At 44.8% G+C, this 144179-nt stretch overlaps 2 protein-coding genes across 11 annotated transcripts in view; one reads left to right on the top strand and one right to left on the bottom strand.

Annotated features, from left to right (window-relative positions):
- The window catches only part of RELL1 (RELT like 1), a 61795-nt gene extending 18201 nt beyond the window's left edge, over positions 1 to 43594 (top strand). For both annotated transcript variants that reach the window (XM_080797306.1, XM_080797307.1), the window contains exons 2-7: positions 12557 to 12781; positions 14645 to 14716; positions 21251 to 21308; positions 23705 to 23941; positions 26551 to 26689; positions 41492 to 43594. In XM_080797306.1, the coding sequence (XP_080653432.1) occupies positions 12557 to 12781; positions 14645 to 14716; positions 21251 to 21308; positions 23705 to 23941; positions 26551 to 26686 (728 nt within the window). In that variant the 3' untranslated portion in view covers positions 26687 to 26689; positions 41492 to 43594. The remainder of the gene's footprint in view (positions 1 to 12556; positions 12782 to 14644; positions 14717 to 21250; positions 21309 to 23704; positions 23942 to 26550; positions 26690 to 41491) is intronic.
- A 13715-nt stretch (positions 43595 to 57309) lies between these two features.
- On the bottom strand, positions 57310 to 143671 carry PGCKA1 (PDCD10 and GCKIII kinases associated 1). Of its 9 annotated transcripts, none has more exons than XM_080797577.1 (5): positions 143553 to 143635; positions 75718 to 75767; positions 65499 to 65666; positions 60056 to 60109; positions 57310 to 59023 (listed from the first exon to the last, which is right to left on the bottom strand). In XM_080797577.1, the coding sequence occupies exons 4-5, from the start codon at positions 60085 to 60087 to the stop codon at positions 58114 to 58116; spliced, it is 942 nt and encodes a 313-aa protein (XP_080653703.1). In that variant the 5' UTR covers positions 60088 to 60109; positions 65499 to 65666; positions 75718 to 75767; positions 143553 to 143635; the 3' UTR covers positions 57310 to 58113. The 9 variants fall into 9 exon arrangements, with proteins under 9 accessions (XP_080653703.1, XP_080653697.1, XP_080653701.1 ...); XM_080797571.1 differs by lacking the exon at positions 65499 to 65666 and adding an exon at positions 83424 to 83574 and having other exon boundaries at positions 143553 to 143630; XM_080797575.1 differs by lacking the exon at positions 143553 to 143635 and adding an exon at positions 93619 to 93649.
- Positions 143672 to 144179: the final 508 nt, after the last annotated feature.

Genomic DNA, 144179 nt, shown 5'->3' with positions numbered 1-144179 from the left:
TAGGGAAAAAAAAGGGTTCCTTTCACCTTCGTAGTTACTGTGGGGTAATATAACGTTATACTTTAGGACGATCTGTTGCTTTTGCAGTGAAAAATTAACAGTGGATAATTTTATGCTGCTGAGATCTTTTTTAAAAAATGAATTTATTAGAGGGGCGCCTGGGTGGCTCAGTGGGTTAAGCCTCTGCCTTCGGCTCAGGTCATGATCTCAGGGTCCTGAAATCGAGTCCCGCATCGGGCTCTCTGCTCAGAGGGGAGCCTGCTTCCTCTCTCTCTGCCCACCTCTCTGCTTACTTGTGATCTCTGTCTGTCAAATAAATAAATAAATCTTTAAAAAAATAATTTATTAGAGATTGCATCTTGCTCTAGCTGGTTTTAATCATTTTTCATGAAGAAGACTCTTACAGTAAAAAAAGGTGCATGCAGATTTTAACATTTATGGTACATAATAGGGTCATTGGGAGAGAGGTGGCCTTTTTTAGGGTTTAAGGGCATTACAGAGGGTGGATATGGGCCTGGGCTCCAGGCTGGCTCTGTGATCAGCTGCTGAAGGTTGAACCTACTGTTTGCTGTGAGGTGTGTGTCACTAGATAAAAGCGAAGGCCACCTCCACTCTTCCAGGCCCTGTGAGAGACAGAGGCTAGGAGTGTGGGGTCTGGGGGGTAATGAGAGCACCTCCCTTACAAATGTTGTGGAAATGAAATGACATTGTCCAGGAAGCATCCATAGCAGTGCCTGTCCCACTGCAAACACTCAGTAAATGCTGCCGTTACGATCACTTTAGTGTAGCAACTCATTCTTCATAACATACCACCCATCTCAGAGGATCTGAAGTGAAGATTAGATTTCTGAAGTTTTGTTGCTTTAAGGTCACTTCAAACAAATGACTTTTTAAAAGGATTCCATTACTTTCTCATTTGGATGTAATTTGCAATTTGAAAGATGCAGAAGGGGAAAGTAAGTGTGTCTCTCACGTCTCTCCTCCAGGCGTCCAGCCCCTCGCCGGAAGACAGGCAGTGCTCTCAGTAGCCAAAGACTGTCAGATTTTTCAAAATCCCCACACCGGCGATGCTGAAAGTGGTGACAGGTGGAGGAGAGGCAGGGCAATGGGGAGACAGAAAACGAGCAAGAGGGGGATTCCGCTGGGGTCTGAACTGCAGAACCCTGAACCATGAGCATCGTCCTTGCTTACACCCCTCTCTGAGCACCCCAGGATGTACCCTGCAGCTCGGGGTCCACTGGGGGCCCTTCAGCCTTCCCTGCCTTGCAGCTGTGGTGGGTGGCCTCCTGGCCTGTGTCCCGAGGCAGATACTGGCAAGCTGACCTTGGGAGGGAGAGGGAGGCCAGGTTGGTTGAGCTTTCTGTTGTCTTCTGAATGCAGACCATTGTTTGAAGGACTCCGGAAGGTTCAGGAATCATCCAGAAGTTGAGATCCTTGGCTGCTCTAACCAGTGGGATCCTAAAGTTAATCCTCTCTCAAGGAGCAGCTGTGGGGTTGTGGCTATTGTCTGTGTGCGATCTTCTGACGTCCTTGGGAAATTGTGTTTGGTCAGGGAGTTCTGTAGCCTTTAGAAATAACTTACAAATGGGGAATCCAACCGAATTGTGGAGAACGCTAGGGACTTTCTCTGACTCTGCAAAATTAGTTTTCCCCTTCTGGTTTCAATTGAAACCTTTACAGTATCTGTCATTATTTTTAAGTATCTTTGTTTCTTTATACTGACCTTCCCCTAGTTTCAGTCCTTTGTTCTGGTAGCTACCTGGGGTTCAGGAGTGATTCCGTTTTGCCCCTCAATCTCCTACTTGTCAAGAATGTTTGTTCCCTTTTTATCCAGCCAAATTCAGTTTTTCTTTTGAAACCTGATGTAAAGTCCCTTTTCTTCCTGGATCGCACTAATTACTTCCCTTCCCACACCTCTGGTACGTATACAAAGAAACCAAAGCTGAAGGCTGGGTTGTGCTCTGAACATTCCTTTTTGAGTGATTGGGTTGGAAATTTCAATGCATTTTCCCATTAAAAATAAAATTAGGCTCCCACAAAGCCTGTTTAAAAAATGATAAAACAGGACTTGGTGAACTTTTAATATGAAAGTTGAAGGAATCATGAAGTAGGGCCCTATACACTGACCACTTAGATTCAGTGTTTTGCCATATCCGCTCGCTCACCCTGTCTACCTGACTGTCCATCTGTCTACCTACTTCCTTGCTGGACTATTTGAAATCAAGTTGCAGACATGATTACATTTCTCCCTAAATACCTCTGCCGTGCCTCTTGTGGGATTAAGGACTTCCTTCTGTATAACCACAATACCATCATTATACCGAAAAAATAAACAGCAATGTTCCTGATACCGCCTTAACCCAGTTTCCTCAGTTGTCCTCAAAATATACTTTATGGCTGCTTTGCAGTTTTTATGATTGATTAAAGCCTTGAGCTAGGCTCCAGTCAGGGATTCCATATTGCATTTGGTTATTTCAGTTTCTAACAAAAGCTAACAGGTAGCCAAGTACTGGGGAAGGGAAGAAACTTTCTTGGCCCCTGGCGGTATTTTGAAATCTTCGGCTGCTGGTCCCTCCCTGTCTCCCTCTCCCACTCTTTGGGCCTGTCTCCAGATCCGGGGGTGCTCCCGCTGCCCTGAGCCCTCATTTTGGCATCTCTAGGGCATAGCTGATCCCACATGGGTATTAGCAGAAACCTCAGGGACCGCCGCATTTTTTCAAGGGACCTCTTAGCCGAAGGCTTCTGTAAATTGGGGATTCCTGGCTGGACATTGCTCACGGAGGCTTGTGTTGCTGGGGGAAGCCATCTAGGCGTCTGTCTCCTCCCTGAGTGGTCTTTGCTGTCCAGAATGAGCTCTGGTCTCCACTATTACGGGGCACTTGGACAAAACAATGGCAACGGAGTGACTGTATGCCCTGGGAGGGATTCCGTGTCATGGGTACGTAGATGCTGGGCAGCTGGATCCTATCTGGATGTCCCCTCCCTGCCGGGTCACAGTTTCGGAGGCGGGAGGGGACGGCTGTACCAGCTGTTTATCTGGGAGTTGTCAATTAGTTGGCAGCTGCCTGAAGCCTCACGACAAGGTTTAGCACTTATATATACTGACTTCGTTGTCTTCCTGGTTCCCCCCATAAGCTCATTCGTCCCCCCCTTACATTTTAAGCTTTTTAAATTCATCTGCACGCATGCCGTGTCGCAGGAGCTGGAATTGTCAGGGATGGTCTTAAAAGCTCTATGCCTTGGGTTCTCTCTGTAGCCAAAAATAGAAGTCGTTTGGGGATGATTGCATTTTGCCGTATTTGTTTTGCCTCTGCCCCTTATGTTAGTGTATGTAATTGACTTAAACTGCATTTAAACAAGTAACTTCGTTAAAGAGGTTGTTTTGCAGAAGCTAGGAGATCCGTCCTGCTCGAGGGGAGGCCACATGTGGGCTGCTCCTGCCTGGTTTCTGTGCGGGCTCTTACCAGTTTGTAACTGTGTGCCTTTGGGCAAGTGACATACCGTCCCCCCCCCCCCCAAACCTGCGATTCCCCTTCTCTAAAGGAATGGTACTTGCCTCCTAGTGTTGTGACCATCTCAAGCCCCCGGGGCCCAGGGCTGGAACTCTGCCGATGTAATTTCCCCCTTCAGAGGTGTGAGGAAATACATTAATGTTGATGCAGCAAACTCAGCGGAATGGAGGTCGTACGTGGTCTGATCACGTCAGATCGGAACAGGTTTTTCCTCTTGATGAGTTCGTCAGATCTGGTTTTGCTGTAAAGTGAATTATCAAAGCTTTTTGGATGTTGCCTTGTGGACCCAAGAGGGTGGGTGGGCTTGTGTTGTGATCACCAGTCACACTTCGTGGGTGCGGCTGGAGAAGGCTGGGAATGTTGGGAGCCATGGGAAGCCACAGGCTCTGGCCCAACATTTTTCAGCTGAGCAAACTGAGGTCCGCAGAGGTACGGCGACGGGTTCAAATCGCAGAGGTGGCCAGCGGCAAAACTGAATGAAGAAAAACCTTTTTAGGGAAATGTCTGTCTATTGATCTTAGTGAACCAGACCAAAAATAGATTGCTTTTGGGCACTGTGATTTGAGTCTGCGCTAAAAACAAAATAGGACGTGTGTATGTGTGTGTGTGTCTCATTCAAAGCAATTTTCCAACCAAGCTTGGTGTGGGTTCTCTGCACACTAGCCAAGCGCCTTTTCCATCACAGAGTGGCTGGGTCACCCTGCTGAGAAACCCTAGATTCTGAGAATGCATACCCTTTCCCGATTAAAGGGGCAGGCTAGCTAGCAGAACTATCAAAGTATTCCTTGGTTGGAACAAAGCTGCTTGGGAGAGGTCACAAGGACCTTCTTATCTGTAGTCTCTAGTTATTAGCTCTGTCTTCCCCCATTGTCCAGCAACCTCGAGCTATGCCCACTGGGTTTGAGGAATGCCATTTCCAGGCTATTCCCTCTCGGCTCCTGTGACCACTGAGGTCCGCTGGAAATACAAGTATTATTTGGAAACAAGCTAAAAAAAACTGCTTTTGATTTTGAGGGTGGGCGTGGAGCCATTCCTCAGACCTCTTCCTCAGTTGCTTGCCGTCTACAAGCTTTTTTTTTTTTTAATACCACGTCTTCTTTTGTGACCTTCTTAATGAGATCTTGGCAGAACACAATACGGTTGAGAGGGTCTTCACGATGCAGTGAGCTCACCACACCTGACCAGGTCTAGGAGAAACCCAAAGGAGTTTGATGAACGCTGGCTTTTGTGGAACACTTTTTAGTTGTAGTGTTGTGGAAGGGAATCCCATTTATCGGTGAGAGCCAAGAACTTCCTGCTTTGCTGGCTCTTGCTGTGTGCAGGCAAACTCGAGATGAGGCCCTGGGCTTATTTTTGAATAGGCCGAGTGGACCTGGGGTTGTGGACTCTGTCGGGTGAGCCGTGGTGTTGGAGTGGGGAGAGAGGTCAGCGATGGGCGCCCAAGAGCAGTTTTGTAGTTGTTCATCCCGTAAGCTGCCTTGGAGTCTGGTGTTGGGCGTTTGTAAAACCTGTCCTCCTTCCTGCCCTGCTTCTTGGAACCCTGTGGTTTTGAAGTTTGGGGAGCCTTGAATCTGAGTTGTGAAATAGGAGAGCGAGCCAGCATTTCGCACTTTAACAGAAAAGTCGCTACATGATGAAATATTGTTGAAAGAAAACGAATTGAAGTATACCTTACACAGGTGCTTGTAGTTGGATGGTGCCCAGTCAGAGGCCCAGGTCTACATGTGCAGAGACCAAGGCTTCCAGAAGGTAAGAGGAAACAGCAGAAACGTGGGCAGGAGCCAGGCTGTCTGCTTGGAATCCAGGCACTGGCACAGAGGAGCTGTGTGACCTTGGGAAGGCTGCTGTGCCTTCCGGTGTCTTCTTTCCCCATCTGTAATGTGAGACTAGTCTCCTAACGATGTCCTAGGTTTATTGTGAAGACTGGGTGCTTAGCTCAGTGCTGGCTCGCAAGTGCTCTGTAAATGTACTGGTTATTGTTGTCAGTGGTAATAGAGACAGGGACTGCTCTGAGCCACGCTGCCGTCTCTTCTGGAACACCATCTCACCCAGAACCATTCCCTTCCTTACCACGGCTCTGTCTGCTATCCATTCCGATCTGATGGCTGGTCCCTTACTGTGCTGGGCTCTCCAGCTTGTATGGACTTCTCCACATGGGTTACCCCAGCTGGAGAATTGGGGTGCGTCTCTGGGCTGTGCTCTGAATGACCATGCACCACCCTTTCCCTGCCCTCTCCTGTCCCCTCAGCCTCCCCGCCAGGCCTCCCTCTCTCCACGGGCTGATCTTTCCTGCTGTGCCCTGGTCTCAACACATGTCATCTCTTCTTATTTATTGTGAGAGAAAATGGAGGATACCCTGAACCTTGCCCCTTCAACTTCCTTCAGCCTACTAGTGAGGGCTCTGACTCACAGACCCACTGCTTTAGAACAAGTGGGCGTTTTTGTTTTGTTTGCTTTTTTTTTTTTCCCCCTATTTCAGTGTTTAATCTATCTTCTTCATATGGAAATCTTCTTAAGGCCATCACTCCTTATTCTCTCTCAGTCTCTGCCTTTTGCTCTGTCTGTACATACATTGGTTCCAGACACTTAACAAAACAAAACTCCAAACAGAAATTTCTTCCTCTCCCTTTTTTTTTTTGCTCCTACTAGGCTTCCAGAAAGAGTAAACTGAGCCGGGTCTCTATTCTTCAGCCCAGGGAATCTAGTCTTACCTTCCCGGCTAACTGAAAAACTGTGCTCTCCAAGGCCATGAAGATCTCCCGTGGATTGCTTTCCTTCCTACTTAATTTAATTTAGTTGAATTTTTCATTGTATGTATGTATTTATTTATTTGGGGATTTTTAAGTTTACTTCAAGAAAGTACAGAAAAACAGGGAGTAAAGTACAACAAGGAGAAAGTTAAAAGAAAATTCCAGTGGCTTCCTAAATTAGAAACTAATGATGGTTTCCCATGAGTTCTTCCTTGTTGCCCGATTGGTCTGAGTACTTCTCGATTCTTTTTCTAAAGAGTGTTCTTAGGTTGTTTGTTTCTCGTTTCTTTTTTTAAATTGTGTTAAGAACATTTAACATGAGATCAACCCTCTAAGCAAAATTTTAAGTGCAGGATACAGTATTGTTCACAGCGGGCGCCGCGTCCTAAAGCATGATGGAAGCATTCCACCGCTGAATGGCGGCCACCGATTTTCCCCTCCCCTCACTCCTGGCAACCACCATTCGACTCTCTGTTTCTATAAATTTGACTACTTCAGATGGGTCATAAAGTGGAATCATGCAGTATTTGTCCTTCTGGGACTGGCTTTTCTCACGTAGTGTATACTATCTTCCGGGTTCATTTATATTGTCGCCTATGGCAGGATTTCCTTTTTTTAAGGCTGAATGGGATTCAATCGTATATAGAGACCGTATTTTATCTGTTCAGCCATCAGTGAACATTTAAGTTGTTTCCATATCTTGGCTGTTGTAAAAAATACTACGGTGAACATGGGAGGCAGATATGGCTTTAAGATCCTGATTTCAGTCCTTTTGAATAAATAGGCTAAATGGGGCTGCTGGGTCATAGGGTAGTTCTATTTTTAACTTTGTGAGGAACCGCCATATTGTTTTACATAGTGGCTGTGCCGTTTTCCATTTCCTTCCTATTTTAATTGCTCTCTTGCAGCATGTGACCTGGATATCTGCTCATTCCTTCTGGAAACCCTGGCCTCTGTGTTCTAGAGGAGAGCCCTGGCTTCTGCTCATTCCTTCTGGAAACCCTGGCCTCTGTGTTCTAGAGGAGAGCCCTGGCTTCTGCTCATTCCTTCTGGAAACCCTGGCCTCTGTGTTCTAGAGGAGAGCCCTGGCTTCTCTTCCTCAGCTTCTTCATGGAGTAGATCCAGTCACTCAATGGATATTTCCATCCGGTTTTCTCCCTGCAACCCTCCATCCCCAGCCTCACCGTGTACCTCTATCTCCACGTGTTCAAAACTGAACTCGTGATGTAGTCCTTTCCATGCCAAGTATATTAGATTGCTAGGGCTTAACAAAGTACCACAAACTGGGTGGCTTAAACAAGAGAAGTTTATCTCACAGTCTGGAGGCTAGGATTCCAAGATCAAGATCGGCAGGGTTGCTTCCTTCTGAGGGCTGTGAAGAATCGATTTCATGCCTCTCTCCTAGTTGCTGGTGGCTTGCTGGCAATCTTTGGCATTCTTTGGCCTTTGGAAACATCATCCCATATCTGACTTTATCTTCCCATGGTGTTTTCCCTTTGCTCCTGTCTGCCTCCAAATGTCCCCTTTTATAAGGACAGAGGTCCACTCCGGTGGGATTTCAGTCCAATCAGATGACCTCATTTTCATTTGATTACCTTCGTAAAGACCTTGTCTTTTAATAAGGTCACATTCTGAGGTACTTGGGGGTACTTCAATGTTTGAATTGAGAGGCAGGTAAAATTCAACACCAAACAAACTTCCTTTTTTTTGAGTTACTTCCCATCTCCATGAATGGCATGTCCACCATATTACTTAAGCAGAAACTTGAGCATCATCCTTATCAAGTCACTTGCCCTTATATAAACTTGGGGTTCAGAGCCCATAGAACTTAGAGGCAAAATTTTGGAATAGGAACCTTCATAGCAACATAGGTTTCCAAAGGGGTCTGTGATTCCCAAATGGCTGACAATCTCCGCTTTATATCTTTCTACCACCTTGGTATAAAACAGATGAATTTTGGAAAATTACAGTTAAGTATAAAAATAAAATTTAAAATTATCTTCTTATTTGGTTACCTGGAATCATGTAATATTTTGGTCATTGCTTTGTACGTTTTATGCCTTCATGCATTTTTTTTTTTAAGTAGTTGGACCATACGGTATGTAAGATGTTTAATCAAGCTTTTCTCTTTCTCAAAACATTTCATTTATTTTATTTTATTTTAAAGACTATTTATTTGACAGACACAGAGAGGGAGAATGAGTGTATAAGCAGGGGGAGCAACAGAGTGAGAGGGAGAAGCAGGCTTCCCACTGAGCAGGGAGCCTGGTGCAGGGGTTTAATCCCAGGACCCTGGGATCATGACTTGAGCTGAAGGCAGATGCTTAACCCATTGAACCACCCACGTGCCCCTATTTATTCATTTTTAGAGAGAGAGAATGGGGGAAGGGGCAGAGAGAGGAAGAGAGAAAGAATCCCAAGCAGACTCTGTGCTGAGCATGGAGCCCAATGTGGGACTCGATTTCAGGACCCCGAGATCATGATGTGAGCTGAAATCAAGAGGTGGATGCTTAACTGACTGAGCCACCCGGGCACCCTGAATTAAGCTTTTTAAATTCAACATTGTGTCTTGAGTGTTTTCTCATATCTTCACAAAATCTTGATAAATAATCTTAAATGATGAATATTACTCTGTCAGATGGGTAGACAGTGATTGACTTAGATATTTTCTTACTATCCCACTGTCAGACATTCAGGTTTTTGCCATTTTTTTTGACTCATAATTAATGCAACAACAACTTTGCTATGAATTTGGACTCAAATAATTTGTTTATAATTCAGATATGATTCAGCTAGAGGTGAAGGAGAGAGATGGCCAGTGTCTCTGAATAAGTTACTAGTGTAAATTAAAGGAAAATGAAATTTACCTAGGTTGACAAATGTTTTAAGGCATTATTTGTGAATAGTTCCTTTGTGATTTCAAAGTTATTTTTATTGAATTGCTATGGTAGGTCACGGTAGATTCTCCAGTCAACGGCCTTACAGTGGTTCTTTGTAGTCTACAACAGGGCTCTCCACTAGAACTTTTGGGATTGATGAAAATATTCTTTTTCTGACTTGTCCAGTATGGTAGCAGTTAGCCGCATGTGACTACTGAATGCTTGAAATGTGGTTAATGCAACTGGGAAACTGAGTTCTTAATTTCATCTCATTTTAGTTGACTTAAATTTGAATAGCTCCTTGTGGCTGGTGGCTACCCTACTGGATAGTCCAGTTCTAGCATGATGGTGACTAAACACTTTTACATTGCTTGTCTCTTCCTAAACATTCTTCTAAGTGCTTTATGTATTAGTATACTTAATCCTCACAATGACTCCATGAGGTTATCTTCTAGTTACTATTGGCGTATAACAAATGACCTCAAAGCTTAGTGGCTTGAAACAGCAACAGCCACTCATTTTGCTTAGGAATCTCCAACTTGGGCAGGGTTCATCAGAAACAGCTCACGTTCGCTCCAGGCAGCCTTAGCTGGGACTATGCATGTACTTCTAGGGTGGCTCATTTACATAGTTGGTGAGTTGATGACTGTTACTGGTTTCTTTCCTTGGGGAAGCTTGCGCTGCCTCACAGCATGGTGACTGTGTTCCAAAAGCAACTGCCCCAAGAGACAGGAAGTGGAAGCTGTCAGTTTCTTAGGGCGCGGGGCTTGGAAACTGACAGAGCATCACTCCAACCTATTCTATTGGTCTGGCAGAAGACAGAGGATGTATTCAAGGGAAGGAGATACAGACTTCCGTTGGAGCTGGATAAAAGAATTCGGGGCCAAGTTTTAAAATCATCATAGAAAGGTACAATCATGTTGATTTTATTTCATAACGAGGAAAGTGAGGAAAGAACCATTCAATAACTTGCCCAAGTTGCTGTGCCTAGTAGGTGGCCAAGTTGTTATTCATGCCAGGAAGTCTGACCTTGTAACCCCAATGCTATATGGCATCTCTCCGTAATTCATGTTTCCCTAATTGAGATTCATATCTTCATCAGCTTTTCTATGGTACAGTAATTACGAGATTAAGTGACTGATACCTGTTTGTAAATCACAAACTCTAAATATTAGTGTTTGCAAGGGTTTGCTACTTGTCAAATTAATGAAGACACATTCTCAACCACCTGATTCAGGAGGGGCTGTTGGCTCCAATTCCGAGCCCCTCTGCTTTCCTCCCTGTTCCTGGTGTCCCCCAAAGAGAATTAGTTATCACCTCCAGATTGAAACAGACTGTGATTCTGAGTAAAACTCTCAGTCTTAGAGACTGTTTGCTTCACTGATCCCTGTTGCATGGAATATGCGGAATTAAAATGGAGTTAATAAATACGACTTAGAATTGTAAAAGGGGTTAAAGAATTATTTCTGTTTTTTACTAGTAAAGACTGGCCGTAAATCCTAAGTTAGGTGATATATTTGCGTATGCATAGGGAAGTGTGTGTGTGTGTGTGTGTGTGTGTGTGTGTGTGTACTTCCATTTATTTGTTCATTCATTTAATATATTGATTCCTGGAAGACAAATCAGAAGAAAATATACATTATCCCCAATTCTCGAGATTGTCTGATAAAATAATGAATGCAACCTTGTACAGACCTAAGAAACCAGCAGTTTCCTTTCCTGTTCAAAGGTCATGGTATTTCCTTGTGAAAGATCTATAGCCCTTTGCTGTGTGGCCTCTGGTTTGCAAATTGGGCTTCTGTTTGATACTATTGGCTGTAGTGATAAAATACGGTTATTTCACACCTGCTATTTGTCCCCTACAATTACTGCCGCGCAAATCCTTTTTTATGAAAATACTCTGAGAGAGCTTATAATTAAATGTATCTAGTTTTCCAGTTTCTGGGTTTCTTCACCACTATTAATCTCTCTGATGGAGAGAAAGAACTTCATTTCATCACTTTCGAATCTGAGTATTCCAAGTAAGGACACTTCATTTCAATCAAATCTCACATGTTTCTTTACTCCTCCTCCTACCTGACTTCCTCCTTCAGCTGATAATTCTCTTCTTGTTTTGTGAGCTGGTGCTTTGCTGCTTTTCTGCCTGGCCAGCTCCTCCTCTGTCGTCTTCACTGACCACGTCTCAGGATGCCTGCGCCCGGCTCTCTGCTGCTCACTCTCCTTCCTAGAGGGGATGCGGGTCCCCGTGGGCAGGGACTCTCAGGAGCCTGTGCGCGGCACCCCGGCAGGCGTGGATCTGGTAATAAGCCCCTGGGATGCTTTGACATGTCCATAAGCAAATTGCCCCTTTTCTTCAAAAGATGCCCCCTTCCTAGCTGCCCTATTTTTGAAGTCATAAAATAGGTCCTCACTGTTCTTTTTTCTCCGTTGCCCCATGTATTGCCTTGGACAGCGTTTCTCTCAATCGGTGACGATCTGCCCATGTGTTTTGTGTGGGGACTGTTTCTGATGCTCCCCTACACGTTCTCCCCTACACGCTCTTGGCCAGATCGGGCTGTTTATTACTCTGTCCGGTTCCCAGCCTTGTGCTTTTCACATGGTGGGCGGACGATGAATTTTTATTTGGGTAAGTGCACGAACAAAAAAATGCACAGCCTTCCATTTTTATGGTTGTCCCCTGGGCCAGAATCTTGATGCCATCCCAGATTTTCCTCTCTTTTCCATATTCTAGATTTGTCTGTTTACTAAGTCCTTCTAAAACGTAAGCTCCACGAGGACAAGCACCTTTGTCTGTCTTACTCCGTGATATGTCACCAGTGCCTAGAATGTTCCTGCTGCGTAGCTGAGCATTTATTATGTTGTAAAAATGGTTGTGAATATTTTACATGTATTTATCTCATCTTCATGATACCCTGGAAGGGTGGGGTAGGTTCAAATGAGTGTGTGCATTTCACAAGAACTGGGTCACGGAGGTGCTAATTTATGGCACAGCTGCTAGGTGGCGGGGTGGGGGCGTCAGGACTTGAACCCAAGGCTCCTGGGTCCATGCTCTTAACTACTCAGTGCTGTGCTATAATGCCACCAAACGACTCTGTGTTTCCTTTTTGCTTGTCACTGCTCCCAGACATACTTAAAACACTGTGTGGCTCCTGCTGCGGGTGAGGAAGTAGAGGCTGGCTTGAGAGGTTTCAAAGAAACGATGCAGGGTGGGACCTAGTTTGTGACCAGCAGGGACAGGATGGGAACTCGGACTTGTAGCCACGCCTGGCTCTCAGCCCGTGTTCCGTACTGCTTGACCCTCCAGTCTCTGCGTGGCCCTTGGTTTGGGATTCCATGTGAATGTTCCCTGGGGTCCTCAGGTTGTCCTTGCCACGCGGCAGATGTCTGATGCCACTGTGTGTGTTTCTCTCTGTAGACAATGGGGGCAGCCGCACACTGCACTCCAGAACACAGACGACCCCAGCGCCCACCAACAACACGGGCAGCGGACACCCAGAGTATATCGCCTATGCGCTCGTCCCCGTGTTCTTCATCATGGGTCTGTTTGGCGTCCTCATCTGCCACCTGCTTAAGAAGAAGGGCTATCGTTGCACCACAGAAGCCGAGCAAGAGGTGGAAGAGGAAAAGGTTGAAAAGATAGGTAAATACCTGCATCCTTTTTATGGCGATGAGGATGGGGGCGATTTTCTTTCTTTCTTTTTTTTTTTAAGATTTTATTTCTACATAATCGCTTCACCCAATGTGGGGCTCGAACTCACAACCCGGAGATCAAGAGTCACATGCTCTACTGACTGAGCCAGCCAGGTGTCCCCAAAATGATCTGTCTTCATAGTAGGTGGTAGGGTGGTGTGTCTGTATGGATTTCATACTAACCACACCTGGGGCTTGAAACCTGGCCTTCATTTATGAAACACCTACCAGCACATTCCTTGTGGCTTTGGGCAAGTTCCATATGCTCCGAACTTCTGCTATGTGTAGTTTAACTGGAATTTAATCTTAGGTAGTTGAATGCCAATTTAATTTAAATTTTAATTTAAATGAGGACAGTGATGTCCATCTTGTAGGATTATTGTGGAATTTAGAGAGAAGATGCATTTGATGTTTGGCACACGGGGCCACTCAGTAACTATGAATCCTTACTATGATTACCGAGAGAGCTTCTGATAAGAACGATGGGGAATTTAAATAGCTCTCATCGGTTTGGTGGTATTACTTTTGCTGGGGGAGTTCTATCTGAAACCTATGTGACTGGAATTTATATTTATTAAGTAAACAGTTGTGTCAACAGTGCAGTGAAAGTATGGTAAGAAATGGTACCTTAGTATTAATTTGAGGATGTCTTACCTTTTCCTCTTAACATGGAGTTGTTAGGTAGGGTTTGGAAAAAATCCAAGAAATAAAATCCTGTTTTCTTCCTTTGATGTTCTTTTCAACCATCCTTTAGGGATGTTTTCTGACTTGGACTCTGGGGAATAGTAGCTCACCTTCCATATCCCTTTCAGCTCCTCAAAGGGCAGTGTGTGCAGAAGGGGACATTTGGAGTCAGTCACCTTTCAAGAGAGCCAGCGGGTGGAGTGGGGGGAGCTTCTTCCTCCCTTGCCAGCCTGCTGGCCTGTTGGTTTTTCCCACCCCCACTGACCTTTGAGGCAGAGAGAGAGCCCGGTTGCTGGATGAGTCATGGGTAGCTTATGAGCAAACCAAAGCCGAGTGTTTGTCAACAGAAAGCAAGCCCCTCCCCCCCCCCGCCCCCCGCCCCGCCCCAGGCTGGCTTAGCAGTCAGGATTTGCACTGTCGAGCCAAATGCTCATTTTCGTGGAGGAGGAAGCCGACTGTGGATGGAGAAGACACTTTTCCAGGGGCACAAGTAGGATGTTGCACGGCTTGATTCGTTCTCCGTGAACTAGAATCCCTCCCTTTTGCTTCTTCCCTGAAATTACACGGTTTCAGGGTGAAGGTTTGATTTTCCTTCAAAGACTGTCACCTAATACAGTTTCCTAAGGTAAATGGACTTTGTGGGCAAATAACCACAGCCAAAATGTAGGTCATTTGGAAGTGTATTTAAACGAAAGGAGAGTCTTCTAAACATGGATGAATCATGACCCGGTGTGAGAAGGAAATCTGTGCTCTACATTTATATAGTATGTCTGCCGTTGAAAGAAAATCCAAGGAGAATTTTTTCTTTTGATTAACTGTTTTCTTCCCGTGTCCCCTAAGGGTTTAAGGAAATGATGAGCGAGAACTAGAGTAGTAAGGATTGATACACACGCATGGAAGTGAGTGGGTGTTTGGACCGGAGAAGAGGTTGATGGATCATCTGGTGCTTGTAATGTCTGTGCGCCAGAGAAGTCACTCTGGGCCGTGCGTCGGGCAGTTTGGGACTGAAGGAAGAAAGCCTCCACATTTAGGCCATGGCTGAGCTTTCTAGAGACTGTTGAGTGAGGACTCATTGCCTCGACAGAGGTGAACGATCGTAACCCGCTCTCCCCTCTCCCTTCTCTTTCAGAGTTGAACGACAGTGTGAATGAAAACAGCGACACCGTTGGGCAGATTGTCCACTATATCATGAAAAATGAAGGTATGGATGTTTTACTGTTTCAGAACAATTCGGTATTTGTGTTTTATTAAAAATCTGCCTGGAAGAGTCAGAATTTGTGTGAACTCCCCAGTTGATCTTTCTGGTCATCAGCAGCACTTTTTACCTAAGCTCACAAATACATCAGTTTCCAGATTATTCCACCGTAAGAATGTCATCTGAGTGTGTTTTTGAAGTCAGTAGGTGTGAGTGTTGGCAGAAAGCCAGCCCTGGAGGCTCACCTTCTAATCCTGGCCTCACCTCGATTTGGGGCAAGTCACTTTACCTCATGGGGTCTCCGTTTCCTCCTCCGTAAAAGGAGGGTAATAAGTAATATTTACCTCATTGCACTGTTGTGACATCCTCCACGTCAAGGGCTTAGTATAATAGATTTGCCTGTTCTCTGATCTTTTCTGAAGTGTTAAGACTTCTAAAAGGTATAACCTTTGTGAACGGAAGCATTTTTCCCTCTGGAACATACTCTGAACTCTTGTCTTCTGAAAGGGAGGATAAACTGAATCTTGATCAGATAAATACTGGCCGTTAGCTGAGGAGGATACCATTGCAGAGGGGCACAGGGCGAGGCCCTCAGTAGCTACTTGAGTGTATGGGGCTCCTCGCCCGCATCCCAATAGCCTCAGGGCCAGAGCCTCTAAGAGCTGGAGCAGCCGCCAAGTTAGCGAGTGTGGGGCTGAGGTGGGTTACTGACCGTTGCATCAGAAATAAGTAAACCTTGAAAACTTTACAGGGATTCAAGTTCTTCTTTTTTCTTCCAGGATTTTATTTATTTATTAGTGAGAGAGAGTGCATGAGTTGGGGGGAGGGGGCAGAGGGAGAAGCAGGCTCCCTGCTGAGCTGGGAGCTCAATGTGGGGCTCGATCCCAGGACCCTGAGATCATGACCTGAGCCGAAGGCAGACGCTTAACCCACTGAGCCACCCAGGCACCCCGGGGTTGGAGTTCTGACATACAGTTTCCCAGTATGCACTGTTTGCTGTGTGTCAGGCCTGTTCTCAGGGCTTTCTAGGGACTAACCACCTCACGGTTCAGATACTTCCTTCCCATTTTGCCCTTGAGAAACCGAGAGACCCACGAGAGACCCACTGTGCTTAACTGACTTGCCAGCACCACCCGCTGGCAGGGGCAGAGCTGAGATTTGAACTTGCGCATCTGACTCCAAAGGCTTGGCCACTTGCTGTCACCTCCTCTTTCCTTTTCTCAGGAAGGAGGGATGGGAAACGTCTTCCTTTTAAAGTGATAACACGTACAGCTGGGATAGTTGATAAAACTCCTTAAGTATTAACTCACTAATTCTCAGAACCACCTTCTGGAGGTAGGTAGGTCCTTTTAGCATCCCATTTTGCAGATGAGGAAACAGAGGCCCAGAGGTTGTACTCCCGGCGTATGGCAGGGTGGCACCTGCAGCAGGCCCCTTCTCTTCAGGGAGGCACAGGAGAAGCGTTTGACTGTCTGGGACTAGTATGCTGTCCCATATTACATACTAGTCCCAATATATACTAGTCCCATACATACTAGTATGTCCCAGTTACATACTAATATAGAATTTCCTCACCTTCCACACTCATGGGCAAATAGGTCTGTCCTTTCCTATTTTATTTTATTTATTTATTATTATTATTATTATTTTTTAAAGTAGGCTCCATGCCCATTGTGGAGCTCCATGGAGGGCCTGAATTCCTAACCCTGAGATCAAGACCTGAGCTGAGATCAGGAGTCAGATGCTTAACCAACTGAGCCATCCAGGCACCCCTGTCCTTCTCTTTTTTTTTTTTTTTTGATTGGTGGTGGGTATTGTGGAGGGCATGTATTGCATGGGGCACTGGGTGTGGTGCATAAACAGTGAATCTTGGAACACTGAAAAAAAAGATTTTTTAAAATTTATTTGTCAGAGAGGGAGAGAGAGCACAGGCAGAGGGAGTGGCAGGCAGAGGGAGAAAGCAGGCTCCCCACTGCATAAGGAGCCAGATGTAGGGCTCCATCCCAGGGTCCTGGGATCATGACCTGAGCCAAGGGCAGCCACTTACCCAAAGGTGCCACCCAGGTGCCCCTGCCGTTTTCTATTTTAATGCCATCCTTTCTCAGGAAGTAGCCTCTTTGTTTCCTCTGCCTTGATTGGTAGGTCCACTGGAGTAACACCGAAGGCGCTGTTTTTCTTCTCCCTCCTCTGCTCCCCAGTTCTCTCTCCCCCTCCCCCCCGTCCATGCTTTCACTAGTCTACCTGTGACTTGTCCAGCCACCTGTGAGCGTGGGGGCGTGACTCCGATCCTCTCTGTGGCCTTTGGTTCTCCTTGGCCCCTGGGAGACATCTGACCTCACTGGAACCCTTTTCCGGACATGGCTGGTGCCGAAACAACAGCTGGGGAATTAGATCCATACTTGGATACTTGGGTCTCTTCCCAGTTTATAACCTAGCTTTCTAGTTTGCTTTGAGGCTTCAATCCTCTACAGAACAAATGCCTTTTTAAATCCTTTGTCTGCGTCATTAACAGTCTCTGAACTTAGTATCCATTTAGATCTCCTTGTCGGTGTTAATTTCCCATTTTTTTTTAATGGTAAGCACACCCTAGCATAACTTTTCTTTTAAAAATTGAAAAAAAAGAATAAAATGAAATACAACCCAGCCATTACCATTTGCCATGTTTATTTAGGTTTTCTTTGCCTATATTTACATATTTAAAAACAACTGCAATTGTGATTTATGAATAGTCTTCTGCTTTGCATTTTTAATTTGGCTGATGGGGTAATACTTCACCCGTACTCATGGTGACATTGTTTATGGCTTAAATATATCATGTCTCAAATGTTGCAAATCGGGTTAGTTTATATAAATCTCTTGAGGGATAAATTTTTCAGCTGACCCGCATACTGATTATTTTCTTGCTAATCTCAAGGCTCGGATTAGCGACAGTGCTACCCTTAATTTATCTTTTTAAGTAGATTGAATTGAAAAGTGTGTGGGTGGTCATTGGGGTTTTCTTGAGTTCTGTGGGCTTTTGGAGAGTACCTGCAAGCCCATAGCCCAGCCTCTCTGCCAGGCCCTAAACGGTGTCATCCGATGACAATGAAGACTACTGTGGTTACTGTCCAAGTGCCCCTGGTTAGTCACACTGGGCAGAGGGATCCTTTTGTGAAATTCTTACCTTGGGGCTCAGTTTATTTTATGGCAAGGATTCTGTTACAAATTATCATTACCAAGTAGGTCTCCTAAGCTTGCTATCATGATCAAGCTGACGTTCTTGAAGCATTAAACTATTAACCATTTGGGTAGAGACTTGGACATTGAAGGAGTACGAGGGAGAACATCAGAGTCAAATTCATCTACCCGACGGTCAGACGGACCAGGGCTTATGTCCAGGTCTCTCATGCTGGCTGACTGATCAGTTATGCTCTTTAGGGCCTCAGTCTCTATATCTGTAAAATGGGCATGATGACTCTGTCTACTCTTAGAGTTGTCAGGAGAGTCAAACATGATGAGGTGTGTAAAGCTTTCGGCCAGTGGCTTGCACACAGCAGCACTCTGATCTTGGGGATGGCCATAGTTCTTGACTGGGAGATTTGCCTTGATTGCAAAGGAATCTTTTTTTTTTTTTTAATAATTTCATTTTTAAATTTATTTGAGAGAGAGAAGGAGAGTATGCAAGCAGGGGGAGGGACAGAGAGTGAGAGAGACAAACAGACTCCCTGCTGAGCGGGAAGCCCGACTTGGGGCTCCATCTTGGGACCCCGAGATCATGACCTGCACTGAAATTAAAATCAGATGCTTAATGGACTGAGCCACCCAAGCACCCCTCAAGGGAATGTTTGAAGAGAAGAGTGGTGGGAGAGAAAAACAGGACATTCTTCTTGCCTGATTTGACTGCTGCTTTATACCTAGGATCAGGCAGAAATTCAGGACAGAAGAGAGGAAGCATTTTATGAAATTATTACCCTCTAAAAAATTTCTCCTGTTCTCGACAGGTTTTCCTTGCCCTGTAACTGACTGCTCCCATTCTCTGGAAACCCAGGATGGGAAGTCCAGGGGACAGACTGTTGACAAGTGCAGGGAAACACTTGCTTATTATAATTATGAGTAATAATCAGGGAGGAGATAATATTCAATAGAACTTAATCAGATGACTGTACTTTGATAGTAATTTTACAACCAAATTAAAGCATGTGTCTAAGTCCAAATGGTGGGGTTATGTTAGAAAGTTTTCTTAACCCCAGGAAACCACATGACTCCACATACCGAACCTCCTTGGACAGGGAGGGTGTGAGTGATGTTTACATAGAAACTTGAGCCTACACTTAAAGAATTCACTCATAGCAAACAAGGGCCATTTTTAAATTTTTCTAAGAGGTAGGGTGAGGTTCAGGAATACCTGAATATAGAAGAAACAACATGAGTCTATTTAAAAAAACAGTTTTAGGAATGATTTTAATATATTTTAACAATCTTCCCTGACCATTTTCTGATCCCATCTTTCTAAGGGAGGTCATCGTTTTATAGGTGATTAGTTTTCTCTGGCAACTATTTAAGCTTTCGTTTTTAAACAGCTCATTCTTAACAAGTGAGTGCTATTGGCACTGTCTTTATTTTCATACCTTTTTTTGTTGTTTTCCCTTTTTAATGTCTGTAGTCTTGAAGTTTAGTAAATTATGACAGAGAATAAGTGTCAGCTGGCAAATTATTGTGTCTTCCCTAAACCTTTTTTCTAAACAAAAATTAATTTCCTGAATCCCTATTATTAATTAAAGGGGAAAAAGACAGACATGACTAGATTGTAGTTCCATTTGTCTTGTAGAGGTTAGCATGCCTTTGTTGTATGGGAGAAGATTCTGCCAATCCATTTCAAAACTTTCTCAGTAATCACAGGAGCCTTATTTAGGTTAGAACTTGGGTTAGAGAATGTGCTTGGACATTGTCACAGGGAGTCATGAAGGGCAAAGAGACTATTTCTTTTAGAAAAGATGGTATGCTGTATTAATATTTCCTTTTAAAAAACCTATGCCCTTGCAAGGGTTGTGAAGGGGGGAAAATGGTAAGGATCAAACCCTTACTATTTTGTGTGCATATAGTACACAAACAGATATCTATCTGTAGTATTATAATTTTGTAAGAGGGTGATTAGAAAAAAGATGTTGCAAAAGGCTCCTGGGCAGGGCAATAATTATTTAAATTAAAAAACTTAAATTTGGGGGCACCTGGGTGGCTCAGTCAGTTAAGCATCTGGCTTCGGCTCAGGTCATGATCTCAGGGTCCTGGGATCGAGCCCTGCTTAGGGCTCCCTGCTCAGCAGGGAGTCTGCTTCTCCCTCTCTCGCTCTCCCTTCCCTACCTTGTGCTCGCTCGCTCTCTAATAAATAAATAAATAAATAAATAAAATAATTTAAAAAACCCTTAAATTTAATTTTTAAAAAGTCGAGAAGCACTCTGTCAACCTGTAACTGTTAATACCTGAAAGCAGTAGCGTTGAAACTAGAGTTAATTTTCCTCCTCCAAGGATGTCATTTGAGCCGTTAAATGTGAAATGTTGCTGTTGGCTCCCATGGCAAATAGTGATTTTTTATTCTTCCGTCTCTGGAGAATTTGTGGTTCCTCATGAGAGCAGCACTTTAAAAAAAAAATCAATGAAAAGGTTAGGAGTCAGTAATGGCACTTGGCTTTGCCAGTTAAATATCCAAGAGGAGCTGGAACCCTCACTCAGTCTTTCATCCTTGAGAGTGTGACCACTCTGTCAGAGGCAGAAGGAACATGCGTGTCTGTAGGGTCGGAGCGTGGGGTGGGGACCCAAGAAACTTGGATTCAGTTTGCTTTGGTTGACAGCCTACCCCCAACCTAAAATATTGGATTTTTAAAAAATTAACATTGGAAGTCTAATTTAATTCAGTTCATGTTAGGTAACCTCTATGTGTGACCAACTCTTGGAAATTTAAGGTATCTGGCCAGAGTTAAGGTCTTGTATGGTCCTGCAGATGAGCTAAGCTAATGGCCCACCTGGAAAATTAACCCTCTCACATCCCTGATTCTGTGTGGGGTAGACTTGATGATACATGGGAATTCAGAGGTTAAGGACAATCAGCCGGGCTCATGCGGGGTATTAGAATACAGGTCTTTTAAGACCCATGTCTCAGTATTCGATTAGCCAAGTGAGCTGAGTATGGGGGTATAGCACCATGTAAATTTCCCTTTCGTTTCGGAGCGGGAAGAAGAGTAGTTTTCTGTGTCGGAATGATGTGTAGGAAGCTCGGCTCTATGGTAGATCCGCTTTCCTCTCTGTAGATTCTCTGTCACTCATACCAAATTCCTGCGTGGTGAAAGTTACCCACAGATGGTGCCATTTCTAGGGGTTCCCTTGGGAAAAACTTCCCTTCTGCGGGACCCCAGGGCCCTGTGAACTGAAGGACCTCAGATCTTTCCCCAACAGCTTTTCTTCTCTTTATTTTCCTTCTAACAGCTTCTCTGATGTGATAACTCTGATTGCTCATGTGATTCATTCCATTTTAATTCTTTACTTTCTTTTTTCTCCCCCCCTTAGCAAACGTTGATGTTTTAAAGGCAATGGTAGCAGATAACAGCCTGGGAGACCCTGAAAGGTGAGCACATCTCCCCCCATTTAGTGGCACTTTTTTTTTTTTTTTTTTTTGCAGTCACCTGCTGGAGCAGGTTTCCCAGCTTTGGCCTGGTTGACATTTGGGCCAGATAATTCTTAGCTGTGGGCAACTGTCCTGTACACTGTGGGATGTTTATCAGCGTTCCTGGGCCCTGCTCACTAGATGCTAGTGTCCTCTTTCCCCACTCTGTGTGACGACCCAGAATGTCCCTGCGCATTGTCAGTGGTCCCCTGGGGCAAATTCAGCCCTGGCTGAGGACTGCGGTGATGGAGAAACAATAAAGAAGTCGGAGTTGGACTTGGAGTTGGGAACCTTGGTGGAGTCTCCCCTCCGCCATGTATTGGCCACTCTGTGTGGGCAGTTAACTCTCTACCCTGGGCTCAAGTTCCATCATTTACACATGGAGATAACCGTTGTACTCACTTGCTTGGGTTATTATAAGGAACACAAGGGGCTTGGGGCATTGAAAGACCTCCATGAATCGTGATGATGAAGTGAAAATCAGGCTGGGTGGGCTGTTGAGATTATAGTCCCTCCTAATGAATTACTGAGAACTGTATTTCTAGAGAGTTTTTTTTGTGGGTTTTTTTTTTTTTTTCCTTCAGCAAGGAGCATTTATTGAATGCCTGCTCAGTGCTGGGCACAGTGCTAGAGCTGGGCTTTCACAGATCTTGGAGTCCGGAGGGCTTAGGCTGGAGGGATAAGGAGCCTTGGGCATGAAGCCTTATGATGATGGGGAGCATGGCCTGACGATGGGGAGGATGGCCATGCTGCAGGAGCAGCAAACACTCGGTGCTCCCGGGGCTCTGTGGGGCCAGAGGGAAGTCTGTGAAGGTTCACCAAAGTGCCGTCTGAGCCAGACACGTAACAGGCAGAGACTGCTTGGAGGCGGAGAAAGCCCAGGGCACAAACACTGGAGTGTAAAAGTGTGGGGCGGAGAGTTCGGCCTGGGGCCTCCAGAGAGCACGGTGGACAGTACCAAGATGGGCCAGGAAGGCAGGTTGTTCCAAGGGACAGGGCGGGGAGTTTGGACCTTTCCCTGTTTACTCTGCGGGAGGTGCGCCAGGCACATCAGAGATAATCTATAGTGTGTCATACCGGCGTGTTAGGTGTGCCCTTTGTCGAGGTCCCTCCGAAGGCAGGTGGGTCAGGCTAGGGAGCTCTAGCGGTGTGGTTCAGAGGGACACGCAAGCTGGGATTTCTCTCACGTTCCAGTCCTGACCACAGATGCCTCCCTGGTGTTTGGACTGTGTCATCTCCGGGCCTATTGGCCTGAGTTATTTTGGGGCGATGGACAGTGCCTGTCACTGGGTTTTATGGACTTGAGAAATGTTTGTCCAATGGATGTTGTTAAACTTGTGACTTCAGCTTTCCACAGTGTGGTGTTAATTTCACATTTTTTTGGTTTCAGGAAGCTGCCACTCTGTGTTTTTATTTTAGCGATCTAAAGAGCATCCCTAAAGAACACTGGAAAACTTCTGGCTATCTCTGATGTTTGAGACTGTCTCCTCTACCATGCACACTGCTTTTTAAAAAGTGCAAGTGGGCTGGTTTCCGGGAGCAGAAAGGCTGCTTGATGCTGTCATGAGACTTGCGTGTGCCTCTAGGGCTGTTGGCCCGGGCTCAGGGCTCAGGCTCCGCAGGGACATGCCGCCCCACCTCTCCGCCCACCTGTACCACATCAGAGGGCTGATTCCTGGTCAGGCCGGGCCTGTCCTGTTTTAAGGCCTGCTTTTCTAGTGGACCGGAGTGTTGGTATGCCTTTCGAAGGTGGCCAACATCTGACCTATATACGTCTGCTTTTTATATTTTGGATGGTCTAGCTGGATTTTTTTCCTGGCTGTCAAAGAATGCAGTCTCTCTTGTTTTCTGAGGCACTGTGGCATGGTGGTTAAGATCATGGTTTCTAGAATTAGGCTTTCCCAATTTGGATCTCAGATCAATCACTTACTAGCTTCGTGACCTTAGACGAGTTACGTTAATTTCTCATTTTTAAAATGAGGAAATTCGTAATACCAGCCTCATGGGTTTTGAAAACATGAGCAGAATTAACATGTATGAAATGCTCAGAATACGAGTGTTAGCTGTTTTTGTTACTGTTGTCAACACCATCAACATCTCTGGAGTGTCCCTTTTGAGATCTTGACCTAAAAGCTTTCTTCCTTTGATGCAGTAGTCAGCCTGGATCAAATCTCCTAGTTTAAGTCGTTTGGTCGTTCGAGTGGAATTTATGTGTTTTCTCTTCTTCAAGGCACATATGTTCGTGGGATCTGTTTGTTTAGAGACCCCGGCAGATGCTGGGCTGTGGGGGAGAGCTTGCCTCAACTGGTCCTTTTTTTAAGTAACCAATTCTACCTTCCCCTTTCTCCACACCTTAGCCCGGTGACTCCCAGCACTCCTGGGAGCCCGCCTGTGAGCCCCGGGCCCTTGTCACCAGGAGGCACCCCGGGGAAGCACATCTGTGGCCACCATCTGCACACAGTGGGCGGGGCCGTCGAGAGGGACGTGTGTCAGCGGTGTAGGCACAAACGGTGGCACTTCATAAGACCCACCAACAAGTCCAAACAGGGCCACGCGAGGCGTCAAGGAGAGGTCACGGTCCTCTCCGTTGGCAGGTAAGATCCCTGCGGAGGCTTTGGGTTTGTGTGCCATGCTTGCTGGGCTGTGTGGATTTGTGTGTCCCTGTTAAATATAGAGTATGATGTCCTAAGCCTGGCTCGGGTTATAGCTCTGGGCTTTTTCCACATCTTCTGCTCCGAGTTCTACATTTTTCCAGCAGCAGAAGAACCCTGAGAGGCGGCTATGCTAGAACATATGTCAGGTGTATTAATTAAGGTAAAAAAAATTAATAACTTGAGGTATTAGTGTTCTCCGGGAAACAGAGCTAATAGATGTATATAAATATGTATACGAGGAGATTTATTATAGAAGTTGGCTTGCGTGATTATGGAAGCCAGAGGTCCCCACAAACAGCTGTCTGCAAGCTGGAGACCCAGGAATGCTGCCGGTGTCGCCAGCCCCATTCTGAAGGCCCAAGAACCAGGAGGCCGACGTTCGAGGGCAGGGAAAGAGACAACCAAATTCTTCCGTCCTGGGCCTTCCTGTCTGCTCTGTCTCTTAAGGGATTTGATGATAGCCACCCTGCTTGGTCAGGGCAGTCTTCTTTACTCAGTCTTTGGACTAAGAGCTGATGAAGCTGTCCTGGAAATGGCTCACAGACGCACCCAGAAATAAAGCAGTGCCCGCTCTCTGGCGGTCTGTTTATCTGGTCAGGTCGACCCGCGATGCTCGCCGGCGCCCTGGTTCTAACAGATAAAGGCCAAACCTCACACAGAAGTTTGTGTTGTGCTTGTGTGGACCGACACACCAGTGGGCGGCTCTTGGAGTAGCTGCCCAGGCGCTCTCCATCTTGTGGCTCTGCCACATCTGCCGGCAGAAGGAGAAGGAACAAGGAAGACTGTTCCTACGAGGTTTGATGGGAGAGGCCTGGAAGGGGCACATTTCATCTTCGAACCCAGGCTGCTGTCTAGACCTCACTTGCCTACATGGATTCCTGCAACTACTTTCTCTTCTGTCACGTTACCTGTGTCCTGTGCACCTGTCCCCAGTCCTCGACTGCCATGGTCTTGGGGCCTCTCTGTGGTGTGGAGCGCTCGCACTTCCAGGGGTGCATCCATTGGACGGTGTGGAAAACATTGGTGCAGGGGGATCTTCTGCAGGGTCTGCTGCAATCCGGAGTCCCAGGCAGGAACCAGCTGGCAAAGGCGACGTTTGAGAAGGCAGCGGGAGGTTGTGGTTACGAGTGCGTGTGCTGGAGCTGGGCGCTGGGAGCAGATTGGCTCTTCTTTCTCTACGAACATGCTCTGGGGAGAGTGGTCTGAACTCATCGCATCTCCCTCGTTCGCATGCTGGCACGACTGCTGCTACTCGCTCGAGTAGTTCTGTGCCTCAGTTTCCCCTTCCTAACACGAGGAGGATGTAACACTCACCTCACTGGGTTGCTGGGAAGATTAAGTCAGTTGACTCACGGGAAGGTCTTAGGCCAGTTTCTGGCACTCACTGTGCCCTCTGCTGTTGGCTAGTATTATTATTATGATTATTATATGATTATTATTATGATTTTGATCTGATTGAGGTTTAGCCTCTGTCACACAAGCAACAAGGAGAAGAGTGCAGGGCTGTTTCCCACTTAGAGCAGAAGCCTACAACTCATGACCACACTGTTTTATTAAGAGGCAGAGTCATGGGAATTTGTAAATGCGGCATGTAATGAGAACCTGGGGCTTGTTTAGACAAAGCGTATTTTGTTTGCTTTAGAAAAAAAATCTGCTGAAATTTTCAGCTGAGATTCAGCATGGCTCTTGTCAATGCCCAGATGCAGTTCTCTTTCTTGGATGTAGAACACTGTGAGCGTTTGCTTATGACCGGCTTCCCTGATCCTTCCTTTACTTCCTCCAAGGCTCCCTCCTCCTTGTGGTTGGTAAGCTCATTTAGACGACAAAGAGGGAGAATGTATTTTCCTTTAGGTAGTTTTAAGGGAATTTTAGACCAGAACTCGAGAGAAGCTATTATGAAAGACTTCAGTCAAGCTGAGTCAATTTCCTTAATTTCTCTTTGAATTCTTCATGGAAATCCCTTCCTTAACTTCCTAAACTTTTTCCTAAATCCTTAATGAAAATTAGCCCACATTTTCTTAAAAAAATAGTCAAAAGCCGAACACACAGAGAAACCCTACCGCCAACCGATGCTGATAAAGGACACAGTGGGGGCCCCTCTGGCTGTGTGTCTGCAGAGATAAGACCGTCTGAGGGGTGCACTTGAATAAGGCAGCTCTCAAGTGAACCTTCTGGTAGCGTCAGTCTAACTGCAAGCTTATTGTGCCTTTAGCCTGTCCTCTGGGGTTAAAACAACCGATGGTCCACCCATGTCCTTATTGGGAACCCAAACCCCGGGGCTGTTTAAAATTTGAGTCCCCGTGCTTTCTAATGCATTTTTCATGCTCTAGAAAGTATCCAGCAGAGTGTGTGATGTGTTGAGGGAATGTCAGCTGGAAAGTTTGGCAGGGGACAGGGACATTTGTGGGTAGGAATGCCCCCCCGCCCCCTTATTGAATGGAGCGTTTTTCATTGATGTCCCACCTTTTGGCTGAATTTGTTCTGACTCACTCTTGAGTCTTGTTTCCTGGGAAAGCAAAACCCATCACACCTGCTCTTCACCCCCTCAGGTTTAGAGTGACGAAAGTGGAACACAAGTCAAATCAGAAGGAGCGGAGAAGCTTGATGTCCGTTAGCGGGACCGACAGCGTCAATGGGGAGGTGCCTGTGACCCCTGTGAAGAGAGACCGAAGTGACACGGAGTAGCAGGTGAGTCGCAGTTTGGGTGACACGGGGGGTGGGGCGGGCACGGTGGGGAGAAGGTGCTGAGAGCCTCCTCGGTGGGTGGGCATGTAGGAATGACTGGGCAGGGAAGCGAGGGCTGGTGGGGCTGTGGGGGATTGAAGGCGATTCCTTGTCTGTCCAGGGCTTCTGGTAAAGAGGCCACAAACTTGGGTACCTCCAGGGGCCTGGCCGGCATGGAGATGAGGAAAGAGGCTTGCTTAAGACACAAGGTGGCATGGTGGGGATTGTGGCAAACTAGAAACCCCAGCCTGCCCATTGGGCTTGCGTTACCACAAGGCAGAAGGCTCTTAAGCATTGGTAGATCTTATGCAAAATAAGGTGGAAATCTAGACTTCGGAAATGTGGACTCGCCACAGGTTTTTAAATGTTGGCAGCTTAAGAAATATGCTTTACAAAACCATGCAGGCCAAATGAAATATCATCTTGTCATTTCTGGGAAACCTGTGATCTGAAAAAAGCTGGCGCATGCAAATCAAGGCTTTTTCCTTTAATTGAGTTGGAAACCAGTTTTCTTTGATGCGCCACAGTTCTAAAATCGCTCTCCTAGGACTGTTACTCTTCCAACCAAATATTTTGAAGTGATTTTAAAAAGCAAAAGCGAATGCTTCTCGGTGGGGCAGTTTTCATTTTGGAAGATAGTGCTTGCAAAAGAAAAAAGGCTTGTGATAATTTGATATTGGCTTAGCTTTCATCTTGCTCTTTTCTTTCTGTTCTGGCTTGAGGAACGTTCACCCCTTTCATGTTTCTTATTAGGTATAAGAGGGTGAGGGTGAGGCCTTGGGAGGGATTAGGCTCTGAAAGCTCCGGGGGGCACAGTCAGAGCCTGAACAGGAAGGCAGAAGGGTCACAGTTGCAAAAGGGGGGAAGGATGGGGTGTGGGGAGGTGGCACCGGCTGAGTCTCGAAGGTGCCGGAAAGAGGCAAGGTTGAAGCTGAGCCGGGAGTCAAGCGAGGGGTGGCCGGGGCGGTGGAGTCCGAGAGGAATGGCTTTCAAGGAAGCGTCTCTGACGATCCGCCCAGGCTCAGTCGGGTTGAGGATGTTCTGGAAGACTTGTGCTCCTGAATTCTGTACGACAAGGGGTTCTGAGTTTCCAGTGTTAGTTCTCGCAGTCTTGCGTCTGGGAAGATCGGGCTCCTTCCCCTGCATCGAGTAGCCAACTAGGGGCTTTCCTTAAAGAAGAGAAACAGAGCAGAAAAGTCTATCTTTGATTTCTTAGCCAGTTACTGGTGCCCTGGGAAGGGAACCGAGGAGATTTAGGAAAAGGAAGAGGAGGATGAAGGTAATAATAAAAGCAACCAATGTCAATTCAGTGTTCTAGTCTTCTGGGCGTGGTCCTGTACAAATCTCGCATGTTGCCTTTATCAGCGTCTCTCAATGGGATGGACACTATTATCCCACTTCTACAGATGAGAGCACAAATGAAGGGAAAGGGTAAGTTACATGTTAAGGTCCCTTAGCTGGAAAGAGGAGCTGATTTGAGCCCAGGTCTCTGACTACAGACCAGCTGTACTCTTCTTCCATCTGAGGAGGCTCACGATGAGGCAGCCCTAGACCCATGAATGGAGGGCATTTCCACCAGTGATCCAGAAGCTTGGTAGTCTAATATGGTAGCCACTAGTCACCCATGGCTCCTTAAGTCTAAATTAATTAACATTAAAAATTTAGTTCTGCAGGTGTTCTAGGCCCTTTTCACATGTTCAGTAGCCAGAGTTGGCTAGGGCCCGCCATATTGGATAGCACAGATCCAGGACATTTCCATCATTGCAGAAGGTTTTATGGAACAGAGTAGATGCTACGTTAGGGATTCTGGATTTGAATCTCAAGTGACTTTGGTAAATAAGAGGAGCAACCTGGCTAAAGTCATGAGGCCTTTGATCCTGAGAAGAGAAGCACCTGGCTTCCCAGGTGGACGGTGAAGAAGGCCCAGCCTGCTCAGCGGCAGGGAAAGCTATGGGCTGCGATGACAGTCTGCCTCCAAGTCAGCAGCCCAGCCTTGTGTCGGACGTTGGAGCAGACCACGTGTACGAAGACACTGCTGTCCCTCAGACAGGACCTGCAGGGCGATCCTCTGTCAGGCTCCAGGTTTGGGCCTCTACTGCGCAGAGAGAGAAGCACTTGAGATTTGAGAAGGTTAAAAGAAGTAGGATTGCTCAGCTGGGTTTCTTGGTCCAAATTCTTCTGTATCTGACTCTAAGAACTGGATTCAATCATCTGAAATCCTGACTACGTCGGGTTTACAATTTGACATTCTCCGCAAAGCACACAGTCATCCACTAGGATTTTGTAAGAACGTTGCATTTGACTAGAAGACGTGGTCTCACGTGCTAGCTTCACCACTTAGAAATTGCCCTTTACCCGGTTAAGCCCACTTCCACCTGGTGTCCTTGAACATGACATAAGGATATTAAGCTCACTGATTGAAGGCAAGTGCCAACAGCGTGTGTGGCATGTAGTTGGCTCTCAGTAGAGGGTAACCGCATTGTGCCGTGCCCTCCAAAATCCACAGCGAGCTCGTGAATGACCTTAGAAGGGGGTGTATTTTTGGAGCCTTCGATGGTAATGAATTTTGAAATTAAAAATGAACATTTTTTAATGGAAATTTTCAAACAAACTCAGAAGTGGAGAGAATGCTATCGTGAATGCTCCTGGGCCATAGATTAATTGAATTATAATGCCTGCTGTGTCTTGAGGGTTTACTGTAACCTTGGCATGCTTTGAAAATCGCATTCCCCGTATTGATTTAACAGCAATGAGTAGGGACTAGTTTGTACCCCATTTTGCAAATGGAGGTGGTAAGCGCAGGGAGTTTAAGCAACGTGGGTGTTCAGAGTGACAAGAGGCAAGAGGAAGGGGAGAGTTCAGAGCCCATCCCAGCCAGCCTGGCTTCTGGACTTGACCGCTCACCTGGGTCTGGGGAAAGAAGATCCCGTGGTCAGAGCCTGCTGGGCTTGAGACCTGTGGAGTGGCCATGTCTGATGACCCCAACAGGGCACAGACTCTGAAAAAGAAGGGAAAGAAATATTCATGGGCGTTTAGAAAACTTACTCATCAGAATTCTTCCTGTTAGACGTCTTAACATTTCTCGTCCACCCCCGGCCCCCCCGCCAAAGAGTGTGTTTGGGGTGTTTAACAGGACTCGATTTTCCAACCAGAGAAATCCTGACATTCTTCCATCTGGGCCCCAAATCTCTGGTTCTGGACTGAATTGGAAGATGTGCCCTAGACTATAGCGAATCAAGTAAGACAAGAGTGTTATGTATCTTTCATGTAGTCTAAGATAGTTCTTAGAGTTATGTATTTTTCCTGAAAAATGCTTTTATGTTTGGATTTTTAGTGTAGAATTGATCTAAATAGTGACATGCAAAATCACATCTACTCATTGGTTTGGCTTCTTTCTTTTTTTTTTTTTCAAATTAGAAATGGATACTGGACACTAGTCTTAGGGTTTCTCTTTCTCTCTCTTTCCTTCTCTTTTTAAAAAACAAAATCTTCTATTTGGCATTTCTTCTTCCCCTTACTCTTTTCCCCATTTCATTGGCCTGTCCTCTTTTTCTGCAGTTAGATCTAACTTGCTCCCTGCCTGATTTATTTTGGCAGTGCAGTTAAAATGGTCTCTCTCTTTTTTTTTTTTCACAGAAAATGTGTTTTGATTTCTTAGAAGAATAAGCTTTTGTTCTTTGAAGTTAAATAAATCAAATTGCTTTCAGCCTCCAAATGCCACTGCCTTGTCTTCATGATCATTGGTCTTTCACTTTTTCAAAATGAAGCTGTGGTAAGCATTTGACATCACACATTTCTGAAATATGTGCTCTTTTTTGCATCTTCTGGTAGGATCTCATTGAAACATTGATTTGGGAAGTGTGCATAACAGTATTTTTTACATCAAAACAAAAATTAATAATATTAGACATGGCTTTTTGTCTTATACTGTTTTATTCCTGAAGTGATTCTGTTCTTTTTTTTTTCTTAACGATTTTATTTACTTAGTTGTCAGAGAGAGAGAGAGGGAGAGCACGCAAGCAGGGGGAGCAGCAGGCTGAGGGAGAAGCAGGCTCCCTGCTGAGCAAGGAGCCTGATGCAGGACTCGATCCTGGGAGCCTGGGATCATGATCCGAGTCGAAGGCAGATGCTTAACCAACTGAGCCACCCAGGTGTCCTGATTCTGTTAATTCTTATTTTAGTAATTTGTTATAGTAATTAAAACTGAGTTTTAAACTGTTCAGGTTTCCTCATAACTGTGTGACTCACGACCAGTGGTTTTAGGCAAATCACCCGACCCCTCCACACCTGAGGGCCTTCATCTTTACAATGGGGCTGTCGTTGGACTTCAGGGAGGTGACAGATACGTTCTTAAATCTGTCCTTGGTACAAGACTTAGTATTTACTAGTATTTACTAACTATGCACTTAGTATTTACTAACTTAGTATTTACTAACTATGCACTATTATCAAGAATGTTCACCCCATTCTCAGTGGTCCTAGTCACATATTAGCCCATTCCTCAAACATCAGTTTGATGTCATCTGTGAGTCCCTTTTTATTTCTTAAGAATATTAGAGCTTTGGATTCTCTTGACATGTTAACAATCCATATCTGGCAGGTCCCTTAGCGATTCGGACCATTCTTTGGCCTGTGCTAAGAGGACTTGGCCATCCATACCTGTATCGCCTCCTACTGGAGGTGGGAGAGTGACAAGTCGGCCTGAAGGTTTGCCGGCTGGCGTTCTTTGTTCTGCGCAGATCAGAGGGCCGGTGAAGTTAAGAAGGACGGTGGACTGGGTTTTCTGCGCTAAATTGCTCTGCCGCCGCTCTGTCCTGGGATCAAAGTCTTCTTTCTGCCAAGACTCTTCCCTGGCTCGTGCTCCCTCCTGCTGAGTGTCCTGACCAGTCACCAGGTCAGCTTCCCTGACCTTCGGTGCCTTCCTTTCCTCTTCCTCTGTTTTGACCTCCATGATCAGGGGTAGTGGAGGGTCCCTGGGGGGAGGGGGGGCTCCCCTGCAGTTGGGCTGCATCGTTCGCATGGTTTTGCATTGTGGTTCTTTTGTTAACTCTCCAGGGAAGGAGAGGATGGTGAGGAACTTAAGGCACTGCCCGATGGCTAATATTTTTCTCCATAGCTTGTATTTTTTTTTTTTTCAGGGCAAAATACACATTTTTTAGAAAGCAGGTTATCTTGGGTTGATGGAAACCCCAGTATCTGCTGCACTCTTCTTATAGAGCAATGGCAGAGAAACCGATCAGAAGAAACTGTGCTTTGAGTAGGCAGAGGCAGGACACCTGCCTTGATTTCCTGTAGAGGAAGAGCGCTGCTTGGGTTGGCGCCTGTGTTTTCCCGTGGAAGGTCGCTCCTGCTGAGCCCACCTCCAGCGTGGAAGTGGAGGGGCGCCGACACCTGCCCAGGACCTGGCCAGATGAGGAGAAAAGCTGAGTGAGGGGCTGACATGTCAGTGTCGAGGCTCAGAGGGACGACTTTTTCCCAGCTCTGAGGGCCAGGCATTCGATCGGGCTTGGATGGGCAGAAATCCACATTGGGAGCTAACATGCCCAGTGGCTTTGGAGTTTGAGGGAGCTTCGCTTTCTCCGAGTAAAAAAAGTCCTCATTCGATCTCTTAGCCTAGGGACTCAAAGTGGCTATTGCGACAGCGTGATCAGCCTTCACCAGGTGTGGCCTCCTGTGGTGTCCTGCAGGGACCCACTGATGTCCCTGGGCTGTCAGAGCTGTGCCTGCCTCCATTCAGTTCTGTGAGTGGCTCTGTGTTCTTACAGGCAGATTACAGTCATACACTTGGAGCTCTCGGAGGAGCTGTGATTGCTTGTTCAGGTACATCTTCTACAAGTCTTTATGGAGGCCCTACGATGGGCGAGGTGTGGTGCCAGGCCTGAGGGACACGGATGGAAGATGGACGTCTAAGGGCCGTGCTTTCTCGGAGCTGTGGTTCTAGTTCTTACGTAGACCTTGCTCCCTGTGCCTCCTCGCCCCGTATGGAGGCCCTCGGAGGTTATGTATGTTGTTCAAGGTCATGCCGCTGGTGGAGTCCAGAGCTTGGACTTCCTGATGGTTCATTCCCCTCATTGTCTCTGGTGAATTGGTTATGACAAGTGTTTGAACTTGAATTACTGTTTTTTTTTTGTTTGTTTTTTTTTTAAGATTTGAAAAATAAGACAGGCACGCAATAAAATACCCAAGCAGCATAAAAGCCTCCAGGATGAAGAATAAGCCTTTAAAAAGGCAAAGTGTTCACCCCTCTCTCCAGCCCGTCTCCCTCACTGCAATCTCGAAAGCTCCTTCTCGGGAGGGAGCTGTAGCTACTGGCGTCCTCTGTATCCTTCCCGGATTATTCTATGCGTATATGTGCCTATGCAATACCCGTATGTATGTACAGCTCCCTCGTTTGCCCGTCCTGCAGCGAGGGCATAGATGCTTGTCCACACCTTGCTTTTTGTTGGAGTTAATGACTGATCGCTTCTGTGGGCCCCCCAGTGTGGAGTACCCCCCGCTGGTCGAGCCACAAGGAGTGAAAATGCTGGACACATTCTTAAAAAGTGATGTGCCCTGTTTCTCATGGGGAGTAGCTCCAAAACACGGATGGAGATCATCTGAGAGGTTGTGTTGGGCCTAAAAACCTACTTCGCTGTCGTCAACTGTGATTTTCTTTCAGAGTTTTCTTCCATTGCCCTGCCATGGGTACAGACAAGGCACAGGTTTGTCAGTCTTCTCAGGACTCCGTGTGGGGCCCCGGAGGGTTTTGCATTGGTTTGGTGTCACTTGCCCCCGAAGTGAACCATTTTTCCCCCGCACGCCTCTCCCTGGGCTGCACCTGTTCTGAGGCCCCTCCTGGTTTTGACCGGAAGTTGACCCACTGACCCCTCCATTAACTCAGCTCTTCTTCCTCGGGAGCCCGTCAGCCCTTTGACAAGACTTAAGAAGCAGGCGCTGGGACCTCTGTCCTTTTCACCAGAGAAACTGCGACATGGGAGGCTCCTGGAGACGCTGGGGGACCGTGGCAGAGGCTGAAAATGAAAGGCGTGTTTGCCTGGAAGTGGAAAGAAAAGGGAATCAATAGCTCTAACCAAGATTTTTATTCTTAATTTGTAACTCGAGGCCTTGAATCTATTAACGTTAAACACCTCAGTAAGTCACAGGGCCTGTTTTCTAGAAGAACAGGACCCAGGATGCGGAAGTAGCTCCACAGGGTAGGTTCTGGAATCAGGCTCCTTGCGCGCAAGTCCCAGTCTGTCACCTGTTGGCTGTGTCACCTTGGATGTCATAGCCTCTGATGCCTGAGCTGCTCCATCTGTAAAGTGGGGATAATGGTGATGATCTCACCCACCCCACAGGGATGCTGTTCCTTGGCACTTAGGAAATGCTAAGTAGGCAAATGCTAGATATGAGCAATATATCAGGCGAGCCCCATTTAGCAAATAAAAGTGTGAGGAGGTAATGTCTGAGATTTCATAATTTTCCGGCAGCACAGAGAGGCCAGATTAGACCTAGGTGTTGTGGAATTATTCGTTTGATTTTGATGCTCAGGTGTAGGCTCACTGACAGACGGTCAGCTGGACCTCTAGCTCACAAGCCAGTGTCTAATTCGGTTGGCTTTCCTTATTAGAAAGAGGTGGTTCTATTCAAAGTCCCAAGGTCTTTCTTCTGTAGCTTAGTGTAGATGTGGAATCACAGATGTACTGAGACTAACAGGAAACCACTGAATTGCATTTAAATAATTCCCAGGAGTACCGTGGTTTTTCCAGATACTTTTGATATTTTTTCCAGAGTAACTTTTGATGTCAAGTACATTTTACTGGAGTAAAGTGCTCTGAATCTCACTATCCCCAGGGCTGGTAAAGATACAAACACATCTAAATTACTGTGAGTATAATAACTTAGGAAACAGCAACCTCCAAACTTTTCAGTAGGATTCAGATCTCACGTCAGAACCTTCAAAGCTAAAAGGAGTGCAAAATTTATTTTCTTTATTTTTTTTTAGAGATTTTATCCTTTTATTTGACAGAGAGAAACACAGCAAGAGAGGGAACACAAGCAGGGGGAGTGGGAGAGGGAGAAGCAGACTTCCTGCTAAGCGGGGAGCCTGGTGCAGGGCTCAATCCCAGGACCCTGGGACCATGACCTGAGCCGAAAGCAGACACTTAACGACTGAGCCATCCAGGTGCCCCAGGAGTGCATAAATTCTTACTGGCTTTATTCAATAAAGAAAATATAATTTGTAGGAATATATATTTTCTATGTTACTTTAAAAAGCTATTTCCATTTTGAATGGAAAATATCTACAAACATTTTTATTTTTCCTGCACTGATTGACCTACAGACATGAAAAAGTTGCTCAGTATCGATAACAAAAAGCTTAAATTTTGATTATTAAACTCTCTCCCAAACTAGGGATTATAATATGGTAATGTGTGATACTATGATTTATAATAAGAAATATGCAGTTTGTCCCCATTTCTTGTACAGAGCTAATAAAACTACTGAAATTTCTTAAGGGATGAGAACCATAAAGGTCTTTTGTTTTATGTTAATGAAGTGACCTTTGGAAAGCCCCTAGATAACTCAAAGATGGGGTGGTTTGCCAGGGAGCCAGCCATGGGTTTAGAAGGTTGGAACTCTTCCCCCACCTCCCGAGAGGGGAGAGGGGTTGGAGATTGAGTTCAACCATCAGTGACTGGCCAGTGATTTAATGCACCGTGCTTGTGTAATGAAATTTCCATAAAAACTCAGAAGGAGAGGACTTCCAGGTTTGTGAACCAGAACACTTCCCCCATGCCATCCCGCTGGGCCCCGTGCGTGTCCAGGACCCAAACTACAGAAGCTCTTTTGTCCGGGACCTTGCCCTGTGCATCTCTTTATTTGGCTGTTGATTTATATCCTTTAATATCCTTCACGATAAACTGGCAATCTAGTGGCTTTCTGAGCCCGGTGAGCCAATCTGGAAGCCACAGAGTGGGGTGGGGGAACCTTTGGCTTACAGCCAGTTGGTCAGAAATACAGGTAGCAAGCTGGACTTGTGATCAGCATCTGAAATAGAGGGCAGTCCGCTCATGGGATCTGATGCTGTCGGTAGGTGGATAGAATTAGAGTTGAGTTGAATTGTAGGACACCCATCGGTTGTCTGAGCATTACTTGGTGGTGTAAGAGAAACCGTGCCTACACACACACACACACAGAGGAATCTGGTGCAGAACCCTTACAATGCATGAAAGAAGCAGTGGTCCGGAAACATGGAAAATGCCCAAACTTACTAATAATCACATAAATAGAAACTAAAATAATGAGATCACTTCTTGCTTTTCTGTTGGCAAAGATGAATGTTAACGCTAGCATGATGATGTAACTTCCGTTCCAAATGAGGCTCTCCTAAGAGTAAAAGGGACACTGTAAATAGTTATTCATATTTATTCATTCAGTAAACTCTGTAAGCCGAGACCTCCCAGGCCAGCTGGTCCACATGGTCTCCCTGGTTAGTGCTCAGTGTCGAAGAGGGTGGAGGGAGATGGGCGCTGTCACACACCCAAGGAGGGATGCTACTTTGGTACACAGATGCAGAGTATCTACTCTGTATCATTAGATGAGAAGGCAAGTTGTAACCTATCCCCGTTTTGCTGAAGAAAGGATACGTGACGCATCTCATTTCCTTCTGGATTGAAGTTGATCGCTGAAACGTTCCTCTGTAAGCTCCAAGCTCTTTGAGATTGTAGGCTCTGTCTTCTCACCTTCCGCCAAGCCTTCCGGTGACCGTTTGTGCATAGCTGGCCCTCAGAGAGTCCTTAACAGGTGCAATGGTAGCTCACTCCTCTGGGCTTTAAAATAAACCCCTGCAGAGGTCATGAACTCTAGTTCCAAACTGTTATGAAGGAAGTTAGGAAAGAATTCTGTAATTCAGAGATTTTGTAGTTCAGGTTACGTTAAGATTTTTTAAATTAATATTTCAGTCTCATATTGCTGAACTACAAAATTTTGCTGTTCCAATGGAGTTGCTGAGGTTTTTATTAATATTTGAGTCTGTCAATGTTTCTGTCATGTCTGTTTCCTCTTCCATTTCTTTTGTGTAGTTTTCGACCTCTGCCGACTTCATGGTGTTGCGTTTTGCCCTTTGAAGGTGAATTTAATTCTTGCAGTTGTTATCAGTTGACAAACAGTACTGAGTTTTATCTTGTGGCTTAAACACTTATAGATGCATAAAGGCATCTTGTAAGAAAGCAGGGTCCTGGGCTCCAATCCTATCAGTTCGGATTTAGTAGGTCATGGTGCAGTCCAGAGAATTGGGAATTTTTAATAACATTTGGGTTGCTTCTAAAGAAGGCGCTACCCATCATCCTGAGAAACACTGAATTGAAGAGACTTCACTGATTAGCTAGATTAGCATGAGTCTATCAATTAGCCTAGATTAGCTTTTGAATAAACTTGGAGTCTTTATTGAAATAGGAAGGCATTAATATCAGTTTATAAAATTTAATGCTCATTTTAGACCAGTGCAAGATTTGAAGGACTGTGAACACCAACTACCTTCTGGTATCTTTCCATTAATCTGCGTCTGCAAAGATGCCACCCACGTTTTCAGCAGCTAGAACCCGCGTGCACGTGACCACAGAGCATTCAGTTAGAGCCTGGTAGAAGATAACCCTCTAATTAAGAAGTTCGAGTCTCAAAGGATCACAGATTACTGGTGAAAGATCACATACTTGTTGCCTAGGCCTTTGAGTAGGACTGTTACTGTCCTGATCTTAACTCTTGTTCCTATGAACAACTTACCCTCTCTGGTTCCTTTAAATGTGTTCTAGAACATTCTTAATCTAGCTGTGTGACTCTGTAGCCTTGGATCTATTCCGTGTCATGCCATGCCATTCTAGGTGCACTTTACATCTTAGGACCGGAGCCCGTTGGAGGAGATGGGTTTTCAGCATCATTTCTCTGCTCCTGTGTAGCCCCAAGGACCACTTCCCTAGGGAGTGGCCCTGCCAGGGTTTCTATTTCTGCATTTCTCTTCTGCTGTTGCCACCACACAGGTGGGGGACGCTCGGTGATGCTGGGGATGTCTCCGTGGTGACTGGTACGCTGGTGCAATGTGGGGATAAGTGGGTCGGACTGCGGGCTGTGGACTTGCTGCTTTGCCGTGACTAAGTGTATGGCTTCGGGCAAGTGACTGAACCTGGAAGCCTCAGTTTCTTCCTACGAAAATGGGACGCGTCCTTGACTCCCAGAGTCATTGGAAGGATCGCGTTCCCGAGTCTGGAGTGCGAAGCGTGGCGGTGCCTGGCATGTGGGAACACTCTGTAAATGTCAGCTACTGTTGTTGTTAACCAGAGAGTGTTTTCCTTCCTTGACACCCTGTCCTTGGAGGTCTTAGTGTTCAGTGTCTGCTAATCTGCTCAGGCTTCTCGTTTTTTTAAAAACATGTTTCTACTTTTTAAAGGGACCAGGGAGTTTTTTCTAGAGAATCCTTTTTAACAAGTCACATACATGTCCTCATCACCAATATACTCTATTGTGGCTTCTGTGGAACTCCGATTTATTTATTTATTTATTTTAAAGATTTTTTTAAAATTTCTTTATTTAACAGAGAGAGAGAGATCACAAGCAGGCAGAGAGGCAGGCAGAGAGAGAGGGGGAAGCAGACTCCCCGCTGAGAAGAGAGACCGATGTGGGGCTTGATCCCAGGACCCTGAGATCATGACCTGAGCCGAAGGCAGAGGCTCAACCCACTGAACCACCCAGGTGCCCCTATTTATTTATTTTTTAAAATTTTTATTAACATATAATGTATTCGTCCCAAGGGTGCAGGTCTGTGAATCTCCAGGTTTACACACTTCACAGTACTCGTCATAGCACATAGCCTCCCCAATGTCCATAACCCAACCACCCTCTCCCCACTTCTCTCCCCCTGGCAACCCTCAGTTTGTTTTGTGAGATTAAGAGTCTCTTATGGTTTGTCTCCCTCCCGATCCCATCTTGTTTCATTTATTCTTTTCCTATCCCCCACACCCCCCACGTTGCCTCTCCGCTTCCTCGTATCAGGGAGATCGTATGATAATTGTCTTACTCTGATTGATGGAACCCTAATTTAATCATGGCATTAAGGCTTTATCTTTCTAATTAGAGCAACCTCTTCCTTCTTTCCAGATAAACCTTTTCTGAGGTTCTTAATTGCTCTCCCTGGGTCTTATTTTACGTGTAAGACCGTAGTCACCAAATTTCCCCCCGGTGGTGGGGGGTCCGGGGTTCCGACTTGTTCAATATGGTGGATTCCATGGTGAGGGGAACTGAGAATGAGGGGTGGGTGGAGGGTGTTCTCCCCGTCTGCCCATGGCTGCCGGCCCTCCCTGGCATTCATACCAGCCCACACGTAGTTTCTGATTGCTCTAAGACCTTAAAGAAGGCATCTTTTAATATTAATGTGGTGGGTTAAAGAAACACCAATTACAAGTATGTGTTTATCATTAGGGCTATTGTCACAGATGTTGGATGCACCGAGGAGAAACTGAACAGTATGGAATTCCACCTGTGAACTCAGCTCCAGCTGTAAGGTCACGGCTGGAAATTCACAAGCCTCGGAGTCTGTGGTGTCTTCCCCCTAGTTTGTCATTCTGATAAAAGAGGTATTTACCTGCAAATGGATAGCTGCTCTGCTGGTAAAGTGCTGCCTTCTGATAAACAGGTGTTTTTGAAGAGGGAGAGCCCAGAACCGCACCCCGGTGCTGGGTGGCTTTAATAGGATTTTTAGAAAGGTTAACTTTCTGTTTTCTGTTTAGTGTCTGGTGTTAAGGGTGAGGACGTAAGGCCATATTTGTATTTTTCACTTCCTCAAACTGCGCACAGTGCAGTTTTAAATCAGCCGCAGAAGGCAGCTGTTGAAGCCAACGTGATGGTTTAGGGCAGTTGGATGATGGTAACGACTTTGGGAGCATCCTGACTGCTGGCCCCGTGTCAAGCACTGTCTGTAGATCCCCTTTTGTAAAACCAGCACCCCTTTGAGGAAATGCCCCAGGGCGGGCCCGGGTCCAACAGCTAGTCACGGGGTCTGGATTAGAATCCAGGCCTCTGGCTCCAGATCCTTCCTTAGCCCAGCCCTCCGTCTTGCCTGTTCTTTAAAGTCGGTTAAATCTGTGCAAAGAACTCTAAGGGGAAGGTCTTCTCCGTTGGATCAAAAACTCCGACTGGGACGGAACATTACATTCTAGGCCTGACATTCCTTGCCCTCGACCTTCCTGTTTTCCTTGATGCCAAAAAATCTAGGTCTAAGGGAGCAGATGATAAAAGGAGGAGATACAAAAATAGTTGAACACCTAGTTTGCAGATAATGGCCTAGTTTGAAGTTTGGCTTTGAAAATTCACTCCTCTTCTTTTCACTGTTTTGTCTTTCAGGACCATTTTTCTATTTCTCCACCTCTGGCTTTTCTCCCTTTTGCCCCCGCTGGCATCTTTCATACTCATCAACTCTCAAATGGAACTATTCCGAGACTTGCTTGTGGTCCGCTCTACAGTACAAGTCTGAGCTTCAGCCGTGCTAGGCTGTAGCAAGGCAGGGCAGAGAATCATCGTCTCCATCGTAATTAAAAACTCCACGCCTGCTATTTTAGGGAACAGTGTTTTACTTCCTTTTCAGCGAAGCGAATAAGGATCCTTTACCCAAACCTTTTAGTTTGGGTAATCAGTCTCTCTCTCTCTCTCTCTCTCTCTTTCTCTTCCTCTCTTTCTCTCCTATCTTAAACATGCTGAATGATGGAATGACAGAAAAGGATAGTACGGATACTGTTACACTCTAGATCTTGAAGAAGGAGCTGTAAAATAACTACAAAGTAATACATCAATCAAGATATGTCGCTGACTTGTTGCTTTTCCTATTCCGGCAAATTGGCTTCAAGCGGTTTTGTTGAGCATTTGTTGGCAGACGGGAAAGTGCTTCGTTCCTTAACCTGGTGCTGGGCAGCCCGCGTGGTGTGAGTCCCGTCCTGAGTGATCCCCGGCTTCCAAACAGGACCGTAAACGGGTACACAGCGGTCTGTCCCTTAGATAACTCATTTGTTACAAAAAACAAAAAACAAAACACACCACCGCCACCAATCAAAAACAGCTTTGGAAAATAAAAAGCTGTTTTCCAAGTTTACCAGGGGCTTCATTTGTCATGAGAATATAGACAGTGATGGGGCCGGTTGTTAGAACTGGAACACATGGCACCATCCTTGAGTTACAGTGGACACCTGAGATCGGGCATCTCGTCCCTGCGCTCCTCGTTGCCCCCAAGATCCCAGCCGAGCTCGTGCACGCCTTGGAGACCCAGAGTTAGCTGGCCGGTGTGGCTTGGGGAAGACATGTTATCTGACACACAGAACTTTCATTGTGCCTGAGCACACTCACCCTCCTGCTCCTTACTTGGCAGAAGGTGGCCGGGGAGTTAAAGAACACGTTCCCGGGACGGAGGGACACATGACTCAGGGGAGCAGGCTCAACGAGTCGGTCCCTTTAGAAACTCCTGCGGAAACGGACTGATACCCTTAGTCTACTGTGGCTCTCAAATTCTCTTCTTTCTTGGTTTGTAAAACCTTGATAATGAGGTGCTTTTGAAATTGTGGTACTTGCATTTCTTTAGACTGAATTCTAGAAGAATTGTGTGATGGGGAAGGAACACAGTGGGGTGCACTGAGATGGGATGAGGAAGGGTTACAATTCCTCTGGGTTTTTAAATATCCACGCAGGTTAATGTGCGATGTGATGCTTACCTTCTGGAAAGCTTTACCTTTGTGTTTTCTCTTGCAGGGGTGACTTTATTGGAAGAGTCCCAAGACGCCGAAGACTTCCAACATAAGTTGCCTGTGGAATTTTAAAAAATTTTTATACAGTTTTTATTGTGGAGTCTGCAGATGTGGAGATAAAAGCTAAAAGAGAATATTTGCGCTATGCTGGGTACAGAATTCAGTTTGCTTGGAAACACGTTTGTGGTTAAAAAGTCTGATGGAAAATTTAGTACCTTTCCAGTGAAGAAAAGAGTCCATTTTTCAGTTTTCCCCAACCACCAGACCTCCCAGTCCCCCATCTCTGGCCTTGGCACCACTGGTAATTTTTCCAGCGTGATCACTCTTCGCAGGGGAACTCTTGGTGTGCAATCCGAGCCGATGCTCGGGGGTGTTGTTGTGTGAGTGTGTGCGCACCTGCACACATGCGCATGCAGACTCCTCTGTTCTCCCAACCCATAGGTCTCATTATGCTACTAGTTGCAAGAAGATTCTCTTGCAGTTTAACTGTTACAGAAGATAAAGATGAAACTTCAGTGGTAAAAAGTCCTTGCAGAGAGTGTGGTTTAGCCCTGAGAAATTGGCCCCCCGAGAGGTCAGGGGGTCAAATGGAACCAGATGCCAGACTTTCGAGCCTTGGACCAAGATGTCAACATTAACTCGCTGCCACTGTGCCACTCCTCTTTAGCAGATATGGAGAGTATTTTTTTTTTTGTAACTTGCGCTAAGCGATTCTTACTTAGTCCATTGAATAAAGGGGGACAGTAGTTCAAAGTGATGAAAAACAAAATAAAACAACAAAATGCCTGTTTTGACAAAACAAGCACACCCAACTTCCCATGTAAAATGGGCCTGGACCTTCCTCGGCTGTGTTTTCGGTGGGCACTTCCTACTTCATGTCTTGTAACCGAGGCTCCTTATTGAAAAGATCCTGGAGGATTGCGTTTCCCTTGGAAGCCTGGAAAGCCCCACTTTTATGTACTTACTTGTTTAGCTATGCTGTGTATGAAACCCCCAGCGAGAACCAGAGGCGGAGAGAGCCGTGCCGCTCTGACCGCTGTGGACCCCGGGGCTGGGAGGGTCCAGTTCCAGGAGGGTCTCCAACCCCTCCTCTCGCCCACCCCCCATCCTGTCAGTGTTGGTGTGGTGCCTGGGGGCACTAATGTTATCTTGAAGAGAAAGAGCATCTTTCTCATTTCACTGCCAAAGAGGATTTCCATAAAAATATCATTTCAAGTAGTTATTGTTAATTTACTCATTCCATTCTGTTTCTGGCATCAAACTACAAATTTCCAACCTTTGAAATGGATGGTAGGTTCTGTTTCACGTGAATTTTTTCTGACAAGTGATAAGAGCTCTGTGTGTGTGTGTGTGTGTGTGTGTGTGTGTGTGTGCATACATACGCGCAGAGGACGGTATGGGGAGAAATTCCACTGAAGTCCAGAAAGGAGCAATAGAAGCATTTTGGGGTGTGTATTAGTGTAAATACTATACGTGCTGTCTAGACCAATAGTTTTAGGTTTGTTGTTTTTTTTTTTTAAAGCATCACTTTTGGCTTGAAAATAGAATGTCCTCGAATGGTGAGGGACAAAAATGTAAGATATTCTTCAGCTTTAATTATTTTTTAATTTTATTCAGGTCAGAGCACTTTTTTATAGCAATACAACAGGCAAGAGAATACTCAAAAATATTTAAAATTGTGTTTATACCGAGAGTACGTTTTAAATATTTTCTAATACTTGAGCAGGTTTCATCTGGCTGGCTTCCAAACATGCCAAAAGTTAAGCATTCAATGTTTTAACTCATAAGCTTTTTACTCATAAGGATTCTTAAGTGTTCCCAAAGCAACTGATGTTTACAGGGCTTGGGTTTTCTTCCTTCTGTGGAAGGACTGGGGGTCCACAACAAACTTTCTCTACAAAACACTAAAGATGGGCCGACTTTTGGTGTCATGAGTGAGCTGGCTGCCGCCTTGATGTAAAAATTTGTAAAGGAAAATTTTTCACCATTTTGAGTGTCAGATGTATTTTTAACTGTCTGGTTTGTACTTTTACGACTTTTGTACTACCAAAGCAGAGTTAAAAATAAAAATGTTAAACGCATTAAAGGTGCCGTTGTTGAGCGATTCACCCTGTAGGTGTCTTGTCGACTGAAAACGGGATTGTGGGGTCACGATTCCTCTTGGGACTCATGTTCCTGTGCCGGTTTTTTTTTTTTTTTTTTTTTTAAGATTTTATTTATTTGACACAGAGAGAGACCACAAGCAGGCAGAGAGAGAGGGGGAACCAGGTTCCCCGCTGAGCAGAGAGCGCGATGCGGGGCCCGATCCCGGGACCCTGAGATCATGACCTGAGCCGAAGGCAGAGGCTTAACCCACTGAGCCACCCAGGTGCCCCCTGTGTCTCGTTTCTTAGTTCTGAATGGACCAGGGAGGATTTGGCTGACTCTCCCCACCGGATGTCAATTCCGCTTCCCTTCCCCCCACACCATCAGTAACACCACTCCCCACCCCGATAATTATGTTTAGAATTCGGAGATCACTCTGAATGCGCAGAAGAGCTGCAGGGTTGGCACATAGAGTTTTTGTGTGCCCTTCCCCCCAGTTCCCTTTGTGTTAATGTCTCGTGTCACTGCAGACCGATAATCAAAACGAAGACATGAACCCCCGGTACCCGACTACCGATGAAGCCAGCGCTGTGTTCAGAACCCGCCGGTTCTCTGGATCATGTTCTAGGATCACCCATCGCAGTTAGTTGTCTGGCCTCTGAGCTGTGATGGTCCCTCCTCTTTCCCTTGGGGCGCATGGTCCCATGATTGACAGTGCAGCCTTCTGTAATTTTGTAGAGTGCCCTTCAACTTCAGTCTGCCAGCTCCTTCTCCTGACTCGATGGGGGATTTGTGTTATGGACCAGATCCGCAGAGGCGATGTGCCCCTCCCGTTGCCTCCTAGCAGGGGAACGCCATGTCCATACCTATCACGGGTGATGTTAGTCTTGATCGTTGGTCAAGGCCGTGGCCACCAGCTTTCACTTGGGTCTTTCCCTTTGCGGTGAACCTTTGAGAGGAGATCTTTTGAGATTAGGCAAGGTCCTGTTTCCGCTTAAGCTTTCATCTATTAATTTTAGCATCTGTGTTCATTTCTTAGGGCTTGTGTTACAAATTACCACCCTCTGGGTGGCCTCAAACCACAGGAATGTATTCTTTCACGTTTAGGAGGCCAGGAGGCTCCGCCGGAGGTGTCTGCGGGGCTGATTGCTTCTGAAGTCCCCAAGGGAGAACGTGTTCCTTGCCTCGCTCCGAGCTGCTGGTGGCTGCTGGCCACCCTTGGCGGCCCCTGCTTTGTGGCTGCTTCACTCCCTCCTCTGCCTCTGTCTTTCCACGTCTGTCTTTCCTGTGTGTGTGCCTTTGTCTCCCCTTCCCCTGAGGGCGCTGGTCATTGGATTTAGGGCCTGCCTGAGTCCCGTATGCGTCATTGTAAGTCATTACGTTTGCACACACCCCAGTTTCAAATAAGATCCCGTTCACAGGAACCAGGAGTCGGGACTTCAACACTTCTTTATAGGCAACACAGTTGAACCCCTGACACCATCCACTGGTGGGTCTTGCCTGCAACAGCTATGACTGGGCGGGGGGGGGGGGGGGGGGACTCTTTCAGGTTGGTGTCCGTGTCCTTTTGATAGGGCTCCATGACCTTTATTCTCCCTCCGTCCCCTCTTTCCTTCTGTCCCTCCCTCCTTCCTTTCTTCCTGCTTTCCTTCCTCCCTCTCTCCCCTCTCCCTCTCTCCCCTCTCCCTCTCTCCCCCTCGCTCCTTTTCTTCCTGCCTGCCTCCCTCCCTTCCTCTCTTCATCCCTTCCTTTTTCTTTTCCCCATTTGACTCTTCCTCACTTCGTGGTACTCAGGATTCTCCAGGCTCATCCCACCATCTTGTACTTTCCTCACCTCTGCCCTAGAACTGGCCACTAACCAAGGAACCATGGTTCCTTTTTATTGTAGAATTGGGTTTAGGAATAAAGCTCAGGACAGAAGGTGTGGGAGCAAGGGTGTACTGCTCCTAGGCTTCTATGCGTACACACACACACACACACACACACTGCCAGCCCGTGTGTACACACACACACTTCGGTTCCTTTCTCTGTCTTTAGAACAGGCCCGAGCTGGGACTGGTTCTCTGATGAGTCTACCTCCACAGAGCTCATTCCAAACTTCTGTCTTCCTCATTTATAACTTTTCTCCCACAGGGAGAAAACCTGGTTCTTATTGTCTAAAATATTTTTACGTAGTTCAGTCTTAGCTGACAATATAAAGTCGTTTGACTGTAGAGCCCTGGGGGAAACAAGTATACCAGCTGGAGCATGGTGTGTGTGTACAGTTCATTTAGTTTTTTAACCCTACGGTAGCTGGCAAAGACCCTACATGCTCGGGACTAGGGTCAGCTCCTTTGCTCCCCACCCCTCAGCGAGTGATGATTCAGTTTTAACACAGTCAATTATCATCATCTGATGCCATCTCTCCTTTATGTCATGGTTAGAATTTTCAAAAATTGTATGCAACTCCTTGGGTTTGGATTTTGAATTTTCACGGGATTTTGTTGTTGCCTTGAAAAGCAAGGATGGCTCATGTTAAGGAAGTGGAAAACTGACTATAATTTCAGTTTGTGAAAACCAAGAAATCCAGAATGTATGCCCTAAGAGGATGTTAGAAATTCCCCCCAAATTCCTTATTTTATAGTCAGAAGGGGTCACTTGGGGTGATGGGTTTGTTTTTAATTGGTCAGCCATTTCTTAAAATTTTATTTATTTATTTATTTATATTTATTTTATTTTATTTTATTTTATTTTATTTTATTTTATTTTTTTTGAGAGAGAGAGAGAGCATGGTGGGGGGAGAGGCAGAAGGAGAGAGAATATGAAGCAGACTCTGTGCCGGCGTGGAGCCTGACGCAGGGCTCCAATCCACCACCGTGAGATCATGATCCAGGTGGAAATCAAGAGTTGGAGGCTTAACTGACGGAACCACCAGCTGCCCCTCATTGGTCAGCCTCTTGCTCTTCTAGCATAAGTGCACTTCGGAGTGGGTGAGGCTGAGCCATGCAGCTTTCGTGTCTCTCTCAGCCTTTAGGGGAGCAGTGAGCTGTGGGAGGGTCGTACCGCGGCCGTTCTGTTCTCCGCAGAGACAGAGCACCAACCTTGCAGCGTCAGCTTGAACAATTAGCTCCGCTCTCTCCTGGTACCGACCGGTCCCGAGTGAATTTGCCGACTGGCCAAGGCCCTGTATGCTCCTGCCCTTCCTTCTCAAATCAATCCTGATATCTGGGACATTGTCCACCCTCACCTGGTATAACAAAAAGGTGAGGAAACCCTTCCTTCTCTCCCATTGAGGACCCCAGGATGGTAGAGGCTAGGAGCCCGGGTCCGACGATTCAGTCCTAGTCACTGAGAGTTTGGCTGTGGTCAAAGGGGACTGTTGTGCTCCTGAGGTCCTTGCCTGATTCTGGCTCCTCTGACCTCTTTGTGCAATAGGGTGTTTCTAGCCAGGGCTTCCTTTGCACCTTTCTCATCTTCTCAGACCCATTCTTCAGGACGGGTCTTAGATCTTCCCGGGATGGGGGGCATAATTGTCCTCCAAAGACCTGGAAGGACACCTGGGACTTCTTTGGGGGCGTTTCGGGGCAGCCCAGCTGGAAACACGGGGATCAGGGAATAATGTCCCCGGACCGGCTTGGTTTTCAGCCTTGCCCAGAGCTGGCACTCGCCCCCTCTGCTGGCCAAATGGGAGAACTGCAGGGAGCGTGGCCTCTAAGGTCATTTGTTGGTCTTTTTGCAGGGCCTGGCACACAGAAGGCATTTGTGATTATTTGCTGAATGAATAAATAAACAAAAGTCTACCTTTAAGAATGAAAGACTATCATGAGCTCTTTTATGGGAATAAAAATGCAAGTTTGGGTTTTCCTCACCCATTTCCTGACTCTGCCAATTTGTCTTTATTTTCTTTCTCATCAGAAACCGGTTTCGTAGCTGGGAGCTCGTGTCCCTGCAGGTGCTAGCTTGTGGGCTGGTGGGAATGACTGAGGGCCAGTCTGGAGGAAACCCCATGCCCCAAGGCCTGTCATGGAAGTGGTGTGACTTGAAGCGGTGTGGTTCTGGGGAAGTAGCCCAGGCTTTTCTCCCTTGAGTTTGAATCCTGGCTCTGCCACTCACTGCTGTGTGATATTGGGAAAATTACCTAACCTTTCTGAGCCACAACATCCTCATCTATAAAATGATCCCTCACAGGGCAGTTAAAGGGGTGCAAAAAGCACGCAAGGTCATGGTGCCTGCCGTGGTCTGCCCATCTCCCTGGACTGAGGGCGCTGCCATTGTAAGCAGCCACACATGGTGATCTGGCAAAGGGTCTGTGTGCATCTGTCCCACCACAGTTGCCCAGCGTGGCCTGCAAAGTGGCCCGGCACACAGCATTGTCCCAGAGCGGGGCTGAGCCCGTAAGTGTCTGGCTCTGAAGGCTACCCGTAGTTAGAGTTCAACGCCTCCCAGAAGGGCCACAGGATAGGGAAGGGTCCGGGTTTTAAGGAGGCAGAAGCACAGGGGGAGGGAAAAGATCTGAGGGCGAAGAGGTGGCCTGTGCAGGGGCAGCTGAGGCCCCCGTCAGCCCACACGCCTCCCTTCTGGGAACGACGCCTCCACCTTTGGAGAAGTCTTCGCCTCCCTCCTAGTGCCGAGCCGTGTGCCTGGCTCCCCGGACCGCAGCTGGGCGGGACCGAAGTGGCCACGGGACACCTCTCTGTGACCTGGCCAACGGCAGCCCCTTTGGGACGTGTGCCAGCTGGTGCTGGAGGAAGGGGCTACAGCTGGAGGCTCAGGGCCCGGGGGAGGCCATGTTCCCCGCCGTGTGGAGACTGCTCTGAGGAAAGGAAGAGACTTCCCGGCTGTGCCACATTCACGGACCTAGCTGGGAGACAGGCCGTCCTCCTTGCTTTCAGGCCCCAGCCTCCGTCGTCCCTGAGGACCGGCTGCCCTTCTGAGTTTTACGAACATTCCAAGGACGTTCCTCTTTTGTCTTACCACGTTTGGGTTGAGTTTCTATCGCAACGACAATGACAACAAAACCCCGTGACTAATGCACTTACAGAAAAATAGGAGTAAGAGGAGTGACAGAGTCACATGGGTAGGGTGGCCTGGCCAGCACTCGCTGCGTTTCTTCTGGAATGCCCTTGGACACCCTTTCCCCTTTATTGCTTTAGGATAACCGCCCAGAAGAGCACAGACTGGGCCTTTGGGTGCCTCTGGGGTCTGTGACCTTATGTTCTTGGGACCTCAGTCTTCTCACTCTAGAGTGAAGGGACCGTGGCTTTGATGGGGCTTGCGAGGGTTGTGTGAGCATGGGGGTGTCATGCCCTTAGCCCAGGGCTGGGTACGGCCAGTGCGGCCTCAGATGGGCCAAGTTCAGACCCTGTTCAGGGAAGTAAGTGGTAGAATGAGGAAAGTAGCCATTTGAGAGTCAGTTCTTGATGTTTCTGTCATATTCACTTTGCTCACCATTTGAAGACGAACTTGGGGTGGGAGCAGGGGGTAGGGTAGGAGGACTGGGTAGAAGGGGGGAGTTGTAATACGCACCAGCCCCGAAGTTCTCTTGGCACCCAGGTTAGATGCTTGACGCTAAAAACCAATCGCTCAGCTCTGACACTGAATGGCCACAGACGGACAAGATAAGGACAAGGACAAGATAATTGTTCTCCCCGTGTTTACTCAGGTTGTCATTTAATCTTATCACTCTCCTGATAAGACAGGAATGTAGTAGAGTCATCCCGGTGAGTTTAAAAAGAACTTGATTTCAGGGACTGGGGTGGCTCAGTGGTTTAGGCATCCAGCTCTTGGTCTGGGCTCAGGTCATGGTCTCGGGGTGGCGGGATCAGCCCTGCATCGGGCGCCACCCTCAGTGGGGAGTTGGCCTCTCTCCCTCTCCCTCTGCCTCTGCCCTTCCTCCCACTTGAATGTGGGCAGATGCACGAGTGCTCTCTCTCAAAATAAATAAATAAATAAATAATTTTAAAAATGCATCTTAAAACAGAACTTGATTTCTTCTTATTTGCAAGTGAATCTAGCTGAGAAATTATAGGTTAAATGTTCTTAGAACTGGGGTGCCTGGGTGGCGCAGTTGGTTAAGGGTCCAGCTCCTGATTTCTGGCTCAGGTCGCCATCTCACGGGTTGTGCAATCGAGCCCCCAGTGGGACCCCGCGCTCAGTGTGGAGTCTCCTTGGATTTCTGTCTCTCACTCTCCCTCTGCTACTAGCCCCTACTAGCGCTCTCTCTGTCTCTCAGATAAATAAATAAATAAATAAATCTTTAAAAGAAATGTCCTTGGAATCATACTGCTATACCCAAATCACAAAATTTACGGGTTTGCTTATTACGGATGAATATCTTAATGTTGACCAAATCAAACAAAAACCAAACCAAACAAATCCTCTGACATAACATAACGAACCTCCCAAACCTCCCAAGGTTTCTGTCTTGCCTTAAATGAATTTTATTTTATAAAAACTTACTTGGGGCAATGAAAGATAAAAGAAACAGGTCAGTTTTCACACCTTAACTATTCACCTCAAACACAGTATGACTTAAATTTGTAACTAAGCGTTAATTACTGTGTCCTAATAATGAGGGAAATAATGAAAATAAAGAATAATCATATGAGTAAAAAACCTACTAAATTCGAAGTGCCCCCAGGCTGCATTATTGAGATGATTGTTACCAATGTACAAGGATTTACCTAGCTTGGAATTGGTTTAAAATTATTAGAAGTGGTTGGGGCAGCTGGCTGGCTCAGGTGGTAGAGCTTTTAGCTCTTGATGTCAGGGCTGTAAGTTCAAGCTCCATGTTGGGTGTAAAGATTCCTTAAATAAATAAAATCTTAAAAAAAACCAAAAACGTGGTTCATTAGTGGTCACAGTAATCAAAGTGTTGAGTGTTATGCATAAAGAAGATGTGGGCCCAGTGGGAGATGACATTCACTGGGCAGTAAAATCAGATTTAACATTTAGTTTTCATCCAGTACGGGCTATGTGTGAAGCACTTTTTCTCACGGACGTCTCATCACAGGGAGGGAGGCACAGCCATCACTTCCACTGTCCTGAAGCCAAACTGAGGAAAGGAATCTCAACATCATTGTACTGGCTATTCCCGTGACAAGCATCACGTACGGCCCTGGGTCCACCTCAGACTTCGTAGGATAAGAACTTCAGGGGCGCCTGGGTGGCTCAGTCATTAAGCGGCTGCTTTTGGTCATGATCCCAGAGTCCTGGAATCGAGCCCCACATCTTCTGCTGCTCCTTCTCCACTCCCCCTGCCTGTGTTCCCTGTCTCGCGGTCTCTGTCCAGTAAATACATAAAATCTTGAAACAAAACAAACAAACAAAAAAAAGAAATTCATGGTCCTATGATCATTTAAAAACACAAGGGTCATTGGTAAGAGACAGTCTTAGCGACTTTATAGATAAAGGCCTTGACTAATTTTTCAATGCTTTGTTAAAACCATCCTCAGAACCAGAAAATAACCTTTTTTTCGCAAGTGACAATGCACATAATTTCACTTTTCCAAAATTGCACTGTCTTTCTCTCCAGCATTTTGTTTTAAAGTTCCTTCCCCTTTCAGATCTCAGATTCACTTTATTGCTGTGATTGATGTGTTCCTTGAAATAATGGAGACCAAAGTCTTTCTTTTCTTAGAAATTTCACATTTGATTCAGCCATTTTGTTTGTTTGTATTATGTAGTCCTTAACAAGGACCAGTTTGTTCCATCTGTGTGACCATGGATGAATTATATAGCTTTTTGCGCCTCCATTCCCCCATCTGTGAAATGAGGATAATCGCACCTGCAACTCACCTGGTCATGGTGGGACTTAGATGATGCATGTGAACAATTTAGACTATGAAACACCTAACAAATGGTTATTTTGAAAAAAGTTAAGCTATATTTGCACCTGTAAGAAACCCAAACCCATAACTTGATGGCTCCCATAAATTATCACCAAATAAGATTTCCATATTAATAATTGTATTATTTGGCAAATTATTATGAAATTGTGTCTTTGCTGATAAGTTTTTCTGGTTAGGGATTTTTTCCTCTGTAGAATTTTAAATACCGTAACAGTCCTTGGCTTGTCTCCTGGCTAATGGCTGATGTCATGAAAATCTGAGAGCCTATGATCTTATGGCTTTGTAAATGGGTAATTTAAAACTTCTGATTCCTTTCTAAGCGTCGATATTTAAGACCAGGAAAGCACATTTGTTAATGCGAAGAGACCATTAACCCTCTTTTGACCTGTGAAATTGTCCTTCTTTATATGAGTACCAAAGTTTACATGCACCATTCTCTGTAGCTTTAGGACTATTCTGGAAAATGATGAGTAGGATCTGGAAATGAAATTATTTTTGTGTTTTTTTTTTAAGTTGGTGACTGATATCAAGAGAAAATGTTACAGTTTTGCTTTCAAACTAGCGAGATCCTGACCAAACAAATATTCCCATCAGCCTGTCCCCAAACTGTCTTGCTCAGATTGGTTGGGAAAGTGTAGTTTTGATTAGGAAGATAGATAAAATTCTTTGTTTACCTTCTGGTCTCTAGGTTATATTTTACTCCAGTTTTGTATTAACTACTCCAAAATGCTTAAAAGCAGAAAATACAGGGGCACCTGGATGGCTCAGTGGATTAAGCCTCTGCCTTCGGCTCAGGTCGTGATCCCAGACTCCTGGGATCGAGTCCCACATCAGGCTCTCTGCTTGGCGGGGAGCCTGCTTCCCTTCCTCTCTCTCTGCCTGCCTCACTGCCTACTTGTGATCTCTGTCTGTCAAATAAATAAATAAAATCTTAAAAAAAAAAGGCAGAAAATACAGAAGTTTCCTAAAAACCAGGCTCAAAGGATGAGAATGAGTGGTATTGGGGTGTATGTTTTCACGTTTGCTTGCGTACGGCTAAGTGTGCATTTTAAGTGTATATTGTTTCCGTGTATGTTGTCAAAAACATTACTCCAGTTTTGTCTATTTACAAAGTGTTTTTACAGATAGTTCATTTGAGCTTCTAAGTCACTGGTTTTTCAAAATAGCTTTCACAGAACCAAGGGGTGTGGGAAGAAAATATTAAAACTTCGATGTTGGCCTAACCCATCTTAATATTGGTTTGTCAGGTATACGACATAGTGCAACAGGACAGTATGTGTAATTTTAAGTGTGCTTCTATTAGGGCTAACAGCACACGGTTTTCTTATTGGTAACTGGAGAATTAGCCACATCAACCAGGTAGATGCCAGGTCCCCGCCCAAGACCTACAGAACCCGAATCTCTGGGAGGTGAGGCCCAGAAATCTGTTTGGAAAGAAATCTGTTTGGAAACAAGCACCCTGAAATTGGAGAACATCTGCTTTCGGTGTGGGAGGTGGGAAGGATCTCCATTTTACAGGTGGGGAAGTGAGGGTCAAGAAAGTTAAGAAATGCAAACTCAAGGTCACACAGTGAGCAAGAGTCACAGCCTGCTTCCACCCCCGTTTCTTCGGATTACAGAGGCGCATGTGTAAGTGCTTGGCACGTGCCATGTGCTCGTTAACCCCCGAGACCTGGAGCCCAGGAGTGGAAGCTATAGGTGCTAAGTGAAGAGCCAGCTCCCCTGGGGGACATCGGAGTTCCATTACACAAACACACATCCTCTCTTTCTTTCTCCCTCAGGATTTTAAAGGGTGAGTTCAAGGGTACCTGGGTGGCTCAGGATTTTTTTTTTTTTTTTAAGATTTTATTTATTTATTTGACAGACAGATCACAAGTAGGCAGAGAGGCAGACAGAGAGAGGGGGAAGCAGGCTCCCCGCTGAGCAGAGAGCCCGATGCGGGGCTCGATCCCAGGACCTTGAGATCATGACCGGAGCCGAAGGCAGCAGCTTAACCCACTGAGCCACCCAGGCGCCCCGGTGGCTCAGGATTTTAAAGGTTGAGTTCAAAGGTGCCTGGATGGTTTAGTCAATTAAGCCTCTGCCTTCTGCTCAGGTCATGATCTCGGAGACCCGGGATGGAGCCCTGCATCGAGCCTGCATTGGGCTCCCTGCTCAGCAGGGGGCCTGCTTCTCCCTCTCCCTCTGCTCCTCCCCCTGCTCATGCTGCCTCTCTCTCACTCTCTTGCCCAAATAAATAAATAAAATCTTAAAAAAAAAAAAAAAGATTGAGTTCAAAATGAGTGAAAAATGTGGTCAGCCAAGTTTCCACATTGCTTGGTCCCAAACATTGGTTTTCTTGAAGACTTTTGTCTCTAGGGATTAAGCTCCTCAGAGTCCCGTGCCCTCTGTCTGGAGACCAAACCTTCACGGAGTCCTCGAATTCTACTCTCTGTCCCCCTTTCCACGGACCACTCTAAAGCGCTGTGGTTCAAACGAAGCAGGGCAGTCTGAGAGTGAAAAGCATGAACAACAGACGTGATTTCTTTTCTCTCAGATTCACATTGACTTGTGCTCCCATGGCCCTGCCTTTATATCTTGACGACCACACACTACAATCTCCCAATACGCAGTCAGAGTCCCCGATGCAGGAGGTCTCCTAATTCTACCGCGGGGAGCTGTTTTTCATCCGCTCAACACATCACGGATTGTGTTCCCACCTTGTGCCATACGCTATCCTATGTTGAGGCACAAGGCACTGGTTTGTTATAGTTACTCTAGTTGAAAACCATTGCTACTAGTCAACTGCAGCCGACTGATTTACTGCGGCAGGTAAGAATCATCCGTAATCGGGGCACCTGGGTGACTCAGTGGTTAATCAGCTGCCTTCGGCTTAGGTCACGGTCCCAGAATCCTGGGAGCGAGCCCCACATTGGGCTCCCTGCTGGGGTGGGGGGGAAGCCTGCTTTCCCTCTCCCACTCCCTCTGCTTGTGTGCCTGCCCTCATTCATTGTGTCTCTCTGTCAAATAAATAAATAAAATCTTAAAAAAAAGAATCATCCGTAATCAGATTTAACAGGGGTGTCTAAAGGGTTGTTTCTTCAAGCGGCCGAGGCTGCTTTGAAGGTCAGACGTATCATAGGTATTATAGCTGTCTACTAGAAACCTTCTGCATTGGAGAAACTCACCAATTCAGTTAAATCAACGTGCAACTTATTTTTCCCATACATCAACAGGAAAAGCGTTTACCAGGAGAAACAAATGTCAGCTTGTCTCTGTTTAATTATCATGGGTTCCACACTTGATCTTAGTCAAAAGGCCGAGAAGCGATTATCATTGGTTCCAAAAATAGAAGGTTTCAGTATAACTGAGGTTTACTCTGGAGTTTAAAAAGAGAGAGAGAGAGAGAGAAAGAGAGAGAAAGCAAAGATTTCCACATTTTCATCATAAAAGTTCATGTCTAAGACTGGAGGCCTCATTCCTGTGACCTCAGAATGAAGCTCCGATGCTTGATTTTGTACCTCCTTCATTCTTCCAAGGGCCTCCCGCTTGGAGATGCTGATGGAAGACTTAGGAAGAGACAGTCCGACTCTTTGGGTCAGAGGCAGAGTGAAGCCAAGAGGGGGAATCGTGACTGGCCAGCAGTTACTGAGCATGGGCAAAATGGGCATGTGCTAAGCGGCCTCAAATTCTCCTCATTCCTCTAAAGATCTAGTTTGACAGTTACGACAGTTTGCTACTATCTGCCTTGGAAACCAGAGAAAAACATTTACTTTCTTATTTACATGATAGTTCAACTTCCCCAGTATAAAATGTAGACACACACACGCGCGCGTGCATACACACACAATATAGAAATAATCTTGTATCAAAATCAAGATTTAATGTGGCAAATAGCCACATGACACAATTTGCTTAGATCACGAAAGACCAGGATGTCCCCTCCTAATCACAGCCTGTTCTGAGTGCGTCCGTGCTTTCCAGTTGTCCAGAATATTTGAAAAGTTCACTATTGCCAATCAACCACTTTTCTGATATGGGGTGGCACCAGGCTCTAGAAGGAACACAGAGTGGGATGCTTAGTCAGTTGCTAGACAACCTGGTGGAAAAAGGTAAAATCTGAAATTTCTTTTCAACCTAAAGATTCTATCCTCGGACATCCTTGGTAGAGCCTGGATATGGCGGTAGACAAAAGGTGCCATGATAGCTTAAAAAAAAAACACACACACACACACACTCGAAAATCTTGGTCATCTGCTAACGTTTCTGAAGCAGTTATTTGCACAAAAAGAATCTTTAAAACTTAGGAGAACCGTTAACATGATGAAATATCCGTGGCAGCCTCAAGATGGGAAATTATGTACACGTGCCAAGCGCAGAAGTGTGTTTCTACACAAGCCAAAGGGACTGTCTGCACTCATTCCTCACCCTACCCTTCTTCCGTCTGAATTTTCTTCTTTCGTCCTCCTGTGTTGAGACAGCAGCTGGAAGTCAGGATGCCTGTCGCTGTCCAGTCCTCCTTCCATGGGACCAAAAATTCAATGCCCTTCTGATATACCAACTGTGAACACCTCTCGAAAACTGGCTCTCTCCAGGGCTCTTGCATTCTGAGGACCTGATGTGGCAGACAGAGCAAGCTGACCGCCTCAACGTTCAATGTCTAGTCTCCCTCTTCTCAGTAAGCGAATCCCGAATTTAATTGGAAATCCAGGCAGACAGAAAAGTAAGTTTTCTTAGCCTTTCTTGTGTCTCAATGTGACCACGTGACCAGATGTTGACCAAGGAGGTGTAAATGGAAGGAAGGGTGATTCCCTTCCTTCTTTTTCCTGCATGGAAAGCAAATGTAAGGATTGGAAGACACAGTAACCTTGAGAAGGAAGCCAAGATGATGGGAGCACAGGTCGCTGATGGGATGGAACTCTAGCACCCTGGACTGCTAACTATGGACTTTGTCTACATTAAGAGGTAAATACATCTCTATTTTTATATAAGCCACTTATCACATGCAGCTGAACCTAATCCCAACAGATACACCTTGGGAAACTGCTGAAGGGATCACTCTCAAACAGGAAGCACTCAGTGTACTTAGTACAGCAGCAAATCCACCTATGATGCAATTCACGATGACAACAGCTTCTATTTTAAGCACTCAGTGTGACCCAGTATGTAGAGATGGTATGCCACCAAATCAACCCAGGGTAATGTACGTCTGGTAAGTATCAGTAAGCATCTGCCATCCTTAAAGATGCTGGGAAGCTCAGAAATCAAGTTTTTATTTAAAGGATCACCAAAGTGCAGTGATGACATTATAGACACTTGACAGTATTAGAGTTTTCAGGTGTGAGGACATAAAACCATTTTTCAAGGATTTGTTTCTAACTGATAAGGTTTAGCTTTTTCTTGAGTGCCTATTCTGTGCCAGGCACCGTGATAAATACTTGCACAATCTCATTTAATCCTTACAAATATATGCTATTCTCATGTAATGCATGGGCAAATAGAAGGGATAAATTATTTGCCCAAGGTCGTGTGGCAAAGCTGGAAAGCAAACCAAGGTCAGCCACATTTCAGAGCCTGTGTTATGAAATGCCATATGATGGCATCTTCCGTGTTCGTATTTTTCTAGAGAGACTGGACCATCCTCTAAATTCTCCACTGAGTCATGTCAGAAGGGCAGTTCTTGTTTTTATAAATTAGAAGACTGGCACCCAGAGAGGGCTGTGGTTCATCCTTCAGTAAGATCAGAGCATGTGGTGTCATGAGTCTGAATGGCAGGGACAGACAGCCAAAGCCATCCTCAGCAAATAGACTGGTTTTCCTCACTCGCCACTCGGCAGTGTGGCTCTCCAAATGGAAAGAAGCATCAAGATTTACTGACACTCGGTCTGGGGAAATCAGAACTACCTTTGAGTTACGACAGACAGACGCATATGTTGTTATATTTTAATCAGAATCAGACATTAAGTGGCATAAAACGTCTATCTCTTGGCTCTTCCCAACCTCATGAACTTAAAACTCAAATACAACTCAAGCGGTTTGCAGAATTATTTTGGCCGGCTTCCCCGAGTCCCAAAGGAGATTAAAAAGTAATAACGTAAAAAAGTTAAGGTCAAGGTGTCTTAATATCGCAGCTAATGACTAACCATTTGTTTACTGGTGGCTTCTTCTCCATCCTGAAGGCTGCCGAGCTCAACTTGATGTCAAACAAGTGGTTAGTGATTAGTTCCCTGGGTGACTGTCCCTGAAGGCAAGCCATGCTCTGGGGACACACTAGGCACTTTCAGTGGGGGTAGCTACCTTTTTCAGGTTGGGTACAATGTCTGGCTCGCAAAAGCAAGACAAAGAATTTCCAGACAGAATGTTCGTGATTCTGTGCCCTTGCTGGGTGGGAGGAGGGAGGGGATTAAGCGCTGGGATTTCAGAGCATTCTCAAGAACATCTGTCCCAGATGTTCTGCAGGGAGATCTGTGGGTGGACGAGCAGGATGTTTAATTCCTGCACGCGCCGTGGGCAGTCCTGCACCGCCCACTTTGATTTTTATTCCAGAGCCCTGAGTGACGGCCCTTCGGCACCGCGGGGCGGTCCATACTGAACAACAAGCGCCCGGACGCAGGCCCCCCGCGATCATCAGAACGAATGCCGAGCAGCAAATAACCTGTTAGGCCGCCGGGGGCGCCAGTCTGTCCACAGAGCCCGCGCACCCGACGTGCGCACTGCGCCACCTGCTCAGGCCCTAATCTGCCTCGTCCATGTCCACGTCTTCTCCGGCGGTTGCTGCTTCTAAGGCCGCAAGGGCTTCGGCCACGGCCGCATCCTCATCCTCCGCGTTCCCGCCCGGCTCGCCGGGGGAGCCACGTGCATCCTCCCGCTCGGTTCTCGAATCGGCCTGAGCAACAGCCTCCTCTTCACAGCAGACGCTTAGGCCGTCTGTCGTCACGGCCTCATTCAAGGAATCCCAACTTCTCTTCAAGGGGAACGGCATGTTCAAACCGTGCTCCCCCTCCCTGGGGTGAGTTCCCGCCAGGGGGTCCTCCCCAGTCTGGCTCTTGGAAAGACAGTCCTTTTCATCCCCATCAGCTTTGTCTACAACTGAGCCCCAAAGGGGAGGGTAATCTGGGGCCGGGATCTGGAGGTCTAGTACTTCCAAGGCAGGACCTTCCGCCGTGGAAGCAGCTCTGGAGTCCCCATTTCGGACGACCGGGGTCTCTTGCGAGGCCAGCAGCGCACTGTCCTGTTGTCCCGGGCCCCCTCTTTCTGGGAAGGGGTGAGTTGCGGAGACGCTGTTCGCAGGCATCGAGCCCCTGTCACACTGGTGGGGCCCATGATCCCCAGTGGGCTGCAGGGGGGCAAGGGCAGGGCCGATGCCATTGATGGCACTGCCGGCCTTACCAACACAGTGTCCGCCCGCTGTATCCCCCTGAGGGGGCTGTCCTGGAGGAGGCCGGTGGGGCTCAGGCCCGCCGCAGGCTCGGCCTCTGCTGGCCGTCCTCTTCAGGCTCTCGCTCTGCAGCTCATTTTTGTGCACGAGGACTTGGCTGCTCTGTTTGCCTTTCAGTTTACCAGGGTCACCTTCATCCACCTTGTAGCTGTTCACCTCGTTGACATAGCCAGGGGAGGGCACTTGAACCGGATCAAAGAGATAGCTGGGGGAGAGGGACAAGAATGAGGGTCAGGCTAAACACTAATTCACTTTATTCATTACTAACTTTATGAATGACTAACTTCAATCATTAATACTTTTTTTTTTGCAGGCTCTTCTTCCTCCTACTCTTCTGTTAATTTCTGGGATTATTCCATTAAGCCTATATGTGTGTCTAAACCAAGTAGATAGAGTTGGTGTAAACATGTACCCACCCCCCTCCCCAGGAAGAGATCCTAAGAAGAGATCTAAGAGAGCATGCAACAAAGTAAAGTACAAAGTGATTCACAGAGTTTAAAACAACCAAACAGGGAAATAAAACATGTGCAATAACAGGGGAATAAGTGGTTAAGCACATCCCCTTAATGGAATATTGTGCAGTCATTAAAATAATAACTATGAAATCTGGACTGAATGAATGACACTTATAATATTTATTATAGTGTTTTTTGGATAAAGCCTACCATCATATTGTGACTACAATAGAATAGAACTTATACACACACATACATATGAATAAATGGAGACAGCCATTTAGCTACAGATGTAGAACTAGAATGATAAAAAGTGTTATTTGTGAAGGAAGCAAATTAACTAATGTTTTCCCTTTAGTTTGTGTAGAAGTCTCATGGGATCCAAATTATTCTGAAATGGAATCTGGACAAAATTAAAAACACGTATGTGACGGGCGTGATTTATGTTCAGCGATGTCATTTCATTGAGGCATCACTTCTGAAACCCAAGCTTCTCTTTGCACTGAAGCTCTCTGGGGAATTGGAAATTCAGCCTAAACCAAATTCGCTCTCAGAGGATGATGTCGTTCCCAAAGTGCTCTGAGCGGTGAGCAAAATAAGTTTAAAAATCGGGGCCACATGTCCCCTTAAATGGTATCAAAGCAGTTCCAAACTCATAATTTCTTGGCGATGCTGGTCATGCCCCAAAGCGGGATAAACGCACTAAACCCAGTCCTGGTCTTCAGAGGGCCCCCGTGGTAATCCCAGATTCCTCCACTGACAGGTTATGTTTTCAACTTTACCTTTGTATCATTTTACAGCACCTGCACCCCATCTGGATTATTTTGTGTTACCATCTGGAAAAGAAAGTTAAAAAGGAAAGAACACAGTGAATGACATGTGAATAGGAATTACGTTTGCTTTCTCTTCCCCAGATACTCCAAGTTCGTTGAGTCACAGTTTTTGGCGAAAGGATAACATGCGAGTCAGGGAGGTCAGGGTTCCTAGGAACCCCTTCCTTTATCCCAAACTGCGGATTCAGAGCTCTCAAACGTCTACGGACACCGGTCTCTGTGCCAGGCCCTTTCACCAACCCTGGGAGTTACCTGTGTCATCTCCCATTGGCAAAGGAGGGAACACAGGCTGAAGAATGCTAGGGGGAGAACGGCGGGGTTGAAAGGGTCTGTACCATTTCCTCCCTCACCGCCTTGTGCTGGGGATGCGGGAATGTGTCCGCATCGGGAGGTGAAAGAGAGAAGAGAGGATTCCTTACCAAGGGATTAGCTACTCAAGTGTTTAAGGACATCTGGGTAAGGTGGCTGACCGGCGTGTTCCACAGCAGACACCCAAGGAGGTCACAGCTGCGGTCATCATTCTAAGCTTCACCCGGACTGGAGTGCACCTGTGCTGCCTTTCCCATAACTGGGCCACCCATGCGTGGCTCCGGTCCAAGGGCTCCAGGCTCTTGCAGCTCAAGGACGGGCCTCTGGGGGCCTCCTGGCAGCAGGTGGGTTCAGGTCCGGGCTGCTTTCACCTCCCACCTGCCCCTTCCGAGCGTCGTGTTCCCCGACGCTTGCCCTCTGACGCACATATTCCCTCCACGTAGAACTGATCTGTTGTTCTGATCTTGCCTCTGAAGAGCCGAAACACTGGTGCGGAAGAACCTCTAAGTTACTTCCCATTTCTAAAACCTACAGCCTTTAAAAAGGCCGATAACAGAATCTACAGCCCCGGTCCCTCCCTCCTGGTAAGATACACACCCCTAGGAAGAGGGACAAGTGGTTCGTTGTTAGCTGTGTCGCTGCCTCCCAGCCCGCTCTTCTGTCTTCTTTTAGTCATGGCTGGATTCCCAAGATGCCCTCACAACCACTTCATAAGCCTTTACCCACATGATAAAAGACCTGTGCTCTCTTGTTCTTTTTTTTTTTTAAGTTTGTTATTGTTGTTGTTGTTAGTAATCTTTACACTCAATGTGGGGCTCGAACTCACAACCCCGAGATCAAGAGCTGCATGCTCTTCGACTAAGCCTGCCGGGTGCTCCATGACTGGTGTTAAGAGGTTATAGACAGGTAGGTTATGGGACCTATGTAATCCACAAACAACTTCCTATGGAGGGCTGAAAAAATGGCCCCCCAAAGATAGCCTATCCTAATCTCCAGAACTTGTGAATGTTACTGCTTATGACCAAAAAAAAAAAAAAAAAAAGTCTTTGCCGATGGGATAATAGACTGGAGATGGGGAGATTTACTTGGATTGTATGGTTCAGAACCCAGCTCTGCTTCTGACTGGCTGTACAATATTGGGCCTCAGCTATCCCATCTGTAAATGGGAATGATGATATGTTTACCATATAGCATTGTTGGAGAGTGTATGAGTTAATTTTCACAAGAACCACATACTTATTATTCAGACCTATTTGGACACAGCACGTTAAAAAAAAAAAAAAGGATGGGGGCGCCTGGGTGGCTCAGTGGGTTAATCCTCTGCCTTTGGCTCAGGGCATGATCCCAGGGTGCTGGGATCGAGCTCTGCATCGGGCTCTCTGCTCAGCAGGGAGCCTGCTTCCTCCTCTATCTCTCTCTGCCTGCCTCTCTGCCTACTTGTGATCTCTGTCTGTCAAATAAATAAATAAAATCTTTAAAAAAAAAAAAAAGGATGGAAGTCTTGCACTAAAGAAAGATAAAATCTAGTTGCCATAACACACACATGAACAAACGCATTCGCAACACCAAGTAATACTTGTTTTCTGGATAAGGGTCAAACAGTATATTTCTATCAACTGTGGCACCAACTGAAAGATTTAAGTCCCAAGTGCCACAAAAGTTCCTCAGAGGGAGAGATCGCAGGGAGCTCCGCCAGTAGTTGGTGCATACAGGCATTTCCTTCTTCAAAGCACTCTCAATTCAATGACCCCATTTCCAGAGCCCGGAATTTTGTTCCCAGTCTCTGCTCCCACTTGTGCCTATTTTCTGCTAATAATTCACATATCTGCTGGACACACAGGACAGATAACAAATACCACATGCCCTTCCTCCCCTCCATCAGCCCCGATTCCCTCCTTCTCACCCCTCCCCCACCCAGCTCTAAAACCCTGCCCCTCTTCCCACTTGCAATACTTTTATTTATCTTGGACTCTTTAAAAACACAATTAGTTAGGATGATAGGTGGTGAAAAAAAAAAGGAAAAACCAGGCTTTGAAATTTTTGAGAGAGGACCAACTGTGGATCATCATCATGTCTTTGAAGCCAACGTGAAATATTTTTTTTCCTTTGTTAAGAAAATTTTAATTGATTACAATCTCATAAAAGTTTTTAATTGATAATTCAGCATTTTTTTTACTTTTTAAAAATTAACATATAATGTATTATTTGTTTCAGGGATACAGGTTTGTGAACCATCAGTCTTACACAATTCACAGCACTCGCCATAGTACATACCCACCCCAATGTCCATAACCCAGCCATCGTGAAATAGTAATCGTTGTAAAAATATCTGGGAGGTCAATTTTCGGATGGGGAGCTCAAGAGGTGTAGGAGGGGAAGGTTTTCGGGAAAGGAGAGAGAAGAAAGAAGGGAGGAGGTGAGAAAAGGGGCAGGCCTTGAGCCACACCTTGTGTTTGCAGGTGTCAGAGGCTGACCAAGGTCGACCTAGAGAAGCCTGGCACTCACCTCCCTCTGCTGCAGGGGCCTGGGCCTGTGAGCCACACGCGCGGAAATGCAATGACTGCTGAGACTGAAGACGCCAAATGGAGGGCCACCACATCCCTCTTCCTTGTAGGAGTGACAAGTCACCTGTGGCTTTTAGGCTCTCCTCCTCCTCCCCCAGTAAAACCACAGGATCTCTATTTTTTCTCCAAAGCCATGGAATGTGAAGGATGTTTTGATGGTTCTCCCCTTTCTGGAACAAGTTTCTAGCTTGGCTTCTCCCCCACCGCTGGCCTTCGGGGCACACCACATGGGTTTCCTCCGGACCTGGTCTCCTACCTGAGGGCAATGCTCCGAGCCTCTCTGGCCAGCAGACACAGCTTCTTCCTGGTCAGGGCTTGGCCTTCTCTCACACCTGGGGTTTTCCCTCCCCAGCGGCATTCCTTCCCTCACGGAGGCAACTGCGTCCAAGGCTGTGTGACCGCGGACGGAAAGGGTGGGGACTAATGTATTTACACCCAACCCCTGCCTGCCCGTATCTAGGATTTCCTTCCTTATATGAAGATTCCTAATAACAAATCCAATATATTTCTTGTTTCATATGTCCCGTCCACATTCACATCTTGCTTTGAGTGAGGAGCTCTCCTATTTCCAGGAGCGAAAAGGGAATATTTTTTGCTTGGTGTGACACGTGGAAATGGGGGTGGGGTGGGGGAGATGGGGCAGAATGCGTGCTCTTTCTAAATAAGACTGAGTTCAGAATGGGCAGTCTACCTGCTTTCTCCTCCCCACTCAACTTTGACAACAGCTAGCTTGAAGGCAAGGACTAAGTTGTCAGGTGCCTTTTATTACTTAGCAGAATCGAAATCTGCTTTCTCTTTGGAGTATAAAAAAGCAACAGAGAAGCAAAGGGCAAATCCTTTGCAACCATCACCTGGTTTACACAGGGGAAAAGCAAATACCATTAGGATGGTATGTCCGCCGGCTGCAGGCACCCGCCCGCGGAGTCCTGTGTTGGGGGTTGACTCTGCCCTGCGTTTTGTGTTGAAGTTAAACAGTCCTGTGTTTGAGGATGGACTCACTAATGCTCTGTCAGTTACTAGTCAAGTGTCCTTGCTGGAAAATCCTGTTCCATGAGGGGGAACGTGGTGAGGGTGGAGGGAGGTGGGAAGACCACAGAGAGTCAGTCTTCTGCCACTGGGCAGAGATACTGAGTCTTCATCTGACTCAAGAGACAGAAAAAGGCTCAGCCCAGCTGCCCAGGGCTGCCTGTGAGTAGGGACGGTCCTAAGGAGTGACAGAGGCAAAGGAAAGAGGAACCAGCTCGCAAAGGTTCTACTGGCCAAATCAGGAACAACTGAGCATCAAAATAAATACTACGGATACAAAGGATTATAACCCACTGCATAAAACGAGGACTTGTGAATCTCGCTGATAGAAATTTTAAAAAGGGAAATTTCTGCCTTGTAAGTAGAAATCCAGCTGACACACACACAAGGGATAGTGGGACCAGAACAATCACCATCATAACAGTACATGACTCCAGTAAGAACCAATGCGTGCTGAGACTAGTGGGCAAGAGTTTGAGGGGAACAGAATGGCTAGTCTCAGCATCTCCCTGGCACATGCTTCAGGCTCAAACAGTATGTGGGCCGTGGAGAAACCAAGGACGCAGCACCCGTGACCCATAACCTAAGGGAACACTGCCTGCGATCAACGAGACCCCCGATGGGATGCGCTGGGAACTCAGCACCACATCTCTAGTTTTCCTGCCAAAAGAACGTAACCTGGGTGGAGGAAGGATATTCTGCAAAATAGCTGGCCTGTAATCTTAATAGTAGTAGAATGTAATAATAATAATAATATATTATTATATTAATATATTAGTAGAATATAATAATAATAATAGTAGAAAGGCAAAGACCAAGGAGCCATTCTGGATTAAAGAAGACTAAGGAGATACGATGGCCCAAATGAAACACACACGCTTTTTGCTAAAAGGTCATTATTGACACTGTTGCTGAAATCTGAAAAAGGCCTATAGATTAGGTAACAGTATTAAGTCAGTGTTAATTTCCTGATTTTGACCAGAGCACTGGGGTATATAAGAGAGCGTCCTTGTTCTTAGGAAACACACAGGCGAGGATTAAGGAGGAAAGGGCATGGTGTCTGTAAATTTTAAAATGCTTTAGAAACAAAACTGGGTGCGTGTGTGCATGTGTAGAGAAAGAGAGAGGACCAACCTAGTGTGGTAAATGTTAACTTTTGGGGACTGTGAGTCGAGTGTACAGGAAGTTTCTCTGAACTTTTCTGACAGTTTTTCAGTAAACCGGACATACAGTCAAAATGAAAAGTTCAAAGAAAAAAAAAGTGGGAAATTAAAAAAAAAAAAAGCACCAATCTAATGTCAGCTCTCATTCTGTGTATCCCTAGACTAGGACCAACCACTGACGGGAAACCACTGATATTAAGATATTCCCTAAAAGGAAGCACAGGGGAAAGGTTTTGAAAGGGAGCTCCCCAAAAGCCCACCAATTTTTTCTGGATTTAGTTATTCTGAGTATATCCTGAAGACCTTCCCTCCGTAACCAGTACCAGGCACCTGAACGCTGGAGGTCAAGAAGGGATGGTTCCTGTCCTCCGCTGCCCTCTTCGAGGGGACGAGTGCTTTGATGTCCTCTGCTGTCTGCCTCCTCTTCCCATCCCAAGCTCCGCGTAGGCAACGCCTAACTTCCGGCAGGATCCAACACCCACAGGCCCTTCGCACTTGCTATTCAAATAAAGAAATGCCTGCTGAGTGTTAGGTGTGAGTGAATGAAGGATGAGTAGATTTTCTACCCGAGGTCACACCACCCAGTGGCCCAAAACAAAGACCCGAGTGCAGGAGCCGAGAGAGATGGGTGGGACTCAGTTCCTCCCTTTCGGCTTGGGAAGCTGAAAAACCTCCCTTGGGTCATTCTCAGGGTCAAGGGCATTCTGCTCCAAGGGTTCTAGTCCATGAGCGGTAGAAGCAGCTTCGGGGAAGTGGTCTGAGTTGATCGAAGTTGGAATGGTTGGGAGAGAGACACGAAATTAAACATTTAAATTTCCAGTTCTGTTTTTGAAAAACCAACTCGCCAATGTTTACAAAACAGCTGGGATTTCATATAACCTGGGCAGCAGGTGAAGTTGACAAATATTTAGTGAGTCGTTTCTGGGTACTGAGCTCCTGGGCTCAAGAGGAATGAAGGATAATATTCGGCAGGTGCTTTCTAGGCTAAATAGGAGATGGCCTGCCCAACTTCCCTGACTGCTGAATTCACAACAGAAAAGGGACAAGAAGCTACATTCTAAGACTACTCAATCCATTTCCTCCTTTCTGGATAGCCTTGGAAAACTCTTGGTGTGCTTCCTTTTCTCCTAAAGAGCCTGAGCTTGGCTGATTTTGGAGAACCTGAAAAACTATACAAGGACCTTTTATTACCAGCACCATCAAAGAGTCTGTTTTACACATCCTCGATAGTTAATGTATGGGGCACCAGGGCGGCTCAGCCCGTTAAGTGCCTGGCTCTTGGTTTCAGCACAGGTCATGATCTCAGGGTTGTGAGATCAAACCTTGAGCTGGGCTCTGCCTTCAGTGGGGAATCTGCTTGAGATTCTCTCTCCCTCTCCCTCCCCCTCCCTCTCTCTCTCAAATAAATAAACATAAATAAAATGTTCTACAGTTGATGTGCTACGATATATGTTAGCATTGCCCAGAACTGGGTTCGATGGGATACTGATGTGCAGAGATGTCTTTGTAGGTTTTTCCCCTCAGAAAGGGGTCCCTGGTCAGATAGATTTGGGAACAGTAGAGATTAAGTTTAAAGATGAAGGTTGCCTGGGTGGCTCAGTCGGTTAGGTGTCTGCCTTCTGCTCAGGTCATGATCCCAGGGTCCTGGGATCGAGCCCTGTGTCAGGCTCCCCGCTCAGCAGGGAGGCTGCTTCTCCCTCTCTCTCTGCCTGCCTGTCTCCCTACTTGTGATTTCTCTTTCTCTGTCAAATAAATAAATAAAATATTTAAAAAAAATTAAAGGTGAACACATGCAGGGTTTTGAAAAAGAACTATTTTACCTTGTTGACCTCAGTATCTCCCCAAATTATTTGACCACAAAATCCCCCCCCCACACACAAGAGTTATTAACAATCAACAAAACTTCTGTTTTGTGAAATATTTTGAGAAGAACAACAGTCGAAATGACAGTCCTAATTATCAGGGGAAGTTTTATGCCTCAGACTAAAAGTGTCATGTGGCGTCCAGTGGGAACCAGCCAGGCAAAGTTACATGTTAGCAACAGCTCCTGCACCATGTGCACAGATGTGGGAAACTTTGTGGTCTCCTGACTCCTCAGTTTCTTTATCTGCAGAAGGAGTCCATGACCTCAAAGCTCTCCTCCAAATCTGATGACCTAAAAGGTGACTCAGTGAACAAAGGGGACTTCCCTCATGACCCCCTCCTCAACTTGGTTTACACACGGTTGCCCCCTTGAATCCTGAGGCATGGCGGGCACCAGTAGGACGCTGGTGCAGGCGAGGTTTCTCTCAGTGGCTTGTAAACTACACCACAGCCATCCTACTGAGGTGTGCATGGGTCCCAGGTCCACACTCGGCCCAGCCCAGGGTCCTGACCAAATACAAAAAGGTTCCCCTCCTTGTGCTTCCTCAGGCCCCGAGTTTTCTGGCTCATTCCTTCATGTGTGTGGCTTTTTGGCAGGGGTCTCCTCAGCCTTGTCCAGGGAGTCCCGGGGGAGAGGACGTGTAACAGCAAAGCTCCTGGGAGGGGTGAAGATTCTGATCTCAGGGACCACCCTGTGAGGCTGGAGGAGGTGCGCTGCTGGGCCCCCAGTCTCCACTGGAGAATGCAGGAGGGGAGGAGGCATGGGCACCCGGGCTGGAGGTTAAGTTCTCAGGAGCCAAGAAATCAGTCAGTCTCCAAGGATGAAATGCCAGGTTGAAACAGCTATATCTTGATGAGAGGCTGCGCTGGGCCCTCTCAAATCATATTATTTAGAGGGCTGCCTCCTTGGCCTTTCCTACGGCTGTTCTTGCTGGTGTGTTTACCCGAGGAGGGTGTCTACACTGTTTCTGCAGTGCTTCATTGCACGAGCTCTGGGGAACAAGCCAGGTCCTGGTCCCATGACTTCACTGCTGCTGGGGCCACAGGATCCTGGGTGTCTCTGTTAAATGTGGAACAATAAGACTTTTCCAACGGTGAGAGTGTCACTCCATTTTCCTCTCCTTGTGGTCCATAGACCGGCAAACCTCATCTCTCTGAGGATCTTAAAAACAGTTCTATGGGGTGCCTGGGTGGCTCAGTGGGTTAAGCCTCTGCCTTCAGCTCAGGTCATGATCTCGGGGTCCTGGGATCAAGCCCCACATCGGGCTTACTGCTCAAATGAGCAGCCTGCTTCCCCTTCTCTCTGCCTGCCTCTCTGCCTACTTGTGATCTCTCTCTCTCTCTCTCTGTTAAATAAATAAATAAAATCTTAAACAAACAAACAAACAAACAAACAAACAAACAGGTCTATGGCCCTTCCTTCTATTCAAAATCTGACACCATGTTTTCTTTCCTGAGGTGGTCACTGGTCTGCTGTCCTTAAAACAGACGTTTCGTGAATGATCAGTCATTACACGGTGTCTCCGCTGATTCCATGGCTCTCTAACGAATCCCTAGTGTGTACCAGGCACTGGACCAGGTTCTGGGAAAACAATGGCACCCAGGTGTTCCCTGAGAGAACTTCTAGTCTTGAATGTGTGGATATGGTGGTGGTGGCAGCGGAATATCTGTGTGGGGTGGGATGGGATTTAGATGAACGTTTGGGAAGATTCATCACAGCATAATGGTATTTCAGCCTGGTGTTTAAAGGAGCAATCTAGGTGCCGGGTTGCCAATTTCCATTCTCCCACCACCACTTATTAGCTTTGTGACCTCGAGGCAAATTTCTTAGCTTCTTCAAGCTTTAGCTGACGAATCTGCAACATGGGAATGGTAACCGTTCCAGCCTGCCAGGACAGTTTTGAAAATTAAATGAGCTAGAAGTTTGTAAGGCATTTACTATAGTGTCTGGCATACTGTTAGTACTTACGAATACTTAGAATAGGTAGTAAACGTTTCAGTGTTTACTATGCATCAAGTACTGTTTTAGGAACTTTTTTAAAAAAAAGATTTTATTTATTTATTTCAGAGAGAGAGAGAGAGTGTGCACACGCAGGAGCAGGGAGAGGGGCAGAGGGAAAGGGAAAGGAGATTCTCAGCTGAGCAGGGAGCCCGATGTGGGACTCGATTCCAGGACCCTGGGATCATGACCTGAGCAGAAGGCAGACACCCAACTGACTGAGTCACCCAGGCACCCCTGTTTTAGGAACTTTCGTGTACTCATTCATTTTAACTTTTCAACAATCCCTTAAGGCGTGAACCACTGTTCTATAGATAAGTCAAGGGATATAAGTTAGAAGGTGGTACAGTGTAGCTATTAATGCTGTTGTTCTAATTCTCATTATTGTTAGCATTTCCTGGCATCTGTCTTGGTAGGTTCTGTTGGTTTCTGAGTCCACTGGATTATACAACAAGCTGCGGTTTGGGAATCCAGTAGCTTTTGCAAAAGGTACTAGATCCTATTAATTTGGGTTGGGACAGAATTTTATAGGTGTGCTTGCCTCTGTGACCACCAGATGGCAGTACAGAGCAGCTGGTTAATCTATAGTCTCTGGGGACTGTGTATTGGAAAGGCCTCTGAGACAAGGTGTAGGGCATAAATAGTGTAGGCACTTTGCTCCGGGGCAAAGTTAGGGAGTAGGTGATGCGGTAAATATTTCGGATAGTGGACTGTCACCTCTAAGTCTCGGTGGCCGTGGCACCACCGTATGGCAGGGCCTCCTGCAGCTCTGGCCCAGCACGAGGTTTATTCGGTAATCTGGCCACATTATGGTGGGGTCAAAAGGCTCCCACAATTCTACAGAGACCACTGTTGACACAAAGACTGCTCATCAGATCCCCAAATCGGAGAGTCTGGGTAGCTCCCTCCCACCTGTACGTCTGGAGAATAATTCTGTGGAAGTGGCCAGGGAGGAAGGAGCTTGTGGAGTACAGAGTTACAATTCCTTCCCCCCAGATGTGGTGCTGCTGGGCAGTCCATGTGGCTGCCTCTCCCTGTGGCCATCCCTGTGCCCCCCCAGACCCTGCGGGCTAGCCATGTGTGAGCTGGTTTTGGAGACCCATCTTTCGGATGAGGGTACGTGGCCATGAACTAGGAAGTGAAGACAAGCCACAAAATAACACATGGGTCAATTTGAACATTTCGGGGGACGCAGCTCATTATTTTTAATTAAACATAAATTCAGGATATTGTGTGTTTGACAGGCAAAGTTGGCATGCATTACTGGAATTAGACAGAAGGCATACAGGAATTTCCAGTCTGTGAGTAGCCTGGGTCAGCCCTCTAGATACCTCACCAGGCCCCCATCCTCCCGGACCCCTGGTGGGAACTGTTTTAGGGGAAAAGTCTGAGTAGCTCTGCTCTGTTCTCTGGAGTGCACATTCCTAAGAGTAGACTTCTGTTTGGAGCAGATGCGATGTGATCCCTTACTGAATCAAGGCCAAGGTGTGCATGGGGATCCTACTGGATCCCGCAGAGGGCTCAGGCTACACCTGGGTCTGGGTGGGGCCCGATAACCTGTATTTCTAACAAGCACCCAGGTGATGCTCATGCTTTCTGGGGACCACACTTCGAGAACCGGTGCTTTACTGCTGTAAGGATACCAAGGCAGTCTAGGCCTCTTAATTTTCATCAGAAACTCGTACCTGTCATTGCTGCTCCCAATCCCATCCCCAACTGGGGCAGTTTTCTAAACTTCTTAAGTTTCTAAAAACTCTGTTTTTCAGAATTTGCATTGAAACAGTTTCTAAATTATATTCGGTCTGTTATCCTTCTCTATGGTAGTTGTAAGAGGGAAAAGCTAAAACAACCAAGTGTCTCAAAATATGGGACCCACTTGAACGACCTCATGTTCATTAACTGGGACATAATTGGCACAGATCTACGACATGGGGCTGGCTGGTCCACGGCCTGTCTGCTGTGAGATCCTTGCCTGCCTCCTCCTGCTGGCTCTGCATCCCAGGGCAGGGCAATGCCTAGGAGCCCCGGCCCTCTGGGTCTGGGCGGGTCCCACCGAAGGAAGGTGCTGGTAGAAGAGCAGAGGTGGAAGATGGGAGAAGGCAGGGTATTTCTCCCTTTCTCTCTCTCGCTGCGTGGACGGTATCCAGTTCTTCCTGGCACGGACCGAATCTCCTTCACAGCCCTCCACGGCTCCGGCTACCGGCCCAGCACCCGGGTCTGCACCTCCCCCTATGGTGCTCCTGTCTTCCATCCTTGACCATCTCTGTGTTTGCCTCACCAGCTGGTTTCCCAGCTCTGCCAACTGGCTCTAACTTCCCTTTGTTTGAAAGGAGAGGTTCCTGTTTCTGACCGGACCTAGCCTCATACAAACAGTATCCTGCTCAAAGGCTTTCTACCTCAGCCACTGGAGAATATACAGCAACAGCATTGGATTCTGCAAAAACTGGTATTCTCAAATGTAGATATGGTTGCTTGCTGCACGCCTGGCACAGGGCGGGTCGTGGGGGATGTCAGTGGTGGCTGGGGAAGGGACATAAGCCCCTCCATCATCTCCATCAAGTTCTCTTCCCTTTCTCAGCACAAATCAGTCTGTCTTCTGTACAATCTGACTTCCTTATAAGTCTCCTATCTTCCCTTCCAAGCTCTTAAACCCCTCCGGGTATTCTAAAACTGCCGCTGGAGAAGGGATCAGGGAAGAAGAACCTTCATGCTATTTTTAGTAATCTCATGAAAATACTCAACATCATGGATAGGTGTGGGTGACGGTGGTTAATAATAAGCTTACAGATGTTCTTTATGGCTGGTAAAATAAGGAAGTTGATCCCTATTATTAGTATAGGCACCGGGCTGTATCGATCCATTGGCCATCATCAATATAGTGTCAGGAAGCTGATTTGTAATATGCCCCTAAATGCTTCAGTGAGGCTCCAAGTCAACAGCTTGAGACAAGTACCTAAAACTCTCAGCAGCAGTAATCCAGATTTCCCCCTGGGCTTATCAAAGTGCTTTTGCAGTGTATGCTGAGGAAGTCAATGCAGATTATCACAGACAGCTCTGAGGAGAAAGTGACTGGGACCATATATGGGCTCAACTAATATCTACATAATCTCATTGAAAATAACAGATTTTCCTCGGTGATGTGGACTTAGATGTTTCCCCCAAATTCTGTTTCTTGGGTAGAATCCTGTTGGCTGATGAACTAGTAGACCATGCCACTGAAAACCAAACCAAGTGTGCTGGTCAGGGATAATCACTGCAGCACCAAGATTCAGACTCAACTCAAGATGGTGGGGGTAGGGGTGGGGGCGGGAACCATGACATTCTGAATGGCTTTTACTTTCCAAGAATTTGAACAAGTGCATTTTGGAGCATCTTCACATAATAGCAATATAGTTTCTTTGAGAAGATTTTAAAAATCTGAAATGAAGAGGATGTGTTTTCACTTAAGACGTGCCATTCTGTCTTTCTCATGTGTGATCAGGGGACCCCCCCTTCTGGCATACTCTGGACCACCATGGTAACAGTATCAAAGGACAAAACTTATCTCGACTCAGTGTGCTGGGCTCATCTACTGACTTCGGTTCAAGCTGCATAGGAAGCCCAGCATCACCCATCTTTAGTAGGGTATCTGCTTAGAAACATAAGAGACATCCTCGGCATTAGCACACGATTGCTTTCATTTTCTGGCCACATTACCCGAAGGATCAAAGAACGTGTATAAAATCACAGAGGGGGTCTAGGAGAAGAAGAGGAAGAACTTGGAAATCCAGTATGCAGAAGACAGTCTAGCACTGTAATTATGGGAATGGGCTCTGGAGTCAAAATCTGGATTGGCCTGTTCAAAGCTCGGTTACCTCCAGTGAGCCATTTAACTTCTCAGTTTGCCAGCCATCGGATGGGAACACAGTAGGTAATCTCGCAGGGTTCCTATTTTAAGACTGCGTGATTTAGGGGCACCTGGGTGGCTCAGTCGTTAAGCTGTCTGCCTTCAGCTCAGGTCACGATCCCAGGGTCCTGGGTTCAAGCCCCGCATTGGGCTCCCTGCTCAGCAGGAAGCCCACTTCTTTTTTTTTTTTTTTTTTTAAAGATTTTATTTATTTATTTGACAAAGAGAGATCACAAGTAGACAGAGAGGCAGGCAGAGAGAGAGAGAGGGAAGCAGGCTCCCTGCTGAGCAGAGAGCCCGATGCGGGACTTGATCCCAGGACCCTGAGATCATGACCCGAGCCGAAGGCAGCGGCTTAACCCACTGAGCCACCCAGGCGCCCCAGGAAGCCCACTTCTCCCTCTCCCACTCTCCCTGCTTGTGTTCCCTCTCTCACTGTGTCTCTGTCAAATAAATAAAATCTTAAAAAAAAAAAAAGATCACGTGATTTATGGGCACTTGGGTGGCTCAGTTGGTTAACTGTCTGCCTTCAGCTCAGGTCATGATCCCGGGGTCCTAGGATCAAGCCCCACATCGGGCTCCCTGCTCAGCAGTGAGTCTGCTTGTCCCTCTCTTTCTGCCCCTCTCCCTGCTCATACTCTCTCTCTCTCAAGCTCGCTCTCTCAAATAAATAAAATCCTTAAAAAAAAAATCACATTATTTAAACACGGTGATGAGTCTGGTAGAGTGGGTCTGGTAAGTAGGAAGTTCTTAAATGTTGACTGCTCTCATGTTCATGGTCGTCTGTGAGAAGATTCTGGAACCATGGGCTGCTAGTTGTGTTTAGACACTGTGAATAGAAATGAGCGATGTTCTGAGCCAATCCTCCCTGGAACCGCATGGGAATCAGGGCACATCTCCGACAAACGGTATGCTTCCTACTTGGGAAACAGCTTTATCTGGGAGTGGGGAGAGGTCTGGAAGAAACATGAAGCATTTAGAAAAAGCTAAGTTCTGGCAATGATGAGGAAGCCTTAGAGGAGGCGATGTGGACCCAAGTTTATACCATACGGTCAGTCTTGTACTGCTACCGATAACGACAGCTTTAGAAGCAAGCCTAGTTCAGAGCTGATGCTTGGAATCACCTAGTTCTAAGGCCTGGTATCTTAAAGACTGCCTGAATCTTAGAGAACATCCCATTCAGTCACCTCATTTTACACATGTACTCCGGACTCAAGGCTGGAAGCACAAATTGGTCAGAGGACAAGAAAAAATAGTTGGTCCCATACTTTAGATGACTCCTCCATAGGCAGAACTGAATCCCCAAGGTGTCCTGGAAGTACAGTAAACACAGTTTGTGCACTTGAAGAGACTGAACATGGTTCTAAGGCCTCAATTATCCCTCAGCACCGAACTGGGAGCAGTACACCCTGCTAGTTACCAGGACACAAAGAGACAAAAGATCTTTGCTGTTGGTTAAAGGGCTCACCACCCATCAAGCAACATATATTTTACGAATACCTATTATGTGCCAAGTGCTGAATTCAATTTCAGGAATCTGGAAAGAATTTACAGTCTAGCAAGGGAAATATGTATAAGTAACAAACAAGCATGGGGCACCTGGGTGGCTCAGTCGGTTAAGCATCTGCCTTTGGCTCAGGTCATGATCCCAGGGTCCTGGGTTCGAACCCCACACTGGGCTCCCTGCTCAGTGGGGAGTCTGCTTCTCCCTCTCCCTCTGCCTGCTGCTCTCCTTGCTTGTGCCCTCTCTGTGTCGAATAAAATAAATAAAATCTTTAAAAAAGAACATAAGCAGATGACTAGTCTAGTGTTAACACAACTGAAACGCGTCACCCACTATTACATTAAGGAGCACCTGAGTAATCCTGGGAAGATTAAGAAAGGCTTATGGGCAAAGGTGAGCAGAGCAGATAATGGTGCTGGCAGAGTTCGGGACCACATTCCAGGGGGGAATGCAACCTGAAGGCAGGAATTCGGCCTCTTACACTGTCTCTCTTAGACCCACCCTCTTCTCTCCATGTGCACTGCCATTGCCCTGCCCATAACATTATCCTCTCCTCACCTGCATCCACCTGACACATTGGCCATACAGAAGTCACATGATCTTTTTAGGACACAAATCCTAATCATATCACTCTCCTTACTTATAAAACTTTTCAAAGGTGCCCAAAGCCCTCAGGATATTTAATAACATATTATAATCATCATGATGATAAAAATATCAAACTTACATAGAGCTTCCTAGGTACCTGGTGTTAATCTATTTGCTTTATGGGTCTAATTGATCCCCATTTTTTTTTTACCCCCATTATTTGTGGATTCCTTATTTGTTTGAATTCATCTAACTTGCTAAAATTTATCTGCAATTCACAAAGAAATATTCACTGTGCTTTTACAGTGACTCGCAAGCACGGGCCGAGTGGCAAAACATTTGAGTTGTCTGATGGTCATGTTTCTACTAAACTCAAACAAGACGATGTTCCGCCATCTTGTTTCAGTTCCTCATAGTATAAATCTTTCAGTGGGAAGACTGAGTTGGGTCATGCTCATTTCACATGTTCTAGAACTGTATCCTGAAACAACACAAGTGAAAAAAGAAATAACGAAATTCTACTCAAATCCGATGAAGCCAGAAAGAAATGGATTTAAGGGATTGCTCAATTTTCTGGCTTTAAAGTTTCTGATTAAAGAAAAAAAAAAAAAAAAAACAACTGTCATGAAAGACCGAGTAATAGAAAATTTAATGGAAAACAGAAAGAACAGAACCTTTTCCCCAAAGCATTAAGAAGAAAATAGCTTACCTGCTGTGGAGATTGTCCATTAGGTTTCTCTCAAAGTTTAACTTCTCTTCCTGCAACAAGAAAAAAGTTGCAAATTGAGTCTGCAAGTTGCCTCCTGTTCACAGCCAAGTTACATCTTGGAAGTGAGAGCAGACAGCACACCTCGAGGGGGTGCGAGGCAGCGATGTGGGGGAATGGCATTCCTGGCCCAGGAAGACAAGTGGCCTGGGTCTATAGCCTAACTGCTGCCAATCAGTAATCAGTGAACAATCCACCCAAATTTCAGTGTTTTCCTCTATAAAATAATGTCGTGAAAGTTAAACAGCACAATGTGGAAGCAGTCTATCACATGCTGGGCATGCTGGGATTCTTCAATAACTGAAAATTACAGTTGTTATTTAATAAACATCACATGACAACATATCTCTGCTGGGTGAAGTTTCAACTAAACAGAAAACTAATTCAAAGAATTCCTAGAGACATATCAAAATTTCAATGAATACATGTGAAATATTTTAATAAAATACATAATTTAGAAAATAGCTTTGCTTAGTGAAACTAATGATATGTAAGATTTGAGAAAGTAAAGCTAATGTTCAGATTTTTACCAACTTCTCGGTGATTATTAGAATAACTCACTTATACAGAGACACAACTTTTTCAAGAAATGTTCTTAGCCCATTCCCAAGTAAGTCACTTCTTGAGATCATGACTTCTGCCTCAAATTTGGCATGCAATATCAGAATGGTTATATCCTTTTGGTAACTCATTTTCATTTTCCTCTCAGTAACGTATTTTCACAAAGTATTATTGCTTATTGAATAATTTGTTAAAATTGAATACACTGCCCAAATGCCACGAGTCTATTCTTTTTTTTTTTTTTTTTTTAAGATTTTGTTTATTTTTTTTGAGAGGGGGAGAACATGAACAGGAGGAGGGGCGGAGGAAGAAGCAGATTCCCCACTGAGCAGGGAGACCCAGTGCAGGGCTTGAACCCAGGACCCTGGGATCATGATCTGAGCCAAAGGCAGACATTTAACCAGCTGAACCACCAGGTGCCCCATGATTCTATTATTCTTAGTTTTTATTACAGTGTTCATAATTCATCTCAAATATTACTTGGTAAGGATGACATGAGAAAGGCAAGGCCTTGGGGAGCTAGCCATCTTGTTGTAGAGGGCAAGGAGACAAGAATGAGTTTACAAATCACTAAAATATTATGCAGGGTACAAATAATGCCATCAGAGGCACAAAGACAAAAGGGGTGGGGGTTTGCGTAACTGGGGCCAGCAGCACCTGAAGCAGGCATTCACTCAAATTTGAGAGACACCGTGGTAGACGGAAACATAATGATGGTGAGATGTGGAAGGAAGGCCTTTCAGGTAGAGGGAACATGACAAAGAGGACACAGGAAAGGACGGAATATTATTTAGTGAACAAATAATTGAATTCCTACTGTGTGCCAGGCACCAGGAAATTGCAGTGAATGGGAGTATTGTGTGCCCTATAAAATGACGGTTCTACATGCAAAACAGGGAATATTCTAGTTTGCTTGGTGTTTAAAGAACTTGGACCTTGCCATGTGGTTGGTAGACTTGCCATGTGCCAAGTGCATTGTGGGAAACCAATTGGATGTGGCAGTTTGGAGTTACAGATGAGAACTTACTAAGAGTGGGGAATGGACCTTGAAGACAGAGCATTTAGACTTGGATCCACAGAATGAGGTACAGCCAGCCATGTAAACAATAGCTCTCAACAAGGCATCCCATGGTTAAGAAGCCTTAAGTAGTTCTGCATTGCCTACCAAGTCTTTCATGTCCTCAGCTCAGCATCCAGGGCCTTCTACAGTACAGCACTACTGGCTCTGCTAGATTATCTCTGGAACTTCTCCAGCTACTCCTATTTCTAGTCCATCTGGATTTTTTGCTCTCTTTTAAAGATTGCCTATATTTTCCTGTTTCTATGACTTTGCACGTATTATTTCTCCCATAAATGAGCCTCTATGCTCATTTATCTTGTGCAAAATTCTGATCCTTCAAACCTCATTGCACATACTACCTCCTCCATATAGGTTTTTTTTTTAAACCCAATTAAAGGTAATTACTCCATTCTTTTCATCTCTATAGAGTCTTTAACTTCTTGGATGGCTCTGATCACTTTTTGTCTTTGGTTATAGTGATTCACTTATGTAATGTGCCCTCCAGTAGGCTGTAAACTTTTAGTAGGGAGGGGTCATGGCTTCATCATTGAGTTATAAGTATCACTGAAAATCTTAAGATGCTTAATGCCAATGTATTATAAAACAGTGTACATATTTAATCAAATCTAAGACATACATGCATTCATTTGCCTTTTAATATTCATTTGCCTTTTTTTTTTTTTAAAGATTGATTTATTTATTTGAAAGAGAGTGAGAGCAAGGGGAGGGGCAGAGGGTGAGGGAGAAGCAGACTCCCCCCTCAGCAGGGACCTCAACCTGGGGCTCCATCCCAGGACCCTGAGATCATGACTTGAGCCAAAATCAGCGTGGCTGTTTTACAACCCTGGCACCCCTGCCTTTTAACACTTCTGAAACAGAAATGCATCTTACAATCACGGGTACATCATGGTTAAATTGGTGGCATTATTTTCTATTTTTGTGGTATATAAGATAATAGTACCTGTTATAATCTATGACATCTAATAGTCAATGAAATACGGTATTTTAATTATTGTTTGTTATCTCAGGAATATATTATGCATACACTTTACCAATTATATCCTATGTTAAATGAGTGTTTGTCTTGGAGCCAATTATATGAATATTTTATGAGTATAAGACATGGTCCGTTTACCCAAGAAACTTCTAAGATGAAAACTAAGAATATCCAGAGATGAAGTAAGAATTTTATCACCTCTAAGCACTATTTAAAGGCCATGTATCAAAGCAAAAACAATAACCATAAACAAGACACTTCAAAAAAACTCTACTTTTTCCCCCAGAATGACTTTTTTAAAAATAAATTCTTTCAAAAGAAGATATTTAGGTACACCTGAATTGTTGGTGCCTTAGGTACATGACTAATTTATTTGTTGGGCAAGAAAGAATTGACTTACATTGGGCAGTACTTGTGTGAGGACCCAAGGATTAGTAAAGCCAATCAGTTCTAGGTATCATGGGAGTTTAGAAGCAGCAATCCCAGTGTAGTTGAGATGCCAGGAAAGGCTTTATGGAAAAATAGGGAGATGAGAGGCAGTAGAAATGAGAAAGGACAGTTTTAGTAAAAGCAAAAGGGTAGAAAAGAATATGACTTTTACAAAGGACAATGGAAAGGCCCATGCTGTAGGTTTGGGATGGGAATGGCATATGCGATGAAGTTATTGGGGCCCCTGAAAGTAGGCACAGAAGACCAAATGTGACATGATTGGTGATCGAACAGCAAATGGCAGGATGGCAGTAATGTATCAGGAAGCCCCACCAGCTAGCAGCAAACAGTGAAAATTACAAGACTTATGTACAGACAGACTTGCTAAGAGTTGATCCTTTGAATGAAGTAATGAGATAAAAAGAGCCTGATGTGTGGTGACATCAAAGAGAAATTCAAAGCAAAGAGCAAATTTGGAAAACTATTTTTTCAAGCTTTCCTTGACTTGTTTTTGAGTTAAGCATTGCTTTCTATTGGCCCTGATTTCTCTTAGCAATTTGGTTTATATATACACTTATTATATACAGTGTCTTGGGAAAGTTATGTTGCCTCACTACCAGTTTTCTAATGCGTAAAATAACAATTATGATAGTGCTTTTTCCAGAGAGTAGTTAGGGTTAAGTGAAAGAACACAGTAGAGTATTGAGCACAGTGTTACACAAACTATAACTGTAATGTTAGCTATTATTTTTAATTCACTGTCACTGTCACCATCACCATCATCATCACCATCATTTTCACCATCACCACCATCACCATCATCATCACCATCATCATATTATCACCATCATCACCACCATCCTCACCATCACCACCATCATCCTCACCATCAACATTATCACCATCATCATCTCACCACCATCATCATAACCATCATCATCCACCAGTCAGTTTCTGTTTTTCTCCCTGCCACTCACTCGAAGTTCCTTGAGTCCAGTGATCACATCTCACTATCCTTGTTTCTTCAAAAAGAAATACAAAGTAGGACTTCCACAGATACGTGCTGAGTTTTATGAAAAATAAAAAGCCAGATCTCCATGACAGAAGGGATCTGTGGGACAAAAGATGGAATTATTGAAATTACTCCTATTCTTGGAGGCCGAAAAATGGGAAGAATGGTGTTTCCACAAATAGGGCAGGTGGAAGGAGAAGCCCATGTGTAGTATTTGAGAGAGCCTGAGTTCAGCATTTAGCCAGCTGAGTTGGAGTGAGGGGTGGGGAGACGGTAAGAAAAAGGTGCAGGCAGAACCAATGTAGCTGGCTACCTTCCATGACAAAACAAGAAGAGGCACACATATGCCCCCAGAGAGAGCAACAGTCGATAAAAACAGAAAGCCCGTGGATGTGATGTAACTGACCCAGCAAGTCAGCAGTGTGGAAAGCCAAGAACCAGCCCAATTTAGCAGACTCCTTCAAGGCTTTAGACAGTAGGGACAGAGGGGAGGGCAAGAATCCGGATGATTTGGAAGGTGAGTAAGAAGCAGTTAGGTTCTTCAATCTCTTTCTGCCCGCCCAGCTTTTGGGGTGGTTGCCACTCTCTATCTCACCCAAGGAATGAAAGTCTATTTATTTATTTTTATTAAAAATTTTTTTAAAAAGATTTTATTTATTTGACAGAGAGAGAGAGAGAGAGAGAACAAGCAGGGCGAGCAGCAGGCAGAGGGAGAGGGAGAAGCAGGCTACTTGCTGAGCAGGGAGCCTGATTCAGGGCTTGATCCCAGGACCCCAGCATCATGACCTGAGCCAAAAGCAGCCACTTAACTGATTGAGCCACCCAGGCACCCCAAAGAATGTAAGTTTAGTGTCCAGGAAGGGTGAGGCAGGGTTTCTGGACTAGGAACATTGCAGTGAACACACAGCAGCGGGCAGGGGTGCCGAACCAAACCTGGGAGTTAAGTCAATGTATGCACATGCAGCAGCACCAAGAGCCTCGGCCTGCTCCCCTTCTTGGCTCTGGGAATGCTGGCACTCACCCTCCAGCTGTGCTCCAGACATCTGAGGAAAGTCGCAAATAAGGAAAGACAGACTGAAAGTACCCAAGCAACCAATGAACCAACAAAAAAAGCCACTTAAGACAAGAAGTAAGGAGAAGAAAACTAAATTGAAAATTAAAACAACAGGGGCAGCTGGGTGGCTCAGTCAGGTAAGCGTCCAACTCTTGATTTTGGTTCAGGTCATGATCTCAGGGTGGTGAGATTGAGCCCTGTGACATGGGGTTTTGCACTCAGCAGAGTCTGCCTGAGACTCTCTCCTTCTCCCTCTCCCACTCCCCCCCATATCCTCTCTTTCTCTCTCTCAAATGAACAAATAAATCTTAAAAAAAAAAAAAAGACAACAAAGATGAATATTTCAATAGAGAGTCTGGAAGAAAAAGATAAGGGAATCTCATATAAAGTAGCAAAATAGATAAAGACATAGAAAATCAAATAGAAAAGATGAAAGAAAATTTGAGGACCAGTCTAGGAAGTCCAACATCTGAGTAATAAGAGCTCCAAAAAGAAAGAACAAATAAAAGGAGGGGAGGAATTCATTAACAAAGTAACTTGAGAAAATGTCACGTAAGGACATGAGTTTCTAGATGAAAGCATCACCAAGTGCCCAACACAATCAACAAAAACAGACTAATCACCACTACACACTGCTGTGGTATTTTAGAACTGGGATCCTATAGAGACTTCTAGAAAGAGAAAATCAGATCATATGCAAAGAGTTGGGGATCAAAATGGTTTTAGAGAATGGTTTTAGACTCCTTAAACACACACACACACACACACACACCATTCTAAACCAGGACAAATGACCAATTAAGTGAGAGGGTAGGATAAAGACATTTTCAGATATGAAAAGTCTCAAAAATTTTACCATTCATACTCCTTCCCCTTCTGGGAATGAAGCTACTGGAAAACATAACAAACAAACGAAGGAGTAAACCAAGACAAGAAGGGAAGGGATATAGGAAACAGGACATTAAACACAGGAAAGGGACAAAAGTGTCCCCCAGGACAACAGTGGCTGAGGTCCCAGAATACCAGCAGTGGACACAGCCTCAAGGACAGCTCGTTCAGACTGGACAAGGCAAGAAGGCTCTGGGCAGTTTCTTTTTAAGATAGGAAATCGATAGAATCACTTAAGGATCCCAAGGAGACAGATACATACAGTAAGAAAAGAATCCGGGGGTTGAATCAGTGAAGTAGGCAGAATACTGAACAAATGAAAAAGTGAGCCATTTGTGACCCCAGAGGAAAAGCTATGTGGGAAGGGAATTACAATTCTCTCCCTGGGTTGGCATCTACAGCATTTACAGAATTCTAATAGATATTCACCAAAATAAAGCTGGAGGAGGGACCCAGCGGGGCCTGGGAACATTTCTTAGGTGGAATGGGGCAGGGGACCGAAGCTGAATCAACTTCCATAATGGAAGATGATGTATAAAACAGAAAAGAAAACCAAGATATGATACCAGAAGCATTCATATAGAGAAACAGAGGCAAATTTCCCCCCAAAAGAGGGTTTTCCTTGGAGGAAAGAAAAATGTGCTCACAAGTGAGCCATCTGGGCTTCATTTGAAGATGTGGAACTCAATCTAGTCCTAAGAGCAGAATCTCAAGACAGGGTAAGCTGGTAGCAAGCGGTAACAATGATGCTTTTGAGAAAGTCGAGTCATGTCCATTTACTGAACCTATATTAATTATTCTACATCTAGTACCGTGGGCCAGACCATGTGCTAGTAGATGATCACAGCCGACTGAGTAAGCCATGAAGCTTATAACCTAGTGAGGTGGGCAAAACATAAGTGATTATGGTCCAGTGATATGCTAGAGCGTAAAGTATTATGAAAATGTGGGGACCAGCAATCAAACTTTCAGAATATTCTAGAGCAGTGTGTACAAATATGGTAACTATTGGCTACATGTGGCTAATTCAATCACTTAAAATTAAATACATTAAAAGTTCAACTCCTCAGTTACACCAGCTCAAGTGCTCAAAAGCTAACGTATTGGGCAGTGTAGACAGAAAACGTGTTCCTCATGGATGGTGCTGATCTAGAGGTTCTAAATGGTGATTTTCACGGTGTTTTCAAGTACATTAAACCCCTGAAGGGATCACAGTCCATGGGTCTATTAGTAAATAAAGCTTTCCAGAGCTTGATATTTAACCAGCTAAGTTATCTGAACATGGAAAGGAATTTTTACACTGTTAGAGGTTGAGTTTTCAACTGGAGCCACTCGGGGAGCCAGTAAAGGGTATTTCTTACATCTCCTGATCCTGCCTGATCACGCACAGATTTTGGGAACAAATGCTGCTGGTGACCACACTCTGTGAGTCTTTGGGAACACACTTTTGCATAGTGGAAGAAGGGGAAAGTTCTGGAGAACACAGAAACTTCCAAGTTTGAATTCTGGCGCCACTACTTGTTAGCTCTGTGGCCTTCAGCAAATCTTTTAAATTCTCTGGGCCTTTGTTTTTTTTTTTGATGTGAGGAGCATAGGGAAAGCGTGGATCTGGATAAGCAGGTGGTAGAAGCACAAAGATGGCAGCCACCAGTCTTCTCACTGTTCTTAATCTCCAACCGGCAATAAGCAGGCTGCTGAAGACATTGGAGGAGAGGTCTCGTTCTCCACATTTCACTGCATCACTACCCTGGTTTCCGGCTTTTGTTAAAGGATCCATCATTGACCAGGAACGGAATCACCTATAACAGGAAGGAGATTTTCTGTTCGAAGCAGGGCAAAGAGAGGAAGAGAGAAGGGCACTGACATTTATTGAAAGCCCAGGACATAGCAGACTCAGTGGCACTTACTGTATGTCCTTCTATAAATCCTCCCAAGGTCTAGGAGAAGTGGAAGGATGTGAGGAAGTGGCTGGAGAGGAAGGCTTGGGGGGTGTTGGAAAGGCAGCCTGGTGTGACATAAAGCCACCAGGGATGGGCCGCAGTTCCACAGGGTGGGAATGAATGCTGTGCTAAGGGCCCCACGTGATGAGACCAACAGTTGATAGTAATGGGGGGGGGGGCGCAGCGTGTTGGGACTCCGTGGTGGGCCCAGAGCAGAGGTGGCAAGTAGAGGCGGCTGAGGTGAGCTGAGCCCGCCCAGCCCTTCTCTCAGCGGCAGACTGGTCTTTGCTCAGAGTTTATACAACCCACTGGGCAGTCCACCCCTGTTATCTTCTTTAACTTCCATGAGGCAAAGACAAAGTTTCTTCCCAAGTGGAGTTAAATTCTAAATCTGATAAGCCTGAGTTGGCACCAACACCGGTTGCCAGAATTAACTTTTCCTGGTAATTTGTAAGTGCATTCAGGCCTGTTTTCGGGTTTTCTTTTAAGGGTTTTCCCCACCCCCACCCCGGGGCAGGGCCAATATCTGAATAGAAAGAAAAGATCTCCAGCTGGGCTCCTTTCTTCGAACAGGCTTTGCAAGCTTTGCAACATCTTCCTTGGATGCTATTCAGCTGGGGGCCTTCCCTGTGTTCCAGAGGAATTCCTGCGTCCTCACACAGGGGCCCTTTGTTGTCTGAGGTTATGAGAAGTTAACCAGGACTTCGCACAAGGAAATATCTTTTCATTGTGTGAAGCAGTGATCAAAGAGGAATATTTAAATCAAAAACAAAACCCCCCAAACCCCCAAAAAACAAAAACAAAAAAAAGGAAAAAGGAAACAAAAACAAAAAAACCCCAAACAAAAAGGCAAAAAAACCCCCACCCCACCCCAAAAACATGATTTATATCTAAAATCTCTACAGAAAAAAGAAAGATCCGAGTTACCTCAGTAAAGCACAATCATCTACAGTATAGAGTGTAAAATTAACTCATCTATTTGATGGATTGTAAAGCTTAGTGTTTGGTACAAATTCTAAGTACTATTTTTAAGTATAAAAACTTTTTTTTTTTCCTTTTGCATCTGTTCTGCTCACAAATATCTCCAATCTTTTCCAAATGCTTAAAGAAGTTTTTCATTAAAAAATGATATGTACTTTCGGATGTATACATATTCATATAATGTGCATATATAAAGATAGATATGACGATACACAGACATATAAGCACACAAAATTTGGTAAAAGAGTGCAAAAAATTATCAGCAATAATCATAGCAACCTAACCCTGTGTTATGTGTTCATCTTCTCCCCCAGGATTTTAGTTCATGTCCATCTACATACTGATTTTTACACAATATGTAAATAACTTCACGCCCTGCTTTTTTTCACTGAGCATTTTGTTTCTAGCCTTTCCCATGACAACCCATAAGGTCTATAATGATTGTTTTAAAAGGTGCAAGTCATTCTGAGAGTGACCCTCAGCCAGTTAATTTACCATTCTTTTTCCAAACTTAACATTTCTGGAACTTTCCATTTTTGGTAAAGTCACCCTCCTTGCAGTTTCCAAGTTTAAAGTCTACAGTGCTGACTATAAACGTGACATAATTATAATGTGTGAGATGATTTTGATTTCCCTTGCCTTTCCTGTTTAAAATTTTCTTCTGAGCCGAAGCAAAAGATGAGCCCATAGGACCCAGCCCTCACAGGGCAGCCAGGAAACTGTGTCTCCATCATGAACCCGGAAATGCTGGCTCCACAAGGCATCACTACTACTAATTCAGATTCAGAAGTCCAGGAAAAGAGCGGAAATCCTCCTTTCCCCGACAGTTAAAGACGCTGCACACAACAGGCCCCGGGAGTCTCACTCCCATTAAATTAATCTCTTCTTTCTCTGCACACGAGCTCTTCCCAGAGGAGGCAGGAAGGTATGGCTCACGGTGGGCCTGCAAATCTCTAGGTAGGCGCGCCAATGCCCTCTGGAGATTGTGTTTGTTATTTGTAAAGTCCTATTCTGTCTCAATTTTCTCACATTTGTGGCATCAGAGATTTGTCTCAGATGTGCAAACCGTCTCACACACGTTCACTTACGAAGGGCAGGTGAGGGGAGCAGCGGAGGACGTTGGAGGCAGAGCCCCGAGGCCATGTCACCTCAGCCTAGTGCTGTCGGTTCCTCAGGGAACCGGAGCTCAGGGAAGGGGTCGCCACAACCCACCTCCCTGGACCCCGGCAGGCAGCCTTTGAAATCGCGGATTTTCAACCCCCAAACTTGGGGCTCTGGACGGATCTGACGCACGAAGGTGCGCGTCCTTGCGCATGCGCACGCGGAGGTACTGCCATCCTACGCTGGAGCGTCCATCACGTGATTGATACGATACACCCACTACCTCAGTTTCTTCCCAGCAGCTCTGGGAACTAGGTATTACTAGCTCCATTTTATGACTAGCAAACTCAACTAGCTCACGTCAGGTCACAACCAGCACATGGATTCAGTTTAAGCTTTTCTCACTGACGCCATGGAGTCTTTCGCATGACGGGATTATGAACCAAGCCTCGTGTTGGGGGCGCAGGCAGGGAATATGGGACACAGGAGGGCAATTTATTTGGGATTCCCATTCATGAACGGCCTCGGATGTAGACACTTGACTATTATCTCCAAGTACATGCCCAGAACTACATGGACAGGGTTGAAAGAAGACAATACTCACCACCCTACTTTGAACTTCAGTCTCATTTTTCTATATTAGATCACCTGTAGTTCCCTATGAACTAATACTTTATCTTAGGAATAGGAAAATTCTATCACCTTGATGCATGTGTGCAAAATCGCACATTTGTACACGTAAGCATTTAAAATATTAATTTTTCTAATCCTGTTTTGTCATTATTTTACTACTTTAATATATTGGGAGCCTCTGAAATAACAAAAAAGAAATCCAGGTCTCTTTCAACGTCTGACAGACCCTGCCCTTATCCTACAGTTCTGGAAAAACCAGGCTGTATGTTCACCATTAAGTATAATGCAAAAGTAAATCTTAGAGACAGCTTTCTAAGCAGTTACTTTAAGGGAAATTCTTGGAGGTGGGGGTCACCTCTCACCTCTTGTAGAGACTCCACTATTTGTAATTCCTTAAGTATCTGTATTTTAAAAGCCTCAAGAGCTGATATCTTATGGATGACACGCTTTAAATGGGCACAGGTAAGCAATCAATTACCAGTAGTTATTATGATGCTACTAGTCCTCCAGCTTCTGGGCCTTTTCTTTCTCATGTAGGTGGGCGAGAACCCTGCTGCCCAGAGTCCATTACTCTCTGCCCCAAAGCTGGCCTGTCACACCATGAGTCCCTGAGACCACCTGCTTTAATGGGAGGAACTTGAACACGTCACTGGAGTCTTGCCTTAAATGTCTTCCATTCTAGAGCGATATTTGTAAAGGATTTTGACACTCTGGTTAAACTATTAGTTTTAGCAGAGAGAGAGAAAACAAATGAATGGCTATGAATAAAGATTAAAGATAAAATCACAGCATTTGTGGGGTGAGAAGTCCCCGAGAAAATATTCATCTAACTCACATGTATTATAGATTGGGAAGTGAAGCCCCGAGAAGCTAAGTGACTACCCGTATTAGTTTTGCTAAACCATGCTGCTGTCCTTGTAGAGATCTGGAGCAGGGTAAGGCCACCTTTTGCTGGCAAATAAAATTTTATTGGAAGACAGCTATGCCCATTCATTTATGAGTTGTGTAGGGCTGCCTTGAGCTACATAGCAGAGCGCTGATATCTGCAACAGACGTTATTTGACCTGCAAAGCCTAACCATATTTATTATCTAGCCCCCTCCAGAAAAAGACTCCAGCCCTACAGGATAAACAAAGTCTGTGAGGTGGAACCAAAGGACTCCCACAACCAGGTGAGTGAACTTGGAAGTGGATCTTTGGAAGCTTGCCAACAGGCACCTGAGTGAGCGTGGCTACAGATTCTCCAGCTCCAGTCTGGCCCGGAGATGACCACAGCCCTGTCCCACAGCTTGCCTACAGCCTCGTGACAGACCTTGAGCCAGAGATGTCCTGTTAAGTGGTGCCTGGGTTCCCGCTTAACAAAGACTGAGATAACACGTTTCTTGTTTTAAGGTGCTGATTTTAGGGCCACTTGCTAGACAGCAATAAGCTAATACAACTGCATCTTTTTGGTTGGGCTCACCATTTCAAGGTGAGTGAAATTCTATCTCCAAGGTCAAAGTCTCATCGTGATCTGTTCTGTGGGGACTTTTGGACCCTTTGTCCCCAACTCCAACTGGAACCACATCAATGCATTGTGCCAAATGCTCACTCCAAGTCTATCCCATAGCCATGTGGTCAGAATCTGATTTAGTGCTTAGTAATAATACATGTTTATTGAATCCTGACTATGTGTCAAGCACTTTATCTACATTATCTCATTTTACCCTTATAACAATCCTAGGAGGTAGTACTATTTTAAAGCCCATTTAATAATAAGGGAAAAAGCAAAAGTTAAAGAGGTTAAGGAACTTGCCTTATACTATTTGGCCAGCAAGTGACAGAACCAGGACTTAAGCTCTGACAGACCCTGAAGCTGCCATACTCTACTGCCTCGGGCCCAGAGTCGCAGGATATGTGGCTCCAGTCTTGGCACCGCCATGTTTAACTGTGGACTCGGCAAAGTCACTCATGGAGAAGAAACCAGTTTCCTCACCCATAAAGCTGTGAAGAAGATGATGATGATGCCCCTTTGCTATTTCCCAGGGCTATTGTCAGGAAAAGCACATGTCCTAAAAGAGTGATTTTCAGCTCATGGTACATGTGGAATCAAAACAAAGTGATTTACTGATCTTCTGACTAAATACCCCTTAGCTGTGGCAGACCTGAAAGAAGATGAGAAAACAAACAGAGGTGGACAGAGGCTACTTAAGGGAAGAGAGCCTGAGGGAAGGGAAAAGGTTCACTGAAATCCATTTCCTACCTCTTTTCCACTTCCTGTTTTTCCCTGTTCTGCTCTCAGCATCACTGCAGCTCCCCACTCCATCTGCAGAAATTCCCCAAACAATGATGCTACCCAGGTCAATGAGAAGAAATCCTCAAAATTATTAAAAAATATCTCATACTTTTATACTGTGGGAGTTGTTTTTTGTTTGTTTGTTAAGATTTTTATTTATTTGTCAGAGAGGGAGAGAGAGAACAAGCACACAAGCAGGGGGAGTGGCAGGCTCCCTGCTGGGCAGAGTGTCCCCCCTCCCGTCACGATGCGGGACTCGATCTCAGGACCCCAGGACCATAACCGGAGCCAAAGACAGACGCTTACCCGACTGAGCCACGCAGGTGTCCCATCCACTGTGGGAGTTTTACTAAGACTGCTTCTGAGCTCTCTCTTTCCTGGAAAGCCCTCCTTATATTACCTGACTGTGACTTCTCACTCCATCTCGGCCTCTTCCAAAAAGGAAAGCATTCTGGATCCCTCCAGGCCGGATTAGATGCTCTGGTTTTCAACTCTCACTGCAGGGTCTGCGCCTCTCACACAAGACTGAATTTTTCACAACTGAATCCTCGGTATGTGGAAGAGTGTCTGACATACGACAGGCATTCGACTGATTTTAGGTGAAAAAAGGAACAGATTTTCACTAACTTCTTGGCCATTCTATGCTAGAATGCAAATTCCATAAGGTAGGAGGTACTCAAGAAATATTTTTTAAATGACTGACCCTAAAAATCTGGCCTCATTCTATTAGATTCAGGACAGTATGGTCAGATCAAAGAAAGCAGAGTCCAGAGACGGGCTTCAAGGTTAGGAAGACATTTGGCTCTGGTCAAGGCCCCAACAGTGGCCACACTAGAACAGAATCTTCCTGCACATGGGCTCTTGTGACTTAAATTCTTCATGAAGTCCTATCACTAGCAGGGTTCATTCATCCTCTAGGACAAGTATTATCTATTAATTATGCTATCTATATGTACATATATAGGTACATAGATACCATCTAGTTGTATCTCTCTGTCTAGACTGCAGGCAATACATTGTATGTTTCTTGGAGCAGTGAGTTTCAAAAGTTAAAAAACAGACAAAAAGATTGTTATTTCTATATGTACTACTTATCTCATCTTGCTTCCTTCAATGTCACCAAAACCAACCAACAAACCAACAAACCTCCATATTGCTTCAACCAACAAAATCCCAAAAGACAAAAACTTTGCCAGGGTTTTTTTCAGCATCATTTCTGATGAATTAGGTAAAATAGACATCTCAAGAAAATAAAGAACCTGATGTATTCTTAATAAAACCAGAAAAAAAAATCCTGCCTAATAATCACCAGGAAAATGTGCACTGTAAGTATTTCCCGCCATTACTTGGCATTCCACCTACTTTTCTAAGGGAACCAAGAACTCTGCTGACAGGATCTGCCTCCATTAAGATGACTCTTCAAATGTAAGCCATATTTATATTGACCAGTTATTTTTATCCCTTCTATTTCAGCATTCCTAATCCTATATAAGAAATTTTCCACAAAACATTGGAAGGGTCCCTAGTTGTTGTTGTTGTTAAGTTTCCTTCCTTCTTTTTCTTTCTACCTACCTATCTTCCTTCACTTTTTTTTCATTAACAAACATTAGATGTTCATAATAGTAAGGTGAAAAGGACGATAATTCTCAAAATTTTGGATATTATAGTTTGCTCAAAGAAAATATGGTTTGGCCAAAGAATATCTGCTTATTAATTAGCTGATATTGACAGGACAGGACCACCTTCTATAGTGTGGAATGTAATACAGAATCCCACTTTGTGGAAATGGTCCAAAACCAATTAAAGTAGATTTAAGTAACTGAGAATATAAAAATGTACGTGACAATCCACAGATTTCTAGAGTATTTCTAGAGAGTGGTACAAGGTAGAAGTAAAACAAAACCAGAAACTGATAAGCTCTTACCCTACCTTGAATTTACTCAACTATGTGAATGTGAGACTGGCTTCAATTCTCATTTTTGCCATCCTTAATGCTTCCATAGTGTGATATACCAACATGCAATGTATATTGACTTATCGTCTCTGGGGGTAAAAATCCTACTGCTTAAGCCAGAGATAGCTGGAAATGGATCTACAATCTTCATTAGCCAAAAACAGGTATGTACACTCAGCAACAAAATGCATGACACTTCAGGAGACACTTATCTGTGACGTGGTGGGCAGTAGTTTAAAGAATTCCTAATAATCTCTTTTGCTCATTGATAAATGCAGAACATTCAATACCAGAAGGAGTCAGCATGCTTGTTAGCTTCTCTTTTTTAACAGCAGTATAAAAAGCTGTGTAACTATTTCAATTATGTCCAAAAGTGTGTCAGTGTCCCAGGGGAAGGCATGAATTTTGCTCTGTGGTTCTGACAGGTGCCAAGTTTGCAGACCAGTGATGCCCCACAGGCAAGTATTTAACAACTGGTTCTATAGGAAAACGTGTTTATCATTAAAAAAAAAAAAAAAAGGATGTGTGCAACAGTTTGTAAATAATAATAAAACAATACTTCCTGTTATAAAGTCTATGTAGGCCATTGGCTATCACAGAATGCTTTAATGGAGCTTTGCCAGATTCTTTTTTTTTTTTTTAAGATTTTATTTATTAATTAGAGTGCATGAGAGAGAAAGAGAGAGAGAGAGAGAGAGAGAGCAGGGGCAGAGGGAGAGGGAGAAGCAGACTCCCTGCTGAGCAGGGAGCCCGATGCGGAACTCCATCCCAGGACCCTGAGATCATGACCTGAGCTGAAGGCAGATGCTTATTAATGATTGAACCACCCAGGTGCCCCCTGCCAGACTCTTCTATCAGTATTTAACTTATGGTTATGACTGACAAGTATAGTTCTAATATGAATGTTGGCTGATAGAATTATTTAAATTGACAAGTTAGACAAAAGTGAAACAAGGAACACATGTGTGGGAATGCCACTTGTTTGTCAATGGCACGAGCAAATTCTTTTCTGAATCACATAGTAGTTTTTGAATACTGGATGAAAAATGTCTTCAGGATTTTTTTGTGTTATTCCCATGTAACTGTCTGTAACACCTACAGACTCAGCAAAATTCCACATTTTATTTGAGTATAGAAGTTAGGAAGACTTCTTTTTCTCCTGTGACATCAACACAGGTGGCAGCTGTTTGGGACCCTCCTGTTTAGATAAAAGATAAACTCTTTTAAAGAGTTTTTGATGGGACGCCTGGGTGGCTCAGTTGGTTGAGCAGCTGCCTTCGGCTCAGGTCATGATCCCAGCGTCCTGGGATCGAGTCCCACATCGGGCTCCTTGCTCGGCGGGGAGCCTGCTTCTCCCTCTGCCTCTGCCTACCACTCTGTCTGCCTGTGCTCGCTCGCTCTCTCTCTCTCTAACAAATAAATAAATTAAAAAAAATTTTTTAAAGAGTTTTTGATAACTTTGAAAAATATGGTGCCCTAGAACATATACGGTGACTTCCGAGAATCCAGCCTCTTTAGTTCCTTTCTTTACCTCTTTATTTCTCCCCTTGAAGCAGACCTTTAAAAAGCAAAGGGAAACAATACAATATATAAAAAGGCTTACATTACTTTTTAAATATATGGATTCGGGTGTGATAATACCTATCTTACAGGTTGGTTGTATTCAATGAACTAAAGGATTTAGTGCATGAAATGCTTGTAGCACATCTGGGTGCCGTGGGTGGGATACACCTATGGCAGCTGTTGGATGTAGCACACTGCTCTCTTCCCTCCTTTCAAAATCAACTTAAGGTCAATGGCGGGGAGGAGGCAGGGTTTGGGGGGCAGGGCACAGACAAAACACCTATGAAGAGGTCAGCTTCCTCCTGTCTTCCACATGGTTGGGTAAGCAGGTTGAATTGGCTCCTTTTTTTTTTTTTTTTTCTCCTGAAGACGGTATTGTCTTCCAAGAATAAAAAGAACAGTCCCACTTGTGATAGTTATTAACCAGATCACATCTCAAGGAAGTCAGAGATTCTAAAATCTCACTTGTCCTGTTATTTATGTACAGTTACAAACCCAATTCTTTATTCTGGATTTCAGGGACACGTAGGACTAATTGACAAGTCACAGGCGATGTCAGCAAGAATGAAGCGTTTTGAGCACCGCAGGTATAAGAGAGTCACTTCGGAGGAAATACATAGGAAGGGACACATACGAGTCTCAAAGCTAGAAATATTAAAAAAGAATTAAATTAAAAAAATTACTCTAAAGTTTCTAGATTTATAATAAATATATTTATGTGGCATGTTACTGAAGACGTTTGATAATGGGTTTCTGGGGAAATCAGAGAATTTAGCCTAGAAACATTTTTAAGGTATAAGGACTTCAGGGAACATATTGTTAGGTTAGTTTACTCAAACTCAGATTTCCACTTGAGTTGTTAAATCGTCCCATTTCGTTAAAAACTCAAGCTAGATTCCTGCAGAGAAAACATTCTAAATGGAAAAAATTTTTCACAATATGATAAATCAAATATGTTAGTATTAAAATCTCAAGCCACGAGCACTGAACCAGATTACCTACACTGAATTTTTGAAATTAATAATACTAAAATGAGTGTGTGTACGTGTGTGTATTTCTATGTGCAAACTTCAACTGGAACAAAGTAGGAAGTTTTTCTCTCCTGATGGAGTTTACGTAATGTACACTCGGGCTAAAACTGTTCATGAGAACAGTTCCTTCAACTATGGTATTTTTAAATTTGAATACGAACTGCTGTACGGTTTTATGTGACTTTGGAAGGAATGCAAAGTACATTTATGGGATCAGTCTTTCTAATTCAATTTCAAATTCTTCCTTCCCCGAAGTAATGGGCTGCTTTCCTGCGTAGGAGAACGTTTCAGTGAAGCAATATGGGCTTCTTCCCCTCTCGGAGCACTTGCAAGACACTTTTTTTTTTTCCTGAAGCATTTTCTTACCTCGCGGGACTTCTGACCTCATCAGACCTATAGAGGGCTGTGCTGCTGATTCTTCTCCTTTCTTTGCGCAGAGGCACCCCACAAGCTTAATGGCAAGGCTAAAATCCCATCAGGTCCTTAGGACTTGTCACAATTGTGCAATGGTTAAAAACCAAACAGAAAATCCAGTCCTGAGCCCTCTCGGCCAGGGTGTGACTTCAGGTTGGCTGCTGGGCTCAGGGCTATTGTGTAATAAAACCAAACACTCAGCACTAACTAAGGCCAGGTGTGGTGATTACATATTAAATAGAAGGACGTGGATGCCGCCCCTTGCTGGGGACAGGAGTGAAAACAAGAAATCCCTTTAGTCAACGCTCTTTGGGGTCAAATATTACAGTGCCTTTCAACTTAGCATTCAAGCAGTACGTGGAATAAAGACAAACCGAGTCCTAACTTCAGTCTCCCGGGGGTCAATGATCGACATGATTCAATTTGGCGGAAAAGGACAAACTCAGTCAAAAAAATTCTGAAGTGAGGAGCGCCTGGCTGGCTCAGTGGGTTGAGGCCTCTGCCTTTGGCTCGGGTCATGATCCCAGGGTCTTGGGATAGAGCCCCGCATCGGGCTCTCTGCTCTGCAGGGAGCCCGTTTCCTCCTCTCTCTCTCTGCCTGCCTCTCTTGACTACTTGTGATCTCTGTCTGTCAAATAAATAAATAAAAATCTTAAAAAAAAAAAAAAGAAAGAAAGATAAACTCTATTTATTAAAAAAAAATTCTGAAGTTAAACCAAATAATACCATTTATTTATTTATTTATTTCAAAGATTTTATTTATTTATTTGACAGACAGAGATCACAAGTAGGCAGAGAGGCAGGCAGAGAGAGAAGGAGAAGCAGGCTCCCTGCTGAGCAGAGAGCCCGATGTGGGGCTCGATCCCAGGACCCTGGGATCATGACCTGAGCCAAAGGCAGAAGCTTTAACCCACTGAGCCACCCAGGTGCCCCCAGATAATACCATTCATATTTAGATATTACAATTCATATGTTATGCTTATCGCCTGATGAAGCTTAATATAGCCTGGAACCCAGGCTGCGAATTGACCTAGGAAGAAAACCATACAAAATGTACAAACATTTCTATTACTCATTGCAATCCTAAATTACACAGAATGATTTCAAGTGAGCCAGGCAGTATTTTAAATGTCATTAGGTTTTTTAGTCCATTGGGGCACTTTAGAATTTCAAGGCAAATACAGAATCCTCAGGCCCGAATATTTTATAAGATATTGCTGTCTATTTTAACCATTAAAAATATTTATTCTACATGGACATGTACCTATATATATCTAGCACGGTGATAGCCTTTGTGGAAAAATAAAAAAGCCTATGTATGACCCACTTTTTCCAAGAATTTCATAATGTGAGTAAAAGGCCAAACTCAACATACGAGGCAGTGTGAGGGCAACTGTACATCCAATATGGTCCCAGATACCCATGGGATAGTAGGGCTCAGTCCTCAACTCAGCTCTGTCGGCAGCCACTCTCTGGCCAAGAATTTACAGGTCTCTTTTGCACTGTCTATAGCTTACATATCAACAGTACGATATAAATGCTCAGTTTATTAAACCCTAGGGGTAGTAAAAATTTTACACTCCAAGGGTGATCAACTAGTATCTAATCAGGAAGACCATCCCAAAGACAATGCCAGCTATCCACTGATTAAGGTATGAATTAGTGAATGGTGCGAGTGGGTGGGTTTTCATTGGTGAAATTCACGGCTTATTTATCAGGAAATAAAATGTGAGAAAGAGACACTGCCTGTGGGGTTTAAGGTTTGCCGGAGGCCTTTCCAGGCCCCGTGTGTTCGAAGAGGGAGTAGGAGTCTAGTGAAGCTCGCAGTCTACACCCTTGGGCGTGTTGCCTGAAGCCAGATTCCTGGTCCTGGAGACACCGCTGGATTACCTGATTTCTGGTGCCTGATGGTGACTCCAAGGGTAACAGAACACTGTCTGGAATACTGTTGGGTCTGACTCAAGGATTTTTTTCCTGCAGGGTGGTGGGAGGAGAACCTAAAAGTTAGAGGCCTGGGATTCCAAGTCTCTGAAACGGACTCATCTATTGTTTTGTGCCCACTTGCTAGTAAACGTGGTTCAAAAATACATGTGTGGGGAATTTGGTCTGAGACTTGTTTAGTCCATCTTGGCAGGGATGATGTTGAAAAGTGGCTAATTCTCACCCACCTTCAGCTTTCCTGTGGCTGCTGTTACCTATATTTGACCTAATTTAGTTTGATTTTTAGATGGTGGAAGAACGATTTTATTTTAGTTATTTACTTTTTTAAAAGATTTTATTTATTTATTTGACAGACAAATCACAAGTAGGCAGAGAGGCAGGCAGAGAGAGGGGAAGGGAAGCAGGCTCCCTGCCAAGCAGAGAGCCCGATGTGGAGCTGGATCCCAGGACCCTGAGATCATGACCTGAGCCGAAGGCAGAGGCTTTAACCCACTGAGCCACCCAGGTGCCCCTGGAAGAACGATTTTAAAGTGAAGTACAATTTTGGCTCCTGCTCACTGGTTATGTGGCTGACCATAGGTCCTCCGGGTTCTGTTTTACTCCCATTAAATGAGAATAACAACACTTACCGCCCAGGGACACCATAGAAATTAAACACAACTGTGTATATATCCCAGTTAGCTACGCGTTGTTAGTTTCCCTCCTCTGTGTTACTGTCCCATTGCTGTCCCATTACTGCCCATTTTCCTGTCCTAGAGGAAATACACAAATGTTTGCGGAACTGACATGAATAACCTCTTTGTACTGTCCAATTTTAGTGTCTCTGGACAAAACAAATTTGGAATTGTGGACTTGGCACTGACCATTACCCATCTTAAATCAGGATGCCTTTGAATCCTCAGAGAGGCTGGAGTACTCTGGCCTCTCTACCTTCTCTTTTCTAGTACCGAGCACCCCTCTTTACCCTTCTGGAACCAAATTCTGTTCCTTCACACTCCTTAGATGTTCCAAGAGCGACTGCTGCTTTGGCCTCTCTCTCAGCATCACCTCAGTCACCTGCCTTCCATACACTCACGAAGAGGGTACCTAGTTAACCTTCATTTCCTGAAAGAGCCCTCTCTTTGCTAAGCCGTCGAAGGTGAGAAACTATAGCAGGACGTTCTCAGGTGTGGCAGCCAGCCTCCCTGCTGGCCCCCACGGTCCTTGCTTCCCTGTCCATATCCAGCACCCCCCTCCCCCACGTGGTCCCCTCCCTACACTGAACCAGGGCTGGTCTGTGTGACTAAAGGGATACGGCAGCAATGCCAGAGGGTGGGTAAGTCAAGGCTAGGTTAGGAAGGGCAGGACGGCTTCTGGGTTGCCCTCTTGGGTTGCTCACTCTGAGGGAAGCCAGCCGCTCCGCTGTGAGGACACCAGCGGCGGGAGCCCCCTTGGCAGTGAGTGTGTGCTCCGTGCCCAGTCACACCTCAGTGACTGAAGCCACAGCTGAGGGTCTGCTGCAAGGTGACGGATATCCTGAGCCAGCAAGGCCCCCCGGAGCCACTCCCCACTCCTCACCCACAGACACGGTCACAGACGGTGTTGACTGTCCTTGAAACCACTACTTTGGGGAGAACTTACTAGCAGCAATCGGTATCCAAAACATTAAGAATGCGCTTCCTGCTCTCCAAAGGTCTCCTGATGGAGAGAATCCAGTGCAGGGGAAGTGTTTTAAAGAAGGAACTACATGTTGCTTGACAGGTTACTCTTTTTGCCACTTTCTCTTTCTGAAATGTAAACGCTAACTGAGCTGTGAGGGAAGTGCTGCAGGCTAAATATTTGTGTCCCAGGTTCACAAGTTGAAGCCCTGACCCCGACTACCTTGGTATCTGGAGGTGGGGCCTTTGGAGGTGATTAGGTCTAGGTCAAGCCCTGAGAGTGAACCTGCAGGAAAGGATTAACGCCCTCATGAAAGGAAGAGACCGAGATCACTCTCCTGCCCTCTCTTGGGCAGGAAGCAAGGAAAGGCCATGTGAGCACAGAACCCAGGAGAGGACCCTCCCCAGGAATCTGACCAAGCTGGGATCCTACCTTGCACTTTCAGCCTCTAGAACAATGAAAAAGAAATGCTTGTTGTTTAAGCCACCTGGTCTGTGGTAATTCGTTGTAGCAGCCCCAACTAAGACAGGAATGCGACCTGTACCTGCATATAATACACGGGTATGCAATTTCCGTTTACTGGTAGAGGGAAACACAGAGAGCACAGAACCCTCTTTTTGGTCTCTACTATATACAGAATGTTTGGAAGGTTTGTGCCCTCCCTCCCCACCCCTATAAATTCATATGTTGAAACCTAAATCCCAGTGTGATAGTATTTGGAGGTGGGACCTCTGGGACTGCATGAATAGGATTAGCACCTTTGTAACACAGGTCCTGGAGGGCTCCCTTCCCCCTTCTGCCAGGTGGGGTCACAGGGAAAAGATGGTCGTCCGTGAACCAGGAAGCAGACCTGCACCAGACACCAAATCTCCCGGATCTTAGACTTCTCAACCTCTAGAACTTTGAGAAATAAATGTGTGTTCTTTATGAGTTACCCGGTGTATAGTGTTCTCTTACAGCAGCCCCCAAAGACTAAGACAGTCTTATGCGGAGACTGGTAAACTCCAAGAACTCTGCAAAGAATGGACCGTTCTTTGTGCCTGCTAGGCACTCAAGGGTAAGGGTGTGACGGTGAAGTCACTGCTAACAATTGTTTTATTACACAAATAAGACACAGTCACTGCAAAAGAATTAGAAAATCCAGAGAAAGCAAAAGTGTAATAAATACCATTCAAAGACAATCATTGACTATAGTCACCTCTAGCCTTTTCATCTACCTAAAATTATATCACGAATATTTTCCATATCAGAACATAGACATAAGCACTTCATAATTTTTAATAGATTAGAATCCTTAGAACTGGAAGCTCTGGACATTTTTTTGCATTACATTAGCCTATTAAAAGTCATTGCCAACTTATCAATTTGTAGGCAAATAAGTACCCATTTCCCCCAACGAACGATGGCTATCACGTTCCTTAAAACTGGATATTAATTTCTAGAAAGCCAAAATATAATGATCTGTTAGATTTGTCAACCAATATTTGCTAAGAATGTGAGGAAAGGATTTTAAATTATATGATACCTTGTGAATTGTTCATTCTGCTACAGTGTGTCATGACAGTCTTCATGTGTGTCTGGCCAGTGGGACTCACACAGGATTGCCCCACGTGAGCTCCTGGTATGATTCAGGCCGGTGGGTGTCCAGACAGCGGACTCCTACCTCTGGAAGTTACTAAGGTAAAACACTGGGGGTTGGGAGAAAAACATTACAACTCCTATTATTTATCTCATCTTTTAAAAATGTCTACTCAGTGTATAACATTGTTTAAAAAATATCAGCAGTATATGTGTATTATACAAATGTACACATGTGCCAAACTTTTTACTGATAGGCTGCACGATCCAACACTGGAAAGCACTGATTTAGATCACTGCTTCCCAAACTGGAATGTGTTCAAGAATCTCTCGGGCACCTTGTTAATATGCAAGTTCTGATTCTAAAGGTTTAGGGTTGGCCCCAAATACTCTTTTTTTTTTTTTTTTTAAGATTTTATTGATTTATTTGACAGAGAGAGAGATCACAAGTAGGCAGAGAGGCAGGCAGAGAGAGAGGGAGGAGCAGGCTTCCCGCTGAGCAGAGAGCCCGATGCGGGGCTCGATCCCAGGACTCTGAGATCATGACCTGAGCCGAAGGCAGAGGCTTAACTTGCTGAGCCACCCAGGTGCCCCCCAAATCCTCTTTTCAACAAGCTCTCAAGTGATACCAATGCTACTAGCCCACAGACTCACTCAGAGGAACAAGGATTTGGATCATACTTCCTCTGATTCCCACGGTACCATGTGCTCACGTAATCAGACATCTTGTCACAAGGACCCAGAGTGCAGAGTCAAAAACTTTTCTGAACGAACAATTAAAGGATAAATACAAATGACAGGACTGGATTCCAGCCACTGGTCTTAATGTGTTCTCAGTCCTCAAATTCTGTTAGGGACTTAATGTTTGTGTCCCTTCTTAACTCACATGTTGAAGCCCTAACTCCTCCCTGCCCAAGTTTGGCTCTACTTGGAGAAGGAGCATCCAAAGAAGTAGTTAAGGTTAAATGAAGTCACAACGGTGGGGTTCCCGTCTGACAGGATTAGTGCCCTGACAAGAAGAGACACCGGGGAACCCTTGCTCTCCCCATTCTCAGTGCACAAGCATTAAGGCCACAGGAGGACAGAGCAACAGGACGGCTAGCTTCAAGCCGGGAGGACTAAGGCTTTCACCGGAAACTGAACCTTGCCTGGACCCATTTCCTTGGACTTTCTAGACTCCAAAACTGTGAGAACACAAATCTCAATTTTTTTTTGTAAAAAAGATTTTATTTATGTATTTGTCAGAGAGAGCGAGCGAGCACGCAAGCAGGGGGAGCGGCAGGCAGAGGGAGAAGCAGACCCCCCACTGAGCAGGGAGCCCGGCGTGGGACTCGACCCCAGGATCCCCGGGATCATGACCTGAGCCAAAGGCAGGCACTCAACTGACTGAGCCACCCAGGCATCCCCAAATTTCTATCGTTTAAGCCACCCAGTCTCTGACATTTTGTTCTGGAGGCCAAGCTGACTCATACAACCTCCGTGAACTTCCCCAGCAAAGGGAGCAGGCAGGTGGCGCAAGCTTGGGAATCAGACTTTTCACGCCAGGGGCTGGTTTGTGGTGAACACGAGGAGCTTACTTAACCTCTCAGGGTCCTTGCGATCTCGGCTGTAAAACTCGAGATCCCCTTCAAAGAATTGTATGAGAAATTGGTGATTTTCCGTCCCCACAGGGGACACTTGGGAATATGGGAAGGACATCTGGAAATGTGTGAGGGGATTGGTGTTTTAGTGTCTCAATGACAGGACACTAGCGGCATTTAATGCTTACGTGTAACCAGATTGTAATGCTTGGGCTCGTCCACCGCAACAGTGAATTCTCTTGTTCAAAATGCCGGTTGTACCCCACTGAGGAAACAGAAAAAATTATAAAGGGACTCTGGCAGGTAAGAGATGCCAGTATTCACTTTCTTGACACTATCTGTAGTTACAGAAATAGTTCCTCTCACCTGTAAAAATTCCCAAGCCATTTTATAAATGAAACACAGTCTCACGCCGTGATCGCCTGTGCCATGATACATCTTTCTCAGGACGGTGGCAGGGGAAAGAGAGAGGGTTTTAAGCTCCATAGAACCTGCTACAGTGCCATGGGCCAAACAGATACACAAGAAAGGATTTGTTGATAAAGCCTAGAATGATTTTCAACTCATATGTTAAGAAGTGAGAGAGAAGAAAAATTTATGGTCACAGGTAAATTAGTTTTTTTTTTTTCCTGATAAACAATTTAAAAATTTTCTTTATTTGGAGTCCTGTAATTCATCACTAATTAGAGCAGATAATTACATGTTCTTGGACCTCTGTGTGGTTAATACGTTGGTAAATACTGTATTTATTTGTGTATTTATTTAATTTATTTATTTGTGTGTTTATTTTAAAGATTTGTTTATTTGAGAGAGAGGGAGAAAGGGATGGAGAGGGAGAGAGAATCCTAAGCAGACTCTCTGCTGAGTGTGGAGCCAGACGTGGGGCTTGATCTCAGCACCTCGAGATCATGATCTGAGCCGAAATCAAGAGTCAGAAGCTCAACTGACTCAGCTACCCAGGCATTCCTACGATCTTTATTTAAATATGTATTGGTAGAACATCAAGTAAGGACAATTTTGGTCTACTCCTGAATCTTATTAAAACTAAAATAATTTGGGGGCGCCTGGGTGACTCTGTTGGTTAACCGTCTGCCTTTAGCTCAGGTCATGACCCCAGGGTCCTGGGATTGAGTCCGGAGTCAGGCTCCCTGCTCAGCAGGGGAGCCTGCTTCTCCCTCTCCCTCTGCCCCTCCCCCTGCTTGCACTCCTTTGCTTTCTGTGTCAAATAAATGAATAAAATCTTAAAAAAAACCCTAAAATAATTATATATGTATACCTATATACATGATTCTCTTTTTACTAATACAACCCGGAGAGGGGACAGTAACAGCATTTTGCAAGCTGGAGAGCAGGGGGATAGTGACCAGTCACTCAGTGGACCTGAGAAAGCTGGACCAGAAACTGGAAGTGGGCCAGCTGTGCCCTACTGCACGGTCCTCAAAAGGCTCAGTGCTTGGTGGCAGCAGGTGCCTCAGGCAGAGGGAGGCCCAGGCCAGCACGCTAGTCGTGGCTGAACTATGTTTAAGAAGCACTTGATATCCCTTCCTTCCCCAACTGTCCCCTGTTGATAACACCTACTCTGTGTCACAGGAGCCTGGAAGCTTGTCCTGTGGTGGGGGCAAAACCAGAACGTCTCTGAATTGGGGGATGTTCCAGGTAATACTAAGGGTGGGATATCAGGTACAGCTGGATTTTTCTAGTCTATTTTCCACCCTCATCTCCCAAACACTGGCAGACAGGCTCTTACCCTCCAGGCAAGAGCTTGGAGGACTTTTCTTAGAGGATGTAATGGATCCATGAGGAAAGCCCTAAAGATGCTGATACTAGAAGTTTCCCAACAACTGGCTCAGCCAGATTGTTACGAGCCACCATCAATAAACCCTCCCTCCCCCACCTCGTCCCCTTCATCTTCAGAACTTCAGTTTTTAGTTTTTTGCTCTTACATGTGAGCAGAACACCAATGATTATCAAACAGCTGGGGGAAACCAGAAACAAGCTAGAGAGATCAGGAACTATGGAGGAAAAAGAAAATTTCAAAAATTATTATTAAAAACCTCATGCAGGGGGCCCTGGGGGGCCCAGCCAGTTGGATGTCCATCTCCTGATTTCAGCTCAGGTCATGATCTCAGGGTCCTGGGATGGAGTCCTGTGTCAGGCTCTGTGCTCAGCCGGGAGTCCCCTTGGGATTCTCTTTCTCCCTCTCCCTCTCCACCCTTTCCTCCGCTTGTACCTCTCTCTCTCTAAAATAAAGAAATCAATCCTGGGAAAAAACCTTATAGATATAAGAAAAGATACTGTATCATGAAGCAAGAAAATGATGTTATAAAAAAAGGGCATTCAGAAAACAAAACAAAAGAAATTAAAAACCTAAACACATAAATGAAAACCTAGTCGAATTGATGCAACGCCTGATATAAAACTGATAGAACCATGGAACATCCTGAGAGACTGTTTAGACAACCAGTAAATATTTTAGTATTGGATGGATAGTTAAGTACATAAAAAACACACACTCAAGAGAAACAAACATACAAAAATAAATAAACAAGTAAAAAGAACATTATTAACTCTCAGGATAAGTAGTGCAAGAAAAAAGTAGAGTTTAGCATATGCCCCATTTCTGAATAACATATACAGTTGACCTTTGAACAATACAGTGATTGTGGGCATTGGCCCCCTGTGCAGTTGAAAAATCCATGTATAATTTCTGACTTCCCCAGAACTTAATTACTAATAGCCTACTGTTGACTTGAAGCCTTACTGATTAAAACTTAGTTTTTAAACACATATGTTATACACTGTATTCTTACAATAAAGCAGGCTAGCAAAAAGAAAATGTTACTAAGAAAATGAATGGGAAGAGAAAGTACATTTATAGTAGTGTACTGTATCTGTCAAAAAAACCCTTGCATACAAGTAGACATGCATAATTCAAACTTTTGTTGTTCAAAGATCATCTGCATCGTCAATGTAAACCTTGAATATTTTTCTTTTGTTTGTTTGTTTCTTTGTCTCTCTCTCTTCCTTCCTTCCTTCCTCCCTTCCTCTCTCTCTTTTTAAAAATAGGCTCCACACCCAGCATGGAGTCCAGTGCAGGGCTTGAATTCACGACCCTGAGATCAAGACCTCAGCTGAAATCAGGATTCCGACACTCAACTGACTAAGCCACCCAGGCACCCCAAAACCTTTAATATTTTTCTAATCAAAACCAATATATAACTATATTGTGAGGATGGAAACTGATTGTGCATGGTGTGGATAAAAAGAATAAAGAGCTAAGACTTCCTCTTCCATAAAGGAATGTCAAGTACAGTGCCCCAGACTAAAAAAAAATCAGGAGGTAGCAATACTTGCTTGCCATTAAGGTATATGGACATAATACCAGGCAAAGAGTTGAAAGTGGTTTCTTTGGGGAAGAGGAACTGAGGAACAGGAGAACTGAGACCTGTTCTTTTTCTTGATAAACCTGTAGAACTAGCAGGTCCTTTTACTGTATCCTACTGTATAGCTTTGATGAAAAATTAAAAAAATAATTTAAAGTATATAGAGAGTGAACACGTGAGTGATTTTTCAAAATAACACTACACGATTTTGGTAAATAATATTTTGGCTGTTCATTTTCCTTTTTTTAATCAACTGAAAGGCTTGCATTCATCATTTCTGAGATCCCTTCACCGCTACATGTGCCTTTTTTCTTTGAACATGTTTCTGTACTTGTGAAAACACACACACAGAGACCTGATGACCAACAGTGGAATTCCTCTGATTATTCTGATCATTAAAAATTAGTATGCATTGGGGCACCTGGGTGGCTCTGCCTTCAGCTCAGGTCATGATCCCAGGGTCCTGGGATCGAGCCCCCACATCGGGCTCTCTGCTCAGCGGGGAGCCTGTTTCCCTTCCTCTCTCTCTGCCTGCCTCTCTGCCTACTTGTGATCTTTGTCTGTCGAATAAATAAAAATCTTAAAAAAAAATTAGTATGCATTATCTACATATCTACGTACATACGATCTGATTGTACCAAATGGAGAATAAACTGGCACAACCATCTACCCGTTTGTAAAGAAACATGTGAGGCTGCATTTCTCTCTCTGCACAGGAGACACAGAAAGAGACTGAAGATCCCTGACACTTGGACTCTGGCCTGTGACGCATGCTGGTGCTGACCTGAAAGTTAATATTTATCCATCCTTGTGGGTTAAACTCAGCTTGAGAACTTGGTGGGGGAACAAGAGGGGAAAGCCCTACAAATTCAGGTAGAGATTTGTACTAAAATCAGTGCTGATCTTGTTAGCATAGCCAAGTATCTCACGTTCTCTCTAGCATACGCCAAGGAAGATCATGGCTAGGACTCGAAACAATACCAACATTAATATGGGGACGGTGAGTAGAGAGCTCTGACTTAAAGAGAAAAATGAAGACTGCCCAGTTCAAACCTTCTATTATTTCCTAGCCTTGGCAGATTCATCAGCAAATCTCTCTATGCCTTGGGTCGTCATCCATAAATTGCAAATAGTAATACTATTCCATATGGTTGTTAGGATAATTTTATGTGTTAACACCTGTAGAGCATTTAAACAGTGCCTCAATATACTTTCTCTTTCTCTCTCTTTTTAAGATTTTTTAAATTTATTTGACAGAGAGAGAGAGACAAGTAGGCAGAGGGGCAGGCGGGGGGTGGGGGAAGCAGGCTCCCTGCTGAGCAGAGAGCCCCATGCGGAGCTCGATCCCAGGACCCTGAGATCATGGCCTGAGCCAAAGGCAGAGGCTTTAACCCACTAACCACCCAGGCGCCCCAATATACTTTCTCTTAAAAGAGATTGAAAGAACATAATGGATTCACAAGGGCCTTGGATTCATGGCATCCTTTCTCCCTCTTTTTTTAAGATACGTAACCTGGTCTTTAGAAGAAAAGAAGACCTGGGAGGAAAGAATGTCCCACGACAAATTTGGCAAAGTCAATTTCAAAAAGTCAAGGAACATATTGTTCACTGACTATAATAATCCTGTTTGGTAAAATCTCAGTTTACTCATTTGCACTAACATTTTGGATCTGACAATAAAGCTTTCCTTTTGTTCCCAGATGTACATGGCACTCTGGATTCATGGACAAACTCGTGCTAGTGCCAAGTCAAGGAGTCCAATGATTGCGTTAGGGACACCCTTTCATTCTTTTTTATTATCCCCAGTTTCAATAATATTCCACACACAAAAAAGATGTCCAATCAATGTGCTGAATTAAACATGGAAAAATATATTGGTGTGCCTCTCGTAGTAAAAAATTACATAACCATACCTCACGGTTACTCACAATTCTTTCATCAAAGATTGTAGCCTTTTCTCATTCATTTGGTTTACACTAAAACGTGTACAGGCTCAACTATATTAAATGGAACATTACCATATCATAGCATGATGTGTATGATGTACATTAAGAAAACTAATGAAGAAGACTATCATCCTAGGGAAGTGGTACTCTTAAATGGTGAGCTGTTTTTGCCTAAAAACTCCCAAAGAGCTATAGCAAACATCAGACATAAAAATAGTATGAACCAAACATTTCTCCCCTCCCCCCAAATGAGATCATGGAATATATAAGAATTTAGTGTATAAAATATAGAATTTCGAATCCATGAATTTTATTTATTTACTTACTGTAGCAAGAACACTTAATATGAGATCTACCCTCCTAGCATTTTTAAGAGAACAGCACAGAATTGTTAACAACAGCAGATCTCTAAAACTTATTTATCTTGTAAAACTAAAAGTTTACACCGATTGAACAACAACTCCTGAATTTCCCCTACCCCCAGCCCTTCACAGCCACCATTCTACTTTGTTTCTATGAATTGGACTTTGAGTCTATGAATTAGATACCTCATGTCAGGGCGATCATGCCATATTTGTCCTGTGACTGGCTTATTTCACTTAGCATAATGTTCTCCAGGCTCCTTCTTAATATGGCAGGATTTCCTTCTAAGGCAGAATAGGATTCAATTGTATGTACATCTAGGGTTTTTTTTTTTTTTTAAATCCATTCATTCATCAACAAATATTTAGGTTGTTTCCATAGCTTGGTTATTGTGAATAATACTACAAAGAACATGGGGTGCAGATACCTCTCTGAGACCCTCATTTCAATTCTATTGGGTTGTTTACCCAGAAGTGGGATTGCTGGATCATACAGTAGCTCTATTTTTAAGCTTTTGAGGAGCCTCTGTACGGTTTCCCATAGTGATTGCTCCATTTTACATTCCTACCAAGTGGACATGATGCCAGTTTCTCTACATCCTCACCAACACTAGTTATATTTTGCTTTTTTCAGAACAATCTAATCAGTGTGAAAGGACATCTGATTGTGGTTTTGATTTGCATTTCCCTGATGAAGAGTAATGTTAAACATCTTTCCATATACCTGTTAGCCATTTATATGTCTTTTCTGAAGAAATGGTCATTCAAGTCCTTTGCCTTTATTTGCTTATTTATAAAAGATTTTTATTTATTTGACAGAGAGAGACACAGCAAGAGAGGAGACACACCAGGGGGATGGGGGAGAGGGAGAAGCAGGCTCCCCGCTGAGCAGGGAGCCCGACATGGGGCTCGAGCCCAGGACCCTGGGATCATGACCTGAGCTGAAAGGCAGACGCTTAATGGCTGAGCCACCCAGGTGCCCTAGTCCTTTGCCACTTTTAAAAATCAATCAATCAATTAATTAATTATTTGCTGTGAGTCCTAGGAATTCCTTATACATTTTGGATATTAACTCCTAATCAGATATATGGTTTGCAAATATTTTTTTTTCCAGTCTGTAGGTTGACTTTCCACTCAGTTGATTGTTTCCTTTAGTGTGGAGAAGCTTTTTGTTTGCTGTAGTCCCATTTGTCTATTTTTGCTTTTGTTGCTTGGGCTTTTAGTGTCATATCCAAGAAATCATTGCTAAGACCAGTGTTTTCTTCTTGGACTTCTTCAGTTTCAGGTCTTATGTTTGTATCTGTATTTCAATTGGAGTTGACTTTTGTGTATGGTATAAGATAAGGGTCCAGTTTCATTCTTTCCCATATGGATATCCAGTTTTGCCAACACCATTTGCTGGAGAGACTATCCCTTCACCATTGTGGTTGTGTTTTTTTTTGTTTTGTTTTGTTTTTTTTTTTTTTAGAATTTATTTATTTGAGAGAGAGCACAAGCAGGGGGAGTGGCAGAGGGAGAGGGAGAAGCAGGTTCCCAGTGACCAGGGCTCCATCTCAGGACCCTGGGATCGTGACCTATGCCAAAGGCAGACACTTAGCCAACTGAACCACCCAGGCGCCCCACCACTGTGTATTCTTAGCACTCTTGTCAAAGATAAGTTGACCACATGCTATGGACTGAATGTTTGTGTCCCCCCAAAATTCACATGTTGAAATCTAATCCCCAATGTGATGATGGTATCTGGAACTGGGGCCTTTGGGAGGTGATTACATCATGAGTGAAGAGCCCTAACGAATGGGATTAGTCCAGAAAGCTCCCTTGCCGCTCACACCATGTGAGGTCATAGCCAGAAAAGAGTTATAAATCAGGAAGCAGGCCTTCGCTAGACACTGAACTGCTGATGCCTTTATCTTGGACTTTCTGGCCTCCAGAACCATGGGAAAAAAGATTTCTATTCTTTATAAACCACCCGGTCTATGGTACTGTTATAGTAGCCCTAATGGACTAAGACACCCTATATGCATGAGTTTACTTACGGGCTTTTCTGTTCCATTGGTCTGTATGTCTGTTTTTATGCTAGTACCACACTGGCTTAATTACTATAGCTTTGTGATATAAAATCTTATATATATACAAGATTTTATTTATTTGAGAGCGTGAGAGGGAGAGGGAGAGAGAGAGAGAGGAAGCATGAGCAGGAGGAGCAGAGGGAGAGGGAGAAACAGACTCCCCGCTTACCAGGACTCTGGGATCATGACCTGAGCCAAAAGCAGACACTTAACTGACTGAGCCACCCAGGTGCCTGTGATATATTTTGATTTTAGGAATAGTGATGCCTACAGCACTGTTTCCCTTTTTCAAGATCACTCTTGAACACTTCTGGAACTTTTGTGGTTCCATATACATTTTAGAATTGTTTTTCTTTCATTCTGTAAAAAAAAAAAAAAAATGCTACTGGGATTTTGATAGGGACTGCACTGAATCTGTAATCACTCTGGGAATTAAGAACATTTCAACAATAGTAATTATTATGACCTATGAACATGGTATAACTTTCCATTTATTTGTATCTTCTTTAATTTCTTTCATCAATATTTTGTAGTTTTCAGTGTACAAGTCTTTCACTTCCTTGGTTAAGTTTATTCATTAGTATTTTATTATTTTGTTGCTGCTATAAGTGGAATTGTTTTCTTAATTACCTTTTTGGATAGTTTGTTATTAGCATATAGAAACACGACTGATTTTTATACATTGATTTTGTATCCTATAACTTTACTGAATTAATTTATCAGTTCTAACAGGTTTGTTTGTCTGTTTGGTGGAATCTTTAGGCTTCTCTAAATATAAAATCCTGTGAACTTTTATTATTGCTTCATAAATGGTGCTGGGACAATAGGCTATTAGAAGTTAGATCCTGAATTACATTATATGAGGACAAAAATTAAGGAGAGGAAAATACGAGTGATTATTTATCTAATTTAGGAACAAAGAGGATCTTTTCAGTTACTAAAGGTCTGGGAAAAAACACAAATAAGAGATTAATGGATTACATAAGAAGTAAACATTATCTGCCTTAAAAGACACCATAAGCAAAAATACAAGCCCAAAGGAAACAATATTTTGACACAGATGATAAAGGGTTACTATCCTTAACTGTAAAAGGATATTTAATTGGATATTTATTAAAGATACAATAAAAAATAACAAAGGACATAATTAATAAAAGACTAAAAGAATAGCCAATAATATGAAAAATTATTCAACTATAAATGAATGTAAATAAATGAATGTAAATAACTCTTTTGCCTAAAAGAGTTGAAAAATTATTCAACTATAAATGAATGTAAATAAATGAATGTAAATAACTCTTTTGCCTAATAAATTGACATTTTTTTATAACAGCCAGTGTTAAAGAGCCTTTAAAACATCAATAACTTCTGCTTCAAAACTCCAATTATTAGAGTTTAACCAAAAAACGTAATCAGAGACTCAAAGAGGTGAACAAAGGTCTCTGAAAAAGGTGTTCCACTTAGTTTTTATTTTTAATACTATAGGACATTTTGAACAATTTTGGTGCTCAAAAACAGAAGTATCTTTAAATAAATAATGGTATGTTCATAAATTGGAAAAAAGAAAAGTAGTATTAGGCGAAAAAACCAGATATGTATATACAATGTAATTTCATTTTCACAATTCATAAATGTGAATATAAACACATATGTAAATAATCAAGAAGAATATATCCAAATGAAAACAAAAGTCCCATGGGGTAGATAGGATGAACTCATAATTTTTGTGCAAACTTTCTTTTTAACCATGAAATATTCTTATTGGCAGTCTCTACATAAAGAGAGCATGTATCAAATGATGCTGGATGAGAATATTCTTCTAAAACACATTTTGGAAAGAATTAATAAGCATGATTTTTAAAATACCTGTCTGTCACACAGATTCAGGCAGTATCTTGGAATACTGGGAGAGTTGTGTTAAGTTCTCTCTCCACATGTCTTTTTTCGATATCTTCTTTATTACTTTTTTTTTTGCTTGTATTTGAAAGAATTATTTGACATATACAAAATCATAATTTCATTTTTTGTTTGACATTATACCCTTGATCAAAAATTGGAAGAATACTTATTTTATGTTTTCTTTCTCCTTCAATGCATGTCTTCTGATATTAACATGCAGTCCCTAATTTCTTTTTTTGCATTTATTTGCCTTATCTTGTCTTTCCTTTCATTACTTATTTTCTTTGTCACATTCTGGGTGAACAGCAACTGACATTACTCCTTTCTGACTTAACCTAAAAGTCTCTGTCTTTTAATAAAGAAGATTAAGCCATTTACATTTATGGTATATGCTGAATCTCTCTTTTGTTATCTTATTTCACCATTTTCTTAATGCCTCCTAGTTGTTTCCTGTATTTTCAGACTTCAGACTGCTTTTAAATTTTGCTTTGTTTTTAATTTTTTCCAGCATGTTGCAAAGTATAAGGTGTGTTTTAAAAATCCTCAAGAGAGAAAATATTCTCTTTTTATCCTCCTCTTTAAAAGGAGTTATTTGTGGGGTGCCTGGGTAGCTCAGTTGATTAAGCATCTGCCTTTGGCTCATGTCATAATCCTGGAGTCCTGGGATTGAGCCCCATGTCGGGCTTTCTGTTCAGTGTTGAGCCTGCTTCTCCCTCTCCCATTGCCTGCCACTCTGCCTACTTGTACTCTCTCTCTGTCCCTGACAAATAAATAAAATCTTTTTAAAAAAGTTATTTGCATAAATCGGTGCCCAAATGAAGTACTAATGAGAGCTTTCAAGTGCAGCATTAACTGGGTGACTTTTGAGGATAAATGCAGCACTTACATTAATCAGGAAAGGACAAGTGTCAATGGGAAGCATCTTAAGTAAACAAGAATTGTGGTCACTCTATCTCTGGGTGATAGGAATAAGGAGATGCAGGCTTGGGGTGAGTAGAAGATTTCACTTTGGCATATTCCTTATCTAAAGTGACTGAAAAACATTCAAAGGTAGGTGTTCAGTTGGCAGTCGCATACATTGGCCAAAAGCTTAGGAAAGAGCTGTGGGCTTGATATAAAGATTTATGGTTATCAACAACATAGCTAATAAATAGGGCCATGAGACTGAATAAGAAAATAGAGGCAGTAAGTATGTAAAGAAAAAACCGATTCCTGAAGAACACTGCTTAATGTAAAAACCAACCAACCAACCAACCAACCTAAAAACTAAGCAAAAAACCAAAAGAATCACAAAGAGATTCACAACTGTAGTCAGAAGAGTAGGGGGCAAAAAAAGAGGGCTGACTCCATTCCTTGCAATGTCTTCTCATAAGGCTTTCAGGATCCAGTGGTTTCTGACCCAGAAACAAAAACAGGACTGTCCCATTCTGCAGTGTGTTCAGATGAAATCTAGTATGACTCCAAGAGGAGATGTTGAGAGGAACCCAACTGGGTTTATAGGAACTGCATAGTATTTATGCTGTATCAAGGTCACTAGCATCTATCTTTCCATATCAAGCTGACATTACCTCTATCTGGGCAGTTGGATAAGTCTTACTGGGAAAACGCCTTTTTTTCTCTTTGTTTCTATGCCTCTGCATCAGTAGGTTGGCTCAGTAATAAATATATGAGATCACTGGTTTGAAAACAATTAAAGAGAATTAAGTGTAGAAATGGAGGAGGTAAAGTGTCTTAGGGAGTAAGGATTTGCCAGTGTTGTTAAATGACATTCAAGGGTCAAGTAAGGAAAGATCTGTATAGCCAAATCTCAGAGATACTGCAGGTTTGCTTCCAGAACACCTCAGTAAAGTGAATTTTGCAATAAAGCAAGTCAAATGAATTTCTGGTTTCCCAGTGCATATAAAAGTTATGCTTACCCTATATGTAGCCTATTAAGTGTGCAATAGCATTATGTCTAAAAAAAAAAAAATACATACTTTGACTAAGGAATACTTTATTGCTAAAAAATGCTAACCACTGGGGCACCTGGGTGGCTCAGTCAGTTTAGCATCCAACTCTTGATTTTGGCTCAGGTCATGATCTTGAGGTTGTGGGATGAAGCCCCGCATTGGGCTCTGTGCTGGGCGTGGAGCCTGCCTGAGATTCTTCCTCTCCTTCTCCCTCTGTCCCTACCTGCTGCTCACTCTCATGTATGAGTACTCAATCTCTCTTTAAAAAAAAAAAAAAGAAAAACAATACTAACCATTACCTGAGCTTTCAGCAAGTCATAATCACTGATCACAGAGTATCATAATAAATACAATGATAATAAAAAGTTTGAAAAATTGTGAGAATTGCCAAAATATGACACGGAGACATGAAGTAAGAAAATGCTGTCGGAAAAATGGTGCCCAATAGACTTGCTCGACACAGGGTTGCCACAAACCTTCAGTTGGTAAAAACACAGTATCTGCAAAATGCAGTAAGGAGAAGGGAGTAAAGCAAAGTGTACCTGTGAATGTAAGTGGAAACTTGGAGAAGGCAGTTTTTTTTTGCAGTAGTGCATCTGGAAGCTAGATGGTTGTCCATTCACCAGCAGTAGGAGGGGAGGAAGAGGAAACACTAAGCATAACAACCCTTCGGGGAGCCTGGGTGGCTCAGTCCGTTGGGCGTCTGTCTCTGGCTTGGGTCCTGATCCCCAAGTCCTGGGATGGAACCTTGCATCCTTCCGGCTTAAGGGGAGTCTGCTTCTCCCTCTCCCTCTGCCCCTCCCCTACCCTGCTCATGCTCTGGCCCTCTCTCTCTTAAATAAATAAAATCTTTAAAAATATATTAAAAAAGAAACCACCACCACCACCACCACCAACACAACCCTCAGAAGGAAGTGGGCCATGCGTGGAAGGTGAGAGACAGGAAGAAGGAAGTAGGATTAAGGGGAGGACTGCTTACGCTGGGAGAGCTTCCAAGTTATTTGGACATTCTGGTAGGAGTCTGTTGAAAGAAAGGCGCTGAAGACAGAGCATAAGGAAGAGCATAATGAAGGTCCATCAGCAGGTGGGAGGGAAGAGTAAAGTATTAAGGAGCCCAAGGTGGGGGATGGGGGAGGAAGAAGAGGGACCTTTAGTTACTCGGTGTCATCGTCTTCTGTGCCTTCCAGTTCTGCGGAGGCTAGACGGAGAGAAGGAACATCTCCCAGACTCTCTCGCAGGAAGGGCCCATACAGACTTAGACTCAGACAATCCTCCACCAGATGGGAAAGTGGAAGGAAGTGAGGCGGAGGTTACACCGAGGCCACTTCTGCTTTTTCTGCCGGCAAGTCCTCTGTGGACACGCTGGGCTCTTCAGTCCTGCTCCAGCGTGCAAGTGCTTTGCTGCTCTCAGAAGGCACAATGTCGGGCATTCTTTCTTTTGTTTTGTTTCTTTGGCGAGGTGGATCCATCAGGGATGGTGGGACAGCTCAGTGGCTAATACCCACTAAGGTAGTGTTCCTGGGGCCAAGCGTTCCACCGTTCCTTCCCCATCCCCCTCTTTTTTGACTGTGTAAAAGGAAGCAGGGTCCTGGAAGAGATCGTTCTGAGGTGGCGTTGTTAGTGTTCCTGGGCTCGCTAGTCCAGCCCTTCCAAGGATATTGTAGTAAGCATTCCATTCCCTGTACTGAGTTCATTTCGCTTGAAACCAATAATGTAATTTCTGTTTTCTGCAAGTCAGCTCTGGCAGCAAGGGACATCTATTCTTGTTTGAAGACGGAAGGAAAAACAGGGGTGTAGATGCCATACATTCATTTCTTTGGTGATGGTCATCTCCTCAAATGTAGGTGTTTTTAAGCTGGGGCATGCAGTGCCCCAGGGGGTTCATGGATAGAATTCAGGGCATCTGTGAACTTAAATGAGAAAAAGTCGCATCTCCTCTTCACTAACCACTAACTGAAATTTGGCATTTTCTTCAGTTCTGAAGGTAGTCATCAAGCTACAGCATCATCAGCAGTTCCTGTGACTTTGTCTCTAATAGAAATCATAGATGTTTGCATATTACATTAAAAGCTGCTGTAGATTTCAAAATACTGTTTATCCTCATAACTATCGTAGTTATTAGACTTGCTGCTACATCTTGTTCTTTAATGCATTTATAAAGAAGCACATATTAGTATATGACAAGTTTGTGGGTTTTTTTGTTTTTATGTGTTTTTTTTTTTTAGCATATGACAAGTTTTTAAACTCGGTAACTCTATTTCTGTCACAATCTTCCGTATTTTATTTTACGCATTTACAAAAATTATTCTGAGAAGGGGTCTATAGACTTCAACAGACTGCTAAAACAGCCCATAGCAGAAAACATGTAAAGAAGGCTGTTTTAATGTCTTCTATTTTCCCTGTAAAGCAGGGTTTCTAAACTTCAGCACTACTGACTTTTTAGGATGGCTAATTCTTCCTTGCAGGGAACAGTCTTTTGCATTGTAGGACGTTTAACAGCCTTGTCCCTCTACATGCTAGCAGCATCCATCCTGACTACATGACAATCAAAGACGTTGTCACTTGGGGATAGGGGCAAAAGGGACCGTGGCTAAGCTCTGATAACATGAAGCAGTGTTAAGAGTGAAGGAGGGAAGGCAACTGGCTCTGAGATCTGATCAGGGAGGTTTAAAATGGATGCAACAGAAGATGACAGATCTGACAAAAGAAACAAGTCGTTGAGCAATGCTATGGGACCAGCAGAATTCTGCAATTAGCCCACAGATAGAAGAAAGAGGTTCTCAGTTTGCTTTTCTCTGCGTGACATACATGAGTAATATCCGAATGATGGAGAGTCTACCATCAACAGTATTTGTGCAGTAGAGGCGACTTAAAAATGAGAGTCTCCTACAGTCCAAAGAACTGTTTCTCCTACCAATGTCCCCTCTACCAACATGTCTTAACACAATGGTTGGCATATACACCATCTTCAAGCAAAAGGATAATAAGAACATTTCGAGTCTAAAAACAACTGTTGTTGCCCCTTGTTCTGCTACTGTATGTGGAAAAGAATATTCTGGACTTGAATGTATTGGTACTTGCTATTCTGAGGAAATCTGAGCCCAGGAGGCATGGATATGAAGGCTATGGAGCAACCTTTTGATTCAGCAATTTGACTCCTCGGTATTTACCCAAGAGAAAGGAAAACATATATATCCATGTAAAGACTTGTCCCAGAGTGCTGACAACCGCTTCATTCATAACAGCCCCAGCCTGGAAATGATTCTGATGTCCATCAACTGTTTAACACACTGAAATACTATAAATGAAGTACTACTGAGCAATAAAAAAGAATATGCAGCGTCATGAATGAAACTCAAAAACACGCTGAGTAAAAGCAGCCTTACACAAAAGAGGACGTATGGATTGTAGGATTCATTTATGCGCAGTTCTGAACAAACTAATCTCTGGTGATAAAAAAAAAAAAAATCAGAATAGTGTCTGACTCGATGCAGGTGGGGACAAGGATTGATTGAGGGGACAGGGGGATTTTCCTGGGGTGACATTAACGTTCTCCATATATCCTGATGGGGATCTGTGGTACACAGTTGCATGCAGCCGTCCAAACTCACAAATGTCATACTCAGACTTGTGTATTTCACTGTATGCAAATGATACTAGAGGAAGAGGTCGGGAAGGGGGCGGGGGGGAAAGAGAGAACCATAAAGAAAAACTGAACTCATGGTTAATGAAATACATGCTGAAATGTCTGAAATGAGCTGATGTCTATAATACTCTGAAAAAGTCCAAACAATGCAGTTAAAAAAAACGGGTTGATGGATAGGTGATTAAGACGTAAAATGTTAACTGCAGATTCTAGATGGTGAGTGTGGTTCGTGTGCCATTCTTCCAACTTCCCTGAGGCTTGAAAAAATTTCATATGGAAAAACCAGAACGTGTGGGGGTGAATCTCTTTTTGCCTTTTTAAGTACTTCGTTCATCCTTGAGCAAAGAAGGCTACTTCAACACAAGCAAAGCATTTCATCGGGTTCTTGTCCTATGTTAACAAATGGGTCCTAAAATGCCACACGCATCTGCTCCATCCAGGGACAACCAGTGTCCACCACCGCCTAGATTTCTGGATCACAAGAGCTCGTCCCAGGCACTGCGCTAATTACTTTACGTGTTCTTGTCACATAGAGAAATTAGTGGCTTTTTGATCATCTAACAAAAAGCTCTGGGCTGAGTCATGTCTCAGAAGTTCCAGACAGCCATGGACTACAACAAGCAGATGTCCAATAGGAAGAGAACATCTGTGATGGTAGGTATTTTTAGGAGAATGTATTATTCAAATGTGTTGTGAAGCTATGGCACTGCGTGCACTGCGTGTGTGTGCGCGTGTGTGTGTTTGGGTGTAGAGAGCTGAAGCGGGAGAAGGAAAATATATTTTAGAAAGAAGATACACACCGTAAGTCATAAAAAGGAGCAGTAACTTGAATCCAATTTCTACAGAGAAATAAACCTGATTCCTTTTCTCTTTTCTCTGAAGCTCTTTTCCAGTGTTTCCAATGCCGCAGGATCCTGTCACCTGGCAGAGAGGCGGGGGACAAAGGCTGCCTGGATTTGGCACCTCCAGCCCTTTTGTGGCTTTCCCTTCTCAATAAACCTTTGACAAAGGTCGGCTGTTTGAAAGGCTGGCTTTTTCCTTGTTGGGTCTAAGCGTTTCTTGCTCAGTCAGAGTGATTCATTGTCTCTGAGGGTCAATAAATAAGTGGTTTCACTGAAGCTTTTTGGAATCTATTTCCCTACAGGCTGCCTGGGATGGCTTTGGTTTGTGTGAAACTAGTAAATAAACAATGTAACTACCAGGCTGCCCCGACCCACGACTGCCGGCACCTGCAGAGCCACGCATGCGCACATGGGAGAAGAGAGCAGGGATACACTATCTCCACCTCAAACCAGGAGTCAGAGTCTTTGAACTTCAACGGAGACTGACAAAATGCCAAGGCACTAACGTGATCACAGCGGGATTGGAACTAGGGAGATCTTAGGAGCGGGGGCACAGCTGGGATAGGACTAGCAAGAATCTATGAATTAGGTAAATAGCTACTAGGAACAAAACAGGAAGCTAGCCTTGAAGAAAGACACATCAGTCTCTTTATGAACTTTATTCTGAGCTATGGCTAGAGGCCATAGTCAAACCTGATCCATGAGACAGTGCCCATTAGTACTGGCTACGTATAAGGGGAATGTATCAGACCTGGACTAGCTAGAGCAGCCCCATGGCAAACAACTTCAGGGAAATCTGTTTTTTGTTTTTTGTTTTTTTTGTTGTTGTTGTTAAAGATTTTATTTATTTATCAGAGAGAGAGGGAGCACGAGCAGGGGAGAAGCAAAGGGAGAGAGAAAGGTAGAAGCAGACTCTCCGCTTAGCAGGGAACACAATGTGGGTCTCAATCTGAGGCCCCTGGGATCATGACCTGAGCCAAAGGCAGACGCTTAACTGACTGAGCCACCCAGACGCCCCTCATTTCCCCCCCGCTCCCCAAGGATCCTCTAGTGCTGTCATCAAGGAGAGAATGGTGGTTTTTGGTCAAGCCAGGCCAAACCATCTATTCTTGTCAAGTACTCTTTTCTTGACTGATGTGTAAGCCAAGCGTTTTCTGTCTGTCTTGTTGGAATAACACGAGGGATGCATTTTAGACAAAAACTCAGTTAGTGATATTCAGGTTCCAGAAAGCAGCAGACAGACTCTGAGACTGCAGACGACTGAGCAGGAAAAGGAATTCTGGCCCATTCCCTAACACAAATTGTCTATAATCAGCAAATAAGCAGGCAGTTTTCGTTGGCTTGTGATTCACCTGGGACTTAATTCCAATAAAGATGATGTGATGACATTTAAAAGCGTGGATGAAACTAGGTACACAGGAAAACCGAAGGTGACTTTGGTGGAGAATACGGAATATAACATAGTATACAAGATAATAAAATATTCACCTCTTGGCTGGATTTTCTGAGTGGCTGATCCAATACAGCTGTGCCTTACCAGTGTGATGGGAGGAAATAGGGAGCTGCCTTATTTTTATAGGGACAGAGTGTCCTGGCTATGTTTTTTGTTTTTTAAAAGATAGAATCATCTATTGGCATTGCCATCTCAGCCATTCTCTCTGAGGAAACAGGAAAGCTGAATGACCTGCTTTCTGGGCAGAGAGGGGGCATCTCACAAATCGCCTGTCCCCACCCCGCACCCCCCAAACACGAGGCCTGCCCTCACAGATGCCGCACTCTGGGCTGCAGGCAGTGAGGCCCAGCAGATGGCTGTTCACCTCTCTTGGGTGCTCTGTGCCCTCAAGGTGAAATGCTGGTCTCACCCAGTTAGAAGAAAAATCCAGAAACCTCTACTAATATCTAAGTAATAACAATCCTGCCAGTGCTAGTACTGGGAGACTGCAGAAGGATTCTTCGGGACACATGAACATGGGACTCTGGATATGGTGTGGGCTCTGGAGGGTCAAGGGTGGTGCAACCTGTAGGAGAGAACTCCATGCCTCTGGGGCTGATCAGGGCTCCGGTGGCTCCCCACCCTGCCTCGCAACCAATTCATATGTTAAAGTTACAACCCTCAGTACCTCACACCTTCACTGCAGACCACATTCAGAAAGAAGACCTTTAAAGAGGTAATAGGGCAAAATGAGCTGCTTCGGTGGTCCCCAGTCCAGTGGGACTGGTGTCCTTATTAGAAGAGATGAGGGCACACAGCAGGTGGAAGGGACGAGCATGTGCAGAGGTCACGAGCATGCCCGCCTACAAGCCCAGAAGAGAGGCCTCACGAGAAGCAGAGCTGCCATCACCTTCCTCTCAGACTTCCGGCCTCCAGAACTGTGGGAAAATCAACCTCTGTTGCTGAAGCTACCCAGTGTGTGGTCTTTTGTTAGGGCAGCCCAAGCGGTCTAATGCAGGGGTTTCAAAAAACAAAACAACAACAACAAAACAAAACAAAAACAATGCAAAGAATATTTGGAACTGTTCAAAGTAAAAAGCCCACAGAGGCTAACTGAGAGTTCCCAGGAAGTTCAGTAACTGTCAGCAGAACAAGAGCGGGAGATGCCAGGCCCGGATGAATTTGGGACCTGCTGGCTTAGTTAGCCAGGTTTGTTTGCTGCAGGACTTCTCAGAGTCTTTAATGGGCTGATTCACACAGCAGCATGATTCCTACGATTTGTGTGTCATCCCTGACACCTGTCTTTCCCTCACATTTCCACTCCAACACCAATTCCTGATGACTATCTTTGAAATACTTCTTGAACTCATTCACATCTCTCTACTGAACTGCCGCTGAGACCCAGGCCAAACTTCCCACATCTCTTGCTTAGTGTGCTGCAAAACCTTCCTGACGGGTGTGCCCCCACCGGAGGGTACTCTCCAACCTGCCCTGCAGAAATACCGCCAGGACAATCTTTGCCAATCACAGGTTGGGTCATGTCAGCTCCCTGACCCTGATGGTTTTAAAGTCATTTTGGTAGCTTCCCGCTAAGACAAGAAGACAAAATTCGCACTCCTATTTTCAAGCTTATCTTGAACCATCTCCCGCCCCGGGTCCCCTCTTCACAGGTCTTCTTTTAGACCCACATTATCATTTTGTTCTTGCCCACCAAAGGGCTTTTGCTCCTGCTGTACTTTCTTCCTGGTTAACACCCTTTAACCTTCCTCAAGAAGCTTCTTTCACATCCCTTCCTTATTGGGTCAAATCCCTCCACTACTGATTCACACTGCACTTACTACTACTGAAAGTTTACATTTACTCATTATCTGGTTAATAGCTGAATCTCCCTCTTCTAGACTACAAACTCTGAGTTTGTAGAACATCTTATGTGAAACAGCTAGTTAAATTATTGATGAAGGTTTGGGAAGAATACATCTGAAACTCAACATGAAGAACTTTTATGAAGAAAAAGAGTGAGCAGGGTTAGAGAGAAAAGTTTGGGGTCCTTAGAAACATGCAGTTGGGGTCCCTGGGTGGCTCAGTCGGTTAAGGGTCCAACTCTTGATTTTGGCTCAGGTCATCATCTCAGAGTTGTGGGATCAAGTCCCAATGACAGATGGGCCCCAGCTGGGTGTGGAGTCTGCTTGAGAGTCTCCCTCTCCCTCTCCTTCTGCCCCTCTCCCCTGCTCATGAATACGCTTTCTCTCTCTAAATAAAATCCTAAAAAAAAGAAAAAATAAATATGCATTTATTTGCTGAAATTTAGCGTTCTTTGAAATAAACGCCCCATTTGAGAAGTTGAATATAGAGAGAATAGGATATTAGATAAGTTCTGGAGATACATATGGGTGTGTAACTTTTTTTTTTTAATAACAGAAGATCTGTATTTAGAACATGTACATATCATCTAATTAAACCAAACATTTGTACCCAGAACTCCTGCATTCAATAAGATGAAGAACTCAATTTAAAAAAATGGGCAAGGTCTTACACAGATGCTTCCCAACTGATGTAGATCAGCTATGAACAGAACTATCCATCCCAGTGACACTGGTGCCAGAGAGGGACCGGACGCATGCCTCAGCCTAACCAGCCTTTGAAGTGGGACCCAGAGTCCAACAGGAGGAGCAAGTTATAACTACTCCTGGTGGAAAAGGAAATAGGCCAAAAGGTCCTTCGGTTTACCAGTCCTCAATGATGGAGTTTCTCACATCTCAAAGGCATAGCCAATAGGGAAGCCTCACAATACGGAAAATGGGCAGATGCTCACTGGAAGTGTGGCTTTTTGTTTTTATTTTTTATTTGTTTATTTATTTTTAAAATTTTTAGAGATTTTTATTTATTTATTTGACAGACAGAGATCACAAGTAGGCAGAGAGGCAAGCAGAGAGAGAGAGAGGGGGAAGCAGGCTCCCCGCTGAGCAGAGAGCTGGATGCAGGGCTCGATCCCAGGACCCTGAGATCATGATCTGAGCTGAAGGCAGAGGCTTAACCCACTGAGCCACCCAGGTGCCCCAAAGGTGAAAGCCACGTCCCTGGGTGGTAGCTTTTTGTTTTTAAATGTCTGAAGTGTTTCCATCTGTAGAAACCGTGAAAGACTGGGACAATGAGGGGTGCCTGGGTGGCTTAGTGGGTTAAGCCTCTATCTTCGGCTCAGGTCGTGATCCCAGGGTCCTGGGATGGAGCCCCGAATCGGGCTCTCTGCTCAGCGGGGAGCCTGCTTCCTCTTCTCTCTCTCTGCCTGCCTCCTGCCTACTTGTGATCTTTGTCTGTCAAATAAATAAATAAAATCTTTAAAAAAAAAAAAAGACTGGGACAATGAACAGTTACCTCCCTATTAAGCAACCTGCCTAATGTTTTAACTTTGCTCCAAAAAAGCTGCTCTTTCCTGCTTTACCGTAGACAGGGAGATTCTGATCGCTCCTTTAGAAAGACAGGAAGGACCGAGAAATTTGCTCACCAGCGCCCACACTGTGGGAACGCCAGCCATGCCTCCTGGCAAATAATTCATCAAGAAATATTTAGGGCTTGACCTCCTGTAACATGCTGTGGGAGATAAAAAGACATTTATGGGACATACTTTAAGAAAAAATTTACCACCTCATGAGAAAATAAACCACTCTCACATGAAAGAATAATCAGCAATAAAAATAATGGCTGAGCCTTGACGGAGCGAGATGCAGAAAGTGCTGAGGGAGTTACGAGAAGATGGTTTCCAGTTAAGTTTCTTCGTGGAAATGCGTTCCCTACAGAAAGTAGCACACCTTACCATCAGTTCATTTCCTGGTACTAAAGGACCAACTCGGGATAGTAATTTTATAAGGCAAATTACAAATAAGTATTTCTTATGTGAACAAACAGAAGTGTAAGAGGGCCGATTCCTTATCTGAACAATATTTACAATTATTTTAGCTGTTGACTGAAAGGACAATTCAAAGCTTGGGAAAGTTATTTGTTTCCTTACAGGGCTAACCTTAGTTTGGTGGACTTAAGCCAAATAATGCTTTTTTTTTTTTTTTCCCCTCACAAAGAATGGGCTACTATATTCACCTGTCGCATTAGGTCAGCCCTACACTAAGAGCCTGTTTTGTGGACAGCGTGATTCTCAGTGTCTCAGAGGCCTGGAGATCTGGGCAGCATTTCCCTCAGAGCCCATTATTTCCAGAGGTCTGATTCTAGGGCTTCGAGAAATCAGAACCAGGTAAATCTTGAAGAAGATCACAACCTGGTGCACAGGTTAATAAGACAGGAAGAAAAATATTGTGTAAAGTATGAAATAGGGGAGCTCTCTAATGGCTGTGCAAAGTCAGCAAAGTGTTTTTAAATTACTACAGATGGTCACTGCATCTGGGCACTGTGTAATGTACAGGACTGGGAATTCACCTTCAGAAGGAAGAGGTCTTCAGGTTCAAGTGATCATTTTCAAGAAGGTTCTGTCAAAATGCAGTTTGCATATGGACATGGAGTGAGAACTTGCATCTCGAAAACCTAAGTTCGAGATCAGATTTTCCAACCTGGAAAGGAGTCAGGAAGGAATACTGCTCTCAGAGTCACAAGGTTACTTGTTTTCTTTAACTTATGCTTACAACTCATTATTTTCTGAGTTTTCCCCCCAAATTGTATGTATTAATTTTACAATCAGGAGATTAAACAATAAAATATTTATTAAACAAAGACCAGAGGGGCAGCTGGGTGGCTCAGTCGGTTGAGTGTCTGACTCTTGGTTTTGGCTCAGGTCATGATCTCAAGGTCGTAAGACTGAGCTCTGCGTTGTGCTCCATGCTTAGCGTGGAGTCTGCTTGAAATTCTCTCTCTCCCCCACTCTTTCTCTCAATAAATCTTTAAAAACAAACCAAAACAAACAAAAAAAAACCCCAAAAAACCCCCCAAAATCAAAGACCAGAGTTGAAGCTTCTCACGTTTAGACTGCTGCTGCAAGCAAAGAAGATTCTCAAAAGCTACCAGCAAGTCAAAACCTGTGGATTGGCGGACACATCTCTGACGGGGTAATTAACAGATGCCTACTGACCTCCACTCCAAAAACTTCGAAGCCTCAAGGGTTCCTGAAATTACTTAGAAGTCTGTCATCTTATTACATTTTAACAGTTTGAGATGTAATTCACCTACCTTACCCTTCACCTACTTAATATGTACACGCCACCGTTCTCAGTATACTCAAAGACTTGCGTGACCAAGGCCACCGTCAATTTCAGAACATTGTCATCAGCCCCAAAAGAAATTCTTCCCCTTTAGGCATGAGCTCCCAATACCCCATTTTCCAGAGCCCTAGGCAATCACCAGTCCACTTTCTGTCTCTGTGTTTGTTTGTTCCGGACCTTTCACACAGATGGAGTTGTACAATGTGGCCTTTCTGTCCGGCTTCTTTCACTTCGCATGGTATTTTCAAGGCTCATCCATCTTCTGTAGTACATATCAGTTTCTTCATTCCTATGTTCTGCTGGATGGCTGTATCCCATTTTATTTGTCCATTCATCAGTCAATGGACACTTGGGCTGTTTCTACTTTTGGGCTATTATGAATAATGCTGCTATGAGCATTCATGTTCAAGTTTTTGTGTGGATGTATGTTTTCATTTCTCTTGGGTGTATGTTTAGGAATGGGATGTCTGGGTAATACAGTTAATTCCATGTCTAACTTTTTTTGAAAATGTACTTATTTATTTATTCACTAAATATTTTATTAATTTGACAGAGAGAGAGAGAGCACACAAGCAGGGGAAACAGCAGGCAGAGGGAAAAGGAGAAGCAGGCTCCCCGCTGAGGAGGGAACCTGGTGTGGGGCTCGATCCCAGCACCCTGGGATCATGACCTGAGCAGAAGGCAGGTGCTTAACCAATTGAGCCACCCAGGCACCCTATTTATTTTTTTATTAAAAAAATTTTTTTTTTAGAGAGAGAGAGTGTGTACACACACAACCCGGTGGAGAGGGGCAGAGGGAGAAGGAGAGAGAGAGAATCCTGTGGGACTCAAACTCACGACCCTGAGATCATGACCTGGGCCAAAACCAAGAGTCAGATGCTCAACTGACTGAGACATCAAGGCACCCCGATATTTAACCTTTTAAGGAACTGGCAAAATGTTTTCCAAAGTGTATAGATCATTTCACACTCCCATCAGCAGTGTAGGAAGGTTCCAATTTCTCTACATCTTTGCAAACACTTGTCATGCACAACTTTTTGATGGCAGCCATTCTCAAGAGTGGCTACTATAAAGTGGTACACTTCATTATTATTAACATATGTTTTTAAGATGGTTTTCTGATTACAGAAGTCATACATATTGGGCACCTGGGTGACTCAGTGGGACGGGCCTCTGCCTTCGACTCAGGTCATGATCTCAGGGTCCTGGGATCGGGCCCCACATCGGGCTCTCTGCTCAGCAGGGAGCCTGCTTCCCCCTCTTTCTGCCTGCCTTTCTGCCCACTTGTGATCTCACTCAGTCAAATAAATAAATAAAATCTTTAAAAAAAATAAAAGGAAAAGAAATCATACAAATTAACAAACACAATTTCTTCATGTGTATGCACTGATTTGATTCCCAGCTTCTAGGCCAATAGTAATACCGTTAAGTGTTGGCCCAATTATTTTCCCCAATTTTACAAAGAGAAGGAAGTGCCGGGGTGCTAAGTTCGAAAGCTGGGACTTGACCCTGGGTGTTTCTAAAAGCTTCTGCTTTTCACCACCCTGTTATCCTGCCGTGATGGCTACTTGGTGTGTAGATAAACATATGAAGATCAAATGGGATAATGAAGTGAACTTTACGAAATTCTGGCATCTAGTAATGAAGAGTAAGATGTTGAAGGGACATGGCTTTTGGGTTCTAGAAATGGGCAACGTGTTATCTGGTGAGAGATTAAGGAACAGATTTCTGTGGCCTCAGAGACATTTAAAGAAGACCTGGGATTAAGGAGTCTCACATCAGTCTGGATAACCTAGTGTCTTCATCACCCTGTCTGGAGAATGAGGACATTAATCGCCCTAGGGTTATGGTCCTAACTAGCATCAAAATAGGTGCTAAAGGGGTTCGCCTTTTGGTCTGTGCACTTGAGAGAATGAGGCCAGTTCCTCCTGAATTACTGTGTTATCTGAATGCAGAAGGCTACCTTATTTGGGCGTTGTGGTTATTTTCCACCTCACATAAAACAGTTCCTTTCTTTTATTTTTCATAGTTGAGGAAAAGTTATTTTGCTATAATTAAAATTATTTTGCGTTTTGGCCACCATCAGGAGCACTTCTAGAAATTAAAGTTCCTCAGGCTCTAGTTTAACATTATTAGAGGAGAGTTCCTGCTCACTAAAATCCCTTCTCCAGAAATCTATTCTGTGGCACTGTGCATGTGATTATATCTTTATCTAGGCTCCTTTCAGTTTTCAAGTTTGCATATGTGACTCAAATAGAAGGGAACTGGTATTCTAAGCAACTACTTTGTAAGCATTGCTAAAGGTGGCATATTTTCATACACAGTTTCCTGAAGAGAACTAGACGAAAGTTCCCCAACTTCAAGAATCTTAACAAGAGGAGCAGGCTAGTTTGGGGTAGAACCGAGTGAATTCAGGAATGAGCGCTGCAGACTCGAACGCTCATAATTTTGGGGATATGTGTATTCTGAACAAAGGATCCTCACTGTCTCAATCTTGGCAGCCTGAATTTGGAGGGTTTACTCTCCCAAGGGGTGAGGGGGTGGGGTGGAGACAGCAGTTCCAGTTTTACCCCTCTCAGGAATTTTGTGCTAGGGCTGAAGCGCTCAGCGGGGAGGAAAAATGAGCCTTGTGTCTATGGCTGCAGAAAGCAGGGAAGGAGGAAGTATTAGAAGGGTGATTCCTTAATTTTTATTTCTTAAAATGTGCTCTTGTGGCTGCATTTCCTCTAATCCCAATGTTTGGTGTCCACATGGAGGGAAACGCATCTTTCTTGGTCAGGCAGTGGATGGAAAGATCAAGAAGGATTTTTCCTAAACGTGCAGAAGGTTGAACAGGAAAGCGGGGAGAGCGAGGTCTGCTGCTGTATCTTCAGGAAGTGACCGTATTGATCTTTGAAATCATTAAGCTTTGGCATTTTGATCTAAAATGGTAAAGTGAGGGACGCCTGGGTGGCTCAGTTGGTTAAGCGGCTGCCTTCGGCTCAGGTCATGATCCCAGCGTCCTAGGATCGAGTCCCACATCGGGCTCCTTGCTCCTCAGGGAGCCTGCTTCTCCCTCTGCCACTCTGCCTGTGCTCACTCTCTCTCTCTCTCTGACAAGTAAATAAATAAAATCTTTTAAAAAAATAAATAAATAAAATGGTAAAGTGAGTTCTTTAATAGGGAAATGAAAGAACGTTTGCTAGATGATTATAAGTGAACGTCTGAATTTCCAAGTGTCATTTGGCCTTCATAGGCACACCAGTAATGGCAGGGCATAATGGTGTGTCAGGGCCATCTGACCTGGTGTGGAAGCACCTGCTGGGAGGGGAGGGACCTGACACAGAGGAAGGAGTCTGCGGGCTAAGAGGCTGGGCTCTGTGGGTCAGTCACCCAGAATTTGACCTAGTCCCAGCTCTGTCACCTTGAACAACTTGCTTAACCTCTCTGAGCCACCCCTTTCAGTTAGATGACATATATACATCCTCTTGGGTGCCTGGCATGTAGGCGGTGCTCTGTAAATGTTAGCTATTCCCACAGGCCTGACCAAGAGATCTGAACTACTATCAGCACGATATGGGGCCTCACCCTTGCCGTTGGTCGTAAGACATGTATCGCGTCACCTGTATCTTATCTGGCCTTTGTGTCTGAGTGCCTGCTGTTGTCAGGTAGTGTGCCCTGACCCAGAGTCCCTGAGCTCGCTGGGAAGGAAAACTAGGTGACGTCATCCACTGAGGGTAATGGGAGGGAGAGCGCATCAGTGGGGTTGGTGAGGGCGCATTGGTGATTGCAGTTTCAGATGGGTTAAGTTTAAAGAGGTCAAGGGATCTGCAGGCAGCTGTCCTCAAGGGATCTGCAGCTGTGTGCGGAGAGTGGGGCCGGAGGTAGGGCATTGAGGTCACACGCATCTGAGCCATGAGCGGTGGTGCACACACTGAGATGAGCCCATCCTGAGATAAGCCCAGCCCCCCTCACTTCTCCCCACCCCCCCACCCCCCTCTCAGGCCATTGGGGAGCTAGAGGCCGGAAAGCGCTGGGGGTGAGGGAGGAGCCACGGGGCACACCCATACTGGGGAATGGGGAAGTGGCCAGCGAAAATGCGGGGCTATCTCCCAGGGCCCCAGATAACATGACGGATAGCTATCTGGGTTTTTTTTTTGCTTGATATTTATTAAAATAACGTTAAAAAATGTAGCTTTCTCTTCAGTGGAGATAACTGCAAATCTTATATCCTATGGGCGATTCTCTAAACTTTGCCAATACTTTTGAGAGTGGTTTTCTAACTTGGTTAATTAAAGGAAAGGACAGTTAAACATTTTATTTAAAAATGTAATATATTTGATTTTTTAAAAAAGTGTCTCAGTAACCAATAAACAAACTCTTCTGTAATACTTCAGTCATTTTATAAAATTAATAAACTCATAAGTAAGGTAAATCTTTAGCTGTCATAAACATTTCGATCCAGTATAAAACAAAGGAAAACTGAAGCGCCTGGGTGGCTTAGTTGGTTAAGTGCCCAACTCTCGATTTTGGTTGGGTCATGATCTTGGGGTCATGAGACTGAGCCCCACACCGGTCTCCGCACACAGTGGGGAGTCTGCTCGAGATTCTCTCCCTCTCCCTCTCCCCTGCTCACATTCTCTCTCTCTAAATAAAAGTTAATCTTAGGGGCGCCTGGGTGGCTCAGTGGGTTAAAGCCTCTGCTTCGGCTCAGGTCATGATCCTAGGGTCCTGGGATCGAGCCCTGTGTCGGGCTCTTTACCCTGCAGGGAGCCTGCTTCCCCCTCTCTCTCTGCTTGCCTCTCTGCCTACTTGTGATTTCTGTCTGTTAGATAAATAAATAAAATCTTTAATAAATAAATAAATAAAAAAATAAATAAAAATTAATCTTGGAAAAAAAAAACTATCTGAAAAGTTTCAGCTTAGAGGAACCCAAGTCTAAATCAATCAGTTAATGACACATTTTTTTTTCTAATGACACATTTTTAAAGTGGAATCGTAAGACTTAACACGTTAAATAACAAATTACCCTACACACTGTGAATACTGTACATGTTCAAAACAGTGAATAAAGGCTCTTTCACAAACTTCTCTAAAATTTCAAATACTTTGGGTTTTATTTAGTTCATCATACCTATGCTTAGTTCTAAACCTTCCCAGGGTGAAAATACCATCTCACAAGGACATAATTTGCTTTAACATGGAAAGCACACCTTAAAAAGGTCTCAGTCCTCTCACCTCTGTCGGTGAGAATCAAATTACGAGTCAGCTAATTCTCAGGTCCTCTGATCCTTCCACCTCCCGCACAACCCACCACTGAGTAGAATCGATGATTCTCATCACCACCCGATAGTGCTCTGAGTTCTCCACACTCCCTTCCCTGCTGACACACTCATGACTCTAAACCTAAGAGCAGGTGGCAGGCAAACAGGGACTGGTCATGGAAGTCGATGGAGAACCAGGAGTGAGAAGTGTCACCGTGTAACAGAAGTCAAAGGGAGGAGAGAACTTCAAAAAGGAAGGCAGCATCAATGTCAGTAGTTTAAAATGCCTTAGGACAGTCTATAAAGCACGGGGATGAAATATGACTGCTAGCCTTTTTTTTTTTTTTAAAGCTTTTATTTATTTATTTGAGAGAGAGAGAGAGGGAGAATATGAGCAGAGGAAGAAGCAGACTCCTTGCTGAGCGTGGAGCCAGTGCGGGGCTGGATCACAGGACCCCAAGATCATCATGACCTGAATGAAAGGCAGACGCTTAATGGACTGAGCCACCCAGGTGCCCCATGACTGTTCGTCTAAATGGTCACAAATTGAAATTTCAGATTTAAATTTTATCAGTGAACTTTTCACGTCACAGTGTGGGTAGAAAAAAAATAACCGTGAATAAAGGGTGAACTAAGAAGTGAGAAACCGGGAACTGCATTTAAAGGTAGCAATGAGTCAAGAATTCTTTAAAATTCCACTTAATATTTTAATAAGGGAAACTGGGGAGGGCGGGGGGTGGTGGTGGTGCAAGTAGCCAAAAGGGAGAGGGATGAGGCTCCAAGGAAGAGATGTCTGTGTTTTAATTAAAAAAAAAAAAAAAAAAAGGTTTGAGTGTGTTCACTGAGGAGAGCATGGACTCCTTTTTTGGAGGAAAGAAGGCTATGCTAAGAGCCTGAAGATTTGGGACAGAAACAGCATGACTACTTGGTGAAGCAATGCCCCAGAGGACCGAGGCTAAAAGCGAAGGAGCCCATGTGAACAGGTTGACCTTGAACAGGAAAAGGAACACCTTATCCTCTGAGAATGGAGGGAATGTGGAAAGAATTGATAGCAAGGTAGATACGGTGTGGTGGGGGCGGGGCAGGGAGCTAGGGAGCTGGGCAGCTGCAGGGAGCCGCCCGGGTCCGGCCCCGTGGTCAGCCGGGCAGCCAGGTGTGCCACACACAGTTTCTGGGACAGACGGATTCTGGGCCAGGATGGTGACGGCTCCAGAAATGGCCCACCTGGAGCCATCAGAGCTTTGGGTAAGGGAGCAGTATGTACTAATCAGAGATCAGAGGAGAAATCCTAGAGGTTTCTGTTCAACGTTAGTCTCTGGGTTCAGGAAAATGCAACCAGACATTAAGGTGTGCTCAAGGGTAGTTGCTAGCGTCTCTTAAACTAGAAACTGGGGGGCACCTGGGTGGCTCAGTGGATTGAGCTTCTGCCTTCGGCTCGGGTCATGATCTCAGGGTCCTGGGATCGAGGCCCACATCGGGCTCTCTGCTCGGCGGGGAGCCTGCTTCCTCCTCTCTCTCTCTGCCTGCCTCTCTGCCGACTGGTGGTCTCTCTCTGTCAAATAAATGGATGAAATCTTAAAAAAAACAAAAACAAAAAAAACTAGAAACTGGGTTTCTTGGCTTCCAGAATCATGCTCCCCGCTTTAAAAAAAAAAAAAAATAGGTAACCAATTTTCTTCTCCACCTCTCTCCCTGGCTAAGCTGTCCTCTTTCTTCCTGTTTCAGCCTGTCACTTTTGCTGAAAAGCCTTCTCTGACCTCTCTCCCCACCTGTCTAAATCAAATCCCACAAAGGCTCTTATACACGCCTTTCATCCTTCCTTTGTTGCACCACAGGCTGAAATTCTAGTTTTATTTATGTGACTGTGTCATGTTCTTCTTTCCCAGTAGATATTACAAGCCACAGGAGGATAGGGACTCTATTTGTTCTCCTCTGTATCCTGGTCAGCACATAACTTAATGCCTAGCATGCAGTTAGTGCTCAATAAATATGACGAAGGAGGGGTGCCTGGGTGGCTTAGCTTAGTAGGTTAAGCATCCAATGCTGGAACTCAGCTCAGGTCTTGATCTCAGGGTCATGAGTTCAAGCCCAGCACTGCGCTCTGTGCTGGGCATGGAGCCTACTTAAAAAAAAAAAAAAAAAAAAAAAATTATGAACGGATTTATGTTCCAAGTGTATGGTGTGGGAGCATGGGATTCAAGAACTTTGCCCGTTAAAGTTAATATCTGTGAAAAATGCACAGTGGTGGGGTTCCCAGGCAGGCTGACTTCCACTTTCTCTGACGGTCTGGCATCTGGGAAATGCTCAATACATATTTGATGAGTGACTAAGAATTTTTGCACTATTGGAATTTTAATTCCCTTAAGAAAACAAACACACACAGATGCCTCCAAGTCACTCAAAATAATTTAAAGATATTACCTAAACATTAAAAAAAAACCTTATTTAAAAATAAACAAAAATTTCTAAAAACGTTATTCTGAATAAATCATTAGAGTTCATCATTGCCTTGTTAATAACTATAGTGAAAATACAGATCATATAACTAAGGTAGCTTTGGGGATAATATAGAACTTTCTAGAAAACCCAATGTTTCATTTCTGAAGTTTCACACTTTTGAAATGTCTCAGAAACCTCTTCTTAGGTCCAACCTTGATACTTAACGAACTTACCAATTTTTAGTATAGAAATTCACGGACTTGCAAACACTTAAAAAGAGAAAGCATCACCAATGAGTTCTCTGCCACCTTTCTCAGAGAAGGAAATTCATGAACATGTGCATTCTGAAGGTCAGTGCCATACAGTACGCAAATATTTTTCCATGTCCCACCCAAAGCAAACAAATGAAAATTGAAACTTCAAAGACAATTATAAAATATCTCCAAACTTAAAGATACAGCATCCTTTTCTGGATTTGCAACAGGAGGAAAAACAACTGATTTGGAAGAACTTAAAACTAAGTTTTATATAAATGTGTGTGTGTGCACGCGCACACGTGCGCGTGTTGGGGGATGGTGGGGCGAGTGCATAGAGTCTAAAAAAAAAATCAAACAGATGGTAATTAAAAAATGGAAATGTTTCAGATATGGAAAATGCTGAGTTGAAATAAATTAATAAAACACTGGAAACAAGCTCACCAAATTTTTTTAATGGGAGCAGAATAGTTTCCGAGAGACAGCGGCCCATTTAGGTGATGAACACCAGATGCGGGGTGTAATTCATTACAGACAAAAGAATTCTGATTAGCTTCAGGGAAGGAGGAGCAAAGAATCAGGCACCAAAGGTGGGAAAGCCAAACACAGCCCTCCACCGGCTGCTTCATGCAGCTCCCCGATTGTCCCTAGCTAACTCCTGGTCTAAGGACAAAGTCGTTCCCTATTCCCCCTTCGGTCAATGAATCCTGATCCAGAATCATCTAGTTCACTGGGCCACCACCACACACAGTGGACAATCTGAACCACTGCTCTGAACCCACAGTCAGGCCAGGGTCCGTTGAGTTTCTGTAAGGTCAGAGTCCCTGAAACCCACTCTCCAGGGGAGGGAGAGCTCAGAAGACAGCTACGGGAAGTCACTGACATGGTCAACTCGTTAAAGGAATCCTTGAATAGGGATGCCTTTGCCTTTGGAAGGTCCAAAATATGGGGGTCTTGTGGCAGGGGAGAAGGGTACTTGCTGAACCTCCCCAAATCCAAAGTCTATTTTCCCAGCATAACCAAGGAGGCCATGTGGCTTAGTGCTCCAACTTGTCCGTACTCTGTGTGTGTGTGAGAGAGAGAATGGGGGGATGGAAGTAGGGGGATTGTGGGTGTATTTCTCCTCCTCAAATTTTAGTCCTGCCTCTTGGATCTGAAGTCTACGGTCTACCCGTTGCTTTATTTATTTATTTATGAGTTTATTTATTTATTTGACAGACAGATCTCAAGTAGGCAGAGAGGCAGGCAGAGAGAGAGAGGGGGAAGCAGGCTCCCTGCTGAGCAGAGAGCCCAATGTAGGGCTGGATCCCAGGACCCTGGGATCATGACCCGAGCTGAAGGCAGAGGCTTTAACCCAGTGAACCACCCAGGCGCCCCTACCCGTTGCTTTAATGAGAGTTTTACAGAGTACTGAGAGCACAACGCCAGACACGGACAGAGTCTGAGCACATCATTTAGTGACAGAGAAAGATTTATTTACTGGACAGTCTAATAAAAGCCAAGTTATTCATAGATACAGTGTGTGCTAGAGAAGACTTAGCTTGTTGTAGTAGGAAGAATTTTAGAGTAAGAGTAAGCATATTCCTGGATTCCAGTCTTGGCTCTGTTATTAATTCAGGGTCATGTGACTTTGGCCGAGCCATTAACCTCTCTGGGCTTCAGCAGCCTTGGAGATGAAATGGAGATAGTGAATCAAAGGACGGCTAAGGCCCCTTTTGGGTCTCACACTCTGGAATGAATGTGGCCTGTGTGTTCAGAAGAGGGAGTAATCACTCTGGGGTGGAATGAGCAAGAGTTTTCATAATAGAACGAGGGTAGTTTGTTCATTTTCTACAAGGTCTGATTTCTCTGTTGCAAAAAGCCCAGAGTACAGAAATGTCAAATGTAGATTGCCAATATCCCTAGTAATCTTTGCTTCACAGATAAATACTGTTAACTGTTTGGAATTTTTTTCTTCCAGATATTTTAATTCTAAGTGCTACTTACAATCATTACTATTGCTAAGTGCTAATTATAATCATTACTATCTGTATTAAAATGGAACGCCAAGTATATGTTTCTTCAACAAATTCTTATGAATTTAAAATTATATCCTGGGCATCCTTCCGCTGTGTCATCGCAGACATCTCATTATGTTTATTAGTACAGGGTGTTGCACTGCATCTGTGAGCTGTACTTTCTTTAGCCAATGCCTATTGACAACATATAAATTGCTTTTTTTTCTTTTTGATTATAAACACTGATTCTAACACTATAAAATTTCTTGTATACCCATGTCCCAAAATTCAGTCTTGACACTGCCTGCCTCTCTTCCCATTCCCGTCTGTCACCAGGTCCCAGTGCTATCACTCAGGATCTTGGGAAGTCAGCTGTATCCTTCTCTCCATCCAAGGACCTCCACTTCATTCAAGTGGAGGTCCAACAACAGGTCCTACAATCACAGCCCCTTCATGAGTCTTCTCTCCCCCCAGCTCTGCCGCCAGAGAAGCAAATCTTATGACTTATACGTTGAAAACCTTCAATAGCTTCTCACTGTTCTAAAGGCCACTGACTTATAATGCCCGTCTGGTCTATAATTTGCTTTACGATCCATTGGCATAGGCTCTGGGATGCATGAGTGTGTTTTTAATCTGCACCCTAGGCTGGAGATTTGCTTGTGGACCACGTGGGAGGCTGTGAGGAAGACGACCTTTACCCTCGCTCAACTCTAGATTGTGGAGGTTTCGACATCCACCAAAAACCTCTAAGTAAATAGGAAGGTTCACACTGGTAGAGGTCAGATTACATATAGCTCGTGGCCAACAAGGCCCTGCGCCTCCTGCCTCACCTCTCCTAGTACTCCTCGTGCTCAACTTCTAGGAACACTGTCCCCTCTGGACGTGTGACCGCGCCGTTCCCTCTCCTACTGCAGGGGCTCCCAGGCCTCCTGCGATCTCACCCTCTCGTCTCACGTGGACATGGTTCCTCAGGGAAGCCCTTCCTCCCTCTCAGTCCAGGCCCCAGCTCCCATTCCATACCCTGGCAGTGCCCAGGACCTCACTCCCCGCCGTCCACACAGGAAGGTAGAGGGACACGTCTGTGGTGATCACACTGATAACTATGAGACTGTGTCCAGGTCTGTTCTGTTCACCTTTGTATCCCTGCCAGCTGGCCTGGCCTCCGCAGACATTTGCTCAATAGAACATTTAGATCTTAGTCCACAGAGCATTAGTAGAGGGGGAAAAAAAGCTTTTTATGGCACTAAGTTCACTAACTAGAGTAGGCCTGCTATAGTGAAAACCCTTTACAATAAAGTTCTTAAAATAATCCAATCAAACTCACAAAGTAAAGGATGCAGAATTTATAAAATACCAAAAGTAAGGCAAAGGCCATCTCTTTTAAATACTATAAATGCCAAGTTGGTTATTCTGAAAATCCTTCACGGAAATGAGGACCAGGAAAAAGACATCATCTTCATGCCTCATTTCTCCTGATTTTATAGTTTCCTTTAGTCTCGGCACTTACAGAATGATCATTTCAGCATGTAACTAAGTTCTGCTTTCTCAAAGAACTCCACACTTGTCTCCTCTAATGAAGTCCTTGGCACCCTCCCTATTTCCCACTAATATAAACATGGAATTATGACTCCATCCCCCCCACCGCCCCGCCCTCCCTCCCGGTTTCTTTCTATGCTTGAGGTAGACAGAACATTTAAAACAGACCCTAGATAGACATTTCAGTGGTGACTTTATAATAAGGAAAGTTATATATCTGCTTAGAAATTCAGGGCAAATCCTGTTATCTAAAGTGTGAAGTCTGCTGTCACTCCGTGTGGCTTTATCGATGGTAAAGCTGGAGTGAGCTGGGGGCGGGGGTGGTGAGGGTCACCTGATCACCTCCCCCATCCTGTCCTTTCCTTCCCTTCCATACCCCAAGATGCTGCTCTGGTCCAAACCTCACATTTTACATCTGAGAAAACTGGAGGCCACAGACTGAGACTCAGAGTTATTATTACACGTCTACGAAGGGCGGACGGATGCGAGGAGAAACACTCAGGTAGCTTCGCAGTTTTACGGATAAGGACGCTGAAAGCCCGGAGATTAAGTGAAATTCCTGTGGTCCCACATCAAAGGGCAGAACTGGGATTCAAGGTTGATGACGGTCCAGCCGTCATTCGGGGCTTTCTGGGAGTGTAGGTCCCAGCCTTCACTCCTCCGGGTCACTCAGGAAGGGCAGCGGACCAAATGGCTTAGTGACGGAAGAAAATACAACCTTGCTCCCAGCGTCTTTTTAAAAGGCTCACATGAACTAAACAGACGGTCAGCACTTGCAAACAGAAGTGAGTAAAGACATTTAATGGGACCAAACATGCATAGGACGCTGTCATCTGTGTTTGAGGGGATGATTCCGATGGCTTCTGACTTAAGGCATGTGCGGACGTGTGCCTCACCCAGTCACACCTGCCATTAGGGGCCCCACAAAGTGCTAGGGTGGCAAATTCTTCAGTGGGTTTTTTTTTTTCCTGTTTGTTTGCTTGTTCTGCTTTTTGTTCGTCTAATTAACTCTTACAGGGTAACTGCCCGTCAAGGGTGCAATTTCAGTAATTTTACTTTCTCTAAAGATACTTCAGCTTTTTTTTTTTTTTTTTTTTGGATTACATGGAAGTCACATTCTTTTTGCTCCATGAAATCTTTGAATTTAGGCAGGGTATTATTGGAAGACAACACTCTAGCTTTCTCCACACCAGTGGGCTGTGACCTCTCTCTCTCCCCTTCCCTTTGTTTTCAGGCTCACCTCCCGGGAACCACGTCTTAGCCCTCACTTCAGCACAGGAAACGCTGACCTTTAGCTTTGACACGAGAAAGCCGCCCATCAGTAATGGAGGCTGAACTACCCTAAGGTGGGAGGGTCAGGCCTCCGTCAGCGCTCTTCTGAGGCTGGACCTCTGCCTGGGTTGCAGGGCCGCACTGAAACTGTTACTGTGTCCATTTCCAGGACATTTGGCCTCCCTCACCAAAACCAAATCCCGGTGAGGATCATAAAGCCTGTCCCATCAAGTTCAAAAGAGAATGCAGATAAATTGGACTTTGTAAACTAAATCTTGACTGTCTAGCCAATTAACTCTGTTTTATGATTCTTTTTAGAAATGACTGCAGCAGTAAATGCATCCTGGGACATGCTAGACAGGCCGCAAACCAGGATTCAAACCCAGGTCGGTCATCGTGACCCTGACCTTAAAACTCGAGCTCTCCCAACTTCCCCAGGGTGCCCAGCAGAGGCTGGGAAACACAACAGGGAAAGAATTGCTTTGAAGTCTTTCAGTCAAAGAGTACAGGGCTTGGGGGGGGGGGTGCGGCGGGTAGAGCCTAGGGGTCCTGCCTTCGTTTTGACTCTGACTTGCTGGGTATCTTAGAAAGAACAGCTTTCTCTCCCCAGGCTTTGGTAGTCTTATCCCTAAAATCAGGTGTTTGGATCCTTTCCAGGTCATGATTCTGTAATCTATAGACATTTTCAGAGCCTTAGCTTAGTTGCTTAAGAAAACAGGTTTAAAATTTTACTTGGAGAAAAGAAAGATCTTTTTATCACTGAAAGAATCAAAGGAAAAGGTTGCAAAATTACATCATTTGAAATATAAAGTGTGATTTGTTGCCACTGGAATCAACACAGGGATTCAACTCAATTAAGGAAAAGAGATGAGGGAGAAAATGTTTTTATGAGGCATTTTTAGGTTTCCACGAAATAATTACTTTAAAATCCCCAATTTAAACTTTCGAGCATCTAAGTTTGGCTCAGTATCTATGAGGAAGGAAGGAAGGAAGGAAGGGAATCCCAGAGCAAAAATTGATCAGTTTGATAATTTCCTCCAAAAACCAAACAGAAAACCTGCACAGTGCTTTGCGGGTTAGTCAGAAGACTCAGCTTGGAGTCAGTAGACCGGGGTTCAAGCCTTAGCTGAATGACATCACCACCTCTCACTGTCCTTAACTTATGAAAGGGGCATAATAATCCTATCTCTACAGATGTCACCGGGAAGATCTAATAAACTGAAGAACTATAGGAAGAGCTGTTCCATTATAACTCACTGCCTGCCAAAAATAATTCTTTCACTATATACAGGGAAGGACAAGGGATAGAGATTTGGAACTTTGTTTGAACTTCTTAGCCAAACTTCTTAGCCAAAGCTGAAAAACTGCTATGACTCAAAGGAGTGGGAGAAGCTGCCTGAAAGCAAACAGAAAATCAAAACTACCGTCCCACCAGAAAGAATCTTCCTTTTCAGGGCTGAAGAAGGCAGAGGTAACATCCCAGCCTTAAAGCGTGGGAAACACAGTTCAGACCTTGGCAGTCCAGAACCATCTCACTTCCTTTCTTCTTTTTTTTTTTTTTTTCCTTTCCTCAAAATGCAAGTTGGCATCAAGTCTTGGGGGATGCGCTTTGGTTCTCAGACTCCACTGTACTTAGGAACAGTCCGGGGATGTTGTTAAGATGCTGATTCTGATTCCACAGATCTGAGGTAGCATCAAGACCACATTTCTTTTTTTTTAAATATTTTATTTATTTAACACAGAGAGATCACAAGTAGGCAGAGAGGCAGGCAGAGAGAGAGAGGGGGAAGCAGGCTCCCTGCTGAGCAGAGAGCCCGATGTGGGGCTTGATCCCAGGACCCTGAGATCATGACCTGAGCCGAAGGCAGAGGCTTAACCCACTGAGCCACCCCGGTGCCCCAAGACTGCATTTCTAACCAGCTCCCAGGTGGACCGCCATGTTGCCGGTCCATGGACACCACTTTTGAGTACAAAGGTCTTGGCTTTCTAAGGAAAAAGATGGTGGAGGATTGCTTCTGGAGACACAAGGACATGGATTTGAATGCCGTCTTCAACAGCTCTTCACTGTGGGGCCTTGGGCGGGTAACTTCTCTGTATAATGAGACTAATACCTATCTTATATAAGTGATAGGAGATCCTTTGAGATACTAATAAATAGATAAGGAGTCTTTTCAAATTAGTCTTTCCCTTGGCTCCCCTAAGCTCATTCTCTTGCCCCTTACTACTCTTTTCTGATGATCCAGCTGGCTTCTTTCTCTTTACTCTGAATCTTACTGTTTAAACAGCTTGGGTGCCCATGCACACACACCATATGTTCTTTGAGGGCACAGTCATCCCTGATTTTATTTCTTTTACTACATAAATCCAGCCAAGGTATTCTTAAAGTTAAATTGGGTTGTATGATAACACTATCCCCCCCGTCCCTGTAGTGGCCTGCAACAGAGGCTGAACTGTGTGCTGGTTACAAACACGGGCTTTGGGTCAGATCTGAGAACTAAAGCTGGTTCCATCCCTGGCCAGCTGCGTTTCCTGCCTAACTCAGACGGACATGTCTGGGTCGCAGTGTCTTCACCTGTAAAATAGGATTTCTGCCTTCACCTCAAGCGTTATTGGGAAAATTAAGTTACGTTAAGTTATGCGAGTGCTTAGCCAATGCGGTAGATTGCAAAAATGACCATGATTCCCCACCCCTCCCCAAAGCCTTCCCGTTCTCTAAGCTGATTCTGCCCGTTCCTCCCGTCAAAGGTGGTGTCTCCTTCTCCACCTTCTGAATCTGGGCTGGCCTCCTCGCTGGCTTTTAGAGTCGACTGGAGGAGAAGCAAGCAGCTCGGGTCCCTTTCAGCCTGGGCTTCAAGGAGCACGACTTCCATGCTCCCTCGTACTGCCCTGGGCCAGCAGGTGGTGAACAAGTGAACAAGCCCAGATGGTGGGGGCAGGGCTGCCTTGTGACAGATGCATGAGGGAGTCCGACAAGTCCAGTGCCGTCACCAGGCCCCCACTGCTGACCCACACAGTCATAAACTAAATCAACAGTAGCCATTTTCAGCCACTACGTTTTTGGACTGGTTTGTTACACAGCAACAGATAATCAATATTCTATGTAAGTAATTTCTCCAATAAATATTGGCTGTTATAATATTTGGGGGAAAAGGTACTTAACCAAAGATCAACTTCCCATATCGCTAAACTCTGTCCTTTTTGGCCAGTAGATGAAGGTGACTGCACTGGGAATTAGGATTCTCGGATTGTGGCCCCAGCAGCTTTTGTGTTAGGTGACTGTATGACCTCATTTTGCCTCTCGGAGCCTCAGTTTCCTCTAAATTAAGGTGCTCAGAACAAGTGATTATTAAAGCTCTTTTCTGGTTCTAAAAAGGATTGAGGGTGCACTTTTCCAGAATGTGACACTTACTTCCTCGCTCACAGATGGTTCTGAACCCAGTTTTTCCTGTCTTGCCGACTCAGAATGTCATCAGAGGCAACCTTCACTTTATTGGTTTCGGTGTCTAGCAGCTGGTTATGACTCCATCTCACACTGATCCTAATGGTCTTATGCAGAATCTGGGAGGTAAGCCTCCTTGCGGTGGAGCGGGAACCCACATGGCCAAGCTCATTGGGGTCCAAAGAGAAATAATGTAATTATTTCATTATTATTATTACATTACATTATTTCTCTTTGGAAATTATACATTATATCAGAACATATGTTCTGATATATTATTATATTATATATATAATATATATTATTATATTATATATATAATATATATTATTATATTATATATAATATATATATTATTATATTATACATTATATCAGAACATATGCTCTGATGACAGTCAAAGGATGTGGTTCTTAACAACTGTTTACAGGTGCCGGTAGACTTCTAGTCATTTCTAGACTTGCCACTGTCTGGAGGACTGAGGCTATTGGCTGTCTGACCACCAAAGAAGAGGGCTAATGCTTCACAGCTGTGACATGCAGACCCAATCTTTATCACAAGTAAATGACCCAAGGTTTGCACTCAATTACCAAATGGAAGGAAAAAGATGTACCACCAAAATCACAAGAATGTCCAAGCTCTAGAGTATAGAGATAGACTCTGGGACTCCGAAATAAGTGAATCACACATAAATTCGAATACACACTGCATGACAGATCTGCGTGGGGCAGGGACGGAGGTGACTGTCCCTCTGTCGCAGGCCCTTGGCGCCTCGTGTGTCCCACTGGGGCGCACTCTAACACGGCATTTCTGCACATGGCGACACACGTCACGCTGCCCGGCTGTCCCCCTCGATGACGGCTACCCAGTCAAGAGTCAGGGTGTTTTTATTCCTAGAAGGAGTCGAGCTAAATTGGTGAGTGTGCATGCAAAATGAGGGTAACCGTTGATCCTAACTTAGCCTTCAGATGTACGCATTTAAGTCTGCGTGAAGCAGTGCTGGGTTGTTGAAAGTGAGAACTATACCTGGCTCATTCTTTATCAACACCTTTCCCCGTGATAGAAACAAAGGGCATGCAGCCCGAGAGTAACATCTGTAGAAGGGAAAGCACGTGGCATGCACTACCTGCCTGCAACAGATGTATTTTGAAAAGACATGGAAATCAACTGCAGAGAATTGAGTCACCCCCATATTTTCTTGGCTTGATGTCCCCAATACCTTTGTCCCGCTAAGTACCTTCAGAATCAATTCACTTCTCACTCCCCTCTTGGGTGGAGTGTTACAGCAGCTGCTTGCTGGGATCTTTCCCATTTCAGTCTTCTCATCACAGCCGGAGAGAACTTTCTAAAAACAGAGCAGCTCTGTCTAAAATGCTCCGCTGGCTTATCTGAAGATGGCAAGGTCCCTGAAGGCAAGGATGGTGTCCCTGGCACCCCACTGAATGTGTGTCTTATTATCTCTGGCCTTACAAACTTGCTGTCTCCAAGGTCAGGGAGGGGTTTCACTTCATTTCAGAGAGCCACGTGTCCACTGAGTAGAATGGAATTCGCTGCTCAGGGTAAAATTTGAGACCTATTCCTTTTTCTTTTAATATTCGCTGCAGCTCAGGAACATCTTTCCCAAGATGCTGGATCACACTGAGCTAGTGTTTTCACTTCTCATAAATATCTGCTTCAGGACACATGTTAACCTGATGGCTATGTTAAGTCTTAGGATAGGGTCTTTTTTTTTTTTTTTAATTTTTAAGATTTTACTTATTAGAGAGAGAGAATGTACACGAGCAGGGGAGAGGGGAAGAGGGAGAAGCAGACTCCCCGCTGAGCAGGGAGCCCAACATGGGGCTCAATTGCAGGATTCTGAAATCAGGACCCAAGCCAAAGGCATATGCTTAACAGATTGAGCCCCCCAGGTGTCTCAGGATAGGGTCATTTTGATGATATATGGTGCTTCTGAAGATTCCAAACTCTATGGGACCAGGATATTCTCAGGTGAAAAGGGAGTGTGAGTAGATAACAGATTTCACTTTCATGTCATTCTCTTACAACAGTATTCAGGTACTGACTACACTAAGGCTACAACTGGGTGACCCATCCGACCCGCAGATGGGTGACGGCTCAAGTCTATCCTCCCCTAGGATGAGTCCACTGACTCTTCTTTTCCAGGTATCTAGAAAGTCTAACTGCAACCAGATAATCAAGCTAATGACCCACCCCACCCACCCAAAAAAAAAAAAAAAGGGCAGGAGCTAGGTACTATTTAACCAAGACCTCAAAAGAACCCAAGATTCAGGGTTACTGGAAACATTGTGAAACCAAAGGAATTTGCAAGGACAGGTGGAGGAAACCCAGCTACTGCGAGACTGGAATCCCTTCCAAGCTCAGTAAATGGGCTCTTGAGGGCCCAAAGGCAGGGCAGTTCCAGGAGGAAGGAAGGCAAGTATTTGCACTGCCCTTGGGCTGGGATGTGGTTCTGGCCAGGACTTGGCTAGGTTGTGTTTCCAAGCTCAGAAAGACATGAGGTGGGAAGTCAGGAGAATCATTCCATTTTTAGGCTATTGAACAGACTTACATGACATGCAAGTTTCTGTCTGGTTTTAATCTAGATACTCACAAGCTCTAGAACATCGCAAAGACGGGTCCCATTTATCTTTAGATGTCACTGGAAATGGAAACCTTTAGAACCATTAAGGACCAGGCCCTGGGGCCAGATGCCACCAGACAGGCACTTATCACATACTTGCGGAACAGACAGAGCAGGACCAGGGTGAACACCGAGTGAGCGAAGAAGAGAAATAAGCCCAACCCCACCTTCCTGTATTCATCACGTCTGTTCCATTCCTGCTCTGTGATCAAGGCAGCTTCCTATATCTGATTCTTCACACGTTACGGAAGTATAAAGAACCCCAGAGTCCCACTGAGCCTTAAGAGCTTCAAAGCGCAGTTTCAAAGACCTGCCTCACGACCGCTGAGGTGTTCTATAGATACTGGTGTGTAGCATCAGAACCTTAACATCTGTCTCCTTAAAATATTAACCGGAGGATTAGATGTGGGAATAAGTGGAATATTTTTGTGGGAATAAACAAAATTTATTGTGTTTAAAAGCAGCGACCACTTTGTGTTTCTTTCTGATTCAACTCTCCAATGTTTCTCATCTTTTCTACAGCCTTGTTCCTCACAACAGTGTGGGTACAGCCCACCCAGGACACTCATAAGCCGTGTGAAAAGCGCCACCAGTAATTCTCACCGAGACAGGAAAAAAATAAAACACCCTATTCTTCAATGATCTGAACCACCTCCTGGAACACTGACTTCCTCTAAATTCACCGGGCAAAAGTCTATATACCACAATGGAAAATAAAATGTACTAAGTTCCTAAAGGGAGTTTTTGTTTTGTTTTTAAGGTTAATTACAGTCCTGGAGGGGGGGGGGGAAGTCCCACTGATTTAAAAATCTGTCTCGTATCACTGAAAAATTCTTCAGTGGTGGTTTGTGAAAATCTCACCTCATCAGGGCTGCCAAGGTCAAATGAGACCCAAGCAATCGACCAGGGAGATGCTTGCCTAATTACTAAATATTCGGCAAACAGTTTGTGACCATTTAACAGTTTGCACCTGGTACTCTCCAACACGTGCCGCTTCCTAGCGCCGCACCCTCCCCGCCCCACCCCTTCCCACCACCGCCACCCAGGGCGCCAGCACCCCCACCAGAGCAAATCCTGGGACCCAAGGACATTTCAAAGAAACAGCGGCGGTCAACATTCCATTTCCGTTTTATTCGAAAACGCTCAGATGCTCAAAAATGGGGGAGGGCGACACTTAGAAATAAGGGACAATCTCTTGCAGTTTTTCCAACTCAAGTTCTCAGGCGCTGCTGAAAGTTCATTAATTAGGGATTTCAACCAGAACTGTTTCATACACCACGGAGATGCCAGCTTTCCCAACTGTCCTGGTGTTGAGTTTGGGGCATTTGTAAAAGTCCCGCCCGCGCCCGCCGTCCCCCCTCCCGCACCCCGTGGGCGCTGGATCTGGCCTCCCTTTCCGTGCCTTTGTTGAATTCCGTGACTTTTCCGAAGTAATCAAACTGAGCCCTGCCTCGCCCCATTTTTTCCCCCTTGTCAGAAGGAAGTAAGGAAATAAAAACGACTTGCGAGAAAGCGGGGGAAACAGTGCCCCCAAGCCGAGCGGGGCAGGAGGCAAGCCCGCGACGGGGCCGGGCGCGCGGGGCGAGGGACCGTCCCTACCTGGGGCCGGGCGGCGGCGGCGGCGGCGGCGGGGTCGCAGCGCCCATGGCTTCGCCGGCCTCGGGCGGCCGCGCCGGGAAACGCCAGCGGCTCAGCGCAGCCCGGAGCCCGCCGCGCTCGCAGCGGCCGCCCCGGCGCCGTCATTGGGCCGGCGCGTCACGTGGCGCGGCCGGCGGACGAGCCTCCCCGGCACGCGTAACCCTTTACCTGCGCGCCCCGAGCCGCGCGGGGACTCCCCGGCCGCGCGACCCCGGGAGCCGGGCTGGCCCTCTCCGAGCAGCCACGGCCGGGGCGCGTGCCCACCGTCTGCCCGGGCCGGGACGCGTTTGGGCGCCTATTTCTCTGTCCTGCTGGAGGAAGAGGGGAGACTGCTCGGATTCGGGACGTCAGTGGGGGAGATGCGGAAATGCGGCCCCGGGAGAATAGATCTGTACCCCTTCACCCCGTACTTTTGTGTTTGGGGTTCCAGCCTCTTCCGTTTCGACCTGGTGGTGTGCGCTATCGCCTGCCCGCGCTATCCGAGTAGAGAGGGTCGGGGACACCGTGCGGACGCTGTCGTGATGTAACTCGCAGGGAAGTTGCACACACTCGTCTGCGCACTCGAGAGACCACAATGGGAGCTCGGCG

Source organism: Martes martes, assembly GCF_963455335.1.
Source record: "Martes martes genome assembly, chromosome: 2".
NCBI classification, from domain to species: domain Eukaryota; kingdom Metazoa; phylum Chordata; class Mammalia; order Carnivora; family Mustelidae; genus Martes; species Martes martes.
The sequence above is the reverse complement of the archived record's forward strand: the minus strand, read 5'-3'. Positions and strand labels throughout refer to the sequence as shown.

Excerpts from the sequence above, each read along its gene's own strand:
- PGCKA1 (XM_080797576.1), bottom strand. The coding sequence starts at position 60,087 with ATGGGGTGCAGGTGCTGTAAAATGATACAAAG. Across the intron at positions 59,024-60,055 it reads TGCTGTAAAATGATACAAAG|CTATCTCTTTGATCCGGTTC; the intron begins GTAAAGTTGAAA and ends CCTCTCCCCCAG.